This window comes from Pan paniscus, chromosome 1, assembly GCF_029289425.2.
Source record: "Pan paniscus chromosome 1, NHGRI_mPanPan1-v2.0_pri, whole genome shotgun sequence".
Taxonomy (NCBI): Eukaryota; Metazoa; Chordata; class Mammalia; order Primates; family Hominidae; genus Pan; species Pan paniscus.
The window spans coordinates 107,229,035-107,333,322 of NC_073249.2; the positions used below are offsets into that span (position 1 = coordinate 107,229,035).

Here is a 104,288-nt window from a genome sequence, read left to right on the forward strand (position 1 = left end):
ATTATAATGAACATCCTTTTATTTTTTCAAAATTGAAAAATAATTTTTAGATTTTTCAAATTTATATTTATCAGTTGAGATGAACACCTCTCAATAATTTTTTTTTTTTTTTGAGACGGAGTCTAACTCTGTCGCCAGGCTGGAGTGCAGTGGTGCAATCTCGGCTCACTGCAACCTCTGCCTCCTGGGTGTAAGCGATTCTCCTGCCTCAGCCTCCCAAGTAGCTGGGACTACAGGCGCATGCCACCATGCCCAGCTAATTTTTGTATTTTCAGTAGAGATGACGTTTCACCATGTTGGCCAGGATGGTCTCGATCTCTCAACCTCGTGATCTGCCCACCTCAGCTTCCCAAAGTGCTGGGATTACAGGTGTGAGCCACTGACCTTGCAATAATTTTCAGTCAGTCTTTATACATTAAGACTACCTTGCTTCGTTTGAGACAGGGTCTTGCTCTGTCACCCAGGCTGGCGTGCAGTGTCACAATCATAGCTTATGGTGGCCTTGAACTCCTGGACACAAGTGATCCTCCTGCCTCAGCCTCTCAAAGCACTGGGATTACAGACGTGAGCCACCACACCTAGCAACACTACCTTTTGATATGTTGCAAATATTTTTTCTGAATTGGGCAGGAATCTTTTACACAATTTAATTCCTTACAAGTAGAGAAGTAAGAACATTAACTCTGGAACTGGACTATTGGGTTCAAAACCTGACTGACAACTTTCTATAAAAAAGCTGACACTTTCAGCTATAAAACTCTGGCAAGTTATGTTATTTAACTGGTGTCTGTTACATGTCCACATATGAGAAAAACAGTAACCGCCTCCTGAGGTTTTTGTGAGGACCAAATAATTTTTATTCACATACATCTAGTTCATTTACCTAAAGTGTTCAGAACAATGTTCAGCACATATTAAGCTTGATATAACTGTTACCTATGATGATGACGATGATGATAATAACTGTACAGTCACTGTCTTTCTGAAGTCGTTTGGTGATCAAGAATGTGTTTAGAACTATCTCTTTATTAGACAAAGTCATAAACCAAAAATTTCCAACTTCCTGTACATGTTGAAAGCTTTAAATAAGGATCCTTGGATACAAAATATGGTCCACATGGCTGAAAATTAATTCTATGACACAATATTATTCTAAAGTCATCCTTATTTTGAAAGCCTAAAGATTTTCTTTTATGGCTATAAAAATACCACCAAGCTAGACATTTTAATTCTGTTGAGATATACAAATAGAATTACCACAGCAGCCTACACCTTCTATGATTTCTAAACACTTAAACATCAATGGTTTTGGGAAGATGCTGTTGTCCTTCACAGTTCATTAAAAGTTCAGATGCCTTTTGTAAAAGCCCAACTTTTCTTCTACCTGCTAAATTGTCTTTTCAGAAGTCTTGCCGGATGTTTTCTTTGTTTGCCTCTCCATGTTGCTGCTTAATTTGATAGATTTCATTTTCTAGCTGAACAATAGTCCGTTCAATCTCATAATTCTTACTGACCAGGGATACCCAACTAGAATGGGGGGAAGAAAAGAAAAAAATTACTCAATGTAAAACTTCTCTTAGAAGATTTTATTTTAAATGTATACACATGTTCACCCAGAGCTATAACACTAACCTTCACTTCTTTTTTTTTTTTTTTTTTTGAGACGGAGTCTCGCTCTTGTTGCCCAGGCTGGAGAACAATGGCGCAACCTCAGCTCACTGCAACCTCCGCCTCCCGGGTTCAAGGGATTCTCCGGACTCAGCCTCCCGAGTAGCTGGATTACAGGCACACGCCACCACAGCTGGCTACTTTTTTTGTATTTTTAGTAGAGATGGGGTTTCACCACATTGGCCAGGCTGGTCTCAAACTCCTGACCCCAGGTGATCCACCCACCTCGGCCTCCTAATGTGCTGGGATTACAGGCATGAGCTACCATGCCTGGCCTAACCTTCACTTTCAACTTTCCATTAAAAAAAATCAAGGCACAATTGTGGAAAAGTAGGTAAAGGGTACATGGAATCTCTCTGTATTCTTTTTTTTTTTTTTTTTTTTTTTCCAGAGAAAGGGTCTTGCTCTGTTGCCTAGGCTGAAATGCAGTGGTGTGATCACAGCTCACTGTAGCCTGGAACTCCTGAGCTCAAGCAATCCTCCAACCTCAGCCTCCTGAAGAGCTTAGACTACAGGTGCATGCCATCATGCCTGGCTCATTTAAAAGCATTTTTTTGTAGAGACAGGGTCTCGTTATGTTGCCCAGGCTGGTCTTGAACTCCTGGCTTCAAGCAATCCTCCTACCTTGGCCTACCAAGGCACTAGGATTACAATGTGAGTCACCACACCTGGCTCTCTGTATTATTTCTTACAATTGCATGTGAATCTATAATTATCTAAAAATAAAAGTTTAATAAAAAAGCAAATTAGAAACAGATGAGAGAACTTGCAAACCAGAAGAAAGAGGAAAGAGTGATGAAGATAGTATTTAATTTAATCAACAAAAAGGAAAGAGGCAATAGTTTATTAAATTGAGGAAAAAGCGTGAAAGGGTACCAACGAGACTGATAACACGTACATGGAGATGGTGGAACAAGAATGACTTGAGTAATGAAGGGAGAAAGGGAATGGCCAAGCAAAAAGGAAGAGAGAAATGACACAAATATTCAAGATTATATTGTATAAAGGTATACATGTGTGTATGTAAAAGAACATTTTTAAAAATGCATAAACCTGAGGTACAAAAAAATTATCAAGTATGAAATCTCCCTCCCTACAAGATTTTATAAAATAATTTTTTTCCTTTTTTTTTTTTTTTTAAAGACTAGGTCTTGCTCTGTTGCCCAGGCTGGAGTGCAGTGGTGTGATTATGACTCACTGCAGCTTCAACCTTCCAGGTTAAGCAATCCTCCTGCCTCAGCCTCCAGAGTAGCTGGGACTACAGACATGTGCCACCGTGCCTGGCTATTTTTTTTTTTTTTTCCGTTTAAAAGGAGAATGAAGGTAGAGTTCTATTCAAGGCCAAAAATACTAGACTAAAAACAGGGTATTCTAAGACCAGAATCCTTTAGCAATGGTTCAATTTAGCAAAGGATCCTTCACCAATGGTTCAATTCTCGTTTATAGTTCTCTTTAACACCTTATAAAGAGGCAGAGACGGGGAAGGGTGAATTCAGAAAATAGCATTTCTTTGTTACCTGTGGCATCCCATTTGAATGCTATTTGAATCATATTATTGAATCGACCTTAGAAAGGGCTAAACAATTTAAAAGATGATGGAATTATAGATACTCACTTTGACTCCATTTCTCTCAATTTAGATCCAGCTGTGAGTTGCATGTTCTTTCTCTGCCAGTTTAAATCTTGAATATGTTTTCTGTAAAAAATTATTTATACAACCCAATTACATTTTAATGTAAGACCTAAATCAACAGAAAACTCTATAACACAAGAGAATATCTTAATCCCATGAGAACAATATTATGTACAGTTATAGGCTAACTGTAGAAATTACCTTTCTTCTAATTATTTTTTGATAACAAGTTTCATAAAACATGCTCATTGTGAGAAATCACACACACACACACACACACACACACAAGCACACACAGATTACAAGTCTCAAGTCCCCCCTCTCATGCATGTCTCCTTTTTCCTGATAACTCCTGTTGAGTTTTTGCTGGGTGTCCTTCCAGGCTTTCCTATATGTGTGTGTAGAAATTGGTTTTAAAAATCAGATTATATGTGTTATTCTGCAACTTTTCCCACTCTAAAAGTGCCTTTCTGTTTGCAGACTTGCAAGCTGCAAGTGGCAGAGATGTTTTCAGACCTCAGGCCTATTTCTCCTCTACTTAGGTAGGGCAAACCCAGTGTCAGATGTTGAACAAAGAGAGTGGATCAATTGTTTACTTTCATCTGGCTGCAGTCTCTTTGCTTTCTTTTTCCTCCTATTTTCTATTTATTAAAGGTTCACTTAAACTTCATTCTGTAATAGGAAAAAACAATTTACCTTAACTTCTGAAGTTCCTTCTGTGCGTGTTCAATCATATGAACTAGATTTCTGAAGGAAAAGAGGAAAATCAGATTAAAATACATTAAAATAGTACCAATTAAAAGTGAACTTTTTCAAGTTTTTCTGCCAAAAATCGTATTTATGGAGCTCTGTGCCAAGAACTATGTTGGACACTCCATAATCGAGGACTGTCACCCATGCTGGAATGCAGTGGTGTGATCATGGCTCACTGCAGCCTTCACCTCCCATGATCAAGTAATCTTCCTGCCTCAGCCTCCCAAGGAGCTGCAATCCTCCCACCTTGGCCTCCCAAACTGCTGGGATTACCATGCCCTGCCTGATACTTGGAGTACTTAGGTTACTTTTTTTTTTTTTTTGAGACAGTCTCGTTCTGTTGCCCAGGCTGGAGCGAAGTGGTGAGATCTCAGCTCACTGCAGCCTCTGCTTCCTGGTTCAAGAGATTCTCCTGCCTCAGCCTCCCAAGTAGCTGGGATTATAGGCATGTACTGCCATGCCTTGCTAATTTTTGTATTTTTTTTTTTAGTAGAGATGGGGTTTCACTATGTCGGCCAGGCTGGTCTCGAACTCCTGACCTCAAGTGATCCATCTGCCTCGGCCTCCCAAAGTGCTGAGATAACAGGCGTGAGCCACTGTACCCGGCTTTTTTTTGCGGAGGGGAGGGACAGAGTCTTGCTCTCCTGTTGCTCAAGCTGGAGTGTAGTGGTGCAATCATGGCAGCCTCAACCTCCTGGGCTCAATTGATCCTCCCACTTCAGGCCTTCAAAGTAGCTTGGATTACAGGCATAAGCCACCATGCCCGGCTAATTTTCATTACTTTTTTGTAGAGACAGGGTTTCACCACGTTGTCCAGGCTGGTCTTGAACTCCTGGGCTCAAGCAATCTCCCCACCTCAGCCTCCAAAGTGTTGGAATTACATGTGTGAGCCACACGGCCTTTTGTCACTTCTTAAACTGTCATGACTTCTTGTCATAGAAAAGATGGAATATATCTGAGTACCCACTTATTTTATTTCTCAACCCCCTTTTATCTCTATATTTCTGCATATACATTCATCTTGTCATTCTCTCCTGTCTACTGCTAACTAGAGAGAGGTGAGAAAAAGAAAACTGTTGTAGAATGAGATATCAGTCCATATTTGCATGTAACATATGCATAGCAAAATAAAAAATAGATACCAGTCCAGGTCAGCTGTAACTAGCACAGGGGAAAAGTTCAATAATACAGAGTACCATATAATTATTTTAGAGAAGTAATAAAACAGATTTTAATCTCTTTTTTAAGTTTAAATAACAACTTTATTAAGATATAATTCCACATCATATCAATTTCCTCTTAAGGCAGTGGATCAATCACCTACAGGGTCCATTTTTACCACATCTGGCCCTAATGTGTTCTTGCTCTAAATCTAATATTGTTTCCTGGCTTTTGTGACTCAAATTTTCTGTTGCTCACCTGAGTTATTCTCCTACCTCTACTGACTGGTTTCCTTGCATTAGCTGCAATTCTCTCAAGATTCAGTCTTTAAACAGCTGTGCCTCTCTAGGCTTTCCCTCAGGTCATCCCCCTTTCCTTGACTTCGACAATCACTCCATGCTGAGCACTATTGATTTTAGTGCTCTATTCCAGACTTCTGACCACTAACAGGGAGCTTTCCTTTGAATTGGCTCTCCCTGAAAGTTCAGTTTGTCTTCTCCCTTCTCCCACCCTTCCTCTTAAATATACTTTGATAAAATATAGTACATCTCCTCTGGAGAAGTGTCCACTGAATTTGGAGGAGATAAAATATGCTCAGGGGAATGTGAAGCACTATAGAGCACTTTGTGATTAAATGGAAAACAAGTGATGTGCACAATAATTCTGTGTATAGTTACTCAGAAGAAGGAGACAATACTAGAAGCAGAATTTCAATCAGGGAAGAAGACAAGTAAGCAAACTAGAGCTGAGCCCTAAACAAGCTGAATTTGGGTATAACAGGTAAAGACAAGGGCAAGTAAAGGCCCAGAGGCAGGATTTGCAATAATCACCAGAGAAAGGACTAGTTTGGGTTGAGTTAAGTCTACAGTTGAGGTAGCAAGGAAAAGCCCTTGAATACCATGTTAAAAAGCCTGGCCCAGCCAGGTGCTCACACCTGTAATCCCAGCACTTTGAGAGGTTGATGCTGGAGGATCACTTGAGGCCAGGAGCTCAGGACCAGCCTGGCCAACATGGTGAAACCCCGTCTCCACAAAAAATACAAAAATTAGCCAGGCGTGATGGTGTCTATAATCCCACCTACTCTGGAGGCTGAGGCAGAAGAGTTGCTTGAACCTGGGAGGGTTGCAGTGAGCTGAGATTGTGGCACTGCAATCTAGCTTGGGCGACAGAGCAAGATTCTGTCCCGCCCCCCACCCCTACCTCCAAAAAAAAAAAAAAAAAAAAACTTGGCCTCTACCTTGCAGGTAATAGGGAATTATTAAAGGTTTTCAGGTAAGTTGACAGCAGTGTGCTTTTCAATGTCATATTTTTTCCTCTGCATCTATGCTCTCCATTCTTGGAATGTTTTCCTTGTTTCCTTCTAAACATCCCAATTTCACCTTTCTTCAACAACCTTCAACTTAATGCCACATCTTTTTTTTTCTTTTTTTGAAACAGACTACAAGTGTGTACCACCATACCTGGCTATTTTTTTTATTGTTTTCTATAGAGACAGGGTTTCACTACGTTGCCCAGGCTGGTCTCAAACTCTTGGCCTTAAGTGATCCTCCTGTCTCAGCCTCCCAAAGCACTAGGATTACAAGCGTGAACCACCACGCCTGGCAATGCCCCATCTCTTAACGCTTAGTTTACAGACCACAGCACACAATGTAGCACTTGCCCCCATATTGCCAAAAATGGACTATTGGTTACTTGGCATAAAACTTATTATCTCTTCCATTAGATAAAGCTTCTTGAGAAGAATCACATTTTTCCATTTTGTGAAACAGATTTATTGATGTCGCTTACATTTCTTAATCACCCTAATCCCATTCTTTCTTCTTTTTCCCCCCTTGCAATATATAGATATATAAAAGAAAGTTAGTTGTTGGCTTTGTAGAGTTTCCCAAATTCTGGATTTTGTCCACTGGATCATTTTTATGTGGCTACAAATATTAAATGCATAATTCTGAAGATTTGAGAAACAGTATTATCATTTCATGGTTTTGCTTTATTTTATATAGCTATGTTTCAGGAAACATACTCTAACGAAAGTTGTACATACTGTTATGAAGTTCAGTGGCTTTTTTCTCTTAAATTGTGAATAGACACTCAGGAAATTTTAGGGCACAAAGGGGCCATGCAGATAATCTAACCACTGAATTTTGCAAGCAAGGAATCTGAATTCTAGATAGACAATAAATACTAAAGCTAGAGCTAGTTACATGGAACAGAAACAGGATGTCAGTGGCTTGTTTTGACAACAAATACTTGCTCAAATTTATTTGTAATCCCAAAATTACTACTTGTAGTGTTTTGCAGTCATTCATGGACATGTGCACAGTGGTGAAAAATCTGAGCAGCTAAGCATGCACATTTTCAGCTGAGGATGAACAAGGAGGTGCTTTGCCTTCTTGTTTTAGCTCTCATACAGAAATAACCAGAGGATGAAGTTCAAGTTCCAAGTCTGGGATCTGTTAGTGGGGCAGTTTCAAGAAAGTTACTTTACATTTCTCAACTTTGTTTTCTCTTTTATAAAATAAATAAGTCTACCAGGATGAGTTTATTTTAGGATTTAAGATTATAATCTATTTGAGAGATATGTATATGTGTGCACATGAATATGTATATATTTCCCCTAGGAGAAATGGTACAGTATTTGCTAATTCAGTGTTCATAGGACTTAAAGAACATAACCCATGACTAATGAGAATCAACTGTTTAAGCAACGCTTGATAACATTCTATCAAGTGGTGCTCTGCAAATGGGACCTCAGAACTAGTTTTGTTACAATATACAATAAATGTGGTAGTTTGGTTTAGGTCCTGTTAGTACTCTTGAACTTTGAGGTGGGTTTCAAAATAGTGGCCTTTCATATGGGTTGCAATTCTAGAACATAATCCCAAGACAAAGTCTAGCTATATTATTTTTATCGCATTTCCCCTACCCATACTTTGTGGGTTTTTTTTGGTTTGTTTTTTGAGACGGAGTCTCGCTCTGTCACCGTGGCTGGAGTGCAGTGGCACAATCTCAGCTCACTGCAACCTCTGCCTCCCAGGTTCAAGCAATTCTCCTACCGCAGTCTCCTGAGTAGCTGTGACTACAGAAGCGCCACCATGGCCGGCTAATCTTTTTTTTTTTTTTTTAGTAGAGATGCGGTTTTACCATGTTGGCCAGGCTGGTTTCAAACTCCTGACCTCAGGTGATCCACCCGCCTCGGCCTCCTGAAGTGCTGGGATTATAGGTGTAAACCACCGTGCCCGGCTTTTCTTTTTCTTTTCTTTGTTTTTTTTTTTTTTGAGATAGAGTCTCATTCTGTCGCCTAGGCTGGAGTGCAGTGGCAAAATCTTGGCTCACTACAACCTCTGCCTCCCAGGCTGAAGCAATTGTCATGCCTCAGCCTCCAGAGTAGCTGGGATTACAGGCACACATTACCATGCCCAGCTAATTTTTTGTATTTTTTTTTTTGGTAGAAATGGGGTTTCACCATGTTGGCCAGGCTGGTCTCGAACTCCTGACCTCAAGCAATCCACCCACCTCTGCCTCCCAAAGGGCTGGGATTACTGGCATGAGCCACTGCACCCAGCACCTCCCATACTTTTAAAACGTACTAAAACTTTGGGTGAGATGGAAAGAAAAGAGAAAAAACAAAAAAAACAGAAGATGAAGAAAAAGGTTCTTACTCATTGTATACTTTCCAGGCATTACATCCATGCTGTGACATTAGTTCCAGATTCTCAATTCTAACTGCTTGATGCTCTAACTGGGCCATAGAATTGTTTACACATTCTTGCCATGCAGTAATGTCATTTTTTTGACCAGAGGAAGGGGCTGGAAGCTCATATCTGAAATTAAACAACAAAATAAAATAAAACCATCTATACTGCCAAGCCTTTACATCTCTTCTCAGTAGAATGTCCCATGAGTCTCCATATAGTATAAAAACTACAGAAGACTGAGGATGTAAACCTTGCAATAATAAGAAACCGATATATGCTAACAATCAATTTACAAATATGATTTAGCACCATTATGTTCACTTCAATGTGAACTGGTTAAATAAGCAACATTACATTCACATAAAAGATTGTTACATTAGCTATTAAATGTTACTGAAGAATATTTAATAATATTAAGATGTCAGTAATATATTAAGGGGAAAAAGCAGTAGACAAAAAAGTTTGCTACCATTTTTGTAAAATACTCACACCCACCCATCCACTAACATACCCATGCACCGGTAGAGAAAAAAAATGAGAAGCGATATGACTCCTTCTATTCTCTCTTCATACTACCCAGTCAGTCCTTCAACACTGCCTCTCTCTCTCTCTCTCTCTCTCTCTATATATATAGTTTTTTTTTCAAGACTGGGTCTCCCTCTGTCCCCAACGCTGGAGTGCAGTGGCACAATCTCGGCTTGCTGCAACCTCCATCTCCTGGGGGGTGTCAAGCGATCCACCTACCTCAGCTTTCCAAGTAGCTGGGTCCACGGGTGCGTGCCACCACACCCAAGTACGTTTATTATTATTATTATTATTATTATTTATTTTTGGTAGAGATGCGGTTTTGCCATGTTGCCCAGGCTGGTCTCAAACTCCTGGATTCAAGCAATCCACCAGTCTCGGCCTCCCAAAGTGCTGGAATTACAGGTGTGAGCCATCACACCCGGCCAACACTGCCAATATTAGCCAGCAAATACATTCTTCACAAATCTCAGCTCATTACTGAGTTACTACAAACTAAATTTTAATTTCCATTTTAATATTCTTACCGTTTCATACTGAGCAATTCAATTGGTTGTCGAGCAGCCAGTCTTTCAAATTCATTTCTCATTATGTCAGTCTGATGTGTAAATCAGAAAAAAGATTTCTAAGATCATGTTGACAACTGAAATTAACAATCACCAAAGAACAGATTTAAGCTACACTACCCATTATAATGAATTGTTTACCTTTCCCTAATTCTTCTCTGAGTTAAATGCTCTCTAGAATCTGAAGCACACACACACACACTCACTCACTCACTTCACTTTCAGGAAAAGTGGCATGTATTAAGGAGCCCACAGAGAAAAGGATTAATCCTAAACTAGTGGTTCTCAATTCCAGAAGCATATCAGAATCAGTTCGACAGTGCTATGGTTTGAATGTTTGTCCCCTCTGAAATTCATACAGAAACTTAATCCCCAATGTAATAGTATTAAGAGGTGGGGTCTTTAAGAGGTGATTGGGTTATGAAGGCTCAATCCATTCATGGATTAATGAGTTATCACCAGAGTGGGTATGTTATAAAAGCCAGTTTGTCTTTCTCTTGTGTGCCCCTACCTTGCCATGTAATGCCCTGTGCTGCTTCAGGACTGTACACCAAGTCCACACCAGCAAGAAGGCCCTCACCAGATGCAGCCTGTGAACCGTACACTTTCCAGCCTCCAGAAATCCAAGAAATAATTTTTTTTTTTTTTTTTTTTTTGTGAGACGAAGTGTCGCTCTTGTCCCCCAGGCTGGAGCGCAATGGCGCGATCTTGGCTCATCTCTGCCTCCCGGGTTCAAGCGATTCTCTTGCCTCAGCCTCCCGAGTAGCTGGGATGACAGGCATCTGCCACTATGCCTGGCTAATTTTTGTATTTTTAGTAGAGACAGGGTTTCACCATGTTGGCCAGGCTGGTCTCGAACTCCTGACCTCAGGTGATCTGCCTGCCTCAGCCTCCCAAAGTGTCTTTTCTTTATATTCACTATCTTCTCTAGCAATTTTACTGTTCGCAAGTAAATGTAGTATAGCTGTTCCTCTTTAGGGCCAACGTCCTAACCCATTTCCATTCTGCACATTTCCTACCCTGAGGATAAAGAACTGCTTAAAATATTTCTTTGTAGTAATACTTTGGTTATTCCATGTAATTTTAATTTTCTGAGGGTTTCGACTATCTTAACAATTAGACTAAATAAGTATCAAAGGCCTTACAGAAGCCTGCATGAATGTTTAAAAGTTTTTATTAGGCCGGGTGAGGTGGCTCACGCCTGTAATCCCAGCACTTCGGGAGGCCGAGGTGGGTGGATCACGAGGTCAAGAGATCAAGACCATCCTGGCCAACAAGTTGAAACCTCATCTCTACTAAAAATACAAAAATTAGCCGGGCGTGATGGCACACGCCTGTAATCCCAGCTACTCGGAGGCTGAGGCAGGAGAATCACTTGAACCTGGGAGGTGGAGGTTGCAGTGAGCTGAGATCACACCACTGCACTCCAGCCTGGCAACAGAGTGAGACTCCATCTCAAAAAAAAAAAACAAAAAAACAAAAAAACAAAAAACAAAAAACAAAAAATTTCGTATTAAGCATTTCTTTCTGCAGAAAGTATTTTGCAAGGGCTACTGCTAAATTACACACAATCTTAAGAAAATGTAGTTACCTAGTTTCCTGCAAAAAAAAAAAAAAACCAGGGCATTCTAGCTAGAAAATTCTGCAGTGACAGACAAGGAGTAACAGCCAATTAAACAAGAGGTAGTATAAAAATGCAGTATAAGTAGTCTTGAGCCATGTAGCATAGGAGGAACCCTTAACTAACTCACATGCTCAGTAAGTGATAAATCTGGAATTTTAGCTCATCTCTCTCCAAAGACTAAGCCAGTGTTCATGGAGCGGCGGGGGCAAGCCCTGCTCATGGAGTAGTCTCATCTTAGCTTTGAGAGGCCTTCCTCAACTACCCAACCTGGAGTCGCCCAGTCACTTTATCACTATCATTCTCTGTGCAGCATTTATCAACAATTTTTCTGATCTATTTATTGTCTGTCTCAACACTCTAGATTTTAAGGTTCATGAGTATGGACCCTGCCGATACTGTTCTCCAATACCCAGAATGGAACAGACCTTCGTAAATAGTTGTTAAATGAATTAATGAAAGAGTAATTTCAGAGGCAGTTTGAAGAACGGTTAAGGTCTTAGTCAATTAGCCTCTCTAAGCTGCAGTTTTCCCAGCTAAAAAATGGGGATAGCAAACATAGTTATATAGTTTATAGAGCTGTTATGTGCACCAAGTAAGACAATGAATCCAGTAAATATTACCAACTATTACTAAGAAAGGATGCCAGGTGTGGTGGCTCACACCTGTAATCTCAGCACTTTGGGAGGCCGAGGCAGGTGATTCACTTGAGGTCAGGAGTTCGAGACCAGCCTGGCCACAATGGTGAAACCACGTTTCTACTAAAAATACAAAAATTAGTTGGGCATGGTAGTGCGTGCCTGTAATCCCAACTACTTGGGAGGCTGAGGCAGGAGAATGGCTTGAACCCAGGAGGCAGAGGTTGCAGTGAGCCGAGGAGTTGCACTCCAGCCTGGGCACCAGAGCAAGACTCTGTCTCAAAAAAAGAAAGGATTAAATAATCAGTAAACTAATTACAGGAGAATCACTTGAACCTGGGAGTTTACTAATTAAATAATCAGTAAACTAATTACAAAGGTATTTAAGAGAGAAGGAAAAAAACTGGCAAAAGTATTTTAAAAAGTCTGTGATTGAATGCAGTTATCTGAAACCTTCAGAAATCAGTCCAATAAGGAAGCATTACTGTACTTAGTTCTTAATGTGGTTAACATCTACACCTAGGTACAAATATTTAGAAAAAGCATAGGAAAACACGTTCATAGGAACATACGTCTTCTACTTAAAACTCAGCCAAGGCTGGGCATGGTGGCTTACACCTGTATCCCAACACTTTGGGAGGCTGAGGTGGGTGGATCACTTGAGGCCAGGAGTTCAAGACCAGCCTGGCCAACATGGTAAAATCCCGTCTCTACTGAAAATACAAAAATTACCCAGGCATGGTGGCAGGCACCTGCAATCCCAGCTACTCGGGAGGCTGAGGCAGGAGAATCACTTGAGCCCGGAAGGTGGAGGTTGCAGTGAGCAGAGATGGCACCACTGCACTCCAGCCTAGGTGACGTAATGAGACTCCGTCTCAAACAAAAACAACAACAAACTTAACAATTTTTTCATGTTACTTTAATGTAAATAATATCTTTTTTTTCCCCCCCTTTGAGACAGGGTCTCACTCTATTGCCAGGCTGGAGTGCAATGGCATTATCATGGCTCACTGTAGCAGTCTTGAACTCCCAGGCTCAAGTGATCCTCCCACCTTGGCCTCCTGAGTAGCTGGGACTACAGGTGCATGCCATCATGCCTGGCTAACTTTTTAATTTTTCTTTTGTAGAGAAAGGGTCTCACTATGTTGCCCAGGCTGGTCTCAAGTGATCCTCACACCTCAGCCTCCTAAAGTGCTGGGATTAAAGGTGTGAGCCACCACACCCAGCTAAATACTGGGTGTATACTTTAAATAATACAATCCTTTCATAAATAAACGATTAGGTATAATGGGAAAAAAAATCCTCCAAGCTGTACATACTGAAATACTTGAATCCAATAATTTAGAAATGATATCTTACATTTCATTTAGCTAACTAGACCCTAACTAGAATCCTGGGTGTACTTCAAGGTTATACATTTAAAATAGTATCTTACTCAATGTGTGGAGTATAACAGCATCTGACTCCTTAGGCAATCACGGACACTCCCTTCTCTAATCCTCTTGTCCTTATACATACCCTCCGCTATAGGTCCTTTACATATTATTACACATTTATACATACTATTGTAAACTTTTTGTTTTATATATCTAGCTCCTCACTGTATTGTATTTTTCTGTATTCAGAAACCCTATCTTTTTTGGAGAGGATGTTTGTCTTAAATAAAGAAAAGAAAAATTAAAAGAAAACAAAATATATTTTAAAAAAACCCCATATATCTCTATGATCTCAGAATCTAGAATGGCACCTAGCACTTGTAAAGTATTCATATCAGTGAAAATTCTTGCCTACATTAATCAGAAATGTGTTAATAAAAACATCGGATAGATTACAGAAAAAAGGAGAAGGCTGAGAAAAAAGTAGTATACACCTGGATATGGTTTGTCCTTTCAGTCGTATCACATACATTTGGTAAATAACTAGACTTTAATATGCCACTCTCCAGTGGTTCTAAAGAGCTTAGGTAATTAGGCTTATACATATTAAAAAACCCTAGATCACTTGCTGTAGAGTGAATCTTGGCAGGACAGGGTCCCTTTGAGAATTTACGCATGGATCCTATCTCAAAGAATGGTAGCCACAAATTTTTGCATTAAGTGAGTTGTGGAGCCCCAGAAAGTCTTCCTATGGATCTTAGAATAAGAACTTCGGAGAAGACTTATCTATCTAGTTGTTTTCAATAGACTGACACCTATACAGTAGGTAAGTAGTAGCTATGCAGGCAATGGTTAAAACTGGAATTTAAAGCTCTCAATCCAAAATAAAGGTTCACAGGAATTCTCGTTCACACCTGGGCTCAAGACATACTTACTTCAAAGGCAGAATAATCCGGGGCTGTCAGGTAGCTCAGGTAGTTCTTAGTAGGTCGGTATCTGCGAGTTTCCTCCTCCACCAGCGCTGCAGCCTAAGAAAGAGAATAGGGACCAGGGTAGAAGTGACAAATTGTAACGTTTCTTTCAGTACCGAGCCAGCTAGCAGTGAGTCAGCTACAAAGACACCCCGCACTCACCGCTTCCCGCACACCAGGGGCTTCATAACCTTGATCAAAATACGGCAGCGCATCCACCACAACCTCTCCAGCCACCAAACCTGTGCCCGCCATTCTGAGGACCTCAGGTTTGCCTGCGTCTTCTGCGTCTGCGTAAACTCAGTTATATTTAATTACGCCGGCGCCTGACACTGATGTAATTACGTTCCCTCCGTATTGACGTTAGTGCATGCTCAGTTGCTAATTTTGAAGGCGGGTCCGCCCGGTATCTAGAAATTGCCGGGCTGGTTTGTTTTGGGCGGACGTGACGTAACGTCTTGGCTTGTCTGCGTCGCGAAAGGCCTCAATTTCCTGTCCTCTGCTTACTGCCCTTTTTTTTTGCCTGCGAATGGCGGCGATTTGAAGTTGGGGCTTTTCGTTTCCTCCAAAACATTGATATCTGGAAGGGGAGCCCCTTAACACTTTTGGAGGGAACTGGCTGCAGCATTTGGCGGGGAGAGATAAACTGGTTTCCCACCTCTGCTTACTCCCACCTTCTCCCCTTAATCTTCTCTTCCTCTGTGCGAGACTTTTTTCCTTTTTTATTGTAGACACAGGGTCTTTGTTCTGCTGCCCAGGTTGGAGTGCAGTGGCGTGATCATAGCTCACTGCAGCCTCAACCCCCCGGGCCCAAGCGATCCTTCCACCTCAGCCTCCCTAGTAGCTGGGCCTAGAGGTGCACATCACCATGCCTGGCTAATTTTTAATTTTTTTTGTAGAGATGGAGCCTTTCTATGTTGCCAAGCCTAGCCTCGAACTCCTGGCCTCCCAAAATGTGGGGAATACAGGCGTGAGCCGCTGCACCCCAGGTCATTCCTCTTTTACTTCCTTGCTGTACCCCAACTATCCTACCCCCTTGGCGCCCTTAAAACCTTTGCATTGGATAAGTACATTTTTTAAAGAGACTCTAGAATTGGGCGCCAGTCTCCAATTAAAATTGTGAAGCTTTATGGTCTGCGTATCAAAAGGAACCTCAGTTCCTTAAAAATCCTGTCATTTTGCCTTTAGGACTTAACGGTAATAGAATGGCATTCCTCACTGCCTCCGAACCACTCAAGCTGCTGCCCATGCACTTTCTCTTCTGCATGGCTCCTGGACTAAGCAGCCTCCCTTTGATTAAGCAGGTAAAAACCAAATAAAGTTGTCAGACTATATGCCCTGCCCGGTGTGCAGTCTAGACCCAGGCTTTGTCTGCCAAGAGCCTGGAAATGTTGACCTCCGTTATTAAGCCTGGTCAGTCTAAGACTAATTCTTATTACCGAAGTACCATTAGGTAAATGTGCTAGCTATAGATTTAAGTAACATAAAAGATCTTAAAGAATTCTCCAAGGGATCTGTGGGGTTTTTATGTATTTATTCATTAAAAGATCTGTAAACAACATTTTATACAAATCTTGATTCTTTTACAAAAATATCCAGAATTCCTAACACTTTACAGAAAACACAACAGACCTAAGGAAATGAAGCAGCTTCAGGCTGCGAGGATGAAGACAACATTGCTGAAGCAAAGGTCTCCTCCTAGAGGGATAGCCAGGATCCATCACAGTAAACCCTTTTACCCCCATTTTATAAACATCCAATTATTAACTGTTTCTGCTGGGTTGGAGTGTAAGAAGAGACCAAATGGAGAGATGTCTAGTAGAAGCCCCACTGGGGGTAACCTGCTTAACATTAAAAAAAAGACAGGCTCAGTTCTATTCCCTGGACCCACATCTGTAGGAATTATACAGCACCAGTCTTAAATGGTGTTCTGCTTCAGATTCATGCATACCTGAATGGGTTGTAATGACAATACTGTACAAGTCAATAAACTGTATCACAATACAACTTACACAGTTTTGTAAGGTTGAATAAATACTTTCTGTGCCAGTTAAAACCATCAGCAGAAACTGAAGAAAACAAACTGACATTTGCTATAACATTAATCAATGAAAAGTGCACCATCTGAACTTGAATTTGCCCATGAGTTTGAAAACACACACACACACACACACACACACACACACACACACACACAAGCCGGGTGCAGTGACTCATGCCTGTAATCCCAGCACTTTGGGAGGCCAAGGTGGGTGGATCACCTGAGGTCAGGAGTTCGAGACCAGCCTGGCCAACATGGTGAAACCCCCGTCTCCACTAAAAGTACAAAATTAGCCAGGTGTGGTGGCGGGTGCCTATAATTCCAGCTACTCAGGAGGCTGAGGCAGGAGAATTGCTTGAAGCCGGGAGGCGGAGGTTGCAGTGAGCCGAGATCACACCATTGCACTCCAGCCTGGGCAAAAAGAGCGAAACTCCATCTCAAAAGAAAAAAAAAAACCGAAACAAAACACACACACACACACACACACACACACACAAAAACACTGCACCATCACTGAAAACTTTCTCTTTCCAATCACTACTACTACTACTTTAGATATTAAAGGTCTGGATGGCTAAGTGGTATATGTTCAAGGAATGTTCATATTTTGAGTCTAATTTAATTAGAGCAAAAATTTCAACATTTCTAGGGGAATAAAAAGAGTCTCATCTAGGCACCTATAAAGTTCCTTATCCTCAGAGCTGAAAAGTGGCTCTGGTACACTTAATAGAAAAATTTTATTAATAAAAGAAATAGCTATATAATCCTACTGAGATGAAATTTCCATCTGTAGGACTAACCAACTTTTTCTGTGTCCATAAAAGTCTTGGCTTCAGTTCTGTGTTGTACAACTTTGGGCAACGTATTTAACTTCTTTGAATTTGTTTTTTTCTTTTTTCTTTTTTTTGAGATGGAGTCTCGCTCTGTCACCCTGGCTGGAATGCAGTGGCGCGATCTCAGCTCACTGCAACCTCCGCCTCCTGGGCTCAAGCGATTCTCATGGCTTAGCCTCCCGAGCAGCCAGGATTACAGGCACCTGCCACCACACCCAGCTAATTTTTTGTGTGTATTTTTAGTAGAGACAGAGTTTCACCATGTTGCCAGGCTGGTCTCGAACTCCTGACCTCAAATGATCCACTCGCCTTGGACTCCCATAGTGCTGGGATTACAGACGTGAGCCATAGCACCCAGCCTCAGTTTATTAGTAAAATGGAGATGCAAATATCTATCTCATAAGGTTGATTTAAGGATTGGTTGAGATGATATGCATACATATACCACAGTGCATGGCACATGGTGGACACTAAAAAATAAAGGTGGCTCCCATGCCCTTGAAAGGACATTTTCATATTAGCTATAATTTCACAAAGTTTAAATTTATTTACTTATTTTTAAAATGTTTTTGTAGAGATGGGATCTTGCTATGTTGCCCAGGCTAGTCTCAAACTCCCACCCTCAAACTCCTGCCTTAGCCTCCCAAAGTGGTGGAGATTACAGGTGTGAGCCACTGCATCCAGCCTCCACAAAGTTTAATGTTGACATGTGAGGGACAAGCAAACTACTCAAATGCCACATAATTTGGAGGAGGAGTTGCAAGATGTCTAATTTTATAAGGTATTTAATAACAGTACCTTATAATATTACAAGTAGGGCTTCCTCCTAAGTGAGATTCCCCTAGATATAATATAAGGCAAAACAATGGAGATATGTGATGAGTCTATTCCTTAGCCCAGGTCAAACAGCCCATGGGTTTAAAGGGGCCATGATAGTTCAGTGATGAGAATTATGTGTATAAGGCTAGTGTTGTCCATTTCCATCATGTCTCTCTACTACCTTAAACTCAGCATTTCTCTCATTATTCTCATCTTTGAGCTATTTTTTAAATGTAACAACAACAAGGCTTTTCCTTGTGAAACACAACTACTTTCACAGACAAAGCACAAAACAGAGAATGAGCCCAAGAATCACACAGAAAAGGCTGCTATAAAAAAAAATGGAGACAGAGTAAAGATGGCATGGTTCCAGACCATTCCCAACAATTCTCCAGTGATTACTACAGCAGCAACAGGAGAATCCTCCTCTGACAGCCTGACTCGCTCTTTAACCTTTTAAAATTTCAAGAATTTTGTAGAATACTTCATGGGATCCTGACCCTTAGAAAAATATTTTCTTTGGCACTTTCTGTTGTATATTCAGGATGGAGACAATCAGAGATTTCATTTCTTTTGCAGAAATTTCATTTTGCTTCCTAAAGGGAAAGAAAAGTACAGTGAATGCTCAATTCATTTTTATTTATTGTACATTATTTGAGGTAAGGGATTAACAGGTCAGTCATTCAGAACAGCCCAAGAGTTAAGCTGACATCTCAAACTCAGTTGATGTGTTTAACCCCCAAAACAAAAACAAAAATGAACCCCAAACCCCATATGTCTAATTAATTGTAGCGGCAGAAAAGAACTCAGACATCATGTAATCCAGTGGTTTTCAACCTTGACTATAGGTTAAAAATCACCTGGCTTCTCCCCAGAGATTTCCTGGAGCCCAGGGGAAAATTTTTTTAAAGTTCTCTGGAAATTATAAAATGTAGTCAGAGCTGGGAACCACTGATCTAATCTAACCCCATTGTATAAAGATGAAATGACAGCCTAAGGCCTAATTTGTCCATGGTCTGTCAGCTAGTGAAGGACAGGGCCTAATTAGGGGGCATATATTTCAAAGACAAAATATAAATATCGTAGAATATAGGTTATTCATTATTTTAGGCTAGCCACACCCCTGTTCTCTTGTATCATACTAATTAACTATTACTGAAAAATCATAAATGTGTTTCTGTATGAAGTAGAAAATTAGAGACTTGTAAGAAATCCTCTTTTGCCTCAGAAGTCCCTCTAAACCAAGTGTTTTTAATCTGGAGTACCAAAGATAGACTTCATGGGGTATATGAGCAGCCTAAAATTATATGCAAAATTTATTTATATGCTGTAAATACATTTTTCTGGGAAAAAGGACCACAGTTTTTATAAGATTCTCCAAGGAATGTGTCCTAGAAAAGATTAATAATGATGATATGCAAACATATCATGAAATAAATAAACTTATATCAGGGAAGTTCATCTCTGGGAAATGGCCCCACAGACCACTCTGATGAGGGATCCCAAATTTTGAGAAAAATGCTTTTTCTCCAAAACACTTTGAAACTAGCATCATGGTTTATGGTCAGCCTATTTAAGGCTATATTGCTGATCTGATTATAAAGCTTTTGTGATGAGGCCCACTTACTGCAAAGCTTTTTCAGCCACATTTATTTTTTATTTTTATTTATTTTTTTAATTTTTATTTATTTATTTTTTTAGAGACAAGAATCTCACTCTGTCATCTGTGGCAAGATCATCTTACTGAGGCCTCAAACTCCCGGGCTCCAGCGATCCCCCTCGGGCCTCTCAGCCTCCTGCGTAGCTAGAACTACAGGAATGTGCCAGCATGCCTAGCTAATTTTTTTTTTTTTTTGAGACAGAATTTTGCTCTTGTTGCCCAGGCTGGAGTGCAATGGTGTGATCTCTGCTCACCGTAACCTCCATCTCCTGGGTTCAAGCAATTCTTCTGCCTCAGCCTCCCAAGTAGCTGGGATTACAGGTGCCTGCCACTAAACCAGGCTAATTTTTGTATTTTTAGCAGAGATGGGGTTTCACCATGTTGGACAGGCTAGCTAGTCTCGAACTCCTAACCTCAGGTGATCAACCTGCCTCAGCCTCCCAAAGTGCTGGGATTACAGGCATAAGCCACCATGCTCAACCATGCCCAGCTAATTTTAAAATTTTGTGTAGGGATGGGGTCTCACTATGTTGCCCACGCTGGTCTCAAACTCCTGGCCTCAAGCAAACCTCCTTACTTGACCTCGCAAAGTGCTGGAATTACAGGCATGAGCCACCGCGCCTGGTCTTCAGCCACATTTATCTAACAGGAAAACACAGCAACTAACCAAGACTCCGCAAAATTCTATTCATCCCACTGGGCTCCGACTCAGGAATTGTTTCCAAATACTGGATGGCCCGGACCTCAAACAAACCTACAAGGAAAAACTCATGTTGGTGAAACTGTGTAACACTCCAGACTGGGAATTACATAAAATTCTGTGCTTATAACCAGTGTATTATTTCCAGGGCTAAAACAATGTTACAAAATAATTCTCATAATAAACAACTCAGATTTTAAGCCCTTGTCGCTTTACAATACTTTTTATTCATGATATAGTAAAATCTTTCAAGGTATTCACTAAATAGAGAGGGAGAACTTTATAATGAAACCAACCTTTAACTCCACTTTTCCGAAGCTCTCGGTCCTGGATGAATCCTGCAAACATCTGAGTCTCCATGAAGAGATCCAGGAAGTGGCGTACACTTCGGGAGGTGTGGGACTTACGGAATGGTTCCCTTTGGAAAACACGCTCCCCACGCTCAGTGACAGTCATGTTCAAAGAATAATGTCCTACCAACTCCACAAAAAACCTGACAAATGCTTCGGACACCAGAGAGTTGAGTGTCACATCTGCTGCAACATGAAAAAGAAAAAAAGAAAAAAATCTCCTCAGTTATCTGTATCTGGAAACACTGGCTCTGGTTATGGAAGTCGTGCCTAAGAAGTTATAGATTAAAGGACTGAGAATAAATCTAGGAGTGTTCATTCTTCACTTTCTTTCTGCACGACCTAGAAAAGGCTAATTGCTTCTACCCTTCCCTTCATTTTCTTCCCATACATACTCCTTCTACATCTTGCAACCTGGCTTGCACATCTGTTGATTTCATTTTAACTGCTCTTTCAAAGGCCACTGGTGAGAGCCAGCCAAATTTAATCTGCTCTTCTATTTTTATCTCCTTTAAGCTCCATGCTGCATTTGTGCTAACTACCTCCTCATTTCTCTTGTCCCCCACAACTCTATGCTCTTCTGATTTCCTGATTCCTTTCCTGACTTGATGACAAAGCAGTTATTTTTCTCTTGTCCTTTCTTTCTCTTCCTGAGCATGGTGCTCAGACACTCCTCTTCAACATTCCCTTCCGTAAAGGGCTAACTGGCACAGAGATAGAGCTGGCTATGATAATACTGTAATTCCAAACCTTAGTTTTCCAGCCCTGTTATCTCATCTTCTACATTTTCAGGCTACCTACGGGTGGTTATTATTTGGCTGTCCCATTAGCACATAAGTTCCATCTGTCTAAAGGTCACTATATCAGGTTCTTTTTGGAACTTGGACTATGAATCAATTAAACAAACAATACATATCTAAAGCTAAACCCATTATATTTCCCCACCAAATAAGTTTCCCTCTCAATATTCCCATTTTTTTAAATAAAGATTTTTTTTTCCCCAAAATACAGACAAGGTCTTGCTATGTTGCCCAGGCGCTTGTCTCAAACTCCTGGGCTCAAGCAATTCTCCCACCTCAGCATTCCAAAGTGCTGGCATTACAGATGTGAGCCACCATGCCTGGCTGACATTGCCATTTCATACTGCACTATAATTATTCCATAAAAATAGTGATTTGAGTGCTAAAGGTATGTTGTACTGTATTAAGTGCTTCTACAAACATAATAATCTATTATTTTTATTTTTCTTTTACAGAGGAAACTGAGATGCCAAATGATTAAATAAATTCTCCAGGGTCATCCCACCTAGTAAGTGAAGATGCTGGACTCACAAGTCAGGTGATTTTTAATCCCTATAATATACTACATTATATTGCCTTCCAGGTCCCAGGCTCAAACTTCAGATTCGACTTACACTCCCTCTTTTTCTTCCATATCCAAATCGTCTTTCCCATCCCACTCTTCACACTGTCTCTTGCTCTTTTCCCAGGGATCCACCCGGGATGGGAATCAGGAACCTAAATTTAGTCAGAGTTCTACCATAAAGCAGTTGCATAATAGTGGGTGGCTCACTTTTCTCAGTTGGCCTGTCCATATCTATGCAGCTAGCAGGGCTGACCAGGTGATTTCCAAGGTCTCTTTCTGAATTACATTTTGACTGTAATCTAGGTTTCTGTTATATTTTGTCCAACACCCTTCCTTCTCATCTCTTTCCTTCTGCAGCTGAGAATCCATGTTCATCACTGCATTTATCTTTTTTCTTTTTTTTAATTAATTTTTTTTTGTAGAGATGGGGTCTTGCTATGTTGCTCAGGCTGGTATTGAACTTATCCTGCCTTGACCTCCCAAAGTGCTTGAGATCATAGGTATGAGCCACCACACCCAGCCCCAACACTGCATTTATCTTCAACACTTTTGCCTCACTGCTACATCTTAATTTCTTTCTTTTAAAAATTATGTTTTTCTATAATTTCTTTATTCTTTCCTTTTTAATGTATATACTTTACATATTCTTTGATATGTATGAATATTTTATAACATCACAAGTGAAATGAATAAATTCTCTACCACAAACAAAGCTTAGAAACAGAACATTACTAATGTCTTTGAAGTTTCCTGTGCGACTCCAATGGCATTCTTCTTCTACTTTCCAACAGAGTGACCATGGAATTTTGTATTTGTTATTCCCTTGCCCTGCATTATAGTTTCACTATACACATATAAAACCCCAACAGCATATTAGTAGGTTTTTGTATGTCTTTGAACGGTATACAAAATATTGTATTCTTCTGCAACTTACTGTTTTATTCAATATATGTTTTTAAGATTCATTTTTAGCTGGGTGCAGCTAAAATGGCTCATGCCTGTAATCCCAACACTTCAGGAGACTGAAGCAGGCAGCTCACCTGAGCCCAAGAGCTTAGGACAAGGCTGGGCAACATAGACTCCATCTCTACAAAAAATTAAAGAATTAGCTGAGCGTGGTGGCACAGAAGTGTGGTCCCAGCTACTCAAGAGGCTGAGGAAGGAGGATTGCTTGAGCATAGGGGATAAAGGCTGCAGTGGGCCATGATCACACCACTTGCACTCCAGCCTGGTTGACAGAATGAAACCTTATCTCAAAAAAAAAAATTCATTCTTAAGGCTTTATTCTCCTGAAAATGGATATTCACCCTGCTTTTAGTTTTTGCTATCACATATAATGGCACTATAAAAATTATTGAACTTGGCCTGGCGCGGTGGCTCACGCCTGTAATCCCAGCACTTTGGGAGGCTGAGGCGGGCGGATCACGAGGTCAGGAGATCGAGACCATCCTGGCTAACATGGTGAAACCCCATCTCTACTAAAAATACAAAAAATTAGCCGGGCGAGGTGGCAGGCGCCTGTAATCCCAGCTATGCGGAAGGCTGAGGCAGGAGAATGGTGTGAACCCCGGGGGGTGGAGCCTGCAGTGAGCCAAGATTGCGCCACTGCACTCCAGCCTGGGCGACAGAGCGAGACTCCGTCTCAAAAAAAAAAATTATTGAACTTGTTTCCTAGTGATCATGTGCAAGAGATTCACTAGGGTATGTATTTACAAACTACACTGTTGGGTTGTAGGATATGTACACCTTTAATTTTACTAGATAATGCCAACTTCAAAGTGGTTGAAGTACTTGACACATTCTTACCAACACTTGATATTGTCAGACTTAATTTTTTTTTTTGAGACAGGGTCTTGCTCTATTGCCCAGGCTAGAGTGCAGTGGCACCATCACAGCTCACTGCAGCCTCAAATTCCTGGGCGCAAGTGATCCTTCCACCCAAGCCTCCTGAGTAGCGAGACTACAGGCACACATCAACACTCCTGGCTAATGTTTTAATTTTGTTTGTAGAAACTGGGTCTTGCTGTGTTACACAGGCTCGTCTTGAACTCCTGGGCTCAAGTGATTCTCCCACCTTGACCTCCCGAAGTGCTAGGATTACAGGTATGAACCACAGTGCCTGGACAGATTTTTTAGTTTTTGTGAATATGGTGGGTATAAAAAATGGTATTGCATTGTGGCTTACATTTACACTTCCCTGAATGTAAATGATGTAGTGAGGTTGCACGTCTCTTCAATTATTTATGGGCTTATCATGTTTCTTCTTCTTTGAATGTTTGTTCCTATCTTTTCCTCATTTTTCTATTGGATTGTTTATCTTTTTCTTACTGATTTGCAGGTGTTTTTTAAAAAAATAAATTCTAGACACTATTCATTTGATAGTTATATATATTCAAGATATCTTCACCTAGTCTGTAACTAGTTTTTAAAATCTCTTTTCCATGGTGTCCCTTGACTAAAAGAAAATGTAAAGATTTAACACAGTCAAATTAACCTGTCTTTTCCTTTATGGTCTCTGCTCTTTGTGCCGTATTTTTAAGAACCCCACCACTGTTTTATTGACATAAAATATTTTCTTCTATTCTTTTAAAAATATTTTCAAAAGCTTTGCTTTTAACATTTAAGTCTTTAAATTCACTGGAATTAATTTTCTGTATAGTGTGAGGTGTAGATCCATATTCATTTTTTTCATATAGAGACCAATTGTCCTAGTATCATTTATTATTATTATTAGTTTTATTATTATTATTATTTTAGACAGGGTCTTACTCTCTCACCCAGGCAGGAGTGCAGTGGCACAATCTTGGCTCACTGCAACCTCCACCTCCCGGGTTCAAGTGATTCTCCTGCCTCAGCATACTGAGTAGCTGGAATTACAGGCGCATACCACCACACCCAGCTAATTTTTGTATTTTTAGTAGAGATGGGGTTTCACCATGTTGGCCAGGCTGGTCTCAAACTGCTGACCTCAAGTGATCTGCCCACCTCCGCCTCCCAAAGTGCTGGGATTATAGATGTGAGCCACCGTGCCCGGCCCTAGTATCATTTATTAAATGGTCCATCCTTTTTCCACTGATACACAACGCTGGCACTGACACAAATTAAGTTTCCTTATGTATATGCACTCTGTATTCTTTCTATTGCTCTATTTCTGCACCAAAACCAAACTATCTTAATTACTATCTTTATAATAATTTTTGATGTCTAGTAGTGCAAGCCTTCCAGTCTTGTTCTTTTTTGAGTGCCTTGGCTATTCTTGGCCCTTTGTACATACAATTAAATTTTATGGTTGGGTGCAATGGCTCACCCATGTAATCCCACGGCTTTGAGAGGCTGAGGTGGGTGAATTGCTTGAGCCCAGGAGTTCATGATCAGCCTGGGCACCATCGTGAAAGCCCGTCTCTACAAAAAATACAAAAAAACCAGCCAGGTGTGAGGGTGCACGCCTGTAGGCCCAGCTACATGGCTGGCTGAGGTGGGAGGATTGCTTGTGCTCAGGAGGTCAAAGCTGCAGTGAGCTATGATCGCACCACTGCACTCCAACCTGGGTGACAAAGCGAGACCCTGTCTCAAAAATAAAAATAAAAATAATAAATAATAAATTTTACAATCAATTGGCTGAATGGAATTCTAATTCTGTCTTGAATCCTCTCCCATCTCACTTTCTTCCCCTCATTCCACTGAATCTGCTGTTATCAAGGTCTTCATATTGTCAAATCCACTGGTCAAATCTTAATCGTCGCCATACTTGGTCTCTTTGCAGCTGTAGGCATAATTGATTACTCTTCTTTTCATGAAGTATTCTCTTTGCTCAACTTTTGCAATGTCACACTCCTGTTTGTTTTTTATTTTTCTTTTCACTTTTTGTAGAGATGAGGTCTCATTATGTTGCCCAAGCTAGTTTGGAATTCCTAGGTTCAAGCAATCCTCCTGCCTTGGCCTCCCAAAGTGCTGGGATTACAGGTGTGAGCCACTGTACCTGCCCACACTCCTGGCAGTTTACACACATACTTTCCTGGTTTTTCTCCTTCTTTACTGGCTGCTCCTCTGTTGCTGGATAGTTCTCCTCCTTCCAACCTCCAAGTGTTGGAAATCTAACCACGCCATTTACAACCAACACAGGGCTCAATCCTTAAACCTTTGTTATTTTCTAACAATACTCACTCTATACGATCATCTCATCTGGTCCCACAGCTTTAAAACAGCAATTTCTAAATGTTTGCTTTTAGCCCAAATCTTTCTTCTAAAACATTTCCAGTTGGATGTCTGCTTAAGTATTAAACTTCTAATAGGTATCTCAAACTGTAACATCCAAAACTAAACTTTTTATTACTCCTCTAAATCTGCTCCTTCTAGGCCAGGTGTGGTGGCTCACAACTGTAATTCCAGTGCTTTGTGAGGCTAAGGTGGAAGGATTGCTTGAGACCAGGAGTTTGAAATCAACCTAGGCAACGTGGTGAGACCCTGTCTCTACAAAAAATAAAAAGATTAGCTAGGTGTGGTGGTGCATGCCTGTAGTCCCAGTTGAGGCAGGAGGATTGCTTGAGCCCAGGAGGTTGAGGCTGCAGTGAGCTATAATTGCATCATTGCACTCCAGCCTGGGTGACAGAGCAAGAAACAAAAAACAGAAAAAGAAAAAACCCAAAACAAACAAACAAAAAACGCTGCTCCTTCCCTAATGTTCCCTGTCAGTACATAGCCTTTTCTCATCTGTAAAATGAGGATTAAATAATGATACCTGCTTCATAAAGATAAAACAAAATGTATGTCAAGTGCTTAGCATATGCCTGATACAGTATAAACACCCAATAAATATTATTTGCCCATTTATTTAACAAGTATTTATTGAGTACCTATTTACCAAATACTGTTTAAAGTACTGGAGATAGAGAACAAAATAAAGCCACTATTCTCACGGAACTTATGCTGTAGAATATGAGATAGTGCTAAGAGCCTTGAATAAAATTAAAGCAAAGGGAAGAGGATAAGGAGCACTAGGGGAATGGGTACAATTTAATATAGGACAGTCAGGAAGGGCCTCAGTGAGAAGATGATGTGAGCATGGACCTACAGGAAGAAAGGGCAGGAGTCATGTGGATATCTGCGGGAATAGCATTCTATAAATGTAACTGAGCAAGTGCAAAGGTCCTGAAATAGAAGAGGACCTGGCATACTGAGGATAAGCAAGGAAGCTGATTATAGGATTTTCAACGCACAGGCAATCTAATGCTACTTTGGTATATCCTTTAACATAGTGCTGGGCATTCAGTAAATATTTACTACCTTAACCTTAAGTCCTTGGCTCACTTGTCTCATACCTTGTGAAAAATTCTGCTCCTGAGTCAAGATTTCATTTCGTTCTTCCAAAATCTGCATCAGGGCAGCTTGAAGTTTTGGTGGTAGAATTTCATCCTCATCAGATACCTTAAGAAGAAAAAAAAATGGAGATTTTTCTTTGTTTGAGATTTGAGGGATTAAGTCTCAAATATGCCCTAGTTATTTCTCCAAAATTCCACAAGTGACTGTATATATTTTGGCTAAAGAGTCAGTCTGAAGTCTCCTTCCCTACATGAAGAATCTTTCATCTTTATGGTGTATATTTTAACTATATTAAAAAAATATATACTTTGTAAAATTTTCTGGCACTTTTCCACCAGATCTCTCTCATCTACAAGTCTTCTGTTATATTATGAAGATCATCCACAAATAGTGTTTCAAACATGATGAGCTAATTGATTCTGAAAATGTCCTGGGAAACACTCTTCTTTTCATCCTGTGTTCCAGAGCTCACACTCCTACATACAGGTTATATCCGGAGGGCTGCTCTGAGGAGGCTTTATGAACTCTTCCTTTCCACTTAAATATTCAGAATAAATGGTCACTTCATTTTTGCTCCTACTGTACCTTGTACAAATTTCTATTATACAATTTCTAAAACTTTATGTATGTCTGTTTCTCCCCATTAGACTGTAAGACCTGAGGGTTCAAACTGTGTCTTACTCATTTTTACATTCTAACAGAATATCTAGAAATAATCAGTGCTTGGCCGGGTGTGGTGGCTCACGCCTGTAATCCCAGCACTTTGGGAGGCAGAGGCGGGCGGATCACGAGGTCAGGAGATCGAGACCATCCTGGCTAACACGGTGAAACCCTGTCTCTACTAAAAATACAAAAAATTAGCCGGGTGTGGTAGTCCCAGCTACTCGGGAGGCTGAGGCAGGAGAATGGCATGAACCCAGGAGGCGGCGGAGCTTGCAGTGAGCCGAGATTGCGCCACTGCACTCCAGCCTGGGCGACAGAGCAAGACTCCATCTCAAAAAAAAAAAAAAAAAAAAGAAATAATCAGTGCTTAATAAATGCTTTTAAAATGTAATTAAATTAGAGGCTTATGTGTCGACCCACCTGGAGTTGAAGGGTGGTTTTACCTCTTTTGAGAATGAGACATTTATGTTTCCTCCTTCCTCCTTTGGGATAGGCAGCTATAAACTGAAGCCAAATTTTTCAGGTCAATCTTGCATGATTGGCCATGGTGTCAATTCAAGTATGTGTAGGAACTAAAAGTTTTGCCTGAGTCATATTCTCTAAGTACTTTCACATATTGTCTGTCCAATTATCTACAGTAGACATTTATCCTAAAACATAAGTAATTACCTCCTTTGGCACTCACCTCCTGTAAGAACTTGTCTGCACAGAGATCAACTATCAGCACCTATGAAATAAAGGAGCCAGGCAAGTTCAACCAGAGACATTCACAGACAAATACAGGCAATGAGAATAGTTTTAAACAAAATTTACCCAAAGTTTCAGCCCATTTAAAAGTTAGCCAATCAACACAACAAAAAATAAATTGCAAGTAAAAGAATGATGACATGCACACCTATAGATTAAAAGAGACTAAAAATACGTCAACTAAATACAGTGTGTGGGGCCAGGCACGGTGGCTCACACCTGTAATCCCAGCACTTTGGAAAGCCGAGGCAGGAGGATCTCTTCAGCCCAGGAGTTGGAGACCAGCCCTGGCAACACAGTGAGACCCTGTCTCTACACATTTAGCTGGGCGTGTAGTACACACCTGTAGTCCCAGCTACTCGGGAGGCTGATCTGAGAGGATCATTTGAGTCTGGGAGGTCAAGGCTGCAGTGACTGTGATTGCGCCAATGCACTCCAGCCTGGGTGACAGAGTGAGACCCTGTCTCTAAATAAACAAATAAATGAATAAATAAATAAGTACAATGTGTGGACTCTGTTTGGAACCTGATTTAAACAAATTATTAAAAGTTTATGAGACAACTAGAGATTTAAACACTGGATTTTGCTGATATCAAGGAATTGTTGGATATTTTAGGTGTGATAATGGTATTGAGTTTATGTTTAAATATGCCCTTATGTTATAGAGATTCACATTGTAATATTTAGAGATGAAATTGTGTCAGGATATCCTTCAAAATATTATGGGAAAGAGGAATGGGTAAGGGTAAAGACAGGCCATGACTTGGTAAGTACTGAAGTGGGGTGACTGGTATACGAGGATTCATTTCACTCTTCTGTTTACTTTTACATATGTTTAAAGTTTCCAAAATAAAAAGTTTTAAAAAAATTTTTTTATTTTTTAAAAGAAGGACAAGGCAGCAGAGTAATGGGGAACAGTCTTTTCAGTAAGTGGTATCGACACAGATGGTTATCCATATAAAAACAAATGAAGCAACCCCTACTTCACATTATACACACAAAAATCAAGTTCCAGGAGGATTCGTAATCAAAAGTTAAAGGCAAAATAATGAAAGGCCCAAGAGATGATATAGGAGGATATTTTCATGAAGTTAATATAAAGTAACTTAAGCAGCTCACTAAAAACACCATCTATAACGAAAAAGATTGATAATTTTAACCACATTAAAATTAAGAATTTCTGTGCATTAAAAAACATCATTTTTGAAAATGAAAAGGCAAGCCACAGACAAAGGGGCCAGTACCCAGAATATAAAAAGACATCTTAACGCCAGGCGCAGTGGCTCACTCCAGTAATCCCAGCACTTTGGGAGGCTGAGGCGGGCGGATCACCTGGGATCAGGAGTTCAAGACCAGCCTGGCCAACATGGTGAAACCCCGTCTCTACTAAAAATACAAAAATTAGCCGGGCGTGGTAGCAGGCACCTGTAATCCCAGCTACCTGGGAGGCTGAGACAGGAGAATCGCTTGAATCCAGGAGGCGGAGGTTGCAGTGAGCCGAGATCACACCACTGCACTCCAGCCTGGGGGACAAGAGTGAGACTTCATCTCAAAAAGAAAAGAAAAGAAAAGGAAAAAAAGGCATCTTGAACAATAAGAGAGTAGGGGCTGGGTGCAGTGGCTCACACCTGTAATCCCAGCACTTTGGGAGGCCGAAGAAGGCAGATCACTTGAGGTCAGTAGTTTGACACCAGCCTGGCCAACATCGTGAAACCCCGTCTCTACTAAAAATACAAAAAATTAGCTGGGCATGGTGGTGTGCACCTGTAGTCCCAGCTACTTGGGAGGCTGAGGCACGATAATTGCTTGAACCTGGGAGGCAGAAGTTGCAATGAGCTGAGATCACGCCACTGCACTCCAGCCTGGGCAACAGATTGAGACTCCATCTCAAAAACAAAACAAAACAGTAAGAGAGTAAACAATGTAGTGGAAAGAGACAAAGATTTTTATAAAAGATGATATTCAAGAGACCAATAAATAGAAGGATGCTCAACCTCAACAGGAATCAAGGAATGCAAATTAAACCACAATATGAATAACACTACGCACCCACCAGATAGGCTAAATTATACAACTGATGATAAAAAGTGATGGTGAAGACGTGGAGCAACAGGAACTCTCATACACTGTTGAAGGGAATTTAAATTGGCACAACTACTTTGGAAAACAATTTAACTTTATTTATTAAAGTTGGAGATATGTTTACCCTATGACTCAGCAATTCAATTTCCAAGTATATACCCATTGAACTGCATGTGTGTATGCACTGAGGGTCATGTATATTTATAGCAACATTATTCATAACAACCTCAAACTGGAAACAACTCAAATGTTCAACTGTAGAATGGATAAGAAAATTGTGGTACATTCACACAATGGAATCCTATATACGATTAGAATGATCAGACTATTGTTGACCTCATCAACATAGATGAATCTTACAGATATAATGTTGAGAAAAGGAAGCCAGGCAAAAATATATATACCATATGAATCTATTTATATCAAGCTTAAAACCAGACAAAGCTGAATTACATTGCTTAGGGAGGAATGCCGAGGGGTAAAACTATAAAGCAAAAACAAGTAAATGAATACCATAAAAGTCAAGATAATGAGTACCTTTGGTGGGGGATGGGGATGGAAACAGAAAGAGGCATGATGGGGACTTCTAGGGCGCTGGCACTGATTCCATTGTGGTAATATTTCCATTCCATTCTAATGCTCGTTATGTATCTGTACATTTTGCTTTAACCACTTATCTATATGTGTGTTATATTTGAAATAAGGTTTTTTGGGTTTTTGTTTTGAGACAGCGTCTCCCTCTGTCGCCCAGGTTGGAGTGCAGTGGCATGATCTCGGCTCACTGCAACCTCCACCTCCCAGATTCAAGCAATTCTCCTGCCTCAGCCTCCCAAGTAGCTGGGATTACAGGCATGTACCACCACGCCTCGCTAATTTTTGTCTTTTCAGTAGAGATGGGGTTTTACCATGTTGGCCAGGCTGGTTTCAAACTCCTTGACTTCAAGTGATCCACCTGCCTCAGCCTCCCAAAGTGCTGGGATTACAGGCATAAGCCACCATGCCCGGCCTTGAAATAATTTTTAAAGTTAATCCAGAGTAGTGTACCCTTCAGAATAACACAAGAATGAGCCCAAGGTTACTACTGTAAATAAGATACAGCTTTGGATTTATGTGTACTATCGAATTTTCCCATCTTAATACTAGAAGTATTATAAACAGCAATATTATAATAATTTAATAGAAATATTATAAATAGCATAAAATAGTAATAACTAAATTAATAACAATTCCACCACTCTTAAGATCACTTATTTTTACTTCTCAATGCTCCAATATTAGGTTCCATTCTTCTATCTCACCTCTTCAATGGGTAGGTCCTGGAGCTGTGGTAAGGAGCAAGACAGGATTCCAATAAGGAATGGTGTAGGTGAGCACACGATGTCAATCATAGATGCTGGCAGGACTGGGATATAGGTATGCTGCCAGGTGAACGGATACAGTGTAGCTACCACAGCATGGCCACATTTTGACAGGGTGCTAGCCAGAGGAGAAAACAAATGGTGTCATATATAGAGTAACATAAGGAGGACATTTCAGTTATTATGTTAAAGAATTAAAAATTGATGCTGGTTAGTGATCACAGATTAAAAACTATGCAAACAGTCATTAATTTTTTAACATTTTACTTAAAATTTAAACTTACTTTACTGAAAATGTTCGATCTTAATCCAGCTCATTTCCACAATTTCTCATGCGAAAAATTAGTGTACTTAGAAAAGTATTACCAACTTTTGACAATAGGGTAAGCAAAATGCATTTAAAAGGGAAATTTATTACAACCCAAAAAAGTCATCGGTATAGCCTAACGCAAGTGGCTTTTTGATGATTTACCATTTGAAATCATCCATGCCACTATATACCACTAGATAACTGAGAGACTGATCCTACATTTCAAAAATATGCCCAAATTTTTGTTCTCACTCATAGGTGGGAATTGAACAATGAGAACACTTGGACACAGGGTAGGGAACATCACACACCGGGGCCTGTCATGGGGTGGGGGGATAGGGGGAGGGCTAGCATTAGGAGAAATACCTAATGTAAATGATGAGTTAATGGGTGCAGCACACCAACATGGCACATGTATACATATGTAATGAACCTGCACGTTGTGCACATGTATCCTAGAACTTAAAGTATAATGGTAAAATAAAAAAAAATGCCCCAATTTTAAAATTTGGAACAAATAAAACACCAGTGTGAAGTAACATATTTCACTTATTTCTTACCTTAGGCTGTTGGCAACAAAGATTACCCTACGCTCCAAAAGGAGAGAGGCACAGACCCGGATGAGATGACACACACTCAGGCACTTAAAGAGACATTTAAAATCAACATGTTCCAATCGGGAATCTAGTGGTCGGCAGAGTTCAATGGACTGAAATGCAAGAAGTTGAATCAGGTGAGCTAATGTTGGAAAACAATCCCTAGTGCCAACGCTATGGATCCTGTTATTCTTATATAAGTTAAATTCAAGAAAGGTCTGCTACACGGGGTCTGTGAAGCTTCCTATACTAATGCCAGGACCCAACAGCTTATTTTTGTGGGTTAAATCAAGATCCTGTATTCCTTCTGACAATAGTATATACAGTCTTCATTTATCACATGAAATTGTCATTACAAAGGGACTCAGTCTATGTATGGTAGAAAATCTCTGGGTCCTGGGTCTAGGAAGAACTACGTCACAGATCAACTGGATATTTCTCCAGTGCTTTATGGAAATAAAACATATTCTTTACAGTTTATGGAAAAGGGAAATCTATCCCCTTGGGCTCTGGAAACTGCCTACTAGTGTAAGTCCTGCTTTTTAGTGCTATCAAATCTTTTCAAAATGAGCTAACTTACCTCGTCTCCAGCCCCAGGGAGGTAACTCTTAACTGTGATGGTGCGTCCAGGAGCTGGGAAAGGAGCTTCCATGACACTTCGCATGAATGGGTAAACAAGGGCTGGAGACATTTCTCTTCTCTTCTCTACTTCATCCAGAATCTATATACGCAAAGTGTTATTTTATTATGGACTAAGTTAAAAAATATAAAAGAATGCCATTACAGGAACTGCCAAACCTGGTGTACAAACTTTAAAATAACCCAAATAAAATTTAAGACAGATAAGCTTCTGCAATCAATAAAAGTTAAATAAGCATCATATCTCTTGGGAGGTATCATTATACCCTGAAGAAAAGTTACTAACATAAATCAACTTATTTTTGAAGGAGAAGCCCCTTTTCATCTTACTAAGGGAGGGGCAAAGAAGGTGACAGTGACAATGATATCCTGCAATTTGGTCTAAGAAAGACACGAGACAAGATAAGCTTCGGACTATGTTCTCCCTTAAGCTGAAAGTTCTAGCAAACCAAAATGAAGATGATATAGCAACAGCAAATGGATTAGAGATGTAAGTTTAAGCCTTCAGGCACGTGGTTCCTAGTTTACTAATAGGGAACCTTTCTGAAGTAACATGTTAAACTCTATGCCACTTAATATTAAGAGCTCAAAAAGGACACCATTTTTCATACAGCTCATTCTCCACTCACCTTTGAAAAAAGATTGAAGCAGCCTAGGTGACTAACCATGCAGTATACTTCAGGGAGTCGCTTTCCTTTGCCTACTGGCTAAAAGATAAAAACAACAACAACAACAAAATCAAGCCGCATACGTTTTTATTAATACTAATTTGGACTATTAATTATCTTTTACTACTCTTTAGTACGGAGCAGTAACCAAGGCTCTCATCTTCAGTGAACACTGAAAGATGTGAAAAGTGCTAAAAATGATAGCATGTTTTATTCTAGGTTTAGTGAAGCCACCCAAGCAAGAAAAAAGCCCTAATATGGTTGGTGAGTAACTCAGAGCTCCTTCGAGTAGCTCATTGTACTCTATTTCAAATATATCCAGACTGAGATTCAGCCACTATGTCATCAGTTACTTCCTCTATTATAAACAAATAAAATAAATCCATACCCCTTCTCTTCTAGAACACTCCATGGTTAACCCCCACCTTCCTCTTGCTGTTTAAAGCTAATACAGCTTCCTTAATACACAGATCATTGTGCATCCCTCAAACTCATCTAGAGATAGTGTTTCTGAAGTTCCTACTCTGACTCAATTGTTCCTTGACCAACCCTGTCTGTAACACAAATCTGATACTTACCAAGAGCTTCTTACAGTAACCAAACCACCGGCTTCCATCTTCACCAGTCAAGACAAAGGAGAATGTTTCACTGAAAAAAGAGCCAATAGTTAGTTTAGGATCCAAACAATTATTTATGGCATTCTCCATGGAACAAACAATTGAAAACTAGAGTCCAACAGTAGTCATTTTGTGATCTAGTTAGGATCCAAACAACCACTTACGGCATTCTCCATGGAAAAAACAATTGAAAACTAGAGTCCAGGTTTTCAAGTGATCTAAGAGGAGGCATAATATTACATTCATTGCAAGTTACACTCCTCCTAAGGAATGCCCAGGCCTTAAGAATATCTTGCCTTGTACTGGAGTGAGAGAATAGGTATGAGATAAGCTGTTGATGTTGGTTCCTTTTGTTTTCTTATTCATCCACTCTAGGTATTAATCGGGTTATTTTCATTTAAATTTTATTTTTATTTTTTAAGACAGTCTCACTCTGTTGCCCAGGCTGGAGTGCAGTGGTGCAAACAGATCTCACTGCAGCCTTGACCTCCTGGGGCTCAAGTGATCCTCCCACCTCAGCCTCCCAAGTAGCTGGAACTACAGATGTGTGCCACCATGCCCCACTAATCTTTTAATTTTGTGTAGAGATAAGGTCTCACTATCTTGACAGGCCTGGTCTTAAACACCTGGGTTCAAATAATCCTTCTGTCTCAGCCTCCCAAAGTGCTGGGATTATAGACATGAGCCACTGTGCCTGGCCTTATTTTCCTTTTGTTGAATGCCCAATTTAGTCAAACAGATAGGTAAGCTACAAAGACTTTTGATACGTTATTTCTCAGTTCCAAATTCTTCTCTTTAGTTCTGAGAGGCTGTACAGAGCAGCGATAGGCAAAGGATTATATCCTTAATATGTAAAAATTATGAAGAAAAATATCAACTCATTAGAAACATGGGCAAAAGATATGTGTTGATAATTTACAAAATGAAAACCTAAATATACCCAAGAAAGAAACTCAGACTCAATAATCAAATAAGTCCTTTTTTTTTTTTTTTTTCTGAGACGGAGTCTCACTCTGTCGCCCAGGCTGGAGTGCAGTGGCGCGATCTCTGCTCACTGCAACCTCCGCCTCCTGGGTTCAAGCAATGCTCCTGCCTCAGCCTCCCGAGTAGTGGGACTACAGGCATGTGTCATCACACCCAGCTGATTTTTTATTTTTAGTAGAGACGGGGTTTAACTATGTTGGCCAGGCTGTTCTCGAACTCCTGACCTCAGGTGATCCACCCGCCTCGGCCTGGGATTACAGGCGTGAGCCACAGCACCTGGCCAAGTCCAATTTTTTTTTTTTTAAGAGACTGGGTCTCACTGAACAGAACTTAATTTTCTGAAGACATATTTATTATCTACCTTCTTTCCTCCCTCCCTCCCTTCCTTCCTTCCTTTTATTATTATTATTATTTTTTTTGGACAGGGTCTTGCTCTGTTGCCCAGGCTGGAGTACTGTGGCACAATCATAGCTCACTGCAACCTTGAACTCCTGGGCTCAAGTGATCCTCCTGCCTCAGCCTCCTGAGTAGCTACTGCACACCACCGTGTCTGGCTAGTTCTTTTGGTATTTTTTGTAGAGACAGGGACTTGCTATGTTGCCCAGGATGGTCTCAAACCTGGCCTCAAATGATCCTCCCACCTTAGCCTCAAAGTGCTAGGATTACAGGTGTGAGCCACTGCACCTGGCCTAAATCCAAACTTGAACAATATATACATGTCTGTATTTGGCTAAAAATAAAGATTGGAAGGGAATATGACAAAATATTTACAGTGATTACTTTTGAGTAACCAGACTGCCAGTGATCTGTAATTTCTGCTTTTTATTTACTCTTCTGTGTTTCCCAAATACTCTAGAATAAACATATATAACTTGTTGTGGGGAAAAGCCAGCCACAGAGCAGCCAGGCCACTATGAAAGGCACTGTTTATAAAGGTAGCAGTGCAACTGACAACACAAGAGCATCAACAGTGATGGCTGAGAGATGAGAGTGTCAATCAGGCTAAACTGCTTATGAGAGATAGTAGCTTAGTCTGGAAGCAACACGAAGTTGAAGTGCAGAGATATTTAAGCAACAGCTGAGGCTATTATCCAGAAGGTCATTACCATGTGATACGGTTCAATGAATCAAGCTTTTCAAACTAAATGGCATCATCAATAATTATAGTTTTGAACAAAGCAGGCATCTATTAATATTTACAAGCAGAATTCAGAGATTATGATAGTTTATTAATTAAAAGTAGTAATTTCCTCTAGATACGTGGAAGAAATTCTTTAATAACTTCCTTTCTTAATATACTACACTTCCCAAACTGGAGCCTCCCTTTGTACAGGTTCCACAGAGGAACGTAAAAGCTGGGCTGTGGATTATTCTGTTAATTTGAAGAAGAAAGAAGATAAAGATGAAGACATTGCTCTGTTTTATCTCTGTTTCTAGGTTGAGTCTCAAAATCCAAGTCTTTTTTCATTTTCTGTCCACTTGGGAGCATTTCTGATTGTATGTAAAATAGAACTTTTTTTTTTTTTGTAGAACTGGCAAACTGAAGAGACTCTCAGATTTGTTTTCCTTTTGACACTGAAATTATTCCACATTTTTATTTTTTTAAGCCCCACATAGGAAATGTTCTAGTTCTGCTTCTTCCTTTCCTCCTACCACATCCTTGACTTGCCACAGTATTCACATAGCTTCACTAATGGCTGTACCCATTTCTCAAATACTCTGATTTATTTTTGCAGGTCTAATGAATAGAAATCAGATAAATTAGCCCATTTACCTCTTGAGTTCTGAGGTTGGCATCCAGTCCTTTGAATCAGGAAAACAAAATTTTGGAATAACTTTAAGCCTCTCTTCCATGTCTTTGGACTGCTTATAGCCATGATCATCCTGAAAAAGATAACACCATAGGTGACTTAAATTATACTATGTAAGTGGGGAATAGAAATAAAAAACTCAGCCTTGTCTCAGGAGAAAAGGTCTCTGATAAGCCTGAGTAGTTGCTGATAAGCCTCAGCATGGTTTTGTACTGCTTAAGTAAATTAAAAAGTCAATTCTGGAAATCACTGAGGATGCACTGAGAACAGAGTTACTAAGAAAAAAGAATCCTGTTTTTACTTAGAAATGGTATCTATGGATATCTCAGCATCTACTGTAAGAGAGATTAGTGAAAAGTTTCCTATTAAGAGGTAAAATCTTAATTCAGGATTCACACACTAAATGGGAACCCAGTATTTTTATGAACCGTGGGATATAAGATAAAAATCCATTCTTCAATGTACTGAGAACAAAAACCTAGTCGGCTCAAGACACTTTCCAAACAATAATCAAAGAAGCTTTGAAATGGTAGATGAATGTTATTTAGAAAAGATACGGCCAGATGCACTGGCCTGTAATCCCAGCACTTTGGGAGCCCAAGGTGGGCACATCACTTGAGCCCAGGAGTTGGAGACCAGCCTGGGCAACATGGTGAAACCCCATCTCTACAAAAAATACAAAAGTTAGCTGGGTGTGGTGGCACATGCCTGTAGTCCAAGCTACTCAGGAGGCTGAGAAGTGAGAGGATTTCTTGAGCCTGGGAGGACGAGGCTGCAGTGAGGCATGATTGCGCCTTGCACTCGAGCCTGGGTGACAGAGAGAAACCTGTCTCAAAAAAAGAAAAAATAAAAGATACTATTTTGAGAATCCACCCCATATATAATCATTTCCTTTAGCATAGAATCTTTGCTACCTAATTGCTGGTTTGGAACTTCTTGTAAAATTTTAGCATAGAAGATCCTTTTGCATAAATCTGGTACTGTACTTATATGACAGTCTAAATTTCAGTAAACCAGACATTTAGAAATTAGTATGACCTGTCCTCTATAAAAACAAGCCCTTAAGTCTAATTACCATATTGCCTTCAGATAACTAATAACAATGATCTCCCTTTTAATTTCTTTTTTGTTGTTGTTGAGAAGGAGGCCTTGCTATGTTGCCCAGGCTGGCCTCAAACTCCTGTGCTCCAGTGATCCTCGTGTCTCAGCTGGCCAACTAGCTGGGATTACAATTATGTGCCACTGTGCACAGCTCCTTTAATTTCTTAAAAAAAACAAACTATGTAGCCATTCTGGTCACTTACCAGTGCTGTGACATTGTACTTTCAGGCTACATTGAGAAATTTTATGAGAAATTAAACTTACTGATTATTTACTGCAGGGATATTTTTGAGGACTTTTTGAAAATGAGAATCCATGCAGGAAATGTCTCTTAGATTCCAGTACAGTTGTACTTCACCAGCTTTTTTAGTGAAACATGTAACTCAGGGTTATAAACCCAACAGTCCTAAAGTGGCCAAGCAGATAACTGAAATGAAAGAAGTGGTCCAAGTAATAAGCAGGAGAGTGACTAAATGTCCCTATTAAAGGGATCACTCCTTACTAAGGAAAACTACATAATTCAGATAGCATAATGCAAAATGAAAATGTGGAGCCCCTTGTTCAAAAAGCAGAACAAATTAAATATAAAACATCTTTTTTCTTCTGTGGCCTCTGTAATGGAGTTTTTATTTGCTGTTTAATGTCACACTCCCTCAGACACGAGGATCCTGGGGGATGAGTGTAGACTCTCCCAGACACCCAGGTGCTGCAGTCTGCAATCCGGTACACAAGTGGCCCACAAGGTGCTGGGTTTCCTCTCTGGGTAGCTGCAGAATTGAGACTCTGTGTTTCGACTAGGGGTTGGGAAGTTAAGCCAGGCATCTCCCCTTCCCATGGGGGCCACCATTCCAACCCACAGCAGTTGAGCAATCCCCAAATAGTCACCCACAAGTGGCACCACCAGCCCAGGCCAGGGAAAGCTGCCCCATGCCTTGCCTGGAGATGTTGCAGGGCAATGCTGGTCTGATCCTAACCCTCCCAATGCCTGTGCCCAGCCAGGGGGAGAAAGTGGCAGTAGTCACTGAGTAGGGGTGGAAAGGGCACTTACTAGGGCCCAGGGAATCAGGCAGTGGAGAACAGGACAACAAGAGAACTCATCCTAGGGAAGCAGCAGAAGGTGACACCATGCATGAACTCAGGCTTTAAGACCTTGGCACATGCCCAGTTTTCCTACCAGACTTCATTTACAAAACACAAATTCAAAGATAAAATTATTTAGCATTTCAAGATGGTGACTGCAGATCATTAAACCCTACACGCAGGGCCCTTCTGAGTGAGGGCCTTATGTAACTACACTGGTCACCTGCTCTGAAGTCCTGCTCCTTATTAAGCTTCAACCCATTCCTGACACTTAGGAATGCAGGCTGTGTTGGCAGTCTTTCCAGTTTCTCAGGAAAAGGCAGAAATACAGATTTGTATGTGAAATTTGATTGTTAAATGTTGGCAACAAAAATTATTGTTGTTCTTTTACACAAACACTATGCAAAGCAAAAGAAACCCAACCATGTCTGTGGGCTTAACTGGTTCACAGGCTCAATAAGCTCTGTGAAACAGAGACTAAGAAGATCTTTTTCAGTAGTACTCCCATCATCTAATCCTGGCAAATATTAGGTATTTTTAAAATATTTGATTAAAAGAATGAACAATTTTTTTAAAAAAGGTAGAGAAACCAAATATTATTGTTAATAATAATGGCTACCAAAAATTAAGACCTACCATTTATTGAGTACATACTATGTGCCAGGGATGGCATTAGCACTATATACATTACCTCACTAAATCCTTACTAATAATGGATAACATCATATTCAGCTTACTATATGCCAGACACTGTTCTAAGTGCCTTATATAAATTAGCTTATTTAATCCTCACTATGACTCAGAGGGGTAGATACTATTGTGATTACCCCCATTTTACAAATTAAACAACTAAGACACAACGTGGTGGCTCACGCCTGTAATCCCAGCACTTTGGGAGGCTGATGTGGGCAGACCACTTGAGGTCAGGAGTTCTAGATCACCCTGGCCAACATGGTGAAACCCTGTCTCTACTAAAAATATAAAAATTAGCGGGGCATGGTGGCACATGCCTGTAGTCCCAGCTACTCAAGAGGCTTGAACCTGGGAGGTGGAGGTTGCAGGGGTTGCAGTGAGCCAAATCTGCACCACTGCACTCCAGCCTGGGCAACAGAGCGAGACTCCGTCTAAAAAAAAAAAAGAAAGAAAAAGAAAAGTAACTGCTTAAAGTCACGGAACTAGTAAGTGGGAAATGCAGAGCTTTCACACAGAGTCCATGCTCTAAACCACTACCCTATTCTGTCACATTTATTATTCCCCTCCTTAAGGATGAGAAAACTAAGGTTTTGTAACTTGTTAAAGATTATTAAATGGCAGAGCCAAAAATTTAAAAAACTAACTGGGAAAATGAGCTTGTTTTGTTTTGCTTTGTTTTGCTGGGTTGCAGCTCATGCCTAACATAAGATGTTTTCAAAGCCACCAGATCCTACCACAAGAACAGTATTGGTAAAAACTGGTTGAGATAACAAAAACCAAGAGGACAGGAAACACATGTACACAGAGACACAGGAACATTCCTGAATGCCTCTTGGCCTCCTTGTGCCTACCTTGCCAGGGAATTGTTGTATGACCTGGGGAATATAGCTTATTCCTGATGGTTTCTTCTGTAGAGACACCACCACAAAAAGTTCAAACAGCTGCTGCTCCTGTAATTCAATAAGATCCCGCTCCAAGGTCTGGTAGTGAGGATTCCTCTTGGAAGACGGTTGCAGTTGTGCTAAGCGTTTATGGCGATCTGTAATGAAATCATGGAGCAATGTTTTTTTCTCTGTAGCCCTACCTTCCTTCCAGCATCCAGAGGTCATGACCCACATAGGATTAATCTTCACACAGTCACTGCTGAATGAATGTTGAATAACCAGCATCTGCCACATAGACATACCTGTTAGGGCTGTGACATACTAGGGGGAATAAGTGCAGACCCTCACAAGTGTGCAGGGGCCTCACTCCACTTCTGGCCAGCAGTGGGACTGACATTCCATGTCCCAACCAATACTTACGTATGTCCCAACAAATAATCTATGCTATCCCATCTTTCATGGCATCAAACCAGGACACATGGAAAATGTCACGAAAAAGCGCTAGACTGACAACAGATGCTACTGCTGGGAATGCCATGAAATCACAGGGTGCCAGGTGGCAGGGGGCAGGGGGCAGACATCTGATAAAATAATTCAGTCCTAAGTACAGAAAGGGGGAGTTTGATAAATTAAAATAAAAATTATCCTCACATTGAAGAAACTGTCCAGTTCCCTTCCCTCCTTGCCACATATTACTAACAATGAATATATGCTTGTATCAGTAAATGGTGCTACACACAAGAGAAAAAAATTAAGTGGAAGAAGACATCCATTAGCTGACTTTCTCAAAAGAATAAAATTATGGAAGCATACTATTTAAACAGTCATAGCAATACCAATTAAAACTGGATAGCATCTATCCTCTATTCTCATTTATCTCTAAATTGTGAGCAATCTGGGGTGGTCCCCACTGAAGGAAACTGTGGACTTGCAGAAAAAATAGTCTACACGTCCCAGTGATTTGCTTATGTGTAATTCCGAGCCACTGATAGACTCAACCTCTAATTGTCTTTCCTTTCTTTTTGATATAATGCATTCTGTCCCAAAAGAAGTTATACTATAGATCAAAATATTAAGAGCATTTTAAAAAAATGCATCCTGGAATGGCTCCCCGGAATTATCCAGTACATTCAGTGCTCTAGTCAAAGCTTTACTTACCTCAAAGGGCTGAGTTCAAGTCAAGAAAATTTTAGGTCCTGTTTCTCAGTAGTAACAGCCCTAAATTAGTCATCTTTACACATCTAGGTTGAACCTGATGATTATTAAATTTCACCTTCAGTCAGCCTACAGAATCAAACACCTAAAGCAATTCAGGCCAGTGGAGGGAGCACAAGACTATTAATCATAAAATTAGGGTGTCAGGTTAGGAACTGGAACTGCCCTGTACTCAGCTTTGACAATGCATGTCTTCTACTTTTTCCATGGCTTAGTATGACAGTCACTTAAATAGGAAGTAGATAACTTGCTGTGATAACTAGAAAGCATCATCGTTAGATGAAGGATGAAGGCACCATGAAGTGCTTGGACAAAGAGAGTCAGAAATGCATGGTGCATTCTATATTCTACTAGAAAGTAAACAGCACAATAATCTGGAATATAAATGCCTATAAATAACAAATAGATATTTCCTTTTTCAATGTCAGAGATATCAAAGTTACTTAAATAATTACACTTGAGTGGCTATAAAAAAACCAGACATTTGGCTGGGTGTGGTGGCTCACGCCTGTAATCCCAGCACTTTGGGAGGCCAAGGCAGGCAGATCAACGAGGTCAGGAGTTCGAGACCAGCTTGACCAATATGGTGAAACCCCATCTCTACTAAAAATACAAAAATTAGTTTGGCGTGGTGGCACATGCCTATAATCCCAGCTACTCAGGAGGCTGAGGCAGGAGAATTGCCTGAACCTGGGAGGCAGAGGTTGCAGTGAGCCGAGCTTGCGCCACTGCACTCCAGCCTGAGTGACAGAGGGAGACTCCGTCTCAAAAAAAAAAAAAAAAAAATCAGATATTTACTGCTCAGAGGATGATTCACACACTCTGTTTTGGCTGCCAGGAAACTACTGCATATATGTCTGGACATGCAGCTCTCTGCCGCTCCCCTAAGAATATTCCATCATAAGAACCATACTGTTTTGCCTCACTCCACTATGGGAGACTTTAAATGCTGTCAAACATCTGACAGTGTTTAATTCTGACTGTTTAATTCTCCAAACCTCAATAGGCTCTGAAAATAAGGAAATCATCTACAAAATGGAACTTCATGTGGGGAAAAACATGCTTAGTCACAAAGGTAGGTGCCACTCCACCTAACCCATGATCATCACAAGAATGGGAGCAGCCCCATTGACTCACTCACTCTTTGGCAGATACTCGGCATCACTTTCGTTTCCACTGGTTTCACCTGAAAAGAGAGAAGGAGTTTCCATTTGTATTGTCCAACAGTAGGAAGTACATGAGGATGAGAACAATGTAAACCCACAAACCTGGGGACTTGGAGTAGGGAATAATAAAGCTGCTGAGCCTTTCTCCAAACCACTTGGTTGTATCAAGTTGGGATAGTTACCAAAAGAGAGTAAAAAGCTCAAAGAGGAAACTCCTCTACTACATCTTCTTCCCACACCCTACTTCACTCCTCGGCTCCCCTCTCATCCCTAATTCTAGAAACTAATTGCATTTCAGACCAGTTTTAAGAAGTCTAGTTCAGAGTGGATTCTATTTCTATATCCACATAGTTGTTTGTATATTCCAAATAGAGTATCAAAGGCAAACATCAACAGGGCTAAACAAGAATCTAAACACCAACCAGACTATAAATTTAGAATAACAGGAAAACATGAGAACTAGGAGAGAGATATTACCAAGTCAGCCTACCTCTTCTATGGTGCCTCTAAGTGCCTCTAAACTACTTCTAGTCCATATGGATCTTTACTCCAAATTCTCATAGTACTCATACTGCTTTGAACTATTCTTACTTTCCCCAATCAGATTTTAAGTATTTTGGGGACAAGGGGCTATCTTGTTTTCCCAAGGGAGTGTTTTGTATAATTCTGAGAGCACAGGCAACACACACACACACACACACACACACACACACACACACACACACAGCAGCTTTTAAAATAAATAAATGAAACATTTCTAGATTAAGTTTGAAAAGTTAAAGCAAAATAGAAATACAAAGAAAGGGAAAAAATAAGGCCTAGAAGTCATAAGTGAAATTTGATTATATAAACTTGTATCTAATTTAAAAATCAGTATTAAACTCAAAAAGTGAACGATAAACTGGGAAAATATTTGTAAACACATTGCAGACACAAGGCTAAGTTTCTTAATATTCAAAGAACTGTTACAAATCAAGAAGAAAAAGCACAACAGAAAAAGGAATAAAGGGTGGGAATAGGCAATTCATAGAAAAAGATTTATAAGTTGTTGATAAACATGAAAACTGCCCAAATTCATAACGAAATAAATGTAAATTAAAACAATAAACAAGACATACATTTTCAACCATGATATTGCCATAAAAAGCTTTAATAAAGCATAGTATTTATTGATGAAGATTATGGGGAAAGAGGTATTTTCAAATGATGTTTGTAGAAACAAGCTGTTACAATCTGTTTGTGGGACAATTTGGCAGCAGTTATAAATTTTTTTTTTTTTTTTTTTTTTTTTTTTTTTTTGAGACAGGGTCTCACTCTGCTGCACAGGCTACAGTGCAGTGGCACAATCTTGGCTCACTGCAACCTCTGCCTCTCGGACTCAACTGATCCCCCCTACCTCAGCTTCCAGAGTAGGCTGGGACTACAGGCGTGTGCCACCACACCCAGCTAATTTTTTTTTTTTTTTTGAGACAGAGTCTCACTCTGTCGCCCAGGCTGGAGTGCAGTGGCACAATCTCGGCTCACTACAACCTCCACCTCCAGGGTTCAAGCAGTTCTCCTGCCTCAGCCTCCTGAGTAGCTGGGATTACAGGCGTGTGCCGCCACACTGGGCTAATTTTTGTATTTTTAGTAGAGACAGGGTTTCACCGGGTTGGTCAGGCTGGTCTTGAATTCCTGACCTCGTGATCTGCCCATCTTGGCCTCCCAAAGTGCTGGGATTATAGGCATGAGCCACCGCACCCAGCCACCCAGCTAATTTTTGTATTTTTTGTAGAGACGGGGTTTCGTCATGTTGCCCAGGCTAGTCTCAAACTCCTGGGGTCAAGTGATCCACCCGCCTCAGCCTCCCAAAGTGCTGGAGTTACAGGTGTGAGCCACCATGCCTGGCCAACATTTTAAATCCATATGTTCTTTGATTAAGCTCACTGCTAGGAACTTATTCTACAAAAATAGTCTTATATAGAAATATAAGTAAAAGATGCATTTGCAGCATTGTTTGAAGATTTTTATGTAGACACACACACTTTTAAATATCCACAGGTTAAATAAAAGGTTAGAAACAACTAAACTGTCTACTAGCTAAATAAAATTTTACATCTATGCAATGAAATACAGTACAGCTATGTGGATCTCTATGTGTTGATACTGAAAGAGCTCTGAAGTACATTAATTAAGCTTTTTAAAAAGGAAGGCATACAAAGTCTGAATAGTGTAAGAGTATTTGTGTAGAAAATGTATTTGCGTGCACATGAAATTTTCTAGGTGTGCAAGGAGGAGGTTTGGAAAACTCTGGCTTTTCATTTTATAATAAGGAATAAGAGAACATTAAAATAAATGCTGCCTATTCTTAAGATAGGTGGGAAAGACACATAAGAGATGTTACAGAAAAAATGCTTATTTAAATATTGCATATTACATATGTTTTATAACTCAAAATTAACCACCATGACAAAAAGTATAGTGTGACTATAAAATATTATTCAGAGAAAGAAACAAACACTGTGAGCTCCTGGTCCTATCTATAGTCTTAGTACCAGGTATCTCTTAGAAACTTAGGAAGTGTTTGGAAAGAAAGAAAAGAGAGAAGAAAGGGAGAAAAGGCAATATAACTGGAAAAGCCCTTATAAAAGATCACTTAATTGGTTTAATATATTCACATCTATGGGTTTTGATGACGTGTATTCTAAGACAATGAATGAAGGTTAGTGGGATTATGAGCCAAGAGAAAAATCTACTGAGAATCCACAGGGATCGAAAAAGTACCAGATTGTCCTCTTTTAATATGAGACTTCAACACACAAAATTATAATGACAGAATTGAAGAAGGCTGATAAGTCATTTTGTAATACCTGAAAACTGAAAGTTAAGAAATATTTAGGGCCAGGTATGGTGGCTCATACCTATAATCCCAGCATTTTCGGAGGCCAAGGCAGAAGGATCGCTTGAGCCCAGGAATTCAAGACCAGCCGGGCAACATGGTGAGATTTTGTCTCTACGAAAAATTAAAAATTAGCCGGGTGTGGTGGGCATGAGCCTGTGGTCCCAGCTACTCAGGAGGCTCTGGTGGGAGGATCGCTTGAACCCAGGAGGTTGAGGCTGCAGTGAACCATGTTTGCATCATTGCACCCCAGCCTGTGTGACAGAGTGAGACTCTGTCTTGAAAAAAAAAAAAAAAAACTGAAGAAATATTTAGGTTGGAATATATTCAGTAAACTCTAGCAGGGACTTCACAGTAGGTAAATATAATTATCTATTGTATTAGGCATTGTTGATATACAGACAAAAGCTTAAGGAGGAAAATGAAAATCTGAGAACTGTGATAACAAAGCCAGGAGATCCTCAGGCATGAGAGAAATTCCTCTGGTGCATTGGAGGAGTTGGTCACAGAGGTAGGTAAAGGTAAATGCTTATTTTATTTGAGCCACAAGTGAAGTGTTACAATGTAGAGGCTGCTCCTTTTTTCTTTACTTTTGTTTTGGACAGCAGAAGTTGGCTAGAAGTTGGAGGATTTTTTTTTCTTTTCAACATTAAAACAGTTAAAACAAAATTTTGGCTCTTCAAAAACTTGTCTTAGAACCAAATTTACTACAATGTTCCTATTCCATAAGGCATAGACATACAAATAAATTAAGGGCTTGGTAATAACCTACTTAGAAATACCTGGGCACAGTGGCTCATGCCTGTAATCCCAGTACTTTGGGAGGCCGAGGCGGGTGGATCACGAGGTCAAGAGATTGAGACCATCCTGGCCAATGTGGTGAAACCTTGTCTCTTCTAAAAAAAATACAAAAATTAGCTGGGCATGGTGGCACACGCCTGTAATCACAGCTACTCGGGAGGCTGAGGCAGGAGAATTGCTTAAACCCAGGAGGCAGAGGTTGCAGTGAGCCGAGATCGCACAACTGCACCCCAGCCTGGGCAACAGAGCAAGACTCCGTCTCAAAAAAAAAAAAAAAAAAAAAAACCTGAAGAGAGTAGTTATGAATAGACTGCTGTTAATCTGAGAAAATGTTAATGTTTTACAAGCACTTGTCCTGGCCCCAGTGTATGATAATTTATGTGATTTGCAATGTGTAATTTATTTCCTTATCTGTAAAATAATGAAAATACTATCTGCCACGGAGTTATTTAGAAAATTAATAATAATGCATCAGAAAGGATGCAGCACAATACCTGGCACCAGTTTTCATTTTCTATGTCTAGTTTTAAATAACACACAAAAATACCTTTGACAATACCATTGTTGAAGATAAAAAAATACACAGAAAAGAGATGATTAAACTGCTAAAAATCAAGATTTATGAGAAAGTTAACCGTTGATGATAGAAAAAGATAAGCTACGTGGAGCCATGCTCCTTGATTCAAATCTATGCTTCCTCCTCTGTCTTAGCTTCTTTGTTTGTAAAATTATAATAGTTCCTACCTCCTAGTGTTGTCATATGTTATACATGAGATAAAATATGTAAAGAAACTATTACTTCATTCCATAAATGGTAGCTACTATTAATAACAATGACCAAAAGTATTTCTTCCCCAGAGAAGATTGAAACATGTTTTAGTAATTGCCTCTCAAATTATGAAAACTCACGTTAAAAACAGTGACCAGTTGATTTTAATCAGTACATAGCAGGAAAGAGACTTAAGATGTAACCCAGAAGATTTTATTTTCATATAGTAAGTTGTTAGAATATAAAATAGGTTTTTAAGGGTAATTAAGAAAATTCTGGCTGGGGGCCGGGCGCAGTGGCTCACGCCTGTAATCCCAGCACTTTGGGAGACTGAGGCGGGTGGATCACGAGGTCAGAAGATTGAGACCATCCTGGCTAACATGGTGAATGTTAATGTCTCTACTAAAAATACAAAAAATTAGCCGGGTGTGGTGGTGGGCACCTGTAATCCCAGCTACTCGGGAGGCTGAGGCAGGAGAATGGCATGAACCCGGGAAGCGGAGCTTGCAGTGAGCCGAGATCGCACGACTGGACTCCAGCCTGGGTGACAGAGCAAGACTGTCTCAAAAGAAAAGAAAAGAAAAAGAAAAAGAAAAAAAAAAAGAAAATTCTGGCCAGGTATGGTGGCTCATGCCTGTAATCCTAGCACTCTGGGAGGCCCAGGCAGGTGGATCATTTGAGGTCAGGAGTTCAAGATCAGCCTGGCCAATATGGTGAAATCCCATCTCAACTAAAAATACAAAAAATTAGCTGGGTGTGGTGCCGTGCGCCTGTAATCCCAAGCTCCTCAGGAGAAAGAGGCAGGAGAATCACTTGAATCCAGAAGGCAGAGGTTGCAGTGAGCTGAAATTGCACCACTGCACTCCAGCCTGGGTGACAGAGTGAGACTCTGTATCAAAAAGAAAAAAAAAAAAGAAAATTCTGTCTTTAGAAGTCTGCAAAAAGAAGAAACATTCTCCTCTGCTATGACTTAGCTGGTGTTTCTCACTAAGGAACTTATAAACAAAAACTGCTAAATTCTACATATTTGCCAGATGCATTAGTCCATTTTCACACTGCTGATAAAGACATACCCAAGGCTGGGCATGGTGGCTCACGTCTGTAATCCCAGCACTTTGAGAGGCTGAGCTGGTGGATCACCTGAGGTCAGGAGTTCGAGATCAGCCTGGCCAACATGATGAAACCCCGTCTCTACTACAAATACAAAAAATTAGCCGGGTGTGGTGGCAGGCGCTTGTAATCCCAGCTACTTGGGAGTCTGAGGCAGGAGAATCCCTTGAACCCAGGAGATAGAGGTTGCACTGAGCCGAGATCATGCCATTGCACTCCAGCCTCGGCAACAAGAGCAAAACTCCATCTCAAAAAAAAAGACATACCTGAGACTGGGAAGCAAAAGAGGCTGAACTCGACTTACAGTTCCATATGGCTAGGGAGGCCTCAGAATCATGGTGGGAGGCAAAAGGCACTTCTTACATGGTGGCAGCAAGAGAAAATCAGACGAAGCAAATGCAGAAACCCCTGATAAACCCATCAGTTCTCGTAAGACTTATTCACTCTCACGAGAATAGCATGGGAAAGACCGGCCCCCATGATTCAATTACTTCCCCCTGGGTCCCTCCCACAACATATGGGAATTCTGGGAGATATGATTCAAGTTGAGATTTGGGTAGGGACACAGCCAAACCATATCCCCAGACAACCAAGTTAAGAATCTTGCATAAGTTTTTAAGAAAGTTCTAATGATTTATTATGAATGCTGACAATTTCTTAATTAACAATGTAAGTTTTATCTAGGCATCTGAAGGATAAAACTTATTATTTTTTTTCTTTTTTGAGATGGAGTCTCACTCTGTCACCCAGGCTGGAGTGCAGTGGCGCGATCTCACCTCACTGCAACCTCTGCCTCCTGGGTTCAAGTGACTCTCCTGCCTCAGCCTCCTGAGTAGCTGGGATTATGGGCACACGCCACCACGCCTGGCTAATTTTTGTATTTTTAGTAGAGACAGGTTTCTCTATGTTGGTCAGGCTGGTCTCGAACTCCTGACCTTGTGATCTGCCTGCCTCAGCCTACCAAGTGCTGGGATTACAGGCGTAAGCCACCACACCTGGCCAGGATAATACTTATTAAATGACTACAAGTTGAGTACCACATACCTTCAGTCAAAAAAAAAAAACAGATAAATCAATATAAATTATCCAGTCTGAAGAACAGATTGAAAAATTTTAAAATATCCTGAGAAAAAAAAAAGACTAATGTTTTCCTAGCTAGAACAAAAGAGTCTATACTGATAAATGATTATAAATCAAAGTAATAGTGATTCAATTTGTCTATGAAATTTAGTCTCAATGGTTTATGATTATTTTTTCATTTATTTATTTGTTCATCCAATAGTTATTACTTGGCACAGAATAAAATAAAATGGATTTGAGAAACAATCCCTTATCTTAAAGAAGTTTATGCTTAAGTGGGATAACAGGAAAGTAAACCAAATTTTTTTTTTTTTTGAGATGGAGTCTTGCTCTGTCGTCCAGACTGGAGTGCAGTGGTGCGATTTCGGCTCACTGCAAGCTCGGCCTCCCGGGTTCACGCCATTCTCCTGCCTCAGCCTCCCGAGTAGCTGGGACTACAGGCGCCTGCCACCACGCCTGGCTAATTTTTTGTATTTTTAGTAGAGACAGGGTTTCACCGTTTTAGCCAGGATGGTCTCGATCTCCTGACCTTGTGATCCACCCGCCTTGGCCTCCCAAAGTGCTGGGATTACAGGTGTGAGCCACCACGCCCGGCCCCAAAATTTTTAATACACATCAAACATTAAGTTATATGGTGATTCTCCTCTCATATCCTGACAGCTACAGGATAGCTGGAACGAAAAACAATTCTTACCTTTTGTCGGAGGTAATTCCTTTCCAGTGTAAGAATGTAACTTTACCTTCTTCTTCCCTCTTTTAGATTCAAATATGTCATCTATTTTCAATACAAGCTGAAAAAAGACCAGAAAAATACAAATTAAGACCAACACTCAAAAGTTTCACAGTTTGATGACATTAATCTATTAGGGATTCTTATTCAGAGAAAAGACCTATTTTATAAATAGAAACCTTTGCCTTTTTGAATTTTGGATTTAAAATGATGATCTTTAATTAGATGATATGTTGTTCTAATACCAAGTTCACATAACATGGGGAAGGAAAGCAGGAAAGGATATTGGATGAACCCAGCACAGGCTTTTAGATTCCTTGTCACTCCATGTCACAACATGCAGGAAATGTGGCTATTGCCCTTTGTGTAGTGATCAAGCCTTTACTATTAAACTCAAGTTTTCACTTGCCTGGAGTAGGAAGTGGAACACTCATTTATCTGAAAGGCAGGGTGAGGTATAGTTATTTCTGCTCCCAGAAATTCTTCCCAAGGAGCAGATAAACATACTTAGAAAGCTTTTGTCAAGGGAATATTCTAAGAGTACTAACATTATAATTTATTTTAGAAATATGTCATAAAATTAGGAGAGCCAAATATACTCAAATACAAAAACTATGTTTTTTCTTCCACTCATCAATCTATTTCTCAAGCAAGTAAAATCCAGACTATTTATTTTAAAATTGTTATATAATTGCTTCTCTCCATTTCATAAGTATTACTCATTAGAAATTTTTCTTTGCTACTGGGAGAGATGTGTGTGTGTGTAAGAGAAACAGACAGGAGACACACACAGAATGCGGTAAAAAAGAGGAAAGATTCGGAGCTGATCAACAGGTACTTTTAAAAGGAGGAATTGATCAGTTTTTCTATAAATACTTTTCTTTTTTTCTTAAAATTCCAAGCTTTTCTTAAGTATTAGTCCTGATTTAACATACTTAATGCCTAGAATTACAATTGTTAGGAACATTATATATGATAACAACCAATAAAGTTGCCCGAGAAAAACGCTCTTGTATTCTCTTTTGTCCTTGTTTCTCTAGCCATCCTGACAATCGACAGGCAGTGAATCAGTCCAGTGCAAACCACTGTCCCCTGCCAACCACTCACCCCCCAAAAAACATGCAAGAAACATATGCTTCCAAAACACAGATTATTACAACATTTTTGGATGAGTTTGTGCTCTTAAAGATTTTTATCACTGCAATTCAAGTGAAAAATTGCCAATGTTCTTAAATATTACTATTACAAAAAACAAATAAGAGAATCTAAAATAAAAAAGTACTAAGGGCTATAGGAAAGATGTATGGAAATAAATATATATTTGGGTTACATAATGACCCAAAATAGCATAATTATTAATTTGCATTTGAAAAGTAGAATCAAAAGTATATTCAAGTATAAAGGAAAGATAACTGTTCTAAAACTATGCGATAAAGTGATAAATTTAAATTTCTGTCATGAGCTAGGAAGAAGAGCCTTCTAGTTACAAGAAATACTGTAGAATATTCTTCCTAAGAAATGACGGAAATCATACTGCTGTACACACAACACAAACAATAAAGGTAGTAGGAAATGTACTCTAGCAAACAATCCCACACAGGCTTCCACAGCAGGGAAGGAAAGGAAGAGTGGGGAAGAGGCAAATGGACTACATCAGTGAGGTGAAACTGTGAAGCAGTTTCCCTTCCAGGGACAGCTGGAGGCATTAAAGGGGAAATAAATGAAAATGGACTTTCTTATAGAATGTTGTTCTAGAAGATACTCCAAAGCCAAAATTTGTATTGCATAAGGGACATCCTAAAAAGATTCAATCCAAGGAGGGTCACAGGTAGAAATGCTGTCATGGCTTGTTCCTGCCTGACAATTAAGAATTCATAATCATTTTTTTCTCCTCACTTCTCCAAAAACCTTCAGAAAAAATATTAGAAAGGGAAAAGTTAGATCCTATCACCTACAATCAGATACAGAACAAGTTTTGAGTACTTGAGATCCATAATACATAAAACATTGAGGCATGAAATCGAAAGCACTGTAAAGCCTCCCTGGGTCTCATTAAACTCTATAATCCATAATTCCTAAATATTTGTTAATGCCATTATAAGAACCACATCTTAAATGCAATCCCTTAAGGTGTTTGCATTCTTCTCCCTATTAACACACAATTTGTTGTTGCTGGGCCATGTGGGAGGCTGCTTTGTTGTGCCAACATGATCTACCAGAGGGCGCAGCTACTGCAAGATGCCTGGCAGTTCTTTAAGACTCTTTTTAAAAAAATATTCCTCATGATGCACAGAAAGATAAACAGTTACATTTTTTTTTTTTTCACTAAGAGAGATCAGTTTAGCTTTAAAAAACCTCTATGTCTTTAACTTTTCACATAGTAAAGAGGAAGGGGCAGAAAACGGATAAGAATTAAAACTGTGGAATAGAATATTTCCCAAGGAACAAATCAACAGTTACTAACCCAAGAAACAGATGTGACTTTTGTTTAATGTTAAAATCAGGTACAAATTACATGTTAAATGAACACATATAGCTAATTCAGATGGGGTTAAAGAAGGAATAATATTTAAGTGATCTGATTTATTCATTACAGCAGAGTATGTGCATAGTATTTTGACAATCCTGAAAACACCCTGCATTACAGAAAAACAAAGTAACAGAGAAAGTTTAAAATTTTTTCATATAATTTCTTAAGTGTTTCTCCCAAAAGAAAATGTCTATTAGTCAGGTGCAGTGGCTCACACCTGCAGTCCCGGAACTCTGGGGGCCAGGGCAAGAGGATTGCTTGAGGCCAGGAGTTCAAGACCAGCCTGGGCAATATAGCGAGACTCTGTCTCTAAAAATAAGTAAATAAATAAGAAAAAAAAAATATATGTCTGCCTGCAAGTAATCTCAATTTCTTCATTTTGGTTGCAATGCTTCTAGTAGAGATGATGTACAGACTTACTGCCTTTTCTCCCTTGAGGGAGAAGTCATTTATTTATTATGATTGCTGATAATTTCCATTCCCAAGTAATAGATTTGTTTTTTTCTTTGGAAATTTTTGCCCCAAATAAATGGCATATACTTTTTCGTTACTGAAAATCTGTAAACTCAAGCACAAAACTGAACTCACTTTGGCAATCATATGAATGAGTGAATTAGAACACTGAAGCCATCCTGAGAGAACGCCCTTTTATATAAGATTCTGGTGCTTCCTTGAAATAGGCAGACGATTTTAATGAGAGCTAAGGTAACTGAAGTGAAGTCCCCATCTAAATCAATTTAAAAATCCACAACGAAACTCTGGCAAAAGCCATTCATGCACTTCTCTAGCATGAGCAAAAATTTAAAACATAACGCTGCCTTCTAAGTCTTCTAATCCCAGTAGGTCAGTTCTAACCTATTATTCATTTCGGTCTAAAGTTTACTTATTCTCATTCATGGAAATGCTGAAGTAAGAGTCAAAGAATGAAAGCACTGGAGTCTTTACCCTTGGAAGATTTTTCCTTTTCGTGTTTGCAACTTCACCAGCTCGGAAAAGCTTCCATTCCGTTAAAGTGACCGGCAAAGTTGTATCTTTTGTAAGCTTTGACCGCAAATAAGCTTGTGAGTTCTTTACTTCCATAGTCTTCCGGTGAAGGAACTGAGGTTTGGGAGGGAGCTAAAACAGGAGAAGATGTACTGGTAAGATCACCTAGTTTTGCTGTTGTTGCTTGTTTGTTTGTTTGAGATGGGGTCTTGCTCTGTCGCCCAGGCTGGAATGCAGTGGCACGATCATGGCTCATTGCAGCCTTGATCTCCTGAGCTCAAGTGATCCCCCTACCTCAGCCCCTTGAGCAGCTGGGACTACAGGCACGTGTCACCACATCCGGCTAATTTTTTCTTTTTTTTGGTAGAGATGGGGTTTTGCCAGGTTGCCCAGGCTGGTCTCAAACTCCTGGGCTCAAGCAATCCTCCCACCTCAGCCTCCCAAAGTTCTGGGATTACAGGTGTGAGCCACTGCACCTGGCCAGCATCATCTAGTTAATGCCTGTATTATCATACAAAGTCAAAGCTATTCCAGAAATGTATTTATCCTATATTTCATTTAAAATCATTTCAAATGAAGATAACATAATTTCTTTCTCACCATTTGTAAAGAAGTTTCTCAGGTTTCTAATCCAAAGTTCCACTACAAGGTAATCAAATTCCCAGAAAACAATGGGTCACAGTTTTCATGAACTCTAGGGAGCCTTTGCTTCTAGGCGTCTCACATACTTTCAGGGACTAGGAAGGTGATTTAATGGCCATAGGTTGATGTAGACTAATAGGGAGAGTGGGAACTATAGTAAACTGAAAAGTTCATGGCTGTCTAAAGGCATATATATTCAATTATTTTTGAAGTGTTAAAACAACAACCAAAAAAAAAAAAAAAGCTGTATGTTATCCCAAAAAACAAAACAAAAATAAAAAAAACCACCACCAACATTAAAACTTACATTTCAGTGCCTCTTAGTTCTGGACCCAGTTAAATCCCCTTAATCTTTTTGTAGATACCATGAATAAGATTCTAATGTTTTCTTCAATTCATTATCTGGTTATACCTTGGGTGCTTTAAAAGCACTTTTAGCGGGTGGTAGCTTCCATGCTGAAGGGGATCTCCACATAGGTAAAGGCTGCACTGGAATATCTTCATATGGATTTTCTTTGGTGGGATCTTAAAAAATAATTTAAAAATGTTTACATGAACATAATTAAATGCAAAGATAACCACAGCTGGCAAAAGAAAGAAAAAGCTAACTATGTTCAGCTTTCTTATTCTACATTGCTGTAGGGATGTGGGTTTCCAGATCAACAGCAATTTAAGCTTATGGGTTCAACAGAGCTAAAAGAATTCTCAAAATAATATATTATAAACATGTACTTATAAGCTGAGCAGTCTATCACATTAGTTGTAAAATTCATTAGAGAATAAAATAATTTATACACCAAACGTTTCCATGCTAAAGAGAAAAACCTAGAGCAATATATGCTTGATTATAGAAGAAAATACCATCCTACAATTAAGGGCTTCACCAAATACATAATCATTAAATTTAACTGCAAAGTTGTCAACACCTACATATGATATCTTCATAGATATTGTCCTCAGACTGTGTGTAATAAAGTGCTGACCCAGAATTTCTTCCAAGTTCTTCACGAATCGTCTGTGAGTTCCGATTTCGAAAGTGCTGAATATCCTCAAATTCAAAGGATTTCCTTAAAAAAGGAGATATATTTTAAAGTTATATCTTTCAAAACTCTAATCTTTATTTTTTAAAATTTTTATTTATTTGTTTGATTGTTTGTTTTATTATTATTTTTTGAGACAGAATCTCAGTCTGTTGCATAGGCTAGAGTTCAGTGGCACAATCTTAGCTCACTGAAACCTCTGCCTCCCAGGTTCAAGCGATTCTACATTGCTGTAGGGATGTTGCACCTGGGATTAGAGGCGCGTGCCACCATGCCCAGCTCTTTTTTGTGTTTTAGTAGAGATGAGGTTTCACCATGACCACCAGGCTGGTCTTGAACTCCTGACTTCAGGTGATCTGCCTGCCTCGGCCTCCCAAAGTGCTAGGATTACAGAAAATTCTAATCTTCTTTAAATTGGTATGGGAGACAGAAATAAATAAGTACAGAACTAGTGTGCAAAATTACAAAGGTGTTTTATCAGAGATCTAAGAATAATGAAGTAGGCTGTGCCTTACGAACACCATGAGAAAATTGGATGCTTGTAGCCAATCACATTCATGTTCTTCATTGGGTTCCTTTATTAAGTTCATTTTGTAAGGAAAAGTGGGGCTGAGGCCAGCATGCCCTAAATGAAGTGGAAGAATGTTACTGCTTCCCTACAGATTTTTTTGAATTTAATTTTTATTTTATGTTATTTTAGAGGCAGGGTCTCATTCTGCTGCCCAGGCTGGAGTGCAGTGAAGTGATCATGGCTCACTGTAGCCTGAGCTTTTGGGCTCAAGTAATACTCGCAAGTAGGTAGGACGACAGGAACACATCACTACACCTGGCTAATTTTTTCTTTTTTCTTTTTTCTTTTTTTTTTATAGAGACAGGGTCTCACTATGTTGCCCTGTCTAGTGTTTGGCTGGTCTTGAACTCCTGGCCTCAAGTGATCCTCCTGCCCCAGCCACCCAAAGTGCTGGGACTGAGCCACCACACCCAGCTCCTATAGATTAATTTTGTTTTTTTCTTTTCTTTTTTTTTTTTTTGAGACTGAGTCTTGCTCTGTCAGCCAGGCTGAAGTGCAGTGTCATGATCTCAGCTCACTGCAAGCTCAGCCTCCCAGGTTCAAGCGTTTCTTCTGCCTCAGCATCCCATATAGCTGGGACTACAGGTGCACACCACCACGCCCAGCTAATTTTGTATTTTTAGTAGAGACAGGGTTTCACCATGTTGGCCAGGCTGGTCTGGAACTCCTGACCTCAAGTGATCTGCCAGCCTCAGCCTCCCAAAGTGCTGGGATTACAGGAGCGAGCTACCGCGCCTGGCGCTGGCCCAGATTCTTAAAGATATATTAATAAAATGGAAGGTGTTCTGATGCTCTTATGTCAACAGATTATCTTAGCTATTACTACATTTCTATCTTTTTTCACTTCTTATTTTCCTTCCACATTAATCAACACCTGCATGTTCAAAGCAGGGGTTTCACCTAAGCTGGGAAATGGAAACTGGTTTGGAAAGGAAAAAGCAGCTCAATAATCCTGTAAGGAAAATACCTACAAGTCTTTATCTGTAGGATAAAAACATACCTTTTAGATCTTCCTCTGATTTTTCCACCATATTTCTTTGGTTCAGGTTCCTGAGAAGAGGCCAAAGAAGATTGTGCACAAGAGTTATTTTCACAGTATTTTTTGTCACAGTTTCTTTCTTTATACGGCGTAACACCAGATTCGGATAAATATCTGAATGTCCTACGAGGTTTTGGCAAAGGATTTATGGAAGGTCCACATTCTTGCCCCTCAGGTTCAGAGTAAATATTTTCTAAGCTCTTGGTTATTCCGTATGAACTATCCAGAACTCTGAAGTTCAGTTCTTTTTCTGAAGAGTCACAATGTTCTAAAGCCAAATTTAAGAGTTTATCTGGGGGAAGTGCTTCTATTTTCTTCCACAGTATTTGTGAGGTATAGAAGTTTCCTGGAGGTAATGAAGTCTCTGGATCTAAGACATCTTCTTTACAGCTTTCAATTTCTTTGACCCGAGAACATACCCAGTTGGATTCTGATTCATTTTTAAAGAAGTGTGTATCGTCATATTCATGTTTCTTATTTTCATTCTCACTTTGATCATGGCTTTTGGTATTTTCATTTATATCTAGACCCACATTTTCACGGCTGGTTACATCCAAGTTTTTGCTCTTTCTCTCAGCTATAGGATTTTTCTTAAGACGGATCTCTTGGTGACAGTTATATCTCACTCCAAAGTCCTTTGGACACCACTTTTCTGGATTAGATATACCATTAGCCCTTCCTTCCCATTGAGAAATTTTTTGTTTGATGTTTTTGCAGTGGCTTCTTGACAGTGTCTGAACAGTAGTACGAGAAAAACCAACATCCATGTTCCCAACTGGGTGAATGACAAGTGATGAATCTTACAAAGGTTCCATTACAAGTAAATGTGAAATATTGTATTCTTTATCCTGTCAGAATCCAAATGATTCCAGTATTTTCCCTTCATGTTTAACTTGTGAATCTCTTTGTAAAAAGAAAATTTTGATCAGTGATCCTTGTTGAAAATGGCTACAACCTGATCTTGAATAATCCTGTTAAAATGACACAAAAATATGTTAACACATTTTATAATTTCCTAATTTAAAACTCCACTAAAACATTGCCCACCTATCCCTACATAATTCATATACATTGCATATGTAAAAACATACCTGTCGTCTATTAAGTAATTCAACTACATAAAGGCACTCCTAAGATGGTGAGATAATAATACTAACAAAACATTATTTGTGGTATTTTTCAAATTGTCAGCTTTAATGTTCTGCCATATTTAATTTCCTAAAGTTAGGTAGAATGAGGTTTTAGAAGAGATTATACATAGCAGTATACAATATTTTTGTAATAAACTAATTCTTTTTTTTTTTGAGACAGAGTCTCGCTCTGTCACTAAGTCTGGAGTGCAGTGGTGGTGATCTTGGCTCACTGCAACCTCTGCCTCCTGGGTTCAAGTGATCTTCCACCTCAGCCTCCTGAGTAGCTGTGACTACAGGTACATGCCACCACACCCAACTAAGTTTTTGTATTTTTCGTAGAGACGGAGTTTCTCCATGTTGCCCAGGCTGGTCTTGAACTTCCTGAGTTCAAGCAATCCACCCCCTTGGCCTCCAAAAGTGCTGGGATTACAGGCATGAGGTACCGCACCCAGGCATAAATTAATTCTTTATGAAACCTTCTCTTAATGAAACAAGGAGCATATATATACACAGAATTACATCTCAAAACCCCCCCAAAATTTATATATGTCCACAGCAAGAGCCAGTTAGCATGGAAACACACCAATAGCCAACTTTCTCCTCCTGTCCTACGTTGATTAATAATATCAGCCCATCACATAGCCTATTTCAACTTTACTATTAGCAGCACAGGATTCCATATACACTAAAGACAACTCAAGGTGCCCATTAACTATCAGTTGCCTTAAAATGTAATAACCTATTTGACGACTGGACTTCACACATCTATGCTACCACACCCTTGACCCAAATCAATACAAATACTTACAGCCACTGTCACATTCCTTCCTTTCACACAGAGGCTTCATTCAGGCCCATAAACCGTTTCCTTATATGTAAGCTTCAGCGGAAAACTTTTCCTACCAACTGAGTAAAGACCTGATCTCAAGTTTTACTGTATACTTGTTAAAAATAGCAGTTGATTCAAAACTTCCTGAGGCAGGGATCATCCTTCCTTGAGCTTTGTCTGTGTGGCCTTGATTAACAGGCAGGAAAATATCTTAGCCCAGCTCTGTCAGTATAGCTGACCAAAACTGTTATATACAGAAAGCACACAAAAGTGTTATTCTTGGCAGAGCAACTGCTAACTAAGAATTCCATCAACTTTTATTTAAACCATTCCTACATACAAATTTCTGGGAAAACCAGCTTTGCCAGCAAATAAACTTTGGTGATAGTCTGACGCAAAAAAAAAAAAAAAAAAAAAAATCCAAAAAACTTTAAGAAATTAAGCTCATGTGGATGAAAAAAAATAACTATACCCAAAGCCCAAAGCACCAAAACTGTTGCACAGAACTCTTGATAAAAAACTAATGCATACAATTTAAAGATCTAATCTGCTACTGTTGATTATTAAAACTGAAAATTCTTTTCTTGCTTCTGGTATTTATAAGGAATTCCTAGGATTTTAGGGTGTCTTTGAGACTCAGGTTTTCTTCACTATAGACAAGACGGGACTTTTTTCTCCAGCTCCTGGGAAGCCCCTAGAGGTTTTTGGTGGTCCTGGTTAACCCTTTCTTTATTTTTCTCTGGTTAATGTGTCTTAAGTGTGAATGGCTCAAATTGAGAAAAAAAAATGAAAATTGTCAGGGCAAAAAAAAAATTTTAACTTGAAAATTACTAGCAACATGGCTGGGTGTGGTGGCTCATACTTGTCATCCCAGGACTTTAGGATGCTGAGGCAGGAGCATCACTTGAGGCCAGGAGTTTGTGACCAGCCTGGGCAATATAGTGAGACTTCATCTCTACTAAATAAATAAATAAATAAATAAATAAAATTAGCTGTGCATGGTGGCATGTACCTGTAGTCCCAGCTACAAGCTGGGAGGCTGAGGCAGGAGGACTGCTTGAGCCCAGATGTTGGAAGCTGCAGTAAGTTATGATCACAGCATTGCAATTTAGCCTGGGTGATGGAGCGAGACCCCAACTCAAAAAAAAAAAAAAAAGGTAAAAGTCAAATGACTGGCAACAAATGGCTAAATCTACGGAATTCACACACAAATATAAATGATGTGTACTGATGGTGTTTCAGTTGAACAGAGTAGCACAGCAGGGTAAGACTCTCCTAAAATATGTAGGTATTTTCTTTCTCCTAAATGTATGCTTTAATACATGATAGCTTTCGAAAAATGAACTATTTCAAAAATAAAAGCACTTTAATGAATTTTAACTAGATCTATGACTGTTACTGATAACACAGAAAATCTTTCTTAGAGCTGATTTCACAGTCCCAATTTTTGCCAAATTAACTTATACCCTTTATAATGTGGCTTGCGTGTTCTCACATACAGGTTGTGATTTTGTCCCGTGTAAAAATAAGAGTTGCTCACTTCAGTTGTTTTCTTACAGAAACCTCACATCTGTCCCTTTAATCTAATTATATTCTGAGCCACCTTGCTCCTCAGCGCCTCCTCTCCCATGGCTCTCCTAGCCTGCAAGATCTTATTCATTCCATTCCTCATCTTCCCAGTTTCTTGCCTTAACCTCCATTATTGGTAGACATCCTAACTCCTAAGTGCTGGCCCAACTTTCAAATCCTAGATCTCTCCCAAGATTTGTCTTTTGAAAACTTCCTAAAGCCAACTTATTTGTATACTTGTCCTAGAGACTGCTTTCTCAAGCTTGCTTTAACAGTTCTAACAGAAACAGAGGTTGAGAAAATCTAACAGTTTCAACAATTTTAAAAATCATTTTGTCTTTTCTTTTAACAGCATGAAATGAGTCAGAGACTTTTCCAGCTATTAAAAACTATTGAAGTCAGGTAGGATTCACAAAAAGAGAAGGTAGAGCACACATAACCACAATGGACAATCTCAACAAAAGAAACAACAGCGGTCATTCAGTTCCTCACCTGAACAACAGAAGTATAAACATAAAAACTCAAGCATGATTTTTTTCTTTTATGAGATGAAGTTTTGCTCTTGTTGCCCAGGCTGGAGTGCAATGGTGCAACCTCGGCTCACTGCAACCTCCGCCTCCCAGGTTCAAACAATTCTCCCGCCTCAGCCTCCTGAGTAGCTGGGATTACAGGTGCCCATCACCACACCCAGCTAATTTTTTATGTTTTTAGTAGAGACAGGGTTTCACCATGTTGGCCAGGCTGGTTTCGAACTCCTGACCTCAGGTGATCCACCCGCCTTAGCCTCCCAAAGTGCTGGGATTACAAGAGTGAGCCACTGTGCCTGGCCAAGCATGATTTTTAGAAGCATAATCAAACAGCATACTTGGAGATGACTCTTAATCATGTCCCTTTCTTTTTATTTTCTATTGCTCTTCTGTGTATTTATTTTCATCCAAGAAATATACCAACTGTAGTTTATCAGCTTAAAATATAATTTATAACATAACCTATCATATATAGAATTCTGTGTTTTTAACATATTAAGAGAAACCAATCTGAATTCAGTCCAGTAAATTAAATTCTCTTTGGGAAAGAGGATACTGATGTTCTATTTTACCAATTCAAGTCTTGGATGGGGCAAGTTTCTCACTCCAAATCTTTTAAAATATTTTATTTGATTAGATATAAGCATCTGGAAAAATAACTTGGAAGAATTTGGAACATTCTAAAACCTGATTTACAAAATAATGAAGGGGTACACTGTAAAAATAGTGAATTTTACCTTAATTAAAAAGAAAACTGGCTGGGCGTGGTGGCTCACGCCTGTAATCCCAGCACTTTGGGAGGCTGAGGCGGGCGGATCACGAGGTCAAGAAATCGAGACCATCCTGGCCAACACAGTGAAACCCCATCTCTACTAAAAATTAGCTGGGCATGGTGGCATACGCCTGTCATCCCAGCTACTACTCAGGAGGCTGAGGCAGGAGAATCGCTTGAACCCGGGAGGTAGAGGCTTCAGTGAGCCGAGATCGCGCCACTTCATTCCAGTCTGGCGACAGAGCGAGATTAGTTCAAAAAAAAAAAAGAAAAGAAAGAAAATTTATGAAAGGGACCAGGGAAACTTCACTTCTGGCCATGATGGAGTAGCTGAACTAGGCTTGCCTTTCCCACATCAATAACTATAAAACTGGAAAAATATATAAAATAAGTGCTTTCAGATACTGGATAACAGACAGCTTAAGATTGTGATCCCTGAAAGAAGAGAGGAAAATGAGGCAGGTCCTATGATGGCCCAGCTTTCTCCCTGGAAACTCCAGAAAGTAGGGTCAGGAGGGAGAACCCAAACAGACATGGCAACCTTACCGAGTTGAGGATAACAAGATTGGAATATGGAGACTGAGGCAAATGGAATTTTCAGGGCACAGTATCAGAAAAGAGAGCAACATAGAGAAAAAGCTCCAGAAATCTACATAGAGTCCCCTTGAATCTTTGGTTGAATACTAAGTTGCTAATGCATAGGATAATACTACATGAGGCTAGACAACAAACAACTAGTGGAGAAAGAAAAACTATGGGAGATTTTTAAGCTAACCCAGGGTTCACTAGCTCTGGGAAACCTTCAAAGTCCAACAACAGAGGAGCAACCTCATTGAATGCCCAGGTAATTCAGAAGAGAAACAAGAGGTCATGATTTACCAGTAGGATGAAATTAACCCTAGAGTAAAGACTATCTTAGAGCCACCCTAACAAGGATTAAGTTGATTCTTATGAAATTTAAGTACTCACAAAAACAAAATTCAATAATTTTTACATGAAGACAACTAAATCCAGACACCCAGCAATGTAACATTTAAAATGTCTGGGCACTGTGGCTGATGCCTGTAATCCCAGCACTTTGGGAGGCCAAGGTGGGTAGATCACCTGAGGTCAGAAGTTTGAGACCAGTCTGGCAAACATGGTGAAACCCCATCTCTACTAAAAATACAAAAATCAGCTGAATGTGGTGGCACATGCCTGTAATCCCAGCTACTGGGGTGGCTGAGGGAGGGGAAACTGCTTGTACACGGGAGGAGGAGGTTGCAGTGAGTCAAGATAGCACTCAAGCCTTGGCGACAGAGCAAGACTCCATCTCAAAAAATAAATTAAAAAAAATAAAATGAAATAAAATAAAATGTCCGTCATCTAATCAAAATTACTAAACATACAAAGAAACCTGAAAATGAGACCTATACCCAGGAGAAAAATCAATCAATAGAAGTAGAACTGGGCCGGGCGTGGTGGCTCACGCCTGTAATCCCAGCACTTTGGGAGGCCAAGGCAGGTGGATCATGAGGTCAGGAGATCGAGACCATCCTGGCTAACACGGTGAAACCCCATCTCTACTAAAAATACAAAAAATTAACCGGGTGTGGTGGCGGGTGCCTGTAGTCCCAGCTACTGGGGAGGCTGAGGCAGGAGAATGGCCAGAACATGGGAGGCGGAGCTTGCAGTGAGCCGAGATTGTGACACTGCACTCCAGCCTGGGCGACAGAGCGAGATTCTGTCTCAAAAAAGAGAAAAAAAAAGTAGAACCAAAATAATACAAAATAAAAGAAATCGAACCAAAACAACAGACATGATGGAATTGGCAGACAGGGACTTCAATTCAGCTATTATAAATATTTTCATAAATTTGAAGGAAAACATGAACATAAGTAGAGTAATGGAAGATATTAAAAAAAGACAACAAATAAAACTCCTGGAGCTTAAAAATATGCTATCTGAAATGAAAAATTCACTGGATGTGTTGAATAGCAGATTTTAGTTGTTTTAGAAGGAATGACCAATAAAGTGAATAAGTAGCAATAGAAACTGTTTTTAAAAAGCCTGAAGCACAAAGTGAAGAAAAAAAGCTAAAACAAAGATGAAAAACAGAGCTTCACTGGGACAACATCAAGTGGTTTTGCTTTACCCTACATATAACTGGAGTCGCAGAAATGAAGGGGTCGGGAGTGGGGACAAATATTTCAAGTAATAACAGATGAAAATTTTCTAAATTTGATGAAAACTCTAAACCCAAAGATCCAAGAGGCTCAACAAACCCCAAACAGGATAAACACAAAGAAAGCCACAAGGAAAACCATAACCAAGTTGCTAAAAACCAGTGATAAGCAGAAAATTCTTAAGAAGTCAGAGAAAAAAAATATATATACAGGGGAAACAAGGTAAGCCAGAAAACAAGGAACATTTTTAAAGTGCTAGGAAAAAAACCAACAACTGCAAATCTAGAATTCTAGATACAATCTTCAAAATGAAGGTGAAATAAAAATGCTTTCAGTTAAACATAAGCTGTAAAAATTTGTCAACAGCAGGCCTGCATTCAGAGCCACTGACATAATTTATGAGTCCAAGTACAAATTGAAAATGTGAGATCCCTGTTCAAAAGGCAGTAAAAGTGCCTTTAAAGGTACACATAAAGTTTTTTCTTTTCTTCTGCAGCCTTGCTTTCAACTTGTGGGTTTTTTTTTAAATTTTCTATTTAACATTGTTTTAAGTAAACAAAGAAAATTATGCTATTAGCAGAAATTTTACACTTATCTGTATTTAGTGCCCATTTTAAATGCAAATATGAGCACATTCAACTCGTATGCAGGATCACGTAAAAATTTTAAAGTTCTTCAAGTTGAAGAAAAAATGATACTAGATAGATATCTGGATCTAAAAAAGGAATGAGGAGAACAAAAAATGGTACTTGTGGATAAATATACAAGGCATATTTTTTATTAATCTCTTTAGAAGATGACTTGACTAAAGTAAACATAATAATACACTGTGAAATTTACAACAATGTGGAAATAAATGTAAGACAAGGCATAAAGGTAGGGATGGAAAATTGTGTATGGTGTTGTAAGTTTCTCTAACCCACAATGGAACTGAATTAAAAATCACTTTATGCCGGCGCGGTGGCTCATGCCTGTAATCCCAGCACTTTGGGAGGCAGAGGCAGGTGGATCTTGAGGTCAGGAGTTCAAAATCGGCCTGGCCAACATTGTGAAGCCCCATCCCTACTAAAAATACAGAAACTGGCCAGGCGTGGTGGTGCCTGCCTGTAATCCTAGCTACTCAGGAGGCTAAAGCATTAGAATCGCTTGAAGCAAGCGAGGTTGCAGTAAGCCAAGATTGCACCACTGTGCTCCAGCTTGGGCAACAGAGTGAGACCCTATCTCAAAAAAAAAAAAAAAAAGAAAGAGAAAGAAGGAAGGAAGGAAGGAAGGAAGGAAAAAGAAATCACTTTATATATGATATGAAGTGGTACTTTATACATAATTTGAAAGTGATGTGTTAAAGTTGTGTTATAAACCCTAATGAAACTATTAAAAGAAAAAAAAAGGAATGGCTAAGAAGTCAACAAAGAAAGATGAAATGGAATTCTAAAAAAATAACTGATGCCAAAAAAGCAGGGGAGTTGGAGGGGGAACCCTAAGAACGGTAACAGTAGTAAAAAACTCACATGGAACAAACAGAAAATGAATAGCAAGATGGTACACTTAAATTTGACTATATCAATAATTATACTGTATATAAATGGGTTAAGCTCTAAGTACAAGGCAAAGATTATCAAACTTAATTTAAAAAGCAAGACCTAACTCTATGCTGTTCATAAAAAAATGCACTTTGAATACAAAGAGATAGATCTGTTAAAGAGACATAAACAGTAAACACTATCATAAGAAAGCTGGATTGTCTATGTTAATATCAGACAAGGTAGACTCCTGAGCAAGAAATAACAGCAGTGATAAAGAAGGACATTACAAAAAAGATAATAGGTGCAATTCATCAAGAATACCTAGCAATCCTAATGTTCATGCACCTAATAAGAGTTTCAAAAATGTAAGAAGCAAGAAAATATCAGAACTAAAAAGCCAAATGGACAAATCCACAATTTTAGTTGGGGATTTTAACTTTTCAACAGTAGTTGATAAAACATATAGACAGAAAATCAGTAAATATATAAAAGATTTCAATATCACTATCAATCAACTTGACTTAATTGACATTTTAGAACACTTTACTCAACAAACATAAAGTACATACTCTTTTCTTTCTTTTTTTTTTTTTTTGAGACAGAGTCTCACTCTGTTGCCCAGGCTGGAGTGCACTGGCACAATCTCGGCTCACTGCAGCCTCCGCCTCCTGGGTTCAAGCAATTCTCCTGCCTCAGCCTCCTGAGTAGCTGGGACTATAGACGCGTGCCACCAAAAATACTCTTTTCAAGTGTGCATGAAACATTCACCAATAGACCATATGTTGGGCCATAAAATAAGACTCAATAAATTTTAAAAGACTGACATCATACTGAGAATGTTCTCTAGCCCAAAATGGAACTGAAAGAGAAATCAGTAACAAAAAGATATCTGGAAAATCCCAAATTATTTGGAAACAAATCTTTTAAAATAAAAAAGTTTAAAAACAATAAGTGAGGATACTACTTCTTGATATTTGAAACTGGAACACGGCCGGGCATGGTGGCTCAAGCCTGTAATCCCAGCACTTTGGGAGGCCGAGGCGAGCAGATCATCTGAAGTTAGGAGTTCAACACCAGCCTGGCAAACATGGCAAAACCCCGCCTCTACTAAAAATACAAAAATTAGCCAGGCGAGGTGTCATGCGCCTGTAATCCCAGCTACTGGGGAGGCTGAGGCACGAGAATCGCTTGAACCTAGGAGGCGGAGGTTGCAGTGAGCCGAGATCATGCCACTGCACTCCAGCCTGAGTGATAGAGTGAGACTCCGTCTAAAAAAAAAAAGAAAAAAAGAGAAAAAGAAAAAAACTGGAACACACTTTACCTCATAAAAGTTTCAAATTACTATTTTAAATTTCTCTCTAGGTTAGGTGCTCTACCTTAACATTTGTTTAAATTGTCCCATTGCTAATCCTGCATAAAATGTACCAACCTTTTCAACATTATGGTCTTCAACATTCTATACTGAAATTTGAGTGTCATCATTCCACCTAATAATATCTTTAAAAAGATCAATATTTAAAGTTCTCCCTTAAGAAGAAAAAAAGCATAAACCCAAAGAAACTGGAGGAAAATAAAAAATGAGTATTAATGAAATAGATGAACATAGGATAAAAATCAATGAAACAAAAAACTGTTTCTTTGAAAACATTAGTAAATTGACAGACCTCTAGGCAAAGTGAACAAAAAAAGAGTGTGAGGCTGCAGTGGGCTATGATTGCACCACTGCATTCCAGCCTGGGTGACAGAGCAAGACCGTCTCTTAACAAAAAATAGGAGAAGAAAAAGAAATAATACCAATCATATACAAACTCATTCAGAAAACAGAGGAAGTAGAAACAATTTCAACTCATTTTATGAGACCAGCATTACCTTACCAGGTAACTGGGCAAAAAACTTAGAAAAGAAAAATACAGAATAATATAACTCATGAACATAAATGCAAAAGTCCCTCTAAAATATTAGTAAGTCCACTGGGCGCGATCACTCACATCTGTAATCCCAACACTTTGGGAGGCTGAGGAGGGCGGATCACTTGAGGTTAGGAGTTCGAGACCAGCCTAGGGAACATGGTGAAACCGGTCTCTACTAAAAATATAAAAAGTAGCCGGGCGTAGTGGCGTGCACCTATAATCCCAGTTTCTTGAAAGACTGAGGTAGGAGGACTGCTTGAACCCAGGTGGTGGAGGTTGCACTGAGCCAAGATCACGCCTCTGCACTCCAACCTGGGCGACAGAGCAAGACTCCATCTCAAAAATAAATAAATAAATAAAATATATAAAAATATATAATATATATATAAGCAAATCAAACTCATAAATAAATATACAGAAAGGATACCAGAATGCAAGGTTGCTTTAACATTAAAAGTCACCATGTTTATGGGATAAAGAAAACTATGTATTTATCTTAACAGATGAAGAAAAAGCATTTGAAAAAATTTACACTTTCAGCAAATCGGAAATAGAAGAGAATTTCCACAATCTGATAAAGTATCTATAAATAAAAAAACCCACTGCTGATATCACAATAAGTGGTAAAGACCAAATACTTTTTCCTTAAGAATGGGAAAAAGGCAAGGATGTCTCCTCTTACCACTTTTATTCAACATTGTAAAAGAAGTTTACAAAGGCCAGGTGCAGTGGCTCATGCCTGTAATCCTAACACTTTGGGAGGCCAAGGAGGACAGATGGCTTGAGCTCAGGAGTTCAAGACCATCGTGGGCAAAGTGGTGAATCCAGTCTCTACAAAAAATACCAAAATTAGCCAGGCATGGTGGTGTGTGCCTGCAGTCACAGCTACTTGGGAGATTAAGGTGGGAATGGGGGGAGGACTGCTTCAGTCTGAGAGGTCGAGGCTGCAGTGAGCAGATCTTGTCATTCCAGCCTGGGTGACAGAGTGAAACCCTGTCTCAAACAACAGCAACAAAAAAAACATAATGAATAAGGCAAGAAAAACTAAGTAAAAGGCATAGAGATTATAAAAGAAGTAAAGCTGTTTTTTTTTTTCCTGCAAACAATATGATTGTAAATGTAGGAATTCCTAAGAAATCTATGTTACAAGATATGAGAATTCATAAGAGAATTTAGCAAGGTCTCAGAACACATGGTCAGTATAGAAGAATTAATTGTGCCTCTATATACTAAGAATAAACGATTGGAAAATGAAATTCAAAATAACAGGTACAACAGCATAAAAACATGAAACATTGGCCAGGTATGGTGGCTCACACCTGTAATCCCAGCACTTTGGGAGGTCAAGGCAGGCAGATCACTTGAGGTCAGGAGTTCGAGACCAGCCTGGGCAATATGGTTAAATCCTGTCTTTACTAAAACAAAACAAAACAAAAAATACAAAAAAAAAAACCTTAGCTAGGCGTGGTGGTGCACGCTAAAAGAGACTAAAATGTGGTTTTGCCATGTTGCCCAGGCTGGTCTTGAACTCCTGGCCTCAAGTGATCCGCTGTCTTAGCCTCCCAAAGTGGTAGGAGTAGCTGTAGTCCCAGCTACTCAGGAGGCTGAGGCACAGGAATCGCTTGAACCCAGGAGGTGGAGGCTGTAGTGAGCCAAGATCATGCTACTGTAACTCTAGACTGGGCAACAGAGCAAGACTCTGTCTCAAAAAAAAAAAAAAAAGAAAAGAAAAAGAAATACTTAGGGATTCAAGATGTGTAGACTGAAAACCACAAGCTAATGTGGAGTAAAAAATAAAGAATAACTACATACACAGATATTACACATTAATGTACTGGAATATTCAAGATTTTTTTTTTTTGTTGAGACAGAGTCTTGCTCTGTCGCCCAGGTTGGAGTGCAGTGGTGGGATCTCGGCTCACTGCTGCCTCAACCTCTCGGGTTCAAGCAATTCTTGTGCTTCAGCCTCCCAAGACTGCAGGTGTATGCCACCACACCTGGCTAATTTTTATATCTTTAGAAGAGACTAAAATGTGGTTTTGCCATGTTGCCCAGGCTGGTCTTGAACTCCTGGCCTCAAGTGATCCGCCTGCCTTGGCCTCCCAAAGTGCTAGGATTACAGGCGTGAACCACTGGGCCTGGCTAGGAATATTCAACTTTGTTACTATAAAAAATTATCTCAAAATTGATCTACAGATTCAACATAATCTCCAGATTGTTGAATCTGTAGATTCAACAAAATCACCGCAGGCTTTGCTGTAGAAATTGACAAGTTGATTTTCAAGTTTATAAGGAAAGGCAAAGAATCTAGATTAGCCTAAATAATTTTCAAAACGAAGAATAAAGCTGGAGGGCATAGACTACCTGATTTTAAGACTTATAAAACTGAAGTAATCACAACAATGTATATTAGTTGACAGAATAGACAAAAGGATCAGCAGAAGAGCACAGAGTCCAGAAATGAACCCACATATATATAGTCAATTGATTTCCACAAAGCTAGGGAAAGAATAATCTTTTCAATAAATGGCATCAGAACAAATAGGTATCTATCTGTATAAAAAATGAACCTCAACCTTTACCCATAACATTTACAAAATTTAAGTTGAAATAGATCATAAACCTAACTACTAAGAGCTAAAACCACAAACTTTCTGGAAGAAAAAAATCTTCACGACCTTGAGGAAGAAAAAGATGTCTTAGGACACAAAACACATTAACCACAGAGAAAAAGAATGGATACATTGGACTTCATCAAAATTAAAACCTTCTGCTCACTTAAGACATTGGCTTTAAAATTAAATGGAGCTGGGTGCAGTGGCTCACACCTGTAATCCCAGCACTTTGGGGGGCCCAGGTGGGAGGATCATTTGAGCCCAGGAATCTGAGACCAGCCCTGGCAACATAGTAAAACCCCGTCTCTACAAAAAATTTTTTAAAAAATTAGGCGGGCATGGTGTCGTGCGTCTGTAATCCCAGCTACTTGGGAGGCTGAGGTGGGAGGATCGCTTGAGCCTGGGAAGTCAAGGATGTAGTGAGCGATGATTACACTACTGCACTCCAGCCTGGGCAACAGAGCCAGACCTTGTCTCAAAAAAAAAAAAGAGAGAAAAAAGAAAATAAAAGAAAGAAAAGAAAGAATATATAGACAGAAAATCAGTAAATATATAAAAGACTTGAATATCACTATCAATCAACTTAATTGGCAAGAAACAAAGAAATAAATGGCAAGCCACAGACTGGGAAAAAATATCTGCCATACATATATCTGATGAGGACTTAAATCCAGAATAAAAAATTATTACACCAAAAAAGTCAAACAACACAACTAAAATATGAGTAAGATTTGAACACTTTACAAAAGATTTATGAGTAGCCAATAAGCACAATAAAGCACATGAAAAGATGCACACCATCCTGAGTCACCAAGAACATGCAAATTAAAACACAAGATTCTAAAATTACACACCCACTAGAATGGCTAAAATTTAAAAGAATGACAATACAAAAGATTGGAGCACCTGCAACTCTCAAATATTGCTAGTGCAACATGGTGCAACCCCTTTGGAAAGCAGTTTCTTACAAAATTTAACATATAATTGCTATATGATGAAGCCATTTGGCCAGGCGCAGTGGCTCATGCTTGTAATCTCAGCACTTCGGGAGGCTGAGGCCGGTAGATCACGAGGTCAGGAGTTTGAGACCAGCCTGGCCAACATGGTGAAACCCCGCCTCTACTAAAAATACAAAAAATTAGCTAGACATGGTGGTGGGTGCCTGTAATCCCAGCTATTTGGGAGGCTGAGGCAGGAGAATTGCTTGAACCCATGAGGTGGAGGTTGCAGTGAGCTGAGATTGTGCCATTGCACTCTAGCATGGGCAGCAGGAGGGAGACTCCATCTTGAAAAAAAAAATTTTTTTTTTATTTCAGTTATTGTATTTATCAGCTCTTAATTTTCTACTTGGTTCTTTTTTTCTTTATATTCCCAACTGTATTTTGAAATATTCCATCTCTTCATCCATTATATTAATTTTTTTTTTTTGAGATGGAGTTTTGCTCTTGTTGCCCAGGCTGGAGTGCAATGGCGTGATCTCGGCTCACTGCAACTTTGGCCTCCTGGTTCAAGCAATCTGAAGTGCTGAAATTACAGGCATGAACTACCTGGCCACCACTGCCTTTTTAATTCTATCAATATTAAGCTGGAAAGAGCATGGCTGCAGTTTCACATAGTTTTGGTTCACCTCTGTAATCAACTCTGGCAGGGCATTACTGCATAATATGTGGGACTGCATAATATGTGGGACTACACAATTTCTTTGTATCTCTCCTGTCCTCCTTCAATGCTGCTTTTGTAGCAAAAGCTGGGAGAAAGAGGACACAGCAGATAATTCCTGGGCTAAAAGTTGTTTTTCCATTTGAGATTCTTCCAGATTCCAATCTACATTTCAATTTCAACGATTTACCCCATTAACTAAGGCTTGTCTGATTTTCCCTTGGCTCCATAAAGTCTTACCATCTATGTCAGAGCTACTTAAATCTAGATCATGTGCTTGTCCCAGGTGTAAAAGTTCCTGTGGCCCTCTGCTCATTTATGAGAGGCTATTTTTACTTTGAAAATCAGTTCATGAAAGTTTATTTGCATCCACTGCTAGTCACTAGCCCGAGAGAAATATATGATTTTTATTTCGTCTAGACTGTTCTTGTTACTATCAGAGCAAAGGTATTTTTATGTCCTTCTACATCCTAAATGGAAGTCTTGAAATAATCAATGAAATAAGATAGTGTAGAATAGAATACATCAGAGTACACTGCATGTAAGTATTGCTTCAGAAATGTTTGTTTCAGAGGTGTGTGCATGTGTGTGTGACCATGGTGAGGTATGGTCAGAAAATTGTGGAAAGCGTCTGTTCTAGAGACATTAAGGTTCACTTCAGTGCTAAGCAGGAGTTCAGAGAAAAGACGCAAGGACACGAATCTTTAAAGAAAATAGTCTACAGCTAGATCAACTTCATGCACTGAAACTGTTCGGAAACCCGAAGGCTTTTACACATCAACGCAGAACAAAGTCAGTCTCTGGAAAAATACACAAAAACATAAATTTTTTTTAAGTTTTATCACAATTTAACACAAAACACAATTTTAACATAATAAATAACTGCTGTTAAAGAGTAAAACACATGCAGATATTTTAATAACAAACAGCCTTTGATTTTTTTATTAAAGCTATTTAATAGTTTGAGTGCCTGTGTACTAGTCTCAATTTGTCTCAATTTATTGCTTACTGATTGCTATTATTAGCTTGACAATGCACAGAAATTCTGAAGAGAGAATATGTTCCTGTTATGTTTGGCTTCCTTAAAAAAAAATCTTTCTAAAATCTGTTTTTTAGAGAGCAGGAAAGAGATAAGAAGATTCTCTGAAGGTAGGAAAGCCATTCCTAGGTGAACAGAATAAATCACTTTGGCTGGGCATGGTAGCTCATGCCTGTAATCCCAGTACCTGTTGGGAGGTCAAGGTGGGAGAACTGCTTGAGCCCAAGAGACCAGCCTGGGCAACATAGCGAGATCCTTTCTCAAAAAAAAAAAAAAAAGAAAAGAAAAAGAAAAAAAATCGCTTTGAACTCAGCAATTAGAGGCAATACTAACATAATGGCAAAACAAATATATAGCTGATACAGTTTGGATATTTGTCCCCTCCAAATCTCATGCTGAAATCTGATCTCCAATGTTGGAAGTGGGGTTGAGTGGGAGGTGTTTGTGTCACAGGGATGGATCCCTCATGAATGGCTAACTGCCCTCCCTAAGGTAACAAGTGAGTTCTTGCTCTATTAGTTAACACAACAGCTGGTTATTTGAAAGAGCCTGGCACCTCCTCTCATCTCTCTTGCTCCCTCTCTTGCCATGTGACACGTCTCCTCCCCCTTCACTTTCCACCATGATTGTAACCTTCCTGAGGCCTTACCAGAAGAAGATGCTAGGTTCATGCTTCTTGTCCAGCCTGAAGAACCATAAGCCAAATAAACCTCTTTTCTTTATAAATCACCCAGCCTCAGGTAATCCTTTATAGCAACGCACAATGGACAAATACAATAGTCAACAAATACTTATGAAACAATTGGGAAAAGCCAACTGCACAGTTTTAAACCTATTTTAAAATGTCATAGGTACACAAAACTTGTGTTTTTATGATGCATACAAAAATATGATCATAATTTTGCCACTAAACTAGTTTCCGGTATATATCATATATATCATATATATACACAAATATATGTGTATATATATATTTTTTTGAGATGGAGTCTTGCTCTGTCACCTTGGCTGGAGTGAAGTGGCACAATCTCAGCCCACTGCAACCTCCGCCTCCCGGTTCAAGTGGTTCTCCTATCTTAGCCTCCCAAGTAGCTGGGATTACAGGCATATGCCACCACGCCCAGCTAATTTTTGTATTTTTGGTAGAGACGGGTTTCACCCTGTTGGGCAGGCTGGTCTCAAACTCCTGGCCTCAAGTGATCCGTCCGCCTCGTTCTCCCAAAGTGCTAGGATTACAGGTGTGAGCCACCGTGCCCAGCTAATAAAATTAAACAGGTAAATATTTCATGGTGTGCAAGAGATAAGATAAAGTCTATACTCCTTAATATGACATATAAGGTCTTTCACCCTCTAGTTCAAGCTCTGACTCTTGCCACTTGCCTTACTCACCAGCTACATATTTTCCAATAATGCCAAATAATCTGGAACTATTAGCAGTCCAAAGTTAGAATGTTCGAGTTAGAATTCAAACACTAACAGATTTGGTTCTTGGTTGTAAATCATTAGTCCAATTAACCCTTCCAAGCTTGTTTTCTTATCTGTAGAATGATCACAATGTTTACAGATAATACTTACTGAGCACTTAATATGAGCCAGGCATAGCTCTACTAACTTTAACCATATTAACTCACCTAATTCTTGTAACAACCCCATGAGGTAGATACTACTGTTAATCTCATTTTACAGATAAGGCAATGAGGCACCAAGAGGTTAAGTAACAAATACATGTCTTAGCATCCTTTGGCACAACAGATACAGATATTTATTTTATAAGGTTGTGAGGATTAAATATCAGATAAAGTAAATAAAATGTTTAAGACAGTGACTGGAATACAGTAACTGCTCAATAAATGACAGGTACTATAAATTTCTCTCGGAATACACCATGTACTTTCAAGATCAGTTGAAAGTTTTTCCGTGAAAGCTTCCTTAGCCCTTTCCCCAGAGTTAATCACTCCTTTTGTGTGCTTCTATCACACCTATTTGCATATTGTTATACTTTTCCAATTCTGGATTTGCCTTACAGCAAATACCTGTGTATGTCTTTGCCATGACCTCAAGACTCTTAACACTCATTCTTGCTGGAGACACTTAGAAAAAGAGGAAAGTCAGGGATAAGACTGAAGGGGAGGTAGTATGAATAGTGACAAGTAAATGCTTCTGCAATGCTGTCTTAGAAGACTTAAAGTAAACCTCAATCTCAGAATGTCACTCCTGAACTTGTTACAGCAGAGGATGCTAAGGCTTGTGTCAGGGAAAAAAATGAACAACATAAATTCTGCTCAGGAAGTTGGGTGGGAACTTGCACTATTCACATTATTTGGTTTTTCAAATTTCTATTACATTAACACATTATTTAATCGAAAGCCTCAATACATTTTTAATAAAGCCCACAGGAATATATCTTGCATAAGATTCTTCATTAAATGTGGCTAAAAATATTTTAAAACAAATAATAAAGGACCAGACTAATAGGGAAAAAAAGTGTCAAACAGGCTTCTACTTTTCAAACCTCTATCATCTTGTTGACTGTTCCTTGAATAACAAATCTTCAAAGCAAGCACATACAGGATACCAGCCTTTTATCTCACTCCTATCAGAGGAAACAGCCTTATAAGTAACTAAAAATGGTTCCCAAAATAACAAAGAAACTTTAAATAAACTCCTAATATTGCTTATAACACATAATATAAATTTCTCAAGCCATTACTGTGCCTATTGGTAAATCAAGAAATATGTAAGAATCTTTAAAAAATAAATTTCTTTAACAGTTCCATCAAGTCTGTTATTTGTCATGGAAATTTTTTCAGGTTTTTTAAAATGAAAGAATGAAAAATGATAGCTGACATAATGCAGATTATATTCAGAATTTTGAGGCATAAGCCAAAGACTTAGAATAATGCTAATTTCATGATTGTGTTACATGGCTGGTTATCCGCACTATTCATAAAACCTTCCAAATGACTACAATTCCTTTTCTTTGCTGTTTACTGATTGTAATGGGTACTACTGGAGGGTTTATTTGCCACAGCTACATGACCCTAGGTGTTATCCCCATAACTAATCCAATGGTAATTCCTGTTAGCTCCACCTTTAAAACAAATCAAATTCCCACCACTTATCATCTTTACTGCTAACACACCAAACCAGGCCACCATCACTTCTTCCTCTCTCATTTTCTATTTCTAGTCAATTTTCACCTTCCGTGTTCATTCTATCTAAACTAAAGCTCCTTTTCCAACATGATTTTCTATGTCTTCACTCTGCTATATTTTCTCCATAGAACTTATCATTTATCTGAAATTGTGTTATTTATTTGTTTACTTCTCTCCCTCACTGGAATGTAAGCTTTTTTACTACTGTATCCCCAGCACCCAGAAGAGTATGCACCATACAGTAATCCCTCAGTAAGTATTTGTTGAATGAATGACAAAATCCTAAATATAAGAATGCTTAAAAGGAAAAGGCTTACGAAAAATCTGCAGTGCCTATTACTTTAAGTGCCTCCAACGATTTGAAGCTGCCCCATTTGTAGAATGGGGAAGCTTCTTAGAATAGTTTAAGAATACGAGTAACACCAAAATAACTTATTTAAATAATTCACACCACAATAAGAATGTTTTTTGTATATTTACTATTTGCCAAGCACTACATGCATAATCTCATTCTATCCTCATAACAATCCTTAGAGGAAGATATCTTCATTTTCTAGATGAGGAAACTGAGGTTTAGCAAGTTTAGATGGCTTTCTAAGGTCATATACATTGTTACAATTTGAAAAGCATAATTTAATAGCACATAACATACTACCTTCAGGATAGAAAGACATTTTGAGAAGGGGCAATATCTAAGTCAGGGGTCTCCAATGAAGAAAATAATTGATTTATATGTATTTACTTATAAATTGTAAACATAAAACTATAATAATATCATGAACATTATAAAGCATACTGAAACTAACAATTTAAAGGCATGAGATTTAAAAAATCATTTTACTAGTTTAAATTAGTAAAAATTAAATATGTAAAAGGAGGGTATAGTAACCATTTCATTCTCACTGAAGTTTAACTACAAATATTTTGAGTAAGAGCAATGTGATTAAACGTGGTTTTTTTTGATACAGTGATTCAAAGATTTAGTCCAAAACTCAGTTTATTTCAATACTTGGTTCTAAGGGTGTTATAGATCGAACCGTGTCCCCTGAAAATTCATATGTTGAAGTCCTAACCCCCAGCACCTCAGAATATGACTGGATTTGGAGATCAGGTCTCTTGAAAGGTAATTAAGTTAAAATGAGGTCAGTAGGGTGGGCCTTAATCCAATGACTGGTGTACTTTGAAAAAAAGAGGAAACCTAGACACAGACAGATTCAGAGGGGAGACCATGTGAAGACACAGGGAGAAGACTGCTATCTACGAGCCAAGGAAACAGGCCTCACAAGAAACTTACCCTGTCGGCACCTTGATGTTAGATTTCTACAGCCTCCAGACTTGTGAGAATATCAATCTCTGGTGTTTGAACCACTCAATCTGCGGTATTTGGTTATGGTAGCCCTAGCAAACTAATACAAAAGGCCACAGTAATAGAAAAAGATAACTCACCACAAATACATGGAAAACAATGAAAGAAGAGCTTCACTGACTGAATCAGAATACTTATTTGTCAATTCTATTCACCTTAAATTAAGCAAGGATTTTTGTTGAAATTTGACTAGTAAATTTTCATCTTCTCTAATGTTTATCATCTGTACTTTCAAACGAACTGAACATTTAAAAATTTTTAACAAACTGATTCAAAATCTAAGTGTGTAGATAGGAGAGCTTTACAGATAACACATTCTTTGTTTTGGGCAACATTAAGTAATAATTGATATATTATGAAATATCAAATTTTGTCTGCAAATCATGTTTCTTTAGAAAAACAATTTCTCATTCTTTTTTTTTTTTTGAGACAGAGTCTCGCTCTGTCGCCCAGGCTGGAGTGCAGTGGCGCCATTTCGGCTCACTGCAAGCTCTGCCTCCCGGGTTCACGCCATTCTCCTGCCTCAGCCTCCTGAATAGCTGGGACTACAGGCGCCGGCCACCCCACACCCGGCTAATTTTTTCGTATTTTTAGTAGAGACGGGGTTTCACCATGTTAGCCAGGATGGTCTCGATCTCCTGACCTTGTGATCCGCCTGCCTCAGCCTCCCAAAGTGCTGGGATTACAGGCGTGAGCCACTGCGCCCGGCCTGTTATTCATTGTTAAAACATCATGTTTACCTCGTAGGGACACACTGAACATGTTTAAGAGAATTTTTTGCTGACAACCACTTGTCATTACAGAAAATCAACAATTTTAGAACACTTTTCTTTGGAAAAGGAAAATGGTGTGACATTTTAAGTTTTGCAACTTTAAAAAATACTTTTCCATAACGTAATCAAAAAACTAGTGTGCGATATATTTTCATGACTGTGACACTTCTCATTTTCAAAGGATTATAATGATTCTATTATTTAAGATATAATCTGTAAATCCACCTACTTGGACACATATGAACTGCTCTATGTTGCAACAGCTAAAAGTGAACAAACAAGTGAGGATGTCACTGCCAACTCCGTTTTGTTTGAGGGAATGTCTACTCTTCCCTTGGGGATCATTCCTTATATAAAGTCTGATCCAGAGAAAGCACCAGTGTCAAACTGTATATTAAATATTTAGTAAAGCTTAATTTATTTTTAGATGAAAATGAATACAAGTAGCATTTCTAATGCTTTTTTCACATCCTAATGTACCATCTTGTGTACCTCTGGGAGATCATGAGTCCATAATAAGGTATTCTGACTTACACATGCATTAGCTTTAATGTTCACCATTTCACCTAGGTAAACAGAGAATATTTAGGGCGGGCACAGTAGCTCATGCCTGTAATCCCAGCACTTTGGGAGGCTGAGGTGGGAGGATCACCTGAGGTCGGGAGTTTGAGACCAGCCTGGCCAACATGGCGAAACCCTGTCTCTACTAAAAATACAAAAATAAGCTGGACGTGGTGGTACATGCCTGTAATCCCAGCTACTCAGGGGGCTGACGCAGGAGAACTGCTTCAAACCCTGGAGGCACACAGGTTGCAGTGGGCCAAGATTGCACCACTGAACTCCAGCCTGGGCAAAAGAGTGAGATTCTATCTCAAAAAAAAAAAAGAGAGAGAGAGAGAGAGAGAATATTCAGGGGTCTGCTAAAATAACCAGGTGGCCAAAAGTTGTATGAATATATAATGTAAACAACCCTTTCCTTTGTTTACTCAGAAGAAGGAAGAATTATTTCTTTTTTAATTTTTATTTTTAACTGATCAATTCCAATTGTGTATGTTTATGGAGTACAATGTGATTTTTTTTTTTTAGACAGAGTCTTGCTCTGTCACTGAGGCTGGGTGCGTGATTTCGACTCCCTGCAACCTCTGCCTCTCGGGTTCAATAATCCACTATTGTACAACCTGGTGACAATAGTCTCTAATATTCTCCTGGTTTCCCAAGCCATTTAGTTGGCTTCTAAATCACTTCTTTATACCATTAGGTAATGTTTGTGAAAGGAATGCACTGCCAAGTCTGGCTAATTTTTGTATTTTTAGTAGAGACGGGGTTTTGCCATGTTGGCCAGGCTGGTCTGTGACCCCTAACCTCAAGTGATTCGCCTGCCTCAGCCTCCCAAAGTGCTGAGATTACAGATGTGAGCCACTACGCCTGACCTGTATAGCATATATTTTAAATAATTATTACTTATTAAGTGTTTACATTTTCCAGGCACCATGCTATGTATCTACTTTCATTACTACTTTTAACTCTTTTTTTTTTTGAGACAGTCTCACTGTTGTCGCCAGGGCTAGAATGCAATGGCGCCATCTTGGCTCACTGCAAACTCTGCTTCCCAGGTTCCAGCAATTCTCCCGCCTCAGCCACCCGAGTAGCTGAGATTACAGGTGCCCTCCACCATGCGCAGCTAATTTTTGTATTTTTAGTAGAGGCATGGTTTCACCATGTTGGCCAGGCTGGTCTCAAACTCCTGACCTCAGGTGATCCACCCGCCTTGGCCTCCCAAAGTGCTGGGATTACAGGCGTGAGTCACCGCGCCTGGCCTTCATTTAATTCTTACAACAACCCTAACAGATAGTTACTATTACCTGCAATAGTAGAAAGTTTTATTATTTTGTGAATGGGGAAGCTGAAGCTGAACTGGTTAATTACCCAAACTAACACAAACCTAGTTCTGCTTTACTCCAAAGTTTGTGCACTAAACCACTGTATATTATACTACTTGTTAGTTGGTAGACATAACAATAATATAAACTAATGCAACAGGATGTCAAATGCAACTTTTCCTGTGTTCTCTGAGTTTCAGCAGGGCCTCAAAGGCCAAAACCAAAACAATAGGAGTTGAATACCCCCATATTCTAAGAAAAGTGCAAGGCTTAGAAAGTGAGGTTGCCAAAAATTGGCTCTGCTGACATTAGTTCACTACCCTTAAGGCTGTATAAGAGAAGAATTACAATTTATTAAATTGTGAGGATTACAAGGGACAACAGAGAGGACTTCTTTAAGGAAACTAGGTGGTGTGTTTCCCTGCCTCCTACAGGGAAAGAGGGATATACCTCTTGCCTACCTCAAGACAGGGACTGAAACCTCAAGACAACCACTCAAAGTGCTTGAGGCATATCCCCAGACTTAGGGAAGTACAGAGACACAGGGACTGGTATCTGACTCCCACCTGGTGGATAAAAAGAGCTGACATGTAGCTAAATTTTAAAGACCACTCAGGCACAACAGTCAAATGAGAAATTTCAGCAGAAGTTCTACAAAATGCCACAGTGTGGAAAATGACATGTAAAACTAACTTTAATAACATTAAGCTTTTAGAATTTAATTATATTAATGCAATGTTATTAACTGTCCATATAATTAAATAAAATGTCTCTTTTCACATAATTATCCTTTTTTTTTTTTTTTTTTTTTTTTTTTGAGACAGAGTCTCACTCTTGTTGCCCAGGCTAGAGTGCAGTGACGTGATCTTGGCTCGCTGCAACATCCACCTCCCAGGTTCAAATGATTCTCCTGCCTCAGCCTCCCGAGTAGCTGGGATTACAGGCGCCTGCCACCATGCCTGACTAATTTTTGTATTTTTAGTAGAGACAGGGTTTCACCATGTTGACCAGGCTGATCTCAAACTCCTGACCTCAAGTAATCAGCCCGCCTTGGCCTCCCAAAATGCTGGGATTACAGGTGTGAGCCATTGCACCCGGCACTTTCCACTTAATTATCCTTTTAAAAATCCCCTTCAAAGTAAAAAATAACTGTCCCAAACTAGAACTTTTCAGCTACACAAATTGCTTCAAAACAACTTTAATGTAACCTAGTGTTTTCCTAGTGTTTTTGTTTTGTTTTTGAGATCGGTCTCACTCTGTTGCCCAGAGGCATGGTGTGATCATAGTTTACTGCAGCCTTGACTCCCTGGGCTCAAGCAATTCTCCTGCCTCTGCCTCCCAAGTAGCTGGGAATACAGAGCATCCCACCACATCTGGCTAATTTTTAATTTTTTTAAAAATAGAGACAGGGTCTCGCTGTGTTGCCAGGGCTGGTCTTGAACTCTTGGGCTCAATCCTCCTGCCTCAGCTTTCCAAAGTGTTGGTATTATAAATTTTGAGCCAATACTCCTGGACAATAAAACCTAGTTTTTAAACCACAAATTCAGACTTGGTAAATTCTTAGCAAGACACTGAAAAATAAAGGCAGCAAAATCATTACTAAAGTATTCAAAGGTTGAAGAAATTTTCCAAAAGCTAAAAAGAAGCAATAAAAAAAAGTTTTAAAAGTCACAAAGTAATACTACTACTTTTCAGAAATTTTGAAAATAGAGGAAACAGGAGAAAAATACCCGTAAGTCTACTACCTCCAACATGGTCACTGGGACATTTTGGTGTATCTTCTGTTTTTTAAGCACATTTTTATACAGATGCAATTACAGTGTATACATAATTGTATCCTGCTTTTTTTCATTCAGAGTTATATAAAATGATGCAATTTTGGCCAGACTCGGTGGCTCATGCCTGTAATCCCAGCACTTTGGGAGGCCGAGGTGGGTGGATCACCTGAGGTGAGGAGTTCAAGACCAGCCTGGCTAACATGGTGAAACCCTGTTTCTACTAAAAATATAAAAAATTAGCCAGGCGTGGTGTTGCATGCCTGTAATCCCAGTTACTCAGGAGGCTGAGGCAGGAGAATCGCTTGAACCCAGGAGGCGGAGGTTGCAGTGGGCTGAGATCATGCCATTGCACGCCAACCTGGGCAATAAGAGCGAAATTCTGTCTTAAAAAAAAAAAAAGATGCAATTTTCAAGAATTTCAGCAATTTTCAAGAATTTCAGACTATGGCTGGGTGCAGTGGCTCACGCCTGTAATCCCAGCACTTTGGGAGGCCGAGGCGGATGGATCACGAGGTCAGGAGATCGAGACCATCCTGGCTAATGCGGTGAAATGCTGTCTCTACTAAAAATACAAAAAAAAAAATTAGCCAGGCATAGTGGCGGGCGCCTGTAGTCCCAGCTACTCGGGAGGCTGAGGCAGGAGAATGGCGCGAACCTGGGAGGCGGAGCTTGCAGTGAGCTGAGATTGCGCCACTGCACTCCAGCCTGGGCGACAGAGCGAGACTCCGTCTCAAAAAAAAAAAAAAAAAAAAGAATTTCAGACTACAGACATAACAGGCTTTCTTAAGAAACACACATTCATAACAATTGTACAATGTAACTTTCTATTTCATTCTAAAGCTTAAAATCCAGAAGATGTATTTCTCAAATTTTCAAATGACATTCCAAAATTATATATCCTTTGCATATTTTATCTCATTTGACAATAAAAGAGCAACAGAAGTAAAACTGCAGTAACATGGACATTAAATACATCTCGTATCCCTCACAGTGCCATTTAAAACACAGTAAGGGCATTAGCTGGGTGTGGTGGCAAGCGCCTGTAGTCCCAGCTACTTGGGAGGCTGAGGCAGGAGAATCACTCGAACTCGGGAGGTGGAGGTTGCAGTGAGCCGAGATCGTGCTGCTGCACTCCAGCCTGGGCGACACAGTGAGACTCGAGACTCCATCTCAAAACAAAACAAAACAAAACAAAACAAAACCAACAACAAAACATAGTAAGGGCTAGGCATGGTGGCTTATACCTGTAAACCCAGCACTTTGGGAGGCCAAGGCAGGAGGATCGCTTGAGGCTAAGAGTTTGAGACCAGCCTGGGCAACACAGTGAGACCTTCCCTACACACACACACACACACACACACACACACACACACACACACGCCAAGTATGAAACGTGCCTGTAGTCCCAGATACTCAGGAGGCTAAGGCAGGTGGATCACTTGAGCCCAGGAGCTGGAGGCTACAGTGAGCCATGATTGCACCACTGCACTCCAGCCTGGGCAATGGAGCAAGACTGTCTCTAAAAATAAAAAATAAAAGTAAAAAGTGCCTGTAATCCCAGCACTTTGGGAGGCTGAGGTGGGCAGATCACCTGAGGTCAGGAGTTCGAGACCAGCCTGGCCAACATGGTGAAACCCCATCTCTACTAAAAATACAAAAATTAGCTGGGCATGGTGGCATGTGCCTATAATCCCAGCTACTTGGGAGGCTGAGGCAGGAGAATGACTTGAAGTTGGGAGGCGGATCCTGCAGAGCTGAGATCACGCCACTGCACTCTAGCCTGGGTGACAGAGTGAGATTTTGACTCAAAAAAGAAAAAAAAAGAAAAGTTATTACCAACTCTTCTTCCTGAACAATTTGGCCCTAATTAGGCAAAGCAGAGTAAGTAAGGCAGGCACACTTGCCTCATGCTAAGGAGCAAGGTAAGGAGAGCATCTGTGTAGGAGGGCTGCCTATTGTGGAAGTATCAGAGCCTAAACAAGGTAAGGAGTGCAGTCCCACAGAGGGGTAGCCCAGCATGGGATGTTAGAGCTTCAGCAGAATGAGGAGGGTATCCAGGCTGATAGATGGCCTGGTGCGGGGTTGTCAGAGTCAGGACAAGGTGAGGAAAGCATCCTAGGAGGGAGCCAACTGGCACAGAGTATTGGCAAGTGGACCTTGGGCTTGATTTCAGCTCCTTGGCTGGATGCCTGTGTGTAATGCACAAACTACCCAATCAAACACAGCACCCTGACTGAATGCAATGCAACTATTAAAAAGGATGAGGTAGAGATCTGTACGCAGATATGCAAAGATGTCCAAAATAAAAGTGGGGAAAAGCAAGTGGAAAAACAATTTTCAATACACTTTTTAAAAAGGATATACATATATCTATATACCTGCTATACATATATCTATATACAAGCCCTCCCCTCACACATGCACTGCAATAATGTGAATTTGAAAGTTACACAATTGACTCTTATTCTCTGTCCAGCCCCCTTTTCTCAAATGGGGGGTGGGCAGGCTATAGTTCTCTTCCTCAAATTGTAGGAGATGGGTAGTTAGGAAGCAATCATTTTCTGACCATTTGAACTTTTTCAATTCAGTATAGTAATCCCTTGGTATGTGTAGGGATTGGTTCCAGGACCTCCTTCGGATACCAAAACCCATAAAGGCTGAAGTCTCTTATATAAAATGGTGTTGAATTTGCATCATAAAACCTACTTACAACTTATAGCCTTCCATTTACTTTTTTTTTTTTAAAGAGGCAGAGTCTCCTCATTGCCCAACCTGAAGTGTAGTGGCTATTCACAGACACAATCATGGTGCACTACAGCCTTGAAATCCCGGGCTCAAGTGATTGTCCCACCTCAGCCTCCCAAGTAGCTGGGACTACAGGCCCCATGCCTGGCTCTATCTCCCATATGCTTTAAATAATCTCGAGATTACTTATAATACCTAATGCAACGTAAATGTTATGTAAATTACTATTATACTGCATTGCTTAGGGAACAGTGACAAGCAAAAAAAAGTCCATACGTGTTCAGTACAGATGCAACCATCCAGTTTTTTCTGAATCTTTTCGATCCATGATTGGTTGTATCCACAGGTGCAAAATCCATGGATACAGAAAGCTGACTGTATATGATCAGTTGTACCAATAAAGTTTTTTTTAACTGCACATTGGTACTTTTTTTTTTGAGACAGAGTCTCACTTTGTCGACCAGGCTGGAGTGCAGTGGTGCAATCTTGGCTCACTGCAGCCTCTGCCTCCTGGGTTCAATCGATTCTCTTGCCTCAGCCACCCGAGTTACTGGGATTACAGGTGTGCACCACCACACGGCTAATTCTGGTATTTTTTTAGTAGAGATCGGGTTTCATCATGTTACCCAGGCTGGTCTTGAACTCCTGAACTCAAGCAATCCGCCTGCCTCAGCCTCCCCAAGTGCTGGGATTACAGGTGTAAGCCACTGCGCCCAGCCTCCTATTAGTACTTTTCATACTATTAATATCAAACCATATTTTTAAAATGTTTTTTCATTATCCTTATAACAAGACTCAAGATTTTTATAAGATTGAATTTTTTGGTCCCCATTTATTAAATTATGGTGGCTATGCAAGAAATTGTCAACAATGGTACCAGTGAGAGAACTTGGGGTAGGGAAACAAGTTATTTACTTTTTATTTTATAACTTTTTATAATGATTAAATGTTTTGTGTTTTTTGTTGTTTTTAAATGTTAAAACAGGATCTGAATGGTGGAATAATGGACCTTTTAAGTGGTATTTGTTGTATTTTTCTATATTAAGTAAAACCCTAATAAATGTTTTTTAAAAATGAACACATATGATGATGCAGAGATATCACTTCCAATAATTTATCCTAATGAATTAAGTAGACAAATTGACAAAGATATATGTACAAGAGGAGATTTAGAATATTATATAACTGAGAATAAATTTCCAATAGGTGATGATTAAATGTACCATGGTAAAGCCATACTCTGAAATACGATGAAGTTATAACATGATCAAGATCTATTAAGTAAAAGAATGTTATAAAAGGTTGTGTGATATAAATTAACTTTAATCTGTAAGAATAAATAGAATTTATAGTTAATATGGATACGCACCGAAAAGCTAACAATGATTATCTCTGGGTGATGTAACTATGGTTGAATTTTCTTTTGGTTTATCTGTATTTTCTAATTATAAAAAATAGGCCAGACACGGTGGCTCATGCCTGTAATCTCAGCACTTTGGGAGGCTGAGGTGGGTGGATCACGAGGTCAGGAGATCAAGACCATCCTGGCTAACATGGTGAAACCCTGTCTCTACTAAAAATACAAATAATTAGCCGGGCGTGGTGGTGGGCACCTGTAGTCCCAGCTACTCAGGAGGCTGAGGCAGGGGAATGGCATGAACCCGGGAGGCGGAGCTTGCAGTGAGCCAAGATCACGCCACTGCACTCCAGCCTGGGCGACAGCCTGGGAGACAGCCGTCTCAAAAAAATAAATAAATAAAAATAAGCATAAATCACTTTTATAGCATTTGTTTCAAAAGGAGATAACTTACTTTTTAAAGATTCATCAAATACTTATTGAACACCCACTTCATACAGAGTATTGTGAGAATTAAAACAGCAAGAACAGTGATTACACTTCATTAAATATTTTGTTAAATACTATGTGCCAATCACTTCAATCACACTATCACAATTAATTTTCATAGCACCTCTTTGGGGTACTATATAAGATTAAGTTTTGGTACATACAACCGGAACTGGAAATAGCAAGTGGTTTAAGCAATACCGATGTTTGTTTCTCTGCCACCTAAAAAAAAAAAAAAGACAAAGTAGGCAGTCTAAGATGTCATCAGGTCCTCAGGTGCCTATATTTCTGCTATGCCACCCTCAACATATGGATTCTGTCTTCAAGATCACTTCATAGTTCACACACGGAGCTCCAGCTATTACATCCACATTCCAGGAAGCAAAAAGGAAAAAAGCTCTATTTAAGCAGCCTTCCTGGAAGTCCCATATAACACTTTTGCTATGGCTTATTGACCAGGACTTAAGTCACATGTACAAACTGCAAGCCAGGCTGGGAAATATAATCTTTAATCATTTTATCCTGCACTGTGCCTCAGGTAAACTACTGAGTTCTATTACTTAGAAGAATGGATATTAGATTAGACAAAAAATCTCTGCCACAAGCAGGTATTATTATCCTCATTCGCACACAGAAAACAGAGGTACAGAATCAAATGGTTAAATGGCAGAGCATAATTTGAAAGCTGTCTATGTACCTTTCACTACACATTCTGTGTCCCATTAGAAAATTATATGCATCAAAATAAAATATAAGCACACTCACAGGACATTTATATATGATTAAAGGCAGTTTATTACTAAATGAGATTATTGATAGATGAGAAGTCATCTACAAAATGAACAAAACTAAGAGCGCATTCCTGGCAAATGGAACATCAGCAACAAATTATTTATGAAGCACCTATGATGCACCAAGTGTTTTCAAAAACCTATAAAAAATTTTTTTGTTGTTGTTTGAGATGGAGTCTCGCTCTGTTGCCCAGGCTGGAGTGCAGTGGTGTGATCTCGGCTTACTGCAACTTCCATCTCCCGGGTTCAAGTGATTCTTCTGCCTCAGCCTCCCGAGTAGCTGGGATTACAGGCGCCCACCACCATGCCCAGCTAATCTTTGTATTTTCAGGAAAGACGGGGTTTTGCCATGTTGGCTAGGCTGGTCTTGAACTCCTGACCTCAGGTGATCCACCCACCTCGGCCTCCCAAAGTGCTGGGATTATAGGCATGAGCCACTGTGCCCAGCCCAAAGCCTGTAAATGTTTTAAAATGTAACATACATAAAGCACATAAAGTCCACTAATCTTATATGTACAGCTCAAAGAACTTTTATATATATATGTATAAATATATATATATAAAAAATATGTATGTCAGTCATATTGTTGCATATAGCAGTCGGTTTTTCTTCGTTTCTGTATACTATTTCATTTAATGGTAATGCCAATATTTATTTATCCATTCTCCTGTTGACTGATATGTGGACTGTTTCCAGGTTTTGGTTATTACGAAGAAAGCTGTTCTAAACAATTTTTTTCTTTTTTTTCGGAGATGGGGGTCTTGCTCTGTCATCCAGGCTGGAGTGCAATGGTACAATCATGGCTCACTGCCAACTCAACCACCTGGGCTTAAAGTGATCCTCCCACCTCAGCTTCCCAAGTATCTGGGACCACAGGTGTGTGCCACCATGCCTGGCTAATTGTTTAAAAACTTTTTTTGTAGAAATGGGGTCTTACTATGTTGTCCAAGCTGGTCTTAAACTCCTGGCCTCAAGCGATCCTCCTGCTTCAGGCTCCCAAAGTGCTGGGATTACAGAAGAGAGCCACTATGTTCAGCCTGTTATAAACATTCTTTTTCTTTCTTTCTTTTTTTTTTTTTGAGACAGAGTCTTGCTCAGTTGCCAGGCTGGAGTGCAGTGGTGCGATCTCGGCTCACTGCAACCTCTGCCTCCTGGGATCAAGTGATTCTCCTGCCTCAGCCTCTCAAGTAGCTGGGACTACAGGCATGCACCACCACACCCAGCTCATTTTTTGTATTTTTAGTAGAGATGTAGTTTCACCGTGTTGGCCAGGATGGTCTCGATCTCCTGACCTTGTGATCTGCCTGCCTCGGCCTCCCAAAGTGCTGGGATTACAGGCATGAGCCGCCGCACCCGGCCTAAACATTCTTATATGTATCTTTGATAGACACAATCACACTTCTTTTGGGTATTATCTAGGAGTAGAATTGCTGGGTTATAGAATAGGCATATGTTCTGGGGCTGGAACGCAGTGGTGCAATCTTGGCTCACTGCAACCTCCACCTCCTGGGTTCAAGCAATTCTCCTGCCTCAGCCTCCTGAGTAGCTGGGACTACAGGTGCATGCCACCACACCTGGCTAACTTGTATTTTACTAGGGATGGGGTTTCCCCATGTTGGCCAGGCTGGTCTCAAACTCCTGACCTCAGGTGATCTGCCCACCTTGGCCTCCCAAAGTGCTGGGATTACAGGCCTGAGCCACCGCACCTGGCCAAGTAGGCATATGTTTAACTTAAGTGGACACTGCCAGAGTTTTCCAAAGAGGCTGTACTAATTTACACTCCCACCAGCAATATATGAGGTTGCAGTCACTCCTCAGTCATACTGGAATTGTTAGTCTTTTTAATTTTAGCCATTCTGGTATGTAGTAGCATCTCACTGTGGTTTCCATGTCAACTTTTCAAACTCATTTTTTTCTTTTGTTTGTTTGTTTGTTTCTTATCATACCATATTTATTTTTACTTTATTACTATACCATCATATTTTATTTTTCAAGATTATTTTTATACATCATCATGTTCTGTTGGAATTGAGCTTTATAAACTCCAAAACATTGGTAATCAAGCGTAAGTCAGTTCTCAGACATTTTAGGTAAGTCCTCATGTATCACAGATGGCAGTTTAAGTCACGAAAGTAGACAAAAGATGGTAGAAGTACTATCAATGTGTGGAATCATGGAAGCCAAAGGAAGAGACTCTATCAAGAAGGAAAGAGTGGTCAACAATGACAGATACATTGTCAAAAGGTCAAGTAAGATAAAAACTGCAGTGTCTGTTGGTCATTAGGACTTGGACAAGAGCAGGTTCAGTGGCATGGAGGCTGAAGGAAAATAAGTGAATTGAGAATTGGATGAGAAAAAAGAATGCAAATATCAACTGTAGACAATCCATTCAAGGAGTTTATCCAAATAGACGAATAGACAATAGAGTGGAGCTGGACAGGAACGTGAAGTCCAGGAAATCTTTCTAAACTTGTTTCTTATACAAGTTTAATCTTGTTTAAACACCAGTGGGAAGGAGTCGCTAAAGAGGAGAGAAGAAAAGAAACAAGGGTATAAAGCAAAGACCTCAAGAAGGAGAGAGAGCATGGGCCTCCAATGGGACCGGAAAGATTATCAGCATCTGCCAGGAAGAGGGACAGGTCTTCCACTGGAACTGAAGGTAAATGATAAAAGAAAGATAAGAGTGCAGGTAAATTTCCAGGTTTAGGGGCTATACACTGATGAACTTTCCATCTGATGGCTTCTATTTTCTATTTTAACAGTCACAGTTATCTGCTGAGAGTAAAGTGAGAGACAGAAAAGCCAAAGGTTTAAGGAGAAGGAAGAAGGTTTAAAATAGGAAGTGTGGGGAGAAAAGGTACAAGAATACACAGGTTCCCTAAGCAGAGAGTTTTCAGAGTTATGAAAAAAACCTTTGAGAACATTCATCATGATTAGGGACCATAGATAAGAAGAAAAGAGAGCATCAGATAAAGAGTGGGAGAAAGGCTGGTGAGAGGTAACAAAACCAGGATAACATCATGAGAGGAAAAAATTCTAAAAAGAAAAGAAAGATGCAAACCAGTGTCATACAAGTAAGGAGAATAAAAACTGAGAAAGGATCCTTGCATTTGGTAAGAGGGCATTAAATAAATGGTTTCTAAAGGATGGTGAAGGCAGATAACAGCAAAAATTAAAAAGAAAATTAGTGAGGAAATGGACAAAGTATGAAGACAACATTTATTTGAAACTCAGTAAGAGGGATAATAAAAACAAAAAGAAGATGCAACTTCAAATGAAACATTTTAAAGTTGGGGAAAATCGATATTTTTTAAAACTGCAGCAAAAAATAATGAAAGCTATAATAAATACATGGAAGAGGGAGGAGAAAGTCTGATGGAAGAAAGGTGCTACGACTCACAAGAGGGTCAAAAGAATGGCAGTACTGCTTTGCAACAGTTCTTTAGTCTTAATACAAAATGATAACTTAGGCAGAGGAGGACTGCTTGAGCCCAGAAGTTCAAGACCAGCCTGAGCAACATAGTGAGACCCTGTCTCTGTTTTTAAAATTTTTCAAATGATGATAAGCAATGTCACTTAATCATTCTTCAAACTAAAAGAAGAACTAAGCTGCAAGAATTCATTCTCTTTTTGGAGTGCACATTAAACTCAGTTACTGATGTGATGCATCGCTTCTCAGTCTTCTGGCTAAGATCAAGTGTATTGATGTGATGGGGCACAAATGAATCTCTTGGCCAAATATTTTTCTTTAATGTTTCAGGTTTCTCTTCAGGAAAATAACAACTGAAAGTCTGGTAATAGTAATAAGAACTAACAATCTCTCTATATTTTATTTTGTTCAAACTTTCTTCACTGATAATGCCATGTTCAAGATGCAGTAGCGGCCAGGCGCGGTGACTCACGCCTATAACCCCACCACTTTGGGAGGTAGAGGCGGGTGGATCACTTGCGGTCAGGAGTTCGAGACCAGCCTGGTCAACACGGCGAAACCCTGTCTCTACTAAAAATACAAAAAATTAGCCAGGCATGGTGGCCGGCACCTGTAGTCCCAGCTACTTTGGAAGCTGAGGCAGGAGAATCACTTGAACCCAGGAGGCAGAGGTTGCAGTGAGCGGAGATCCCACCACTGCACTCCAGCCTGAGCTACAGAGGTAGACTCTGTCTCAAACAAAACAAAACAAAACAAAAAAAGTGCAGTAGTGATGCTTGAAAGATACAGTAGCCAGATATAGACAATAGTACCAAGTGTCATTTGTCATAACAATGTCTTTTGGAACCCTTCAGCATATAGCTTCAAAGGTAGTTCACTAGACCGCCAAAAGCAGCAACTTTGCAAATTTTGTTATTCTAAAATATTGAAAAATAACTGCCCAAGAGATTCCTTTCCTTTCCTTTCCTTTTTCCTTTCCTTTCTTCCTTCCCTCCCTCCGTCTTCCTTCCTTCCTTCCCTCCCTCCCTTCCTTCCTTCCCTCCCTCCCTCGCTTCCTTCCTTCCCAAGGTCTTATCCTCTTGCCCAGGATGCAGTGCAGTGGCATAATTGCAACTCACTGTAGCCTCACTCTTTGGGCTTACGCGATCCTTCTACCTCAATCGCCCGGATAGCTAAGACCACAGGAACACATCACCACGCCTGGCTAATTTTTTGTATTTTTAGTAAAGACTGGGTTTCGCCATGTTGCCTAGGCTGGTCTCAAACTCATGGGCTCAAGTGATACTCCTGCCTCAGCCTTCCAAGTGCTGGGATTAAAGGCATGAGCCACCATGCCTGACCGAGATTGCCTCTCAACTAGAAAAATTCTGGATTCATAAAATCTGCTTAGCTCCTTATCTCAACTATCAAACTCCAATGTGATATAGTAAATAGCTACAGTTAACTCTGAATATTTTAAAATGTTGGTTACTCAGCAAGCTTCCTTTAATATAATTAACAACTTTCAATATATTCATGAGATTCAGAAAGTTTTCTGTGCATACCAAAGCTTTGCAATATATAAAACAGCAGTTTCAAACACCATTCTTAGCCCTTAGAACAAACAGGACAGAAACGGAGCCCAGCAGTGACTTGCTGGACAGTATGTTCACCCACACCCAGCCTATTGTTTTTGCTGGAGGGAAAGCTCCAAGCTTTCCTGCTGCCCTGGACATTCAGAAGAAAGCAGGAGGATGTCTATACTTCCAGCTGTATTGTTTTGACTACTGGCTGTAAGTTTGCCTGTCTCTAATTCCCTCCCTCCCCTTGAGTGTTGGAAGGTGCTTTGAGGAGATACTCATTAAAACACACTGTGAGACTTGCACGGGAGGCTGGACAGGGGGAGGGAACACTGTTAGTAGCAGCTTCAAACAATGCTTAAAATAACTGCTTTATATTTTCTAACCACATTTGCTATTCAATTGCTCATAATTATTTAATAGTTTTTTCCCAGTTTAATTTCTGAGGATCAACAATTTATTTTTTTAAATTCTGTAAATATACCCACACAGATGTGGTTAAATTTAAACAACAAGAAAATCCTGCCGGGCGTGGTGTCTCATGCCTGTAATCCCTGCACTTTGGGAGGCCGAGGCAGGCAGATCACAAGGTCAGGAGTTTGAGACCAGCCTGACCAACATGGTGAAACCCTGTCTCTACTAAAAATACAAAAATCAACCAGGCATGGTGGCTCGCATCTGTAATCCCAGTTACTCAGGAGGTTGAGGCAGGAGAATCGCTTGAACCCGGGAGGCGGAGGCTGCAGTGAGCCGGTATTGTGCCACTGTGCACCTGGGCGACAGAGCGAGACTCCGTCTCGAAAAAAAAAAAAAGAAAAAAGAAAATCCTCCTTATTATCTTCACTACCTAAAAGCACAGTACAACTTACAATATCAGCGACCCCATCGATTTGGATTGCAAAATCTGCACCAGACTCTACCCATCTTGCAAGCACTGCTGAAATGTCCAATAATGGTAAAGAATAGAGCTATGTCATCACTAAGAAGTATAATTTTTAATTTCCAGCTGATTTAGCATCAAAAATCATGAGCACAACTTCCATGAATTATAGATGAATACTTTTTTCAAGAGATATGTAGCCATTTTTCCCTTATGCCACTGATACACAACTAAATGAGACAATAATCTTTCTCAGGAATGATTCTTGAATAAATAGGAAACTGAGATAACTTTATCTCTTTTTCTTTCTTTGAAAATATTTGAAAGGGCTTATTTAAAAGTCCAGTATGCTATGTTTCCAAGATTCTTTTTAACTTTAAAGGTTTTTAATTTTCATTTGCAACATTATATGAAGACATGGGTCTGTCATTTTACTCAGATTTTGCCCATTTGATAAAGCCATGTTTTAAATAATCTTCATTGAAAGTCTTATAGTTTTTCTCAGGTGACCATTTCCCTCAATATTTTTGTTCTTCCAGATCCAGTCATTGCACATACCTCTGTATTTTTTACTTCGTTTTTTTCTTCTAATAATGAAACAACAAATTTGAAAGACAAATTGATCCAATTTGATTTAAAAATACAATTATCACTAGACTCTTGAAAATATCACACTTGACGAATGCAAAGTTCAAAAATAAAATTTGGTTCAACGACTCACCATTTTTAACAACAGCAGACAAAATTCTCCCACTCTTTGCTCAACCCTGATTTATGTCAATATAACTATACAATGATAGCTATCACATTACACTCATGATTAAATTGACCATCACTCTAATTCACATAATTTTCCCCTTTTGTTCCAATTACCCCTTATAGTTTAAATAGGGCCCAGGGAAAAGGAAATTTTCAGTAAATACTGTTGTGGAGCAGCCTATGTCATTTCCTCACAGAACGCTCTATTATTATAGCCTTAATAGATCCTTATTTAATCAGAATATCAAAGAGTACAGATAAATATTTAAATACAAAATTATGGTTTACACTGCTAAGTAACCAATTCAAACACATCCCACACAGCTGGGAGATTTTGTTTTTTACTCCAACAGAAAAAAAGACAGAGAAAAATGCAAATCCCTTTTAAGTAGCAGCAAAAATAACTCTCTCCCCCACCAATCTGTCCCTGAATTTTAACATCCAAACAAAAAATCCGCAAATATGTCATTTCTATGAATTCAAACTTGAAGGAAAAAAAATAATAATTTCTCTCCATATCCTTTGTTGTAAATATTTATCACTGCTATGAAAACTACGAAAGTTAGACATTTAACTTTAAAAAGTACAGCATAACCTTCAAATAATATAAATGGATTAATATTGCCTGAACTAAATGCTAAAAACTCTGTTTTCACGCCACTAACCAGAAGTCTAAGATTCATAAGAAAAAAAATAAATCTTGAATTTATTCCTCAAAAATAGGGGCCAGGCATAATGGCTTCGTACCTGTAATCCCAGCACTTTGGGAGGCTGAGATGGGAGGATCCCGAGGTCGGGAGTTCAAGCCCAACCTAGACAACGTATTGAGACCCCATCTCTACAAAAAGTTTTTTAAAAAATTAGCCAGTCTTGGTGGCGTGCACCTGTAATGCGAGCTAACTGGGAGGCTGAGGTGGAGGGATCGCGTGAGCCCAGGGGTTGGAGGCTGCAGTGAACTATGATTGTGCCACTGCACTCCAGCCTGGGTGACAGAGAAAGACCAAGAAAAGAAAAGGAAAGGGAAGAAGGAAGAGGGAAAAGGAAAGGGAGGAAGGAAAAAAATGGGTAAATACCTGGAATAGATAGATGTGAAAAAGTCGGTCCTTTAAATTTTTTTCTCTTATCATCATTTACTTAATCCTTCAGTCTTATAATTTGCTATACTGCTTATAAAGTGAAGACATTGTCATGTTTTCTTTTCTTTAGGATAAAACTTATTCATTCAGGGCAGAAGAAAAAGAGAATAAAATTCCATCCTGTCCAACCCTCTGGGAACCAGTGCAGAATACCCCTTCAAATTTATCTTTTATTTCACCCAGGTTTCAATGTCCCCACTTTCACTGAAGCGAAAAGATCAATGTTTTATTGATTCAGTAAAGAACATTGAATATCAAAAAACATTTTTCAAACATACTTTTTAATTCTGACTCTGTACAAGTTAATCTATTTCTCTGTATCTAAAGTTCCAAACCAGTAAAGGGAGTATTTTCCATTTAAATGAGAAATGGGGGATGAATGAAAATGTTTTTAATTATTTTAAGAAATGTACTAGAATTTAAAAACAGGAGGTATGATTTCGAAGAACCATGATTTTTTTTTTCTAAACCAAGCTTACGAATTCAAATATTTCAAAGATCCCTTAAGGTTGGCAGACTATGGCCTACCTGTGGGCCAAATTTGGCCCACTGCCTGTTTTTGCAAGGCCTCTGAGTTAAGAGTGGTTTTTACATTTTTTAATGGTTGGGTGGAAAGATCAAATAAGTATAACATTTTGTGATGTGAAAATTATATGAAATTCAAATTTCAGTGTCCATAAATAAAGTTTTATTGGAACACAGTCCACGCTTATTCATTGAAGTGTTGTCTATGGCTGCTTTTTGGCATTGGGTAGTTATGACAGAGACCGTATGGCACACAAAGTACAAAATATTAATATTTGCTATCTAGCCCTTTACAGAATATTTGCTAACCCCTGCCTTAGAAGACCATACTGCTATTCTTTTTTTTTTTTTTTTTTTTGTCTTGTCACCCAAGCTGGAGTGCAATGGCACGATCTTGGCTAACTGCAATCTCTGCCTCCCGGGTTCTAGCAATTCTCCCACCTCAGCCTCCCAAGCAGCTGGGACCACAGGCATGTGCCACCATGCCAGCTAATTTTTAAAAATTTTTTGTAGAGACGAGGTCTCCTTATGTTGCTCAGGCTGGTCTAGAACTCCTGGGCTCAAGTGATCTTCCCATCTTGGCCTCCCAACGTGCTGATTATAGGCATGGGGACACAGTCTTTTGTTGTTTTTTAAGCTTTGTCTATGACTTCCAAGAACTAAAGATCCAGTGATGGGATAGGAATATGCTTTCGAAGCTTTGATTGATTGTAAACAGAAGCTGGGCACAGTGGCTCATGCCTGTAATCCTAACACTTGGATAGGCTGAGGCAGAAGGAGTGCTTAGGCCCAGAAGTTTAAGATCAGAATGGGCAACACAGTGAAACCCCATCTCTACAAAAGAAAAAAATTTATGTATTTATTTATTTATTTAAATTTTTTTTTGAGACGGAGAGTTTCGCTCTTATCTCTCAGGCTGGAGTACAATGGCACAATCTCAGCTCACTGCAACCTCCACCTCCTGGGTTCAAGTGATTCTCCTGCCTCAGTCTCCCAAGTAGCTGGGACTACAGACACGCGCCACCACATCCAGCTAATTTCTGTGTATTTAGTAGAGATGGGGTTTCACCATGTTGGCCAGGTGGGTCTCAAACTCCTGACTGAAGTGACCCACCGCCTTGGCCTCCCAAAGTGCTAGGATTACAGGTGTGAGTCACTGTGCCTGGGCAAAAAAAATTGTTTTTTAATTAGCAGGGGGTCAGGCCGGGTGTGGTGGCTCACGCCTGTAATCCCAGCACTTTGGGAGGCCAAGGCGGGTGGATCACCTGAGGTCAGGAGTTCGAGACCAGCCTGATCAATATGGTGAAACCCCATCTCTACCAAAAATACAAAAATTACCCAGGCATGGTGGTGTGCGCCTGTAGTCCCAGCTACTTGGGAGGCTGAGACAGGAGAATCACTTGGACCTGGGAGGCAGAGGTTGCAGTGAGCTGAGATCACACCACTGCACTCCAGCCTGGGCAACAGAGCGAGACTCTGTCTCAAGAAAAATAAAATAAAAAATAAAAATTAGCAGGGGGTGGTGGTGCATGCCTGTAGTCCTAGTTTCTCAGGAGACTGAAGCAGGAGGATCCCTTGAGCCCAAGAGGTCCAGGCTGCAGTGAGCTATGATTGCATCACTGTATTCCAGCCAGGGTAGCAGAGCAAGACCCTGTCTCTTGAAAAAAAAAAAAAAAGTAAATAAGTTATATGTGCCATGCAAATAAAGAGACAGAAAAATAATTCCATAATAAAGCCAGAAGATCTACGTTCTTGTGTAGCTGTGAATTTGCTATAAAGCTTTTTACAAAGAGAAGCTCCAATAATACTTTGGGCAATACAGACAGTCCCTGACTTAATGATGGTTTAAATCAACAATTTTTCAACTTTATGATGGTGCCAAAGCAGTATGTGCTCAGTACCCTCCTTAACTTATGATGGGGTTACATTCGGATAAACCCTTCGTAAGTTTATCACACGTTGACTAACAATATTTTCAACTTATGATGGGTTTATTCAGACATAACCCTATCGAAAATTGAGGAGCATCTGTACTTCTGGAATAAATGAGTGACTCCCAAATGAAATTTTAAAAGAACAGGACTCATTTGGATGTAAAAGTTGTTCAACTTTCAATTAAAACCCATTTCATTGCTTTATAATAATAATTTGTAGGACAAAATTAGCATAGATAAATAATTCCTTCTACTTACATAAAGCAAATCATTTATTCTTGGCCCTCTTCTCTTCTAATTCTACATGCTCCCTTGAGCAATTTCATCTGCTCTTACAGCTTCAATTAACACTTACTGGCTACCTCTGAAATCTGAATCACCAATTTTAGCCTGGCTTCTGGACTCTAGATCCTCTCTCGACATCTCCACTTGAATGCTCCAAAGACAATTCAAACTCAACATGAATTCAAAATGGAAACAATTATCTTCCTCCAATATTAAAAAATAAAACAAGACCCTTCATCCAAACAGTTTTCCAAGCTAAAAAACTAAGTCATTTACTTTTCTGTTCCTCTTTTGAGCCAATTGATTTTAAAGCCCTGTCAAATTCTACACCTTCACTATCTATCCTCTCCTCTCCATCCCTATTACTATTTTCCTACTCCAGGCCCCTATCCTCCCTTATCTGGACTATTTCAATAGCAACAGCCTCCTAACTTATCTCCCTACCTTTTGTCTCTCTTCATCCAATTCAGCCTCCAAACCATTTTCAGCTTATCTTTCCTAAACACCTATATCTAAAATCCTTCACTGGCTCTCCATTGTCTTTAGAATCAAGTCCAAAGTCCTTAGCACGATACTCTAGCTCTTCAAGACCTAGCACCAGAAGACTTTTTTCCCTCTTTTTCTGAATCATAACTTTTTTTTTTTAAAGACAGAGTCTCACTCTGTTGCCAGGCTGGAGTGCAGGTGCACGATCTCAGCTCACCGCAACCTCTGACCCCCTGGTTCAAATGATTCTCCTGCCTCAGCCTCCCAAGTAGCTGGGATTACAGGCACATGCCACCACACCAGTATAATTTTTGAATTTTAGTAGAGACAGGGTTTCGCCATGTTGACCAGGATGCTCCTGATCTCCTGACCTCTTGATCCACCTGCCTTGGCCTCCCAGAGTGCTGGGATTACAGGCATGAGCCACCACGCCTGGCCCTAAATCTTAACTTTTTACTTACCTAAGTCTGTAATGTTATCTTATATCTTGTACTTCAAAGTATTAAAAGTACCTTTAACACCATATTTTTTAGTGAAACATTCTGCCAAACTGAACTAATTACTCATTTCATTGTTCCAAATGAAGGGAAGTGAAATACCACATTACCTAGCAATTTTAGTGATCCTAATGCAATCAGCAAGGAAGCTTTGCAATTTTATTTTTTCATCTTATTTCTAGGCACCATCTCCTTTAGCCAAACCACCCATTTCTACACACCCTGGCCTTCAGTACAATGGACTACAACACATTCCTCAAACATACCATATACTTGCACACTTATCCCTGGTTTTCATTCATATCTCCTGTTTCCTGACCCAATTTCAGCAAACTCCTATTCATCCTTCAAAGCCAAATTTAATATCTTCTCTCTAATCGTCCTCCCTACCACACGCAGAATGATTTTTCCTCATCAGTGGTTAAATTCTATCTATACTTCTTTCTTTTTCTTGCAACTCTTCAAAAGTACCTAAATCTATACTTCTTTACAGCTCTTATCATGCTGAAATTGTAGAGACTTATTTACATGTTGGGTTATAAGCTTCTTAAAGACAGGGAAGCATTTTCTCTTCTTGAATCTAATACTTAATTTACAGTCTGAGAACAGATATTTTTAACTTCTTAATGAAAGAAGTTATGAGGTGCTTTTTAATGAAAAATAAGCACCTCATATTGTTAAGATAATGCCATAACTGTTGTTACTGAGGGACTGAGAGCTTAGAATCAACCCCATGTCATTCACTGGCAACAATAACAAAAAAAGGGTTCCTACAGATAAACTATAATTACATCGTTTTAATTGCAATAAAACTGGTATTGCAATACCAGTTTATTTTTTCCTCTTTCTTTCCTTCTTTTTGAAATAGTTTTTTATAGACCTCTTTTTAAAATACCTATTAGATGTCATTTGTATCTCACTCACAGAATTTGAAACTCAGTATAGCGCAAAGGTTACAATCAGGTCCTTGGAGAATGACTGATTTGAATCCTACTTTTGCTATCTAGGTTGTCTAATCATGGGAAAGTTACTCAACCTCTCTATGCCTCTTAATGAGATAATCATAATAACATCCCTCATGGTGCTGTTGTGAGGATTAAGTAAGCTAATACATGTAAAGAATTTAGAATACTGCCTGGCACAGAATAGGTACCAATGAATGATAGCTGATGTTGTTATTGTTACCATCCGCTTTAAAAACAGCTTTTGTTTTTTCAGTACTTATTTTAGCCCACTTGGTAGAATGGAATCTCCTAGATGACAGGAATTACATACTGCTCTTACATAAATATAATCTTGTGCCTATTGTGTAGTAGGCCCTCAAAAAACAATGTGAATGTAAGGTTTCAGACCTCCAAGATCAAGAAATTGTAAATCACAGAAAAATTTATACATGGAGTACGTTTAAAACTCATGTTTTAAAGTAGCTTCAAAAGACCCATCCTCCACTGAATTGCTGAAACATGTTTAAGTAAAACTTCTAAAGCAACACACACAAAAATTACATTCACTAGTAACTTTCCCTCTACTACTTCATTTAATTTGATCTTGGTATCCAGTGGTCTAAAATTCTTGCCTATAACTTAAGACTCACTACAGACCATTTAAAAGTAATATAATTTCCAGCTTTAGGAAACTGCTTATTGTCATTAAGAAAAATAAATATTCTTCCTTTATTGCTGCATTTAAAAAACGTACTGCCACATTCAACACACACACACACACACACCCCAACTAATGAAAGACCAAGACACATAATTACTACATTTCCTGGTTTCTGCCTGGCAAACTCAGAACAGGCCTACAAGTATCCCCAGCAAAAGCCTACAGGTTACAAAACTGCCATTTTCTTTTTTATTTCCCATCTTCCCGCTAAAATCCCTCGCACACATATCCATAGTAAAGAACAAAAACGTCTATAATAAAGGCTGTATGAAAAAATATGGCTATATATTAACAATATTTTGGAAGATTTAAATCTTCCTATAAGCAACCCGTCAATTCACAAAAACAAATGAAAGTCTTGATTTGGAGCAATATTCCCAGCTTACTTTAGCAGGTATCTTAAACTACAACTATTTAGCTAAGACAAAGAAATAGATTATTTGATTGCTACAGACTTCGTGGTAAATGATTCAGCAACAGTGTACAGATAACACCACTGTGCTATTCTAGAAAATTTCATCAATCATTTAAAAATAGGACACACTCAAACAATGGGGGTCACTTTGTGGGAAAAGTTTAAACAACTTATCTACACAGTAAGCAAGGATCTATCACTTTATCTAAAACACTGCAGAAGAATCACTAGCTTTAGGGTAAACGTTTGTAAAGTGCCTACTATGTACCAGGCAAGTAGTAGTTGCTTCACAGAATATACACGCTCCACACGCACGTTCAAATATCTGACATTTGTAGAATACTGTCACTCATCTGATTTGACCCTAAGAATACCCATAGGCATGAACTTGCCAGTTTCACAGTTACGGAAAGAGAGGCCCAGGAAGTTAATTTGGCCGAGGTATCACACCTGGTTCCGCGGGTTCTGGCCCTAGACTTGAGCCTTTTGACTCATAATCTAATCATCAGCTGCTATACAGCCCTAGTTACTCAAAAGCTCTTAGGTGTTCCACTGTCAGACTTTTAAATTAAAATTCTACTTGACAACTTTCGGTATTGTGCGTATTAGATGCTGTTAAGAATCAAAACACCAAAAAAAGCAAAATATTGTTTGGAAGTGCATCGTCCCAGCATGTCGAAGTTCAAGCTCACTGGCTAATTTTGGAGAAAGCCCGCGTTTCCCCAGGCTGCCGGGCGCTCCGTCCCTCTTCCCCAGCAGAGAGCGGCGCCCAGCCTAGGGGTCCCCAAGCCCCTGAGGTAGCGAGGAGGTCTTCAGCCAGGCTCCGCCACAACCCGTGCGGCCACGAGAGACGTCCCAAAGCTGGGCCCAACAACCGGTTGCTCCTCCGGACGGAGGAGGTGCCGAGACAGCGGGGCGCGGAGACACCACCTCCGCCAGCTCGGCTCGCACCGTCCGCGGACTACGCCGCGGCGCCACAGCCCCGCACCCGACGCCCAGAAGGGTGATGCCGACAGCCCCGAGAGTCCGAAGCCCCTGCGGCTTGAAACCCCGCGCCGAATCACCCCGACTCTTACCTGTCTGTACCTCAACGTTGTCTCCTGTGGCCAAGCTAGTCTCCCGGGTCTCACTCGGGTCCGCTCCGTCCCGCCCCCGCAGGCCCAGCCGAAGGCCCCGTCCCGGCTGCAGCCCCACCCCCTAGCCCCGCCCTCCCTGGCAAGGCTCAGTTCTTATTGGCTCCTATTCCCACCCCTCACGCTATGCCCGCCTCCGACACCGCCCCGGCCGGCGGTGAGGGGAACCACCACGCCTCAAGTCCGCTGTATGGCCAGAACCTTGCCAGGACCTCGGTCACTGCAGTTCCAGCAGGCGGGCGACCAGTGTCACCGTCGTCCGGCCAAGCCCTCGAGCCAGAGCTCCATCGCCTTCGCCTGCCGTCGCATCGGCCCCACGGAGACGGCCCTATGCTTCATGTGAAGGTTTACGCTTCACAACTACTCAACAAGATAAAGCCTGGCTTAATCAGGGAATCCAAGCACTGTTTCCTAGGCTGACCTCAGTGAGCAAACAATCGCACTACGGTGCCAACTTGAAACGTCAAGAGAAGCAAATAACTCTCGCGGCACCTCAGGCTTGGAATCTCAGAACGGGGGTGCCTTGATATTCCCAGTGCGTGAGGTCAGCCCCCACGCCCTGTTGAGACACACATGCCTAAGCGCTCCGCCTGCAACACGCTCTTGCTTAGGTATGTGCATGGTGTTGTGCCTACTGCAAGCTGTAACCCAGTTTCACCGAGGCTGCGGGACAAGGATCAGTTGAGCCTGTTTCCCAGGCACTCGCTAACCACCCCACCCCGCCTCGCCCCGCCCCACCCCACCCCACCCCACCCAGCCAGAGCCTCTTGGGTCTGGTGACCAAACTCTTCCTACATTTGTTCACACAGAGGTACCAAAATAGAAGACTACCAGAAAGAGAGGTGTTTAGTTACGTATCACGGATGACTGTCACAAGCAAACTTAACCCAAACAATAAAGGTAGCATATCCCAAACCGTTGTGAAACTATCACCTGTAGACAGTAAAACAGAAATTACATTCTATGATGGGGGAAAAAAAAGTAATGACATACTTAAAAAAAATCATGTCCCAATGAGGAAAT

The 104,288-nt window shown here is 39.7% G+C and overlaps 2 protein-coding genes across 7 annotated transcripts; both read right to left on the reverse strand.

The window, feature by feature from the left end:
* Positions 1 to 833: 833 nt before the first annotated feature.
* BCAS2 (BCAS2 pre-mRNA processing factor) lies at positions 834 to 15,037 on the reverse strand. Its single transcript, XM_003805648.5, has 7 exons — positions 14,773 to 15,037; positions 14,575 to 14,667; positions 9,966 to 10,036; positions 8,878 to 9,039; positions 3,998 to 4,048; positions 3,284 to 3,364; positions 834 to 1,527 (listed from the first exon to the last, which is right to left on the reverse strand). Exons 1-7 carry the CDS (start codon positions 14,863 to 14,865, stop codon positions 1,401 to 1,403), a joined length of 678 nt encoding a protein of 225 aa, XP_003805696.1. The 5' UTR covers positions 14,866 to 15,037; the 3' UTR covers positions 834 to 1,400.
* Positions 15,038 to 16,122: 1,085 nt separating this feature from the next.
* DENND2C (DENN domain containing 2C) lies at positions 16,123 to 103,677 on the reverse strand. Of its 6 annotated transcripts, none has more exons than XM_008973593.5 (19): positions 103,209 to 103,677; positions 58,447 to 59,456; positions 56,766 to 56,902; positions 56,248 to 56,360; positions 55,155 to 55,325; positions 51,644 to 51,740; positions 44,287 to 44,331; positions 41,898 to 42,085; positions 38,136 to 38,245; positions 35,339 to 35,408; positions 34,722 to 34,799; positions 34,034 to 34,174; positions 33,418 to 33,566; positions 32,488 to 32,665; positions 29,046 to 29,087; positions 27,697 to 27,802; positions 20,960 to 21,196; positions 20,631 to 20,717; positions 16,123 to 18,899 (listed from the first exon to the last, which is right to left on the reverse strand). In XM_008973593.5, the coding sequence occupies exons 2-19, from the start codon at positions 59,250 to 59,252 to the stop codon at positions 18,868 to 18,870; spliced, it is 2,787 nt and encodes a 928-aa protein (XP_008971841.3). In that variant the 5' UTR covers positions 59,253 to 59,456; positions 103,209 to 103,677; the 3' UTR covers positions 16,123 to 18,867. The 6 variants fall into 6 exon arrangements, with proteins under 6 accessions (XP_008971841.3, XP_054970224.1, XP_054970229.1 ...); XM_055114249.2 differs by having other exon boundaries at positions 20,960 to 21,199; XM_055114254.2 differs by having other exon boundaries at positions 103,478 to 103,655.
* Between the last annotated feature and the right edge of the window lie 611 nt (positions 103,678 to 104,288).

Excerpts from the sequence above, each read along its gene's own strand:
- DENND2C (XM_055114249.2), bottom strand. The coding sequence starts at position 59,252 with ATGGATGTTGGTTTTTCTCGTACTACTGTTCAGACACTGTCAAGAAGC. Across the intron at positions 56,903-58,446 it reads ATCAGAGGAAGATCTAAAAG|GAAATCCTTTGAATTTGAGG; the intron begins GTATGTTTTTAT and ends TCCTTTTTTAAG. Across the intron at positions 34,175-34,721 it reads GCTTCAATCTTTTTTCAAAG|ATTCTGGATGAAGTAGAGAA; the intron begins GTGAGTGGAGAA and ends TTGCGTATATAG.
- BCAS2 (XM_003805648.5), bottom strand. The coding sequence starts at position 14,865 with ATGGCGGGCACAGGTTTGGTGGCTGGAGAGGTTGTGGTGGATGCGCTG. Across the intron at positions 9,040-9,965 it reads GAATTGCTCAGTATGAAACG|ATATGAGCTTCCAGCCCCTT; the intron begins GTAAGAATATTA and ends GTTTAATTTCAG. Across the intron at positions 3,365-3,997 it reads AAGGAACTTCAGAAGTTAAG|AAAACATATTCAAGATTTAA; the intron begins GTAAATTGTTTT and ends AATTTTTTACAG.